We start from the raw sequence: 144,179 nt of genomic DNA, 5'->3' as shown, positions 1-144,179 counted from the left end.
ACCTACCAATCTAGGCTTACAAGATGGGTAGATCGGTTGTTACCCTATCAATTCAATGTGGTTCATATACCAGGGAAAGATGTGGGTATCGTGGATTATTTGTCCCGAGACCCTATTGGGGAACCGTGGCCGGAGTCAGAATTAGACAAAAAGTTTTTGGTAGCATCGATTGATCAATTTCATGCAGCTCTCGACTCTTTGATCAGTCGGCTGGTTGATACAAATACTTTCATTAGTAACGAAAACATTCTAGAACCTTCTGATCGGAGAAGCACGTTGGACGAAATATCGCCCACGTCATCCCCCGGTTGTTATAGCAATCGTTTTGTTCAAAACCAAACAGAGCTCGACCGGAACGAAAACGGTCAAAACTCACGACTTTGCAATTGCGATCAAAACACTCTAAACAAAATCTCTCATTATATACAGTTGGTTGAAACTGATAAAAAAGAGGAACAGAATTCACCAGAGAAACAGAGGAAAATTGCAGCAAAACATGAGGAGAAACTTAACGAAGAACCGATGGAGAAAAAGTTGAAAAAGACAGTCAAGCTCGAGAACACAGAAGGGAAACGAAATCAAAAGCTGGAAAAATAACGGAAACAACTTTCCATAGAACAAGAACCGTTCAAAGGGGGACAACAGGAAACGAGACTGATGGATCAGACTGGGACATGCCGCAAGTTGAATAGAAGAAAGTAACACCAACAAGACGGAAGGACAAATATCTTCAAACATCATCAAAGGAGGAACCACAGAAGCTATGGTCTTTCTGGGATCTAGTGGGGTCTGAACGAAAAGGATAATATCAGACCGGAAAACATGCTACAGTTAGAGGCGTCGTTAGAATGGGAAAGCCCTCACGGAAATACTACAAGTACAAATGTCCAGAACATCATTGAAGTAGATCTCACAGCAGATACGACCTCAGAGAGTCCAGAAGTGAGCTTCGTTGCTAAAGAAGTAAGGAAAACCCGACAAAACGAGTTCAGGCAAGCTGAACATCGAGAAGATTTGTTGAATCTTTCAAAACTTCTCGACAGAAATCTTCTAGCTGAACTCACCACTGAAAATACGTGGATGGATCGACTAAGAAGGGTCATAGAGAGAAAGGATAGGCACAGTTTCGAGTTAATGGGACCCTACACGAACTCGTTGTGGAACCAGATGTCAGTGGTGGACGATTGTATCGTTGTAGACGGGAGATTGACAGTACCAGGACAACTGCGCCCCGCTGTGCTAAAACGGATACACCGCGGTCACCCAGGTCAGGAGGCAATGCTTGATGTATCTAGATACTTGTGGTGGCCTCATATGCACAAAGATATTGTGAACATGGCGGAGGAGTGTCGCAGTTGCACTCGCTACGGTAAGAATGCTAAGTATGTTATACCAAAAAACACATCAAAACCGCTTCCACTGCTATCGCAGCCAGGGCAAGAATTACAATTAGATTACGCGGGACCATTAGAAGATACTAAGGGTAAAAAATTTACCTACTTGTTGCCATAGATAGATATTCAAAGTTTCCATCTGTAAAAATTACTAAGTCGACTGGGGACAAATCTTCAGTGAAATTTCTTCGCACTTATGTAGACACACATGGGATTCCAGAATCCATAAGAACCGATCAATTCTCGGGGTTTAAAGGGAAAACGATGAAAAAATGTTGTGTTGATCATAATATTATGCAAAAATTCTGTCCCGTAGGAGATCATCAGGGTTGTGGATTAGTGGAAAGAACAATTCAAACCATAAAACGAAGATTGGGAGTTATGTTATTGGACGAAAACGTAACGTCAATAAAACTTGCACTAAGCACAATAATTCGGGACCACAGGTGGAGCAAACAAAAAACGATACAGTGTTCGCCGTTCGAAGCGCATTTCGGTCGGCTGCCTAAAATTGAATTTAAAATCCTTCAGGATTCGTTCATTAAAATTTCTGATCTTTTAGATAAAGAGCATTTAGAGCGTTCAGCACGCACAGCAACACAGCTGAAGAAAAGAATAGACCAGTCGAGAGACAACGTGAAGAGAGTTAAGAAAGGAGAAATTAGCCGGGATGTGAGTCCGCTTTTCAGAACAGAAATGGAGTCGGCGCGAGACCGAAGCAGAGCAACAGCGTTAAAGACGTTGTTGGAAGAAAACGCTAGATGAAATGAGGCGAGAAGAGACACATCAACTAATGATCTGAAAAGGATAGTAGACGAAACCAGTACCATAAACCCAGATTTGCGTAAAGAACTATTGTATTCATGGCAGTACGGGTTCATCGAAGATAAACCTCAGGAGGATGCATTGTCAGGATCACCTACTCTATTAAGAAAGGATGATATAAGGAAAAGTGGGAAAGCACTTACGAATCCGCTCAAGGGGAAAGTGCAATCAGAGTTGCCACACACGGTGAAAACAGCTGCTGGAGCAGTTTATCACAAGAGTGATATCGCAAAAGCAAAGATAGTCATCAGTGAGCCGCAGCAGAAAACCACAAAGAAAGTAAACGCGAGTAGTAGTCCACATGGCGACGAACCCAAAACAAAGTCAAAGAAGAATGCAGTGGAGATTCAACAAGAGAGCAGTGACTCACCAGAATTATCCAATTTGAAGAATGAGGAAACGCCATTTCAGAACAGTCAGTTCTATGTCACATCAAAAGACACAGAAATAAACAGGGGCATAAACCTTGCAGCAAAACGCGCGCAATCAAACAACGCGGGTCCAGTGCTCGAAAACTTGAAAAACTCGGGGAACAAAGGAGCTAAACAAGGCAATAAGAAACAAACTGGTCAAGAGGCGAGGAAGAAAAAAGCTGTTGGAACAGCGCAAGATGCAACACTGTCAGGTGACAATGATTTGGTCATATTGCCACCCACTGTAGAAACAGGACCTCCTAGTACGTCCACACCGAAAGAATCTTCGAATGAAAGTAAAGACATCACGAGACACACACCAGGTGATAAAATCTTAGAAACGTTCCAAAGTCGAGATCTTGCTACAAAGGATTGGAGTAAATTGGCGGACCAAGTGTTGACAAGGGGGGTCCAGAAAGCTGCAGAGGAGATTTTAAAATCCTTTAATACGGAAGAAGAGCTTAACATTAATGCTCTCTCAGGTTTTTTGGATGAGTCCGCGGATAGTGAAGCTCCAATTAGGCGAAGCGATCGGTCCACTAAGAACAAAGGACCAAGTAGATACGGAAACCCCTATAAACACTCAGTGAAATTGGTTACGTCGGAACAAGATCTCGTAGACCTCAATATGGCAGCTCTCGAAGCATATCGCATCAAATTGGCTTACTTCAGAGCAGATGTGAACAAACCGGAGGAAAGCAAATTGGGACTCCTGGAGAAACATCTATTCAGGCGTAAATTTGGTAGTGAGGCGCTGAATATTTCGAAGAGCTGGAACGCATCGTGGCGGCTTCCGTTAAATTTCGATAACGACAGCCCGAAGAAATAAGAGAAAGAGTGACAGACAGACAAGAAAAACAAATGGTTATGAATTACAAAACTAATTAAAACTGAGTGTAAAACTCCTAGTTATTTATAAATTTTATAATGTAGTATATAAAATTTAGCTATCCCAGGGGGAGTGTGGTACGGCACTTACTGCAAGTGCAGTAGTAATTGTTGTTCTCTTTGATCACTGACCTTGGGACCTATATTGTTATGTATAATTATGCAGTTATATCGGTATTAACATATTATCAAGGTCATTGGATGTAGACCATCGTTTGGCTTCTTATTATTTATCTTAAGCTCAGCGTACAAACGATACGTTATTTTGAGCTGGTTCATGGAACCAAGAAGAAAAAAACTAAAGTCAAAGATTAAATTAATTCTTTGAGACAGTATTGTTTTAAATCTGAGTTGTTCATTCCCTTTCCTTGTCACAGTCCTTAATGTTTTCAGACAGCTCGAAAAATCAAATTCGTCTACTTTAAATAATGTCGACAAATTTTTCAATTTTTTTTCTTCAAAAAACCGCCTCCGGGAACTTTTAGAACTCTAACAGAGATGAATTAGTCACTGATCAGTGACCGTTCGACAGATCTGAACTTTCAAGAACGTATCAGCGCTAATTCAAGCCTGCATTAACACTGCGGAAACCATATCTCCGATGCATTGATTGCTCATCGCTGACTATTTTTGCTCATCAATTAGTCTGAATTGAATTAGTTTCACAATTATTCTGCAGGCTGCCTCTCAACCGACGAAAATCAGAGATCAGTTGATAAATTCTTCCCTGAATATCCCGGCATGATTAAAAACGCTAGTCATACAATCGCATATATGGACGATGCATTTCATTGATTTGAAAATGTACAACAAAAATTATATGATTACCATTCTTCCATCAAGAGAATTGTATGACTAGCATTCTTCCATAATCTTTCAAATCTCCCTTTTCTTCGTATTATTTCTGTTTAAGTATTTGTCTGTTTGTGTTTGTTTCCGTGGATAATTGATAACCCTAGGTCAGAGTGACATTTAAAACCCCATGGATACAGAACAGGGACGGGTACATGGGGCGAATCGGTTTTTTTTTTCAATCGAATTTTATGAATTGCCTCTGGAGGAGCGTTATGTTTTCCGAATGACTTTTTTGCCAAATGGATTGTATTCTGACTAGTGCGGGCATATTCTTGTTTTTTTTCCAAAATTTTATAAACTATGGAAACTAAGAAGCAGGCATGCAAATCATACATTTCTTTGACCAATTAATTTTTTTGAAAGCACTACATCTGACGGAAATTGATGTTGATTTATGAGAAACACTCCTTAAAAAATTTGGCGCACGTTTCTGATGTTGTTCCTCTGTTATTTTTAACCGGATGCAAACAAATGATATCAATTGAACACTTTACGCCTCATTGTTTTAGATGGGCGCAACCGAAAAAAAATGGCGTAATTTTGATTAATTTCCGACAACTATAGGTAGGTTGTAGCTACAACCAACCCCCCCCCTCCCCCCCCCCCCCCCCCCCTAGTTAGCTAAAAAAAACACAAACAAAACTAAATGGAAATCAAATTATAATTGACATTCTAAAACTTCGTTGTTTTGGTTATATTCGGATTAATAAAAAAAAAACGAAATTTAAATCAAGCGCCCCGCAATGACGTTCCAGTGATAATAATAATTTCTATTTGGTTTTTAATCATGGTCTTTATTCCAGAATTTTAAAATAATTGATTATAATGGCTTAACAATCGATTCTGAATCGAACAAAGTAGGAATCAATTTAATATGGTACAACCGATTCATTTTATTAACTAAAGATAACAAGACTGATATTGTTCCGACTGCCTTTTAAGATCCATGAAGCAATAAGTACATGAAAAAAAAATTGTGTAAAAAATAAAAAGAAGTTTTTTTTTTAAAAAAAAAGAATTTTTTGTGATAATCATCCTGTAATTAAAAAAAAGAATTTTTTTGTGATAATCATCCTCCCGTACGCCATATAAAGTACAAAATGATAGATTTCGCTGCTAGTAACAAATCAGTTATGGCAAACAAGCTTCATTTACCATTTTGGAACGATTTCTAAGTCGCGCTTTAATTGTCACAATTTGGCCAAAATTGCAATATTTAAGCCCCATAACTTTAGGAAAAATGAGCACAGGTGAAATATCTTTTCAAATCTAAGCTCAAGACAACAATACCTTTTGAATGATATAAAAAAAATTCCGTCAAAAATGGCTAGTTAAAAAGTCAAAATTTGTCTGAAGAAAAAACAACCCACTCCGAGCACAAATACTCCGTTACTTTCGTTACAAAAGTCTGAACAATAAAAGAATCTAATAGATTATAATAATTGTTCTTAAAAGCCTGAAATTTGAGATACATTTCCGTGTATACACAAAACTTGAACACTGCAATCGCTACATTGATTTTTACGCTTGGCTAGAGCAAAAACGTTTTTCTTGTTTTCTACTGTTTTCTTTTCCACTTAGGTGCTGCTCCATCTGAAGCTAGGTCAACTTAGGTCAAAAATTCATTTAGCGCCCCTCCCCTCAAATATGAGACAGTTATGGGGCTGACAGTACATTTTGGGCTGGGGAGGGGATAGAAGTTGGGGAAGACAAAAGAGATGAAGGTGAGGGATGGGGTTGTTCAATTTGGCTGTTAAAAATGAAAAGCGAGGTTTTAAAAGTGTACGGTGTACGGGATATATTTTAGCAAAAATTAAGTAAATGTGAATAGGTTTAGAAATCGAGTAGGCTTTGAGTGGTGCAGAAAATATTGTGTAATTACAATTCATTAATATAACCTATTCAGTTTTATATCCGTTTTTCTCCATCTTCGCTTAATGTTACTTATGACACCTTTGGCACCCATCTGAACCAAAAATGAACGAACAACATTTTTCCACGAAATTGAGAGATCCATCCTGGTATAAGCAACAGAGGGTCGCAATCTCGTGAAATGATGCTTTCAATTTATTCATCGCGAATGTATCGTCCTAATTGACTAATATCTGAAAATCTTTAAAAACAATCGGAATCATTTCAAAATTAAAAAGAAGCATCTGAGCTGTAGGAAGCTTTGGGTATACAAACAAATTTTTGTCAGATTTTGGTTTTGTTGAACTTGCTACTTAATGTTATGTAAATTGAAAAAACTATGACCAAGGCCAATCTATAGTTATCAAACTGCCCATGATCTTCAAATTAATTAGGTTAATTTTTTTCTAGACAAAATTTTAGCCATATTTTATCACTGGAAAAATATTATATTTCAATGAAAAGTCTTACCAACCCATCCCCATTGCTAAAATCAAATCGCTTAATGTTTTCAATGACGCCTTTGGCACCCATCTGAACCAAAACTGAAAAGAATCTTCTTTCACGAAAATGAGAGTTTCTCCCTGGTATAAGCATCGGAGAGTCAAGATCTCGTGAACTGATGCTTTCAATTTTTCATAGCGAATATGTCGTCCTAATTGAATGGTTTAAGAAAACCATTAAAAATGATCATAATCAATTCAGCGAATATTTAAATTGAAAAAATTGTAAGCAAGTGTAACCTGTCATAAAGAAATTAACTAGAGAGTTCTAAGCACTGGTTTAGCGAACAATTTTACAAAATAATAACCAAAATATGAAAGACAAGCACCCGGTTTGAGCAAAAATGTAAGTCATATATTTTTCATGCTATTCCATAACAACAGAAAATTTCATGAAAGGTTTATGATAAGTGATTTTTTCTCATTTGGAAACTGTATGACTAGCATTTTTTTATAAACCAAAAAATTTGTTTTTCGTTTAATTTTTTTTTCTCAAAGTTTTTAGGTTTTGTTTGTAACCAAACACAAGTGGCAAAAGCTTTGGTTACTAAAAATAAGCAAAAAACGTTACAAAATTATAAGTAAAATGTGAAAGGGCCAGCCACCCGGGTTGACCAAAAATGTAGGTCATACATTTTTTATGCTATTCCATAGGTACAGAAAATTTCTTGAAAGGTTTATGATAAGTGATTTTTCATATATGGAAATTGTATGACTAGCATTTTTTTATAAACCAAAAAATTATTTTCTTTTTAAATTTTTTTTTTTGGGTTTTGTTTGTAACGAAACACAAAAGGGAGAAAGTTTTGGTTACTCAAAATTAGAATCATTAAAAGTTTGACTGTTTCGCATTTACAATGCGTCGGATACGGCCTGAATTTTCTAATTTTTGTCTCGAACAAGTGATATAATGAAAGTATCAAACTTTTGAAATCTCGCAAAAACTTTCGAATGCAATTGTTTCTAAAAAATTTGAATTTTTAAGTAATCATGCATTGATCAAGTCATAGAAAAACATTCTATACAAATTAAATTGGCGTTTTGAGCGTTTTTGAAAAAATTTTATCTTATGAAATGGAAAAGAATCATTTTTTGTGTATCTAGGACTACGTTATGCACACAAGAAACTAATTTTTGCATGCAAAATTTTAAAAAAAACTTCGTTAGAGTGAAAAAATTGTTTTGCTACTAGAAAAAAAAAATTTTTTCTAGGGCAATTTCGATACTACTTAGAAGAGTTGTTGCTGTCGCCAGCAAAAAAATGCTAGTCATAGAATTTCCACATCACCTAGAAATTGTATGATTAGCGTTTTTTGTTGACAAAAAATGTTTCCTTTTTTGTTTACACCAAATTTAATGCCAAACAAGAGAAAACTCTTTGAAAATTCGATGACTTGGTTTTAGCGAAATGCATGAAACTTGTATGACTAATATTTTTTCATAGACTTTGTTTATGGAATTGTATGATTAGTATTTTCTGTCTATGGAGGTCAAACCGGGAAATTTAGTTCAGAATCAGTTGCAAAAGTAGTCAAAGAAAACAGATACTTTTAGTGCTTTCTTTGTGCTTTGAAAAGAATTGAAATTTTTGGTGAAGGGTTTTCGAGTTTAAGCAAAAAAACATAAGCTTTAATTCACTTTAACACAGTTTTGATTGGTATAAAATTTTGTTGAGTATCATTTTAACTCACCGATACTGACAATTTGAGATATTGAGAGTGAAAAATTAGCCCATATTTTGGTGTTGGTCTGCTTCACTGGTCTGGCCATGTAATGGTAATCTGGGTTGGCGAACAAGTACTTCTGTAATTTGACTTCATTTTCATCAGACTTAACCTTGGAGCGGGAAATGTAAGTTATAAATATTATAACCAGCCACTTATGAAGCATGTTCTTCATTTTTACTTATACGATGACTTTACTGTTAATAAGCTATAAGTTATTAAACGTTTTTCGAAAGTTGGGAATATTAATTCGATTCCTACGTGAAAAATACTTAGTTGGTTTTTCTTAATTTTTTTCTTTAATGGCCAGTTATCAGAACTGAATTTACCATAACTTGATAAATTTGCCAGTTAAAAGGCTGAAGTGAAAAATGCAAGTGCTTAAATGCCAATTTGCGTTACGATTTAACCGTTTGTAACATAAGCAGACACCAAGCAATTTCTGGAGATTCGGTCTATTATTTTAAGATAACTTGAATTCTATCACCGCTTAATGAGAATAAGGGGCGAGTAAATCATTCTTGTAAGGTACTGTTTTCTAGACCATCATAATTTGAATCAAAATGTTTTACAGGGCCATAAAGCCATAAAAAGCTTTCAAGTGGGAAAAACAGATTGCCATAACGCTATCAGGGGAAACATGCGGCGGATATTTCCCGCAGCTTTGTACAAGACCCCTAGTTGGTCTGTTTTGCAAAAATAGCCGCCTAGAAAACTGTAAATATTTCCCAAACATAATCAGAAACTATCGGCAATTTCTTAAATTAAAATGATTGACAATGTTGTTTACCAGAAAATAAGAGCCTAATGTCAATGTTAGGTCAACCTATTTTTATTAATTTGGAGTACTTTTTCAATAGAGAAGGAAGGATTAATAGATCTGTTTAACGCGTTGATATAAAACCGTCATGTTCAATTTATTTTCTAATCAGCTGAGCTTAAATTTCAGATTATATTGCATTCCATTCTTCAAGTTTTAATGGGCATTTCCCCCACCTTTAAATTTGAGGTTGACTCAAAGGTATACAATTACGCTGTTGTTGCAACCTTCGAAAAGATGGCGCTTATATATCACTATATCACATTGTACTTGATACTGGGTGAGGGGATAATTTAGAATAACTTGTTGAAAAAAAGCAAGAAAAAAGATTTTTTCTTGTACAAGTTGCACACCAACCGCGGGAGAAGCCAATTTTCGAAAGAGAGACATTTAAAGATTTGCCTCGATGCAACAAACTGTACTGTAATTACTCACCATTCGAATTGTTTTCATCAATGAAAACCTGAAACATTCGAAAAAAAATCCAGTGCCCGTTTTTTTATCTAAATATGTAAATGGCTCCATTGTTTTGTTGTTCAAGAGCATAGATCTTTGCTTTTTTTTCAAAGAAACGCATTACGAGGCCAAACTGTGTATTTTGTGAATTGTATGCGGATTCTGCAGCAAGGACGCGCTCTTTTGTTCTTTTTTTGTTTTTTCATTTTCTTTGATCGTTCCGACAAAAGTTTAACATGTTTAAGGATTTGTCTATGGATTCTAAGAACATACAGACACAAAATTGTGCGCCTATCCACTGCAAACTTTGGCTTCATAATGCGGAATTGAACTGACCTTAGAAAAATGTGAACATATACAACGAAACATTATATTTGAATGGAAACTGATATCAGTTTTTTTTCCTCAAACATCATCGCGACCAGGAGTGAATCCATTATTTTTTCGATGGCGGCGAGTTTTCAAAAAGTTCAAAAAAGTCGTCAATCGGTTTTCAATATGTACAAAACAAAACACTTTTTCATACAGGCCAAAGCAGCAGGTAAAACAGAATAAAAGTAGATCTTCATAGTCGTTAATGATTTTCCGAGCTCTACCAAAGCACTAAAAAGACCCTATAAGACCCTGCTATGAGGTCAAACCGGGAAATTTAGTTCAGAATCAGTTGCAAAAGTAGTCAAAGAAAACAGATACTTTTAGTGCTTTCTTTGTGCTTTGAAAAGAATTGAAATTTTTGGTGAAGGGTTTTCGAGTTTAAGCAAAAAAACATAAGCTTTAATTCACTTTAACACAGTTTTGATTGGTATAAAATTTTGTTGAGTATCATTTTAACTCACCGATACTGACAATTTGAGATATTGAGAGTGAAAAATTAGCCCATATTTTGGTGTTGGTCTGCTTCACTGGTCTGGCCATGTAATGGTAATCTGGGTTGGCGAACAAGTACTTCTGTAATTTGACTTCATTTTCATCAGACTTAACCTTGGAGCGGGAAATGTAAGTTATAAATATTATAACCAGCCACTTATGAAGCATGTTCTTCATTTTTACTTATACGATGACTTTACTGTTAATAAGCTATAAGTTATTAAACGTTTTTCGAAAGTTGGGAATATTAATTCGATTCCTACGTGAAAAATACTTAGTTGGTTTTTCTTAATTTTTTTCTTTAATGGCCAGTTATCAGAACTGAATTTACCATAACTTGATAAATTTGCCAGTTAAAAGGCTGAAGTGAAAAATGCAAGTGCTTAAATGCCAATTTGCGTTACGATTTAACCGTTTGTAACATAAGCAGACACCAAGCAATTTCTGGAGATTCGGTCTATTATTTTAAGATAACTTGAATTCTATCACCGCTTAATGAGAATAAGGGGCGAGTAATTCATTCTTGTAAGGTACTGTTTTCTAGACCATCATAATTTGAATCAAAATGTTTTACAGGGCCATAAAGCCATAAAAAGCTTTCAAGTGGGAAAAACAGATTGCCATAACGCTATCAGGGGAAACATGCGGCGGATATTTCCCGCAGCTTTGTACAAGACCCCTAGTTGGTCTGTTTTGCAAAAATAGCCGCCTAGAAAACTGTAAATATTTCCCAAACATAATCAGAAACTATCGGCAATTTCTTAAATTAAAATGATTGACAATGTTGTTTACCAGAAAATAAGAGCCTAATGTCAATGTTAGGTCAACCTATTTTTATTAATTTGGAGTACTTTTTCAATAGAGAAGGAAGGATTAATAGATCTGTTTAACGCGTTGATATAAAACCGTCATGTTCAATTTATTTTCTAATCAGCTGAGCTTAAATTTCAGATTATATTGCATTCCATTCTTCAAGTTTTAATGGGCATTTCCCCCACCTTTAAATTTGAGGTTGACTCAAAGGTATACAATTACGCTGTTGTTGCAACCTTCGAAAAGATGGCGCTTATATATCACTATATCACATTGTACTTGATACTGGGTGAGGGGATAATTTAGAATAACTTGTTGAAAAAAAGCAAGAAAAAAGATTTTTTCTTGTACAAGTTGCACACCAACCGCGGGAGAAGCCAATTTTCGAAAGAGAGACATTTAAAGATTTGCCTCGATGCAACAAACTGTACTGTAATTACTCACCATTCGAATTGTTTTCATCAATGAAAACCTGAAACATTCGAAAAAAAATCCAGTGCCCGTTTTTTTATCTAAATATGTAAATGGCTCCATTGTTTTGTTGTTCAAGAGCATAGATCTTTGCTTTTTTTTCAAAGAAACGCATTACGAGGCCAAACTGTGTATTTTGTGAATTGTATGCGGATTCTGCAGCAAGGACGCGCTCTTTTGTTCTTTTTTTGTTTTTTCATTTTCTTTGATCGTTCCGACAAAAGTTTAACATGTTTAAGGATTTGTCTATGGATTCTAAGAACATACAGACACAAAATTGTGCGCCTATCCACTGCAAACTTTGGCTTCGTAATGCGGAATTGAACTGACTTTAGAAAAAATGTGAACATATACAACGAAACATTATATTTGAATGGAAACTGATATCAATTTTTTTTCCTCAAACATCATCGCGACCAGGAGTGAATCCATTATTTTTTCGATGGCGGCGAGTTTTCAAAAAGTTCAAAAAAGTCGTCAATCGGTTTTCAATATGTACAAAACAAAACACTTTTTCATACAGGCCAAAGCAGCAGGTAAAACAGAATAAAAGTAGATCTTCATAGTCGTTAATGATTTTCCGAGCTCTACCAAAGCACTAAAAAGACCCTATAAGACCCTGCTTTTGCCGCAGGCACAAAACTGAACAAAAAAAACAGGTCACGAAAGGCATTTGTAGGGGCTTTTTTGGAAAATTTTGATCAAAAAATTCCGTTTTTTTGGGCGCACGCATCCCCCTCGACATTAGTAAACTTTGGCGCCGAGGGGCCCGTCAGGCAAAAGTGGATATCTCAAAATAGTACAAAGGGGAACCCTTTGGGTTGGTATGGGTTTCAACGCCTGTGCGTCCCCTTGCCCCCAAAATCTGCTCCTGAGACCGACTTAATTCATCAATGTATATCTTCATTCACTATCAAGTAAGTTAACTGTTTTTTTTTTATTTTATTCGTTTCTACCAAATTCATCTTCAAAAGTTGATTGATTTGGTTGTGGTATTAGTATTTTGTAATGCAATTTATAAAAGTCAATTTAAAATTTCAAAAAAAAAATGAAAAAATTTCAATCAAAGGTTTAGTGTTTTATTCGTAATCAACTTCAAATAAAAATCAACTAATTATTGACTGAGATTTTTAAATCTCGCAAAATTTTTCTGTGAGAGTCTTTAAAAAACAAATAATTTTTTTTCCAAAAAAAAGGTTATGACATAATTAATAGATAAATCACTTCGTTTTTAAACAGGTGAGAAAAATTTATGTCTGATGTTTCAATTTTTACCGTTGTTTTCTCGTTATCTGTTCAAGTATTGATTACAATTTTATTGTAGAATTTTGCAAAGCAAAAATTTTTCATTATTGTCTTTTACAGACGCCGATTTAGGTTTCTTTTACAATGAAGTTCGCATAAATTTTTTTGGTCAGGACGAGCAAAGACGGTGAAGTTTGTTGACAATAAACGGGATTTTTTGATAATCAAAAGCAAATTTTTCTGCATAATCTGATGTTTTGAAAGTTGCATTTCGTCCATTCTTTTGCGACTGGCAAGGATATATGGCCTAGGATGTTTTTGCTTCGCAAAAAAGCTTTTTTGTCACGCAAGCTTATATGTTTCAAATAACACGCGAGCTACGTTGAAGGTGGTATCATAATTTCATCCCCTGAGTCGTGGTTTGTTTTAAAACACAGTTTAAGAGTAAAGAAAAACTGGTATGAGAATTTTTCCGTTTTGAGCTTCAAACTTACCATAAGTGGATGAAATAAACTTTTCAATTCGACAAAAAGCTTGTCCATTTAGAAAACATTTAAGAATTTCAAAATAATCGGCAAAAACTTTGTCAAAAATGCAGCCACTTTATTGAACGCCACTGCAATGATGCCATGGTTGAACGAATAAGTAATGGCATGAAGTTAAATTTCGGACAAATCTAATCGTGATTGAAAAATTCGGCTAAAAAGTGATCAAGGAAACTACATGTGCTAAAAAACAGAATTGGGTACCTGTTTCAGGACCAGAATCTACCATTCGATTCTGAAAACAGGACATCGAGACAACACATAGAAAGACGACAAAATTTCTGGTCTTGATGACTTAAGATCGAGCAACACCAAAGTCCAAGATGCCTAAATGATTTTTTACGGGCGCTTTCACTGGTAAATCATATAAAAAGCGCGATAATATAAAATCCGTGAAATCACAAAAAATATCGCAGGCACAATTGTGCATTTTTTTCGGGAACTACAATTCTGCAGTTTGTTTTCCGGATGTAGAAAAAAAACTTTCGGATAATTTGATTTTATTGAATAAATGAATTGATGTGGCTTAACACTTTTTGTGAGCAGCCATAAGTTTTACTTTGAGCACTTGTCAAATCGATTTTCAGTCGATACCAATCAAAATCCATTTTCATACATGCCAAAACAACAGGTAAAACAGTATAAAAGTATATGTTCATAATGGTTAATGATTTTCTGAGCTCTCCCAAAGCACTAAAAACTCCCTGTAAGACCCTGTTTTTGCCGCAGGCGGAAAATTAAAAAAAAACACAGGAAATAAAGGGCGTTTTAGGCCCTTTTTGGAAAATATTGATAAAAAAATTCATTGTTGAGGCGCAAGCACACGCCTCAATACTATTAATTTTTGTCGCTGAGGATCCGTCAGCCAAAAACGGAAATCTCAAAATAGTACAAATAGGGGCTTTTTGGGTTGGGAGGTGGTTCAATCCCTGAGGTGGAAAAAGGCGTCCACCAGACCCCCAAAAACCACACCTGATCTCGACGTAAATATTTTTGTATATCTTCATTCAGTTACACGCAAAGCAAAATTTTTTTGTTTTATTCATTATTATCTGATTCATCACAACCAATCTACAGAAACTGATGGATTTTGTTGTTGTTTAATAGCATTTTGTAACGGAATTTATAAAATTCACTAAAAAAAATTCAAAAAATTTCAATCATAGCTTAAGTCTTTTTTTCATAATGCAAATAAAGCATCATTTAATTAATTATTGAGTGAGATTCTTAAAGAGAAAAATCACTTCGGTTTATTTTGTACCTTATGTTTCATTTTCACCGTTATTCTCTCATTAACTGTTCAATCATTAACTTCGAGTTCATTCTAGCATTTTGCAAGATCCAAAAATTCTCATAAATATTTTTTAAGACGCCAATTTAGTCGTCTTTTACAATGAAGTTTGGGCTCATTGATTTAGTCAGGACGAGTAAGGGCGTTAAATTTTGTCGACAAAAAACGGGAAATTTGGAAATACTTGGAGCAAGTTTTTGTTTCAAAATCTAAAATTTGCAGAATGTCCTTTTCACCATTCCTCCGCGTTTGGCGAAGACATATGGCCTGGGATATTTTTTCGCTTTGGTGTTGCTGGATCTTAAGTTATCGGGACGAGAAATATTGTCGTCTTTCAATGTGTTGTCTCGGTGTCCTGTTTTCAGAATCGAATGGTAGATTACAATACGCAAACTCAAATAGTTCCAATAACAGGCGAGCTACATTAAAGGTGGTATCATAATTCAATCCCCTGATTCGTGATTTGTTTCAAAACATAGTTTAAGAGAAAAGAAAAAACTGGTTGGAGATTTTACCAGTTTTCAGGCTCAAACTTACCGCATGAAATCACTTTTTCAAATGGACAAAAAGCTTGCTTCCATTTCAAAAATTTTATAGAGTTTTAAAATAACCAGTAGAACCTTGTCAAAATTGGTTCAATTGGGGCAAAGTTGGAAACTTTCAGTTGAAATTTGACATAGCAATCTCTATATTAAACGCCATTGCTATGACGGGAATGTATAATGGCATGAATTGAATTTCGCTCAAAATTTAACGTGACGTGATTGAATGACCCGGCTGAAAAACTAATCAAGAAATTTACATGTGCTGGAAAACAGAAGGGGGTAACTGTTTCAGGAACGAAATCCACTATTCGAGTCTGAACACAGGACATCGAAGCAACACAAAAAATTATGCCAAAATTTCTCTTCCGGATAACTTAGGCATCCGGGATTTCGATGTTGCTCGAGCTTAAGTGATTTTTTCCAGCTAATTTCCTGATAAATCAAATAAAAAGCAACAATATAATATCCTTGGAGTTACAAAAGTATCACAGTCACAAATGTGCAGTTTTTTCCGGAAGTATAATCCTTCAATTTATTTTCCGCACGTAGAAAAAAATACATTCAGACAAACTGATTTTATCGGAAAATGAATATATGTGGCCGAAACATTTTCGAAACCCTTTTTTTATACAGGCCAGAACAGCAGGTGAGACAGTATGCTAGTAGATGTTCATAGTGGTTAAGGATTTTGCGAGCTCTGCCAAAGCATTAAAAAGACGCTGTAAGACCCTGTTTCTGCCGTAGGCTTAAAACTGAAAAAAAAGGCCACAAAAGGCGTTTTCAGGACCTTTTTGGAAAGTTTTGATCAAAAAGTTGCCTTTTTTGGCGCACGGTTCTCCCTCAAATTTAATAAATATTGGCCCCCAAAAATGGATGTCTCAAAACAGTACAATGGGGGTTGGCAGGGGGTTCAATCCCTGAGGTGGAAAAAGGCGTTCCCCCAGAGCCTTCCTATATCCAACCTTGATCCCGACTTAAATAATTGAAGTATATCTTCATTCAGTAACAACTGAACCACATTTTTTTGTATTCATTATGATCATTTTCATCACTTTCAATCTTCAAAAATTGATTGAGATCATTGTAGTAGCATTTTGTTATGGAATTTATAAAACTCACTCAAAAAACTTCAAAATTTCAATCATAGATTTAGTGTTTTATTCATGATGAACTTCAAAAAAAAACAAATCATTGAATTAACTATTGAGTGATATTTTCAAATCTCAGAAAAGTTTTCGGTAAAATGTTTTAAAAAACAAACAGTTTTTTTTCAAAAAAGATTTTGACATAAGTAACTAGAAAAGTCACTTCGCTTTATTAACACTTAAACAAAGTTTATGCCTGATGTTTCATTTTTACAGTTATTTTCTCATTAACTGATCAATCATTGATTTCAATTTATTCTAGAACTTTTTTTTGCAGGGCAAAAAAAGTCTCAATAATATATTTTACAGACGCCGATGTTTTTTTACAATGAATTTTGGGCTCATCATTTTAGTCAGCACGAGTCAGGACGTTGTTACTCGTCAACAAAAAACGATAAATTTGGAAAAATTAAAAGCAAATTTTTCTCCATAATTGAAAAATTCCAGATTGTCGTTTTGACCATCCTTCTACGACTGGAAAGGAGATATGTTCTGGGATAATTTTGGCTTCGCAAAGCTGCTTTTTATCGTGAAAGCTCATATATTTCAAATATCACGCGAGCTACACGGAATGAAGTATCATAATTCAATCCCCTGATTCGTGATTTGTTTCAAAACACAGGTTAAGAGCTAAAAAAAACTGGTTTGAGTTTTTTTCAGTTTCCAGGCTCAAATTTACCACAAGTGGATGAAATTACTTTTTCAGTTTGACGAAAAGCTTGTTTCATTTCGAAAACACTAATAATTTCATAATAATTTGTAGAACTTTGTCAAACTTGGGCAAGGTTTGAAAACATCACTTAAAATGCTACATAGCAACCTCTTTATTGAACGCCACTGCAATGACGCATTTGGTAGTACGAATATGCTATGGCATGAAATTGAATTTCGGGCAAAATTTAACTTAGTTGAATGACTTGGCTAAAAAACTAGTGAAGGAATTAACATGTGAAGAAAAAAAGAAATGGGTACCTGTTTCAGGAACGGAATGGAATCTACCATTTGAGCCTAAAAACAGGACATAGGGACAACGCATAAAAAGGCGCCAAAACTTCTCGTCCCGATAATTTAAGATCGAGCAACATCAAAGTCCCGGATGCCTAAATGATTTTTACAGGCGCTTTTTCTGGTAAATCAAATAAAAAGCGATAATATAATATCCCTTAAGTTACAAAAATATCCCAGTCACAACTGTGCAATTTATTTTCCGGAAGTACAATTCTGCAATTCATTTTCCGGATGTGGAAAAAAATTACATTCAATTAATTTGATTTTATTGGAAAAATGAATTTATGTGGCTTAACACTTTTTTCTGGGCAACCGAAGCTTTTTCATTAGATCACTTGTCAAATCGGTTTTCAGTCGATACCAATCGAAACCCTTTTTCATACAGGCCAAAACAGCAGGTAAGACAGTATAGAAGTAGATCTTCATAGTGGTTAATTGTAACCGTTTTTAAACTATGCGAAAAATTAGCAAATAACTAACCGAGAACAACACCGCATGTTTAGTAGAACTGAAAGGTTTTTTTTTAAATTTATGATAGAAGACAACCTCAAAATCAAAATGGCCGACCAGATCAAATTTCGAAAAAAAAATGGAATGGCAGCTTTGGGCCTGTTATTTCAAAAATTGGATTCTGCGTAGTAGTTTGACAATATGAGGTCTTAACTGCTTGAAAAACTTTAACAATCAATTTGGCTGGTGTTAATTAGCAAAGAACTTTTCTGAAAACTTGAAAAAAGCCCAGTTCTACTATCTTGCATTGTCGCCTTGGTAGAAAGAACAGCGAATCATCCCCACCCACTCCGTATTCAAAATTTTCCCGTGGGTCATTTTTAAAACATCTTTCATATTATTATAACAAGACTGTGCAAACTACAGTCCTTTTCACCCAGTTATAGATTTTTTTACTTGTAATAAAAAATTGTCATCGATCTTTTCAATACAGACGTCGTCTTTAAATATGCAAAAAATAAATTGAGTACCAAAAATTATTGGGTTTTCGGCCAATAAAAATATCATAAGCTCTCTTTTGCTTTTGGTGTGTTTATCTGTCAATCTGATTTTGAGCCCAGTTTATGATTGGTGAGTTTAGAAAATGAGCAAATTATCACCAATTATTCCATGTGGTGGTGGGGTAGATTGCTAGAAAAGCTATTAACAAATGCAATCTGTCATTGAAATTTGCTATTATATTTCAGATTCCCCAGAAATCGTACAGCAAACGATAAACAGCAAATATGAACATCATTTATGGTAATTTTGTTTTTGTATATACATTTATTTTAAAATGTAAAAATAAGTTTAAATCTTTTGATTTTCAGCGACTACAACCCTTCTAGCTGTTATCCACTTGACCATTACAATGGACGGTCCCTTTCCGAATACGGGTGAGTGACTTTACCGTTCAAAAATTAGAGCTCACTTAGAGCTTAGTGGAGTGGAAAAGAAAGATATGGAAGAAAGCTGGCCGCCCTCAGTTAGTGGCTGTGTTGGGCGATGGGGCGCGGTGCTAATTGCTCACAACTTGCCCGTACCCAAGGGATTTTCTGTGCATGATCTGAAATTCTTTATTTCGTACAAAAGTTGATTCCCAGATCTGAAATCCTTTATTTCAGATCTTGATAAGAATTTACAAATTTCAAATCTGAAATAACCAAGAAAAACAAAACTTCAGATCTGAAATTAGATCTGATATAACCAATCCTTCAAGTATCCAAGCGTTATTTAAACATTTCACAACCTACTTCAGATCTGAAATTTAGATCTGAAAAAGATTATTTCAGATCTGTTGTAGAAAATTTACTGGGTACGGGTAACTATTCCCAATTCATTTATCAATCTGTTTTGAGAATTAACCGAGTGTCGCAAAAAGGCAATTTAATTTCTGGCAAAGGTCTTTATTACGAAGACCAGCTCGGGTACTTTTTTAGTGGTTTGGATTCCATGCATATTGTCTGTGAAATTCTGTGAAACATGTTTACATGTAATTAAATGAAATTAAAACATGTTCAGCATGTGTTTGTGTTATTCGGAAGCCCTTTACAGCTTATGGTCTCGTACTGTTGTCTGAGAGTTTGATCGAAACCATTTTTTCATAAAAATTAGTTATTTTTCGAAATTGCATAACAATAGCGCATTTTCATATCAGAATAATTCAAAATGAAACAAAATCAATTATTTTTTTTGGAAAAAGTCTAAAAGATAGAACCTTCCTGGGGTTCAATTTTGTTAAATACTCCCAGTATAATTCGCAATATACTTCAAGTATAATTCAATCCAACCGTAATAGAAGATAGATCTGAATACTCACCTAATTTTATGAAATCAATTTCACGCGAAACAATCATTTCTAAAATTTTCTTCATTTAATCTAGAAAACATCCAATGGTACTGGGCTGACCAGTCTATCGGATTGTTCGGCGACCAAGCGTGGCTTTTTCACACAGAAGTGGGACCAGTTCTAACAAAAATCGGCTGCAGCCCTTCGGAAAACTATATCCGGAAATTCAAATGGAACCCCCGTTTGCATCTTCAGCTGATTCGGGTGGAGTGTGCGGGGGAGCAGCACTGGCTTCTGATGACTGACAAGTACCCGAAGGATGTCGCTTTGTACCCTGGAGATGGGGTCAAGTTTGAAGACGACGTGCTCGTTCGTCTCGGCAGCCACTCGATCTAATAGTTCTGTTTTCTATTTGAACTAATTATCTACTGATGATTAATCTCGTCTCTCGCCTATGCTATAATTGATTTTTACTGTTATCGTTATGTTTGTTGGGTGGAGATTTTATTTTACTCAGCCAAAAAACTCCAGCTAAAAACGAGCCGGGCTAATTGGTTGCTTCATAACAAGAGCTCACAATTTCTCAACTTTTTTTATACAGCCCACGCTGTTGTTTTTTTTTGTGATTAGAGCCCGCACAAAAACTTTGTACATGCAAGGCTGATTTCTTTCGTAGCGAATTGTACTTCAGTGTTTAATCATATGTCTTTCGATTCCCCCAGACTTTTTATTGCGAAGCATTTTCAACATTTATTGAACTTCGATGGACTAAGTGACAAAAATGCTTCAAAGTGGTAAATACGGTAGAATCAAACGACGTTTGATTAAAAAAATAGGTGTTAAATTTAGATATTTCTTGGCAAAAAAGCATATGGTATTGAAGCTTCTTAGATGTGATATGTAGATTTCAGAGACATATTTATGGTGAAGCCTGTTTTCAACTGCAATAAAAACAGCTTGTTTACCAAATGATTGAGCTAAATAATGGCGGTAGCAAAAACGCGCTTTGTGATGGACTTCAAAACAGGCACATTTAATTATGTCTTTGAAATATAAAAAGTCAAGATGATTCCTTATAATGAATCCATATAATTGTCGCTAGTCAAAAATATTCAACGTCTACAATATACAATATCAAAACGTTTTTTTTTGATAATTTTTTATAATTTGATTGAATGACCTGGCTCAGTTTTGCATCTAATTATGTCATTTTTAACATCTGTGCTAAAATAGCAAGAAAGTAAAACCCAAACAAAAATGTGAAAAATTGTGCCTTAGGTAAACTATGTGTTGTTTTTCTGACTTCTGTAACGAACTTACAAATTCTTTGTGCTCAGGATGCTTTTTCTTTCTCAAGAAAGTTTTCATTTTTTAATAAGCTATTTTTGATGGAACTGGGAACAAATTAACGCGCGATATGTCGCGCTCTTAAGGCGCAAGCGGAGATTTAATCCGTCTGAGAAAACGTTCCAATTTGGTTCAAGGAAGCTTAATTGCCATAACTAATTCGTTACTCGGAGCGAAATCTATCATTGTATATTTTATGGCTTGTGGGGTGATGATTTTCAGAAAAAAAATCTCAATTTTAAAATATATATTTTTTTCCATTTGTTTTTATTACCTTTAATTTTTTGGTCTTATTACTACTCCATAGACCTTAATAGGCAAACGGAACATTCAACGCTTCGCCTTGATACGCGCAATCTCGAACTTAAAAAGACATCGAAAGTCAAGTCGCGAAAAACCAAATTCGAAGAACTAGTTTTTTCTTTCCAATCGTTGACACGTTGAACCTACTCTAATTATCGAGTTCTCTTTTTTTTAGTAAGTAAAAGAAAACAAGTCTGAAATATTTTATCTATCAAAACATTTTAACTATCATCAGAGTAATCATCTTTTATAACAGACATGCTGCTTAGAGGGACTCCAGTTAAATATTTAAAACTCTTCGAGCAAGTAGACCGGAAAACTTTAAGCTGAAATTCGATTCTCTTTTCAAAACCAAATTAAAGAGAAAAGTAATCCAATTTTTCTTTGACTTCGATAAACTAAGTGACAAAAAACTTCGCAGTGATAAATATGGTAGAATCAAATGGCGTTTGATTAATCAGTAGGTGTTAAATTTGGATATTTATGGGCGAAAAGGTATATGGTATTGAAGCTTTCTAGATGTGATATGTAAATTTCAGAGACATATTTATAGTGAAGCCTGTTTTCAACTGCAATAAGAACAGCTTGTTTACCAAATGATTGAGCTAAATAACGGCGGTAGCAAAAACGCGCTTTGTGATGGACTTCAAAACAGGCACAATTAATTATGTCTTTGAAATATAAAAAGTCAAGATGATTCCATATAATGATTCCATATAATTGGCGCTAGTTAAAAAAAAATCAACGTCTAATGTATAATAAAAAATCATAACGTTTTTTTCGATGTATTTTTTTTAATTTGACTGAATGACCTGGCTCAGTTTTGCATCTAATTATGTCCTTTTTAACATCTGTGCTAAAATAGCAAGAAAGTAAAACCCAAATAAATATGAGAAAAATTGTGCCTTAGGTAAACTATGTGTTGTTTTTCCGACTTCCGTAACGAACTTACAAATTAATTGTGCTCAGGATGATTTATCTTTCTTTAGACAATTTTCAGTTTTTAGTAAGCTATTTTGACGGAGTTTGGAACGAATTAACGCACTATCTATGTCGCGCCATTAAAGTTTAAGCGATGTTTAAATCCGTCTTAGAAAACGTTTCAGTTTAGTTGAAGGAAGCCTAATAACCATAACTGATTTGTTAGTGGGAGCAAAATCTATCTTCTTGAATTTTTAATGGCGCGTGGGATGATGATTCTCACAAAAAAATCTCAATTTTTAAATATTTTTTTTCCATTTTAGTTTAATACCAATAAGTTTTCGGTTTTACTACTATTCCATAGACCATAGAAGGCATTCGAAACATTCGACGCTTCGTCTTGATAACCGCAACCTTGAATTTAAAAAGACATCGAAAGTCAAGCCGCGAAAAATCAAATTCAAAGAAATAGTTTCTTCTCTCCGGTCATTGGCACGTTAAACCTACTCTAAAAACTGAGTTCTGTTATTTTTGGTGAGAAAAAACAAGTCGGAATTAATCCATAACAATGATCAGAGTAATCAGCTTCTTTAACAGACATGCTGCTTAGAGGGATTCCAGATAAATATTTGAAACTCTTCGAGCAAGTAGCCCGGAAAACTTAAAGCTGAAATTCGATTCTTTTTTCAAAACCAAATTAAAGAGAAAACTATTCCATTTTTTCTTTGACTTCGATGAACTAAGTGACAAAAAAGCTTCGCAGTGATAAGTATGGTAGAATCGAACGGCGTTTGATTAATCAGTAAGTGTTAAGATTATATAATTTTTGGCGAAAAGATATATGGTATTGAAGCTTTCTAGATGTGATATGTAGATTTCAGAGACATATTTATAGTGGAGCCTGTTTTCAACTGCGTTTGGAACAGCCTATTTACCAACTGATTCAGCTAAATGACGGCGGTAGCAAAAACGCGCGTTGTGATGGAATCTAAAGCAGGCATATCTAAATATGTCTTCGAAATTATAAAAAGTCAAGATTAATCCATTTAATGATTCCATATAATTGTCGCTAGTCAAAAATATTCAACGTCTTATGTATAATACAATATCAAAACGTTTTTTTTTTCGATAATTTTTTATAATTTGATTCAATGACCTGGCTCAGTTTTGCATCTAATTATGTCCTTTTTAACATCTGTGCTAAAATAGCAAGAAAGTAAAACCCAAACAAAAATGTGAAAAATTGTGCCTTAGGTAAACTATGTGTTGTTTTTCCGACTTCTGTAACGAACATACAAATTATTTGTGCTCAGGATGATTTTTCTTTCTCTAGACAATTTTCATTTTTTAATAAGCTATTTTTGACGGAACTGGGAACAAATTAACGCGCGATATGTCGCGCTCTTAAGGCGCAAGCGGAGATTTAATCCGTCTGAGAAAACGTTCCAATTTGGTTCAAGGAAGCTTGATTGCCACAATTAATCCGTTACTAGAAGCAAAATCTATCATTGTATCTTTTATGGCTTGTGGGCTGATGATTTTCAGAAAAAAAATCTCAATTTTAAAATATATATATTTTTTCCATTTGTTTTTATTACCTTTAAATTTTTGGTCTTATTACTACTCCATAGACCTTAATGGGCAAACGGAACGTTCAACGTTTCGCCTTGATACGCGCAATCTCGAATTTAAAAAGACATCGAAAGTCAAGCCGCGAAAAAACAAATTCAAAGAACTAGTCTTTTCTTTCCAATCATTGACACGTTAAACCTACTCTAATTATCGAGTTCTCTTTTTTTTAGTAAGTAAAAGAAAACAAGTCTGAAACATTTTATCTATCAAAACTTTTTAACTATCATCAGAGTAATCATCTTATATAACAGACATGCTGCTTAGAGGAACTCCAGATAAATATTTAAAATTCTTCGAGCAAGTAGACCGGAAAACTTGAAGCTGAAATTCGATTCTCTTTTCAAAACCAAATTAAAGAGAAAAGTATTCCAATTTTTTTTTGACTTCGATGGACTAAGTGACAAAAAAAAACTTCGCCGTGATAAATATGGAAGAATCAAACGGCGTTTGATTAATCAGTAAGTGTCAAATTTGGATATTTGTTGGCGAAAAGGTATATGGTATTGAAGCTTTCTAGATGTGATATGTAAATTTCAGAGACATATTTATAGTGAAGCCTGTTTTCAACTGCGTTTAGAACAGCATTTTACCAAATGATTCAGCTAAATGACGGCGGTAGCAAAAACGCGCTTTGTGATGGAGTCTAAAACAGGCATATCTAAATATGTCTTCGAAATTATAAAAAGTCAAGATGATTCCATATAATGATTCCATATCATTGGCGCTAGTTCAGAAAAATCAACGTCTAATGTAAAATAAAATATCATAACGTTTTTTTCGATATATATTTTTTTAATTTGACTGAATGACCTGGCTCAGTTTTGCATCTAATTATGTCCTTTTTAACATCTGTGCTAAAATAGCAAGAAAGTAAAACCCAAATAAATATGTGAAAAATTGTGCCTTAGGTGAACTATGTGTTGTTTTTCCGACTTCCGTAACGAACCTACAAAATAAAACTGCTCAGGATGATTTTTCTTTCTTTAGACAATTTTCATTTTTTATTAAGCTATTTTTGATGGAATTTGGAACGAATTAACGCACTATCTATGTCGCGCCATCAAAGTATAAAAGATGATTAAATCGGTCTTAGAAAACGTTTCAGTTTAGTTGAAGGAAGCCTAATTACCATAACTGTTTTGTTAGTAGGAGCAAAATCTATCTTTTTGAATTTTTTATGGCGCGTGGGCTGATGATTCTCACAAAAAAATCTCAATTTTTAAATATTTTTATCCATTTTAGTTTAATACCAATAAGTTTTCGGTTTTATTACTATTCCATAGACCATAGAAGGCATTCGAAACATTCGACGCTTCGTCTTGATAACCGCAACCTTGAATTTAAAAAGACATCGAAAGTCAAGCCGCGAAAAATCAAATTCAAAGAAATAGTTTCTTCTCTCCGGTCATTGGCACGTTAAACCTACTCTAAAAACTGAGTTCTGTTATTTTTGGTGAGAAAAAAACAAGTCGGAATTAATCCATAACAATGATCAGAGTAATCAGCTTCTTTAACAGACATGCTGCTTAGAGGGATTCCAGATAAATATTTGAAACTCTTCGAGCAAGTAGCCCGGAAAACTTAAAGCTGAAATTCGATTCTTTTTTCAAAACCAAATTAAAGAGAAAACTATTCCATTTTTTCTTTGACTTCGATGAACTAAGTGACAAAAAAGCTTCGAAGTGATAAATATGGTAGAATCGAACGGCGTTTGATTAATCAGTAAGTGTTAATATTATACAATTTTTGGCGAAAAGATATATGGTATTGAAGCTTTCTAGATGTGACATGTAGATTTCAGAGACATATTTATAGTGAAGCCTGTTTTCAACTGTGTTTGGAACAGCTTATTTTCAACTAATTTAGCTAAGTGACGGCGGTAGCAAAAACGCGCGTTGTCTAACGCAGGCATATCTAAATATGTCTTCGAACTTATAAAAAGTCAAGGTGATTCCATATAATGGTTCCATATAATTGTCGCTAGTCAAAAATATTCAACGTCTAATGTATAAAACAATATCGAAACGTTTTTCTTTCGATTTTTTTTTATAATTTGATTCAATGACCTGGCTCAGTTTTGCATCTAATTATGTCCTTTTTAACATCTGTGCTAAAATAGCAAGAAAGTAAAACCCAAACAAAAATGTGAAAAACTGTGCCTTAGGTAAACTATGTGTTGTTTTTCCGACTTCAGTAACGAACTTACAAATTAATTGTGCTCAGTCTGATTTTTCTTTCTTCAGACAATTTTCATTTTTTAATAAGCTATTTATGACGGAACTGGGAACAAATTAACGCGCGATATGTCGCACTCTTAAGGCGCATGGGGAGGTTTAATCCGTCTGAGAAAACGTTCCATTTTGGTTCAAGGAAGCTTAATTGCCATAGTTACTTCGTTACTAGAAGCGAAATCTATCATTGTATATTTTATGGCTTGTGGGGTGATGATTTTCAGAAAAAAAAATCTCAATTTAATATATATTTTTTTCCATTTGTTTTTATTACCTTTAAATATTTGGTCTTATTACTACTCCTTAAACCTCAATAGGCAAACGGAACATTCAACGCTTCGCCTTGATACGCGCAATCTCGAACTTAAAAAGACATCGAAAGTCAAGCCGCGAAAAACCAAATTCAAAGAACTAGTCTTTTCTTTCCAATCATTGACACGTTAAACCTACTCTAATTGTCGAGTTCTCTTTTTATAGTAGGTAAAAGAAAACAAGTCTGAAATATTTTATAACTATCATCAGAGTAATCATCTTCTATAACAGACATGCTGCTTAGAGGGACTCCAGATAAATATTTAAAACTCTTCGAGCAAGTAGACCGGAAAACTTTAAGCTGAAATTCGATTCTCTTTTCAAAACCAAATTAAAGAGAAAACTATTCCATTTTTTCTTTGACTTCGATGAACTAAGTGACAAAAAAGCTTCGCAGTGATAAATATGGTAGAATCGAACGTTGTTTGATTAATCAGTAAGTGTTAATATTATACAATTTTTGGCGAAAAGATATATGGTATTGAAGCTTTCTAGATGTGATATGTAGATTTCAGAGACATATTTATAGTGAAGCCTGTTTTCAACTGTGTTTGGAACAGCTTATTTTCAACTAATTTAGCTAAATGACGGCGGTAGCAAAAACGCGCGTTGTCTAAAGCAGGCATATCTAAATATGTCTTCGAAATTATAAAAAGTCAAGGTGATTCCATATAATGGTTCCATATAATTGTCGCTAGTCAAAAATATTCAACGTCTAATGTATAAAACAATATCGAAACGTTTTTTTTTCGATATTTTTTTATAATTTGATTCAATGACCTGGCTCAGTTTTGCATCTAATTATGTCCTTTTTAACATCTGTGCTAAAATAGCAAGAAAGTAAAACCCAAACGAAAATGTGAAAAACTGTGCCTTAGGTAAACTATGTGTTGTTTTTCCGACTTCTGTTACAAACTTACAAATTAATTGTGCTCAGTCTGATTTTTCTTTCTTCATTTTTTAATAAGCTATTTTTGACGGAACTGGGAACAAATTAACGCGCGATATGTCGCACTCTTAAGGCGCATGGGGAGGTTTAATCCGTCTGAGAAAACGTTCCAATTTGGTTCAAGGAAGCTTAATTGCCATAGTTACTTCGTTACTAGAAGCGAAATCTATCATTGTATATTTTATGGCTTGTGGGGTGATGATTTTCAGAAAAAAAATCTCAATTTAAAAATATATATTTTTTTCCATTTGTTTTTATTACCTTTAAATATTTGGTCTTATTACTACTCGATAAACCTCAATAGGCAAACGGAACATTCAACGCTTCGCCTTGATACGCGCAATCTCGAACTTAAAAAGACATCGAAAGTCAAGCCGCGAAAAACCAAATTCAAAGAACTAGTCTTTTCTTTCCAATCCTTGACACGTTAAACCTACTCTAATTGTCGAGGTAAAAGAAAACAAGTCTGAAATATTTTATAACTATCATCAGAGTAATCATCTTCTATAACAGACATGCTGCTTAGAGGGACTCCAGATAAATATTTAAAACTCTTCGAGCAAGTAGACCGGAAAACTTTAAGCTGAAATTCGATTCTCTTTTCAAAACCAAATTAAAGAGAAAAAGTATTCCAAATTTTCTTTGACTTCGATGGAATAAGTGACAAAAAAGCTTTGCAATGATAAAAATGGCAGAATCAAACGGCGTTTGATTAATCAGTAAGTGTTAAATTTGGATTTTTGTTGGCGAAAATGTATATGGTATTGAAGCTTTCTAGATGTGATATGTAAATTTCAGAGACATATTTATAGTGAAGCCTATTTTCAACTGCATTTAGAACAGCATTTTTACCAACTGATTCAGCTAAATGACGGCGGTAGCAAAAACGCGCATTGTGATGGAGTCTAAAACAGGCATATCTAAATATGTCTTCGAAATTATAAAAAGTCAACATGATTCCATATAATGATTCCATATAATTGGCGCTAGTTAAAAAAAATCAACGTCTAATGTATTATAAAATATCATGACGTTTTTTTCGACATATATTTTTTTAAAATTGACTGATTGACCTGGCTCAGTTTTGCATCTAATTATGTCCTTTTTAACATCTGTGCTAAGAAAGCAAGAAAGTAAAACCCAAATAAATATGTGAAAAATTGTGCCTTAGGTAAACTATGGGTTGTTTTTCCGACTTCCGTAACGAACTTACAAATTAATTGTGCTCAGGATGATTTTTCTTTGTTTAGTCAATTTTCATTTCTTAATAAGCTATTTTTGACGGAATTTGGAACGAATTAACGCACTATCTATATCGCGCCATTAAAGTAAATGATTAAATCCGTCTTAGAAAACGTTTCAGTTTAGTTGAAGGAAGCCTAATTACCATAACTGTTTTGTAAGTAGGAGCAAAATCTGTCTTTTTGAATTTTTTATGGCGCGTGCGCTGATGATTCTCACAAAAAAATCTCAAATTTTAGTTATTTTTTTCCATTTTAATTTGATACCAATTGGTTTTCGGTTTTATTACCAGTCCATTGACCATAGAAGGCATTCGGAACTATCAACGCGTCGCCTTGATAACCGCAACTTTGAATTTAAAAAGACATCGAAAGTCAAGCCGCGAAAAATCAAATTCAAAGAAATAGTTTCTTCTCTCCTATCATTGGCACGTTAAACCTACTCTAAAAATTGAGTTCTTTTAAATTTGGTGAGAAAAAAACAAGCCGGAATTATTCCATAACAATGATCAGAGTAATCAGCTTCTTCAACAGACATGCTGCTCAGAGGGATTCCAGATAAATATTTGAAACTCTTCGAGCAAGTAGCCCGGAAATTTTTTAAGCCGAAATTCGATTCTCTTTTTAAAACCAAATTAAAGAGAAAACTATTCCATTTTTTCTTTGACTTCGATGAACTAAGAGACAAAAAACTTCGCAGTGATAAATATGGTAGAATCAAACGACGTTTGATTAATCAGTAAGTGTTAAGATTATATCTTTTTTGGCGAAAAGATATATGGTATTGAAGCTTTCTAGATGTGATAAGTAGATTTCAGAGACATATTTATAGTGAAGCCTGTTTTCAATTGCGTTTGGAACAGCTTATTTACCAACTGATTCAGCTAAATAACGGCGGTAGCAAAAAACGCACGTTGTGATGGAATCTAAAGCAGGCACATCTAAATATGTCTTCGAAATTATAAAAAGTCAAGATGATTCCATATAATGATTCCATATAGTTGGCGCTAGTCAAAAATAATCAAGGTCTAATGTATAATACAAAATCATAAAAAAATTTTCGGTATATATATTTTTAATTTGATTCAATGACCTGGCTCAGTTTTGCATTAATTATGTCCTTTTTAACATCTGTGCTAAAATAGCAAGAAAGTAAAACCCAAATAAAGATGTGAAAAATTGTGCCTTAGGTAAACTATGTGTTGTTTTTCCGACTTCCCTAACGAACTCACAATTTAATTGTGCTCAGTATAATTTTTCTTTCTTCAGACAATTTTCAATTTTTAATAAGCTATTTTTGACGGAATTAGGAACAAATTAACGCGCGATATGTCGCGCTATTAACGAGTAAGCGGAGATTTAATCCGTCTTAGAAAATGTTCCAATTTGGTTCAAGGAAGCTTAATTGCCATAATTGAATCGTTACTAGGAGCGAAATCTACCATTGTATACTTTATGGCGCGTGGGATGATGATTTTCAACAAAAATCTCAACTTTAACATATATATATTTCCTTAACATTAAAATATTTGTTCCTATTAACATTAAATTTTTAATCTCATTACTATTCCATAGACCTTAATAGCCAGTCGGAACATTCAACGCTTCGCCTTGATACACGCAATCTTGAACTTAAAAAGACATCGAAAGTCATGCCGCGAAAAATCAAATCCAAAGAACTAGTCTCTTCTCTCCAATCCTTGACACGTTAAACCTACTCTAAACATGGAGTTGTCTTATTTTTTGGCAAGTAAAGAAAACAAGACTGAAGTATTTAATAACTATCATCAGAGTAATCATCTTCCATAACAGACATGCTGCTTAGAGGGACTCCAGATAAATATTTAAAACTCTTCGAGCAAGTAGCCCGGAAAACTTTAAGCTGAAATTCGATTCTGAACCAAATTTAAGAGACAACTATTTTTCTTTGACTGCGATGGACTAAGTGACAAAAAAGCTTCGCGGCGATAAATGCGAAGCTTTGGTAGAATCAAGTTTGGTAGAATCAAACGGCGTTTGATTAATCAGTAAGTGTTAAAATTGGATATTAGTTGGCGAAAAGGTATATGGTATTGAAGCTTTCTAGATGTGATATGTGAATTTCAGAGACATATTTCTAGTGGAACCTGTTTTCAACTGCGTTTAGAACAGCTTATTTACCAACTGATTCAGCTAAATGACGGCGGTAGCAAAAACGCGCTTTGTGATGGAGTCAAAAACAGGCATTTCTAAATATGTCTTCGAAATTATAAAAAGTCAAGATGATTCCATATAACGATTCTATATAGTTGGTGCAAGTCAATATTAATCAACGTCTAATGTTTAACACTATATCAGAACATTTTGTCTGATATTTTTCTTATATTTTGATTCAATGACTTGGCTCAGTTTTGCATCTAATTCTGTCTTTTTGTAACATCTGTTCAAAAGTAACAAGCAAGTAAAACCCACATAACGATGTGAAAAATTGGATCTAAGGTAAAATATGTAATTTTTCCGACTTCCCTAACAAATTTACAAAGTAGTTGTGCTCGGGATTTCTTTTCTTTTCTTCAGACGGTTGTCATTTTTTAACTAGCCATTTTTGACGGAATTTGGAACGAATTAACGCACTATCTATGTCGCGCCATTTAAGTATAAGCGATGATTAAATCCGTCTTAGAAAACGTTTCAGTTTAGTTCAAGGAAGCTTAATTGCCATAATTGATTCGTTACTGGGTGCGAAATCTAACATTGTATATTTTATGGCGAGTGGGGTGATGATTTTCCCAAATAAAAATCTCAATCTTTAAAAACTTTTTTTTCCATTTTATTTTTTTACCATTAAACTTTTCATCTTATTAACGCTCCATAGACCTTAGAAGGAGTTCGAAACATTCGACGCTTTGCCTTGATAACCGCAACCTTGAACTTAAAAAGACATCGAAAGTCAAGCCTCGAAAAACCAAACTCAAAGAACTAGTCTCTTCTCTCCGATCATTGGCACGTTAAACCTACTCTAAAAATTGAGTTCTGTTATTTTTGGTGAGAAAAAAACAAGTCGGAATTAATCCATAACAATGATCAGAGTAATCAGCTTCTTTAACAGACATGCTGCTTAGAGAGATTCCAGATAAATATTTGAAACTCTTCGAGCAAGTAGCCCGGAAAACTTTAAGCTGAAATTCGATTCTCTTTTCAAAATCAAATTAAGGAGAAAACTATTCCAATTTTTCTTTGACTTCGATGAACTAAGTGACAAAAAAGCTTCGCAGTGATAAATATGGTAGAATCAAACGGCGTTTGATTAATCAGTTAAGTGTTAAGATCATATACTTTTTGGCGAAAAGATATATGGTATTGAAGCTTTCTAGATGTGGTATGTAGATTCTAGAGACATATTTGTAGTGAAGCCTGATTTCAACTGCGTTTGGAACAGCTTATTTACCAACTGATTCAACTAAATGACGGCGGTAGCAAAAACGCGCGTTGTGATGGAATCTAAAGCAGGCATATCTAAATATGTCTTCGAAATTATAAAAAGTCAAGATGATTCCATATAATGATTCCATATAGTTGGCGCTAGTCAAAAAAAAATCAAGGTCTAATGTATAAAACAATATCAGAAATTTTTTTTCGATATACATATTTTTAATTTGATTCAATGACCTAGCTCAGTTTTGCGTTAATTATGTCCTTTTTAACATCTGTGCTAAAATAGCAAGAAAGTAAACCCCAAAAAAATATTTGAAAAATTGTGCCTTAGGTAAACTATGTGTTGTTTTTCCGAATTCCGTAACGAACTTACAAACTAATAGTGCTCAGTCTGATTTTTCTTTCTTCAGACAATATTCATTTTTTGATAAGCTATTTTTGACGGAATTAGGAACAAATTAAGGCGTGATATGTCGCGCTATTAACGCGTAAGCGGAGATTTTATCCGTCTTAGAAAATGTCCCAATTTGGTTCAAGGAAGCTTAATTGCCCTAATTGATTCGTTACTAGGAGCGAAATCTATCATTTTATACTTTATGGCGCGTGGGGTAATGATTTTCAAAAAAAATCTCAATTTTAAAATATATATTTTTTCTTAACATTAAAATATTTGTTTTTATTAACATAAAATTTTTGATCTCATTATTATTCCATAGACCTTAATAGCCAGTCGGAACATTCAACGCTTCGCCTTGATACACGCAATTTTGAACTTAAAAAGACATCGAAAGTCAAGCCGCGAAAAATCCAATCCAAGGAACTAGTCTCTTCTCTCCAATCCTTGACACGTTAAACCTACTCTAATCATGGAGTTGTCTTATTTTTTGGTAAGTAAAGAAAACAAGACTGAAATTTTTATTAACTATCATCAGAGTAATCATCTTCTATAACAGACATGCCGCTTAGAGGGACTCCAGATAAATATATAAAACTCTTCGAGCAAGTAGCCCGGAAAACTTTAAGCTGAAATGCGATTCTGAACCAAATTAAAGAGAAAAATATTTTTTTTTGACTGCGATGGAATAAGTGACAAAAAAGCTTCGCAGAGATAAATGCGAAGCTTTGGTAGAATCAAGTTTGAAAGAATTAAACGGCGTTTGATTAATCAGTAAGTGTTAAAAATGGATATTTGTTGGCGAAAAGGTCTATGGTATTGAAGCTTTCTAGATGTGATATGTGAATTTCAGAGACATATTCATAGTAGAGCCTGTTTTCAACTGCGTTTCGAACAGCCTATTTACCAACTGATTCAGCTAAATGACGGCGGTAGCAAATACGCGCTTTGTGATGGAGTCAAAAACAGGTATTTCTAAATATGTCTTCGAAATTATAAAAAGTCAAGATGATTCCTTATAACGATTCTATATAGTTGGTGCAAGTCAAAAATGATCAACGTCTAATGTTTAACACTATATCAGAATATTTTGTTTGATATTTTTCCTATAATTTGATTCAATGACCTGGCTCAGTTTTGCATCTAATTCTGTCCTTTTTAACATCTATGCAAAAATAGCAAGCAAGTAAAACCCACATAACGATGTGAAAAATTGAGTCTAAGATAAAATATGTAATTTTTCCGACTTCCCTAACAAATTTACGAAATAGTTGTGCTCGGGATTTCTTTTCTTTTCTTCAGACGGTTGTCATTTTTTAACTAGCCATTTTTGACGGAATTTGGAACGAATTAACGCACTGTCTATGTCGCGCTACTAAAGTATAAACGATGATTAAATCCGTCTTAGAAAACGTTTCAATTTAGTTGAAGGAAGCCTAATTGCCAAAACTGTTTTGTTAGTAGGAGCAAAATCTATCTTTTTGAGTTTTTTATGGCGCGTGGGATGATGATTCTCACAAAAAAATCTCAGTTTTTAAATATTTTTTTTCCATTTTAGTTCAATACCAATAAAGTTTCGGTTTTATTACTATTCCATAAACCATAGAAGGCATTCGAAACATTCGACGCTTTGCCTTGATAACCGCAACCTTGAACTTAAAAAGACATCGAAAGTCAAGCCTCGGAAAACCAAACTCAAAGAATTAGTCTCTTCTCTCCGATCATTGGCACGTTAAACCTACTCTAAAAATTGAGTTCTGTTATTTTTGGTGAGAAAAAAAACAAAGTCGGAATTATTCCATAACAATGATCAGAGTAATCAGCTTCTTTAACAGACATGCTGCTTAGAGGGATTCCAGATAAATATTTGAAACTCTTCGAGCAAGTAGCCCTGAAAACTTAAAGCTGAAATTCTATTCTGTTTTCAAAATCAAATTAAAGAGAAAAGTATTCCGATTTTTCTTCGACTTCGATCGACTAATTGACAAAAAAGTTTCGCAGTAATAAATATGGTCAAAACAAACGACTTTCGATTAAACAGTAGGTGGTAAATTTAGATATTTGTTGACGAAAAAGTAAGTGGTAAGGAAGTCTTTTGGATGTGATTTGTAGGTTTTTTAGACATATTTACAGTGATGCCTGTTTTCAACTGCATTTAGAACAGCTTGTAACCAAACGATTCAGCTAAATCAACGCGGTAGCAAAAACGCGCGTTGCGATGGAGTCCAAAACAGGTATATCTAATTTTGTTTTCGAAAAAATAAAAAAATCAAGATGATTCCATTTAATCATTCCGTATAAATTTCGCTAGACAAAAAAAAATTAATTGACTAATATTTAATACCATATCAGAACGTTTTCGTTTTTTTTTTTCAAAGATTTTTACTATAGTTTGATTCAGTGACCTGGTTCAATTTTGCATCTAATTCTGTCCTCTTTAACATCTGAGCTAAAATAGCAAGCAAGTAAAACCCACATAACGATGTGAAAAATTGGGTCCAAGGTAAAATATGTAATTTTTTCCGACTTCCCTAACAAATTTACGAAGTAGTTGTGCTCGGGATTTTTTTTCTTCAGACGGTTGTCATTTTTTAACTAGCCATTTTTGACGGAATTTGGCATGCTGCTTAGAGGGACTCCAGATAAATATTTAAAACTCTTCGAGCAAGTAGCCCGGAAAACTTTAAGCTGAAATTCGATTCTTTTTTCAAAACCAAATTAAAGAGAAAACTATTCCATTTTTTCTTTGACTTCGATGAACTAAGTGACAAAAAAAGCTTCGCAGTGATAAGAATGTTAGAATCAAACGGCGTTTGATTAATCAGTAAGTGTTCAATTTATATATTTTTTGCGAAAAAATATATGGTATTGAAGCTTTCTAGATGTGATATGTAGATTTCAGAGACATATTTATAGTGAAGCCTGTTTTCAACTGCGTTTGGAACAGCTTATTTACCAACTGATTCAGCTAAATGTCGGCGGTAGCAAAAACGCGCTTTGTGATGGAATCTAAAGCAGGCATATCTAAATATGTCTTCGAAATTATAAAAATTCAAGATGATTCCATATAATGATTCCATATAGTTGGCGCTAGTCAAAAATAATCAAGGTCTAATGTATAATACCATATCATAAAGTTTTTTTTTCGATATATATATTTTTATTTTGATTCAATGACCTGGCTAAGTTTTGCATTAATTATGTCCTTTTTAACATCTGTGCTAAAATAGCAAGAAAGTAAAACCCAAATCAAGATGTGAAAATTGTGCATTAAGTAAACTATGTGTTGTTTTTCCGACTTCCGTGTCGAACATACAAAGTATTCGTGCTCGGGATGGTTTTCCTTTCTTTAGACATTTTAATTTTTTAAAAAGCTATTTTTGACGGAATTCGGAACAAATTAACGCGCGATATATGTCGCGCTACTAACACGTAACCGGAGAATTAATTCGTCTTATAAAACATTTTAATTTGATTGAAGGAATTTTATTTGCCATAATTGATTCGTTACTGGGAGCGAAATCTATCATTGTATATTTTATGGCGCGTGGGGTGATGATTTTCCCAAATAAAAATCTCAATCTTTAAAAACTTTTTTTTTCCTTTTTATTTTTTTACCATTAAATTTTTGATCTTATTAACGCTCCATAGACCTTAAGGGGCAGTCGGAACATTCAACGCTTCGCCCTGATACGCGCAATCTTGAACTTAAAAAAACATCAAAAGTCAAGCCGCGAAAAATCAAATTCAAAGAACTAGTCCTTCTCTCCAATCATTGACACGTTAAACCTACTCTAAACATGAAATTATGTTATTTTTTGATAAGTCGAACAACCAAGTCTGTTTTATTTAATAACAGTCATCAGAGTAATCATCTTCTTTAACAAAATTGCTGCTTAGAGGGACTCCCGGTGAATTTTTAAAACTCTTCGAGCAAGAAGCAAGGAAAAATTTGAGCTGAGATTTGTATCTGTTTTCAAAACCAATTAAAGAGAGAAGTAATCCGACATTTATTTGACTTCGATGGACAAAGTGACGCAAACGCTTCGCACTGATAAATATGGTAGAATCAAACAATATTTGATTAAACACTTCATATTTTCAATTTTCACTTGTTATTTGATTTATGTTGGCGAAAAATTGTGTGGTGTGGAAGTTTTTTAGATTTAATATTTAGATTTAAGAGATTGCGGCTCAGACGGACTCCAGGTGAATATTTGCACAGAGGCAAAGTTGCTCTTTGCATACACAAGCTAAAATTTGATCGATAACGCTACTGGAAAAACTGAATGGGTAAAACTTTGAGTCTACAAATTTTCATACGTGACGCACGCCAATTGCGATTCTACTTAATTGCTAAGTGACACCAGCCAAATATGACGCATTAGCAGAATCAGTCAATTTGCAAAAAAAAAACAGAAATTTACCAATTAACATGCCTCAATTTATAGAGCGGACGCATTTACGCTAGTATAGGAAACCAGGTTCGAACCCTCTTATTTTGTTAGGCGTCTCGCTCCCTACCTCTACGCTACAGATCCATGATACCTTGAAGCTAAAGTGCGATTTGTAAAATAATAGTCTGCGATTTGTAATAAGTCCTTAGCATCGGCTGCACTTAATAGCTGGTTATTGATCAAAATGAAAACTTCCAAAATGAACACTTAGGTCGGAAAAAAGAGAGTTCATACTATAACACAAGCTTGCCTTGTGTAAATGCTCTTCGAGGAAGTAGCCCGGAAATCTTTAAGCTACACCATGATTCTCTTTTCAAAACCAAATTAAAGAGAGAAGTACACTAGCTGACGCTTTTCGCTAGTCGTGGAAAATTTGCATTCAAATTGGCCTCATTGAACTGTTGTCTAACACTGCACTATCAATATCAAATAAACTTGCTTGAGCTTGCGATAGATTGAAATTCTGAACCAGAAATATTGAATTGATGCCTGTAAAAAATACAAAACATGCAAAATTAAAATTCATCAATGTAAAATTTTAATCAAAAGTTAGGGGTATTTTTACTTATTTTGCCCAAAATAGCGCATTCGAATTTATATGAGCAAATTTTGAAGTAATTTAATCTGATTGGTCGAAATGACATTCAATTTTGTTTCGGATGCTCCTTTTTGGGCGGCAGAAGTGAAAACACCTAGAAATAGCAGCAAAAAATGCGCTGAAGGTTGATTGAAATGTTTTCTTTCTATTTCTCATTTTTTTTTCACTTGATTCTATTCTTTTCCGAAAGACACTTGGTAGGCAGGTTGAATTCGATTTAAAAACAGTGCTAGAGACTCATCTGTAAAAGTTTAAAAAGTAGTGTATTAGAACTAGATTATAATTTGGATCATAGAAGCGATACAACCGGAAGTTTACCATACTTAGCCAGCCGCAAAGCAGTGTAGCGCGAAAGATGAGCTCCAAAAAATCGTCCCGCTGAAGATGATTCTCGTATCCAGTAGAACGCTATTGGTCGCTTCCACGGAGAATCGGATCGTGTTTGACGAATTGGTTGCATTGATTTGAAACCTTACTTAACTTACTATATTCACCGTAAATATAGATTAAACAAGATTAATAACATTAAATCAATAAGCAAAAATAATAGACAAAATATAGAAAACAGAGATAGAGCCAGGAAAAACGGAGGAAAACAATCACAAACAATAGAAAAATAAAAACACGCAATAAATACATAAAAACACACAACATATTTGTAAAAAACTCCTGTGGATAACTCCAACAAAATCCTAAAATTACACAATGGGTTAAAAGCGAAATTTATGTAGGCCACTTCAAAACTTTCAAAGAAGACATCATTATAGATGATGTTTAAAACTGAACTTTTTTGAAACTAAAAATTAAGTTTTTTGTTTAAAAAAAAACATTAAATATTTAGTGGTCAGCTAGTGCACACGTACAGTTGAACTCGTCGCGGTAGTTTCCGGCGGGTCCGCAGTCGTTGTACCCGTCACATGTCTTCGCATAGGTGATGCAGGCCGAGGCAGCAGTGCCCCCACAAGCAAACATCTTCGCATTGCTTCCTGCACAAAAGACATGATGAGACAAGTTACCACGCCATTCCTCCCAAAAACAACAGTTTAGGGGACGGAGGTTAACCTGATTGCAAATCAAAGTTTTGGGCCCACCGGAATCAAATAGCTTACCCGCAGCAATAAGCAGTTACAAGGTCAAGGTATGTTGAAACAATAAATGCACGGATATTCAGAAGGGTGCTTAGCAGAGCGAGTTAAATTTTCAAATCCTTCTATTGCTTTAATAAACGACTACTTATTCTGAAGGTTGAGAAACTAACATTCCGTGCTGTTCAGCTTTTTTCTGAGAACCACTTCTGTACCTTAACTAAGACGTGCAGTTTTCTGGATTACTATTTCGCACTTGGAAATGTTGCCTTTGTGCTTGACGCAACCAATAGGACTTTATAGGTACTCTAAGTAATTGCATCGCGTGAGCGTTTACCGGCGGTGGGGTCGGATGTGCATGTTCCGTCGCAGTTCCACTCGTCCGAGTAGTCGCCACAGTCGTTCAAGCCGTCACATATTTCTGCCTCGGTGGCACACTTGGAGGAGGACGCGTAGTTGAGACACTCGAACTCATTCCCGGCACAGTTGCCGGCACCTGTGAGGAAGATAAAAGAAGCCGGAAATTAATGAAAATTGCTCGATCCTGTCTTGCCTTTTACAAAAATGATCGCTAGTAGTACTTTTGGTGATTTTAGTTTGCAATTCCTAATCATTTGTAAAATTGAACTTTAAGCAGAAGATCCACCAACTTATTTTCTGTCGAAAACATCAGGGGTAGCAAAAAAACTAATTAGAAGCAATTTTTTTCAAAGAAACCTTGCTATATGTGCTCCTTGTACGAAACGAGTTTTTAATCCTAAGTTTTTCAACAGAATAACATGACCGCAACTTACAGTTGAATTCGTCTCCGTAGTCTCCGCAGTCATTTTCGTTGTTGCATAGCCTGGCTGCTGCAATACATGTAGATCCGGAACACATGAACTCGTCCTTGTCAGGTGAACAGCCACCTGGGGAAATAACATTTTTGGTTGATATATTTGTCTCATTTATCACGAGTAGTTCTATGACGCCATATGAAAGGTGTTGCAAACATTCTTTTAGTGATCAAAAGGCGTCATTTGGTGCAACAACAACTCCATCCAAGTCACATGAAGGGTACAAACTAGAACATTTATGTATGTTATACATATTCACGTTCTGCTGCACTACTAAATGATTTCACACTTCAGTCTCTAGCTTAGATCAAGGTTGTAGAAACTCCAAGTTTGTAGGTTCTGACAATGACGACAAACGTGCTTAAGCAGCTCATTTCTATATCAAACTTTTTTCCATATGCCCAGTTTATCGGTCGCGGACAAAAGTTTGGCACAATTGCCTAAGTCCAGCCTAATATCCGTAACATCGACCAAAGCAAATAATTTATTTGAAATTAAACAATAGCATCAACTCACATCCCAGCTCGTCTAGGAATTTAGTTCCTCCGCAGTCGTTATGTCCGTCACACACTTTGTCGGTGGCACCTGTGCTGTCGAGACAGGTGTTGGTGTTGTTGCACTCGAACTTAGTGGAGCCAGCCGCGAAACAGGTGGGGCCGCCTGCAGGCGAAGAAAAAGACAGTTAGCGTTGAAATGACACTACAGTAGTTTATCTTAAGATTCGAATAGGAGGGACCAATGAACATAGGCGGGCAATCATCATTTTCATTATCGAAAATGTTTAAATACAACTTTTTACATGGAAATGTTTATTGAAAAGTGTCATTCTTACAGGCCAGTTCGTCGCCAAGGTCGAAACAGTCATTTGTTCCGTCGCACGTGTCTGCTATCGGGATACAAGTGGTGTTGTCGGGACAAAGGAAGTTCGCTCCCACACAGGGTGTCGCCAGACCAGGTCCGCCTGAAAAGAAAAACATTTCAGCTCAATCTTATCCTTCTTTCAGTTTTTCACGAGGAAAAAGTAAAAATAGCAGTCCCATCTAATGATCACTGTATCTACGCGCGCAAAGTTGTGAAGTAATAGTATTTGTTCCGGCTTTCGTAACGAAAGTAACGGAATAATTGTGCTGGGGGTGGTTCTTTTCTTCAGACAAGTTTCGGCTTTTTAACTAGCCATTTTTGACGGATTTTTTAAATATCATTCAGTAGACATTGTTATCCTGAGCTTAAATTTGAAAAAATACTTCACCTTTGATCATTCTCGTTAAGTTATGGGGGTTTAAAGATTGGCATTTCGGCCAATTTGAGACAATTAATGCGCGATAAACTTCCCGCTATTAACGCGTGAGAGGAGATTTATATAATCCGTCTTGTCTTAGAAATCGTTCCAAATTGGTTGAAGCGAGCTTATTTGCCATAACTGATTTCTTACTGGGAGCGAAATTATTCAATTTGTACTTTATATGGTGCGGGTGGGTGATTTTCACAAAAAGTCTCAAATTTGAAAAAAAAAATATATATATATATATTATTCATTTTAAATTTAAGTTTTTCATGTTAATACTCCTCCATAGACCTTAAAAGGCAGTCGGAACATTCAGGGCTTTGCCCTGATACGACCAGCCTTGTTTGATATTTTTGTATAGCAGTACTACCACTCAAGCTATAAATGATAATTTATTCTGATGATCTAAATTAGTACATGCCAAAAGCGATATAGCTTTTGGACATCATTGCTCATTTGTTAGCTAAACTTTATCAAGACTGCTCGTATCAAGGCAAAGCCCTGAATGTTCCCACTGCCTTTTAACGTGTATGGAGCATTATTGTTCCGACTTTCGATACCAAAGTAACGGAATATTTGTGCTCGGGGTGGGTTTTTTTTCTTCAGATAAATTTCGACTTTTTAACCAGCAATTTTTGACGGAAGTTTTTTATATCATTCGAAAAGTATTGTTGTCCTGAGCTTAAATTTGAAAAATATTTCACCTGTGATCATTTTTCGTGATGTTATGAGGGTTTAAAGATCGCCATTTTGGCCAATTTAGGACAATTAACGTGCGATATAATTCGCGCTATTAACGCGTAAGCGAGATTTAATCCGTCTTAGAAATCGTTCCAAATTGGTTTAACGAAGCTTATTTGCCATAATTTATTTGTCACAAGTAGCGAAATCTATCCTTTTGTACTTTATATGGCTTGTGGGGTGATGAGTTTCATAAAAAATTTCAAATTTTTGAAAAAAAAAATTTCATTTTTTTTTACATTTAATTTTATAATGTTATTACTGCTCCATAAGCCTTAAAAGGCAGTTGGAACATTCAGGGCTTCGCCCTGATACGAGCAGTCTTGTTAACATAAAAAATTAAATGTAACAATCAAATGAAATTTTTTTAATGAGATTTTTTGAAGAAATCATCCACGCACACGCCATATAAAGTACGAAGTGATAAATTTCGCTCCTGGTAACAAATTAATTATGGCAAATAAGCTTCTTTCAACCAATTTGGAACCATTTCTAAGACGGATTAAATCTCCGCTTACACGTTAATAGCGCGAAATATATCTATCGCGCGTTAATTGTCACAAATTGACTAAAATGGCAATCTTTCAACTCCCATAACTTTACAAAAAGTGATCACATGTGAAATATCAATTCAAATTTAAGCTCAGGACAACAATACTTTTGAATGTTATTTAAAAACTCCGTAAAAAACGGCTAGTTAAAACGACGCTCCTTAATGGTCTAACTAGGACCCTATACAGGAATTCTTTACAAAACTTTTAATAGGCCGAACTTAAGCTTTATGAAAACTATAAGCAATTTTCTGCTTTTTCATGCACTTTCATTTTGAATCTGTATTATGATGACAATTTCTTGTGGCGTCTAATTCTAAAGCAGGCTAACGCATGGTCACTGTAGAAACTTGGGGCAAAACACTTAAGAATGAAAACGTTTGAATGTCTTTAGAAAAAGTGTGAATGTTGTTAAATAGTAAAACATAAAGAAAACTCCGCGCAACTTACATCCTTGTTCGTCCACGTAGTTGTAAGTGTCCCCGCAATCATTGTTCTTGTCACACACAAGAGCGTCCGAGATACAAGAAGTACCCCCACATTTGATCTGATTGGACGCACAAGGGCTGCACCCCTTCTCGTCCTCGTACAACCCGCAGTCGTTCGTTGAGTCGCAAGTGTCCGATAACAGGACACAGGTGGCCGTCGTCGGACAATAGAAGTATAATTGAGGCGTAGTCACACAAGCTGCGTTACCTACAAGAGGGCAATTTAGAATTATTATCAGAGCAGTTACATGTCGGGGTGCGGTCAAAAAGTAGACAAAGTCGTGAGCCAATCAGAATCGAGGAAAGAAAATATTTCGTGTTTTCTTATTTATCGTGGAAAAAAAATATTTTGTTTTCTTACCTCGATTCTAATTGGCTCACGACTTTCTTATTTACAACTACTTTTTGCTCCGTAGCTTTACATGTCGAATGAAGCGGAGAGGCGAACTTTGCACAACTTCGAATTCAGAAAAAAATCAAAGCACTGCAATTTAAGTAAACGGAAAACAAAAAACTGCGAGAAAGGATAAACTGTGACTAGGATCCGATAAATGTGTGAAATAACTATAAGAAATGCTTTTGTATGAACAACAAAATAAGCCTCCTCGCTAACCTTATTTGCTGGAAATTAGACCACAAATCAAAAATTTCAAAAAAACATTGGAACAGAAATTTCGAAACTTTTTTATGTCGTTCGAATTACGACTGAAAGACCTTCAATTTGAAATATCACTCGACCTATTCCGATGATTATTTGTAATACCAAATTTTGCGTGGAAAAATACAAAAAAAAACTAATTACACCCGAATACAAAATTTCTCCCCAGTCTCAATGCTCGGAACTTTAGGAACGCGTATATCGCTAGTCATTGAATTAGACATAATCGACTAGCGTTGCCTTCAAAAAAAGATACAGAGCCAACAGAAAGTTGGCATACTCAATGAACGCAAGTAAACAGAAAAAAACATGACCTATTTTTTGAAAAAAACCCCACTTTCGAAATCTCAAGAAAAAAAATAGATAGCCTTAAAGCTCTTTGAATTTCTTGAATAACTTCTATTGACACTTTTTTATTTAAAGCAATTCAGTTTGAGAAAATGCATCCATATGAATTTTTTTTATTCCGCTGGAAAATCTGAAAAGTAAATTCCACTTTCGAAACTAGAAGTCGATCATGTTTTTGTGACCTTTACATTTTTGCTGTTCGATCGTGGAGTTTGCCTTCCTGTTAACAAAAAAATGAACTGAACTTTAAAAAAACGCACGTCGAACCGCAAAACCGCAAGCTTGAGTTTTATTCTCAGTGAAGCGCTAGATGAAACTTCCAATAAGAGTTTTTCCGCAGTAAAATGATTTTTTTTACTACTCAAAGGAAAATTTTTAGTCTATTTGATCGATTAGATTTAATGAGGCCTAGTCTTACGCTTAATTAGCCTTATTAGCTGGAAAGTAGACTGATAATTTGAAAACTCCAACAAGACTGCTCGTATCAGGGCAAAGCCCTGAATGTTCCGACTGCCTTTTTCGAGTTTAATGAGCAGTAATAACCTAAAAAATTAAATGTAATAAAATAAAATGGAATTTTTTTTTCGAAAATTTGAATTTTTTTATTAAAATCATCCCCCCACACGCCATATAAAGAACAAAAGGATAGATTTCGCTCCTTGTAACAAATCATTTAAGGCAAATAAGTTTCTTCGAACCAAATTGGAACGATTTTAAGAGGGATTAAATCTCCGCTTACGCCTTAATAGCGCGAATTATATCGCGCGTTAATTGTGCAAAATTGGCCGAAATGGCGACCTTTAAACCCCCAAAACTTAACGAAAAATGACTACAGGTGAAAAATCTTTTCAAATTTGAGCTCAGGGCAACAATACCTTTTGAATGATATTTAAAAATTCCGTCAAAAATGGCTAGTTAAAACGTCGAAATTTGTCTGAAGAAAAAAAACCCACCCCGAGCACAAAAATTCCGTTACTTTCGTATCGAAAGTCGGAACAATAAGTTTTTCACGATTCTAAGAAATTTTATTGCACAATTCAAACATCGTTCGAAGTATGATTCAGACAACTTTATCGTGATATATCACTAGACCGATTCAGGTGATTTTTTTTGGTACCTGATTTGGCGTGGTGAACAAAAAAACACCAGAAGACATAGGTTTCTCCCCAATTTCAATGAAGAGTTATAAAATCTATACGATACAAGTATGTACGAAGCTCCGGCCCTTTCATAACTTCTACGATACAGTTATCTAGAAAAATAAAATTTCACCAGCAGAAAACCTAATTCCTAAAATACACTACATGTTTTTGGAAATGAGTTCGCATTTGTAGAAACAAAGCAATGAAACGATTTGCTCGACACTATTTGAGCAAGCGATGAGCCAGACAAAGACATTGAAACAAAACGCGAAAGCAATAGATCTTTGGAGCAAAAGCTTTAATCTAGTCTAATTAGTCATAGTAAAACTACTGTGACAAGAAGGCGAAAAACCATCGAGGTGGGAAACTGACTACACTTTAGGGTTGAAATAAGGGAACCGATTGAAAAAATTTAATCGATGCACAATTTATCTTGATAGAATATATTCAATGGATCTGTGAAGTCACAAGAATTTTCAATATTGGCATCACATCCAAAGACGATTTATATCTGCTTCCTGCGGAAATCACAGAGCTCGCTTGCAACTTTAGAGTTGATTTTTTTAGCTGATGTAAAACGTAGAAGGACCAGAAATGAAAAATAAATATCATTCTAACAGAACAAGTATTAAGGCTTTAGTTTTTTTCTGTTCCGACCATTGAAAATGGCGAAGAACTATGTATTCGGGTGTGTTTTAGTCTTTCCTTTCTTTTTTAATTGTTTTCCACGTAAAATCAGGTGCCACAAAATAGTCATCGAAGTGAGTTAAAAGATATGACGTGTTGATGCCTTTTCAGTCGTGATTCGAGCGACATTGAAAAATTTCGAAAAAATTTTCCCAATGTCGAGAAAAACCGGTTTGAAATTTTTGAGCAAATAACGCGATCGAGTAACGTTCCGTATAAGAAAATTTAAGCTCAGAAAACATGATTTTACTATAAACAACTTCATATAAAAAAATTAGCGCTACCTTGGCCACACAGATTTTCCAAGAAATGAGAAAAAATTGTGCAAAAAAATAGAAAAATTGTTTAAAATTTGTTTTTTTTTAAATATCTTCTTAATACAATTTTTTGTCTGTTTTTCGTTTTTTTTAAAGCTAACTCTTCACAATTATGCCTAATTGGCTAACTTTCTACTCGTTTATGCAGTTTTCTCATCACTCGATAGGCAAAAAAAGCACTATAATAAAGAAAAAAAATGTGTAGTTTTTTATCAATATGGTCAGAACATTCTGTGCTACGTGCACAGTAACCTTGTATTCTTTTTCTTTTTGTTTCGACTTCCTAATGGTAAAAATTTGAGAAAATTGAGAGTTTTGCGGCCCAGTCAAGGGCTGTGTCATCTAGAACGATCAAAACTAGGCATGACTATGATATGAAAACTAAAGCAGTTAATCAGTGCTGAATCCATACATGCGGCTGCTAACTTGACAAATTATTGCAACATTAAATTTCGTTAGATTCAAAAAATTTCTAGGTCGCGTTGAGGTGGAGTGGTAGCACAGTTTGATGACTAACAGTTTCCTTCGTCCGAGTAGTCTCCGCAGTCGTTCACGCCGTCACACAGCTTCGCGGCATCAACGCACTTCACAGGTGTCGTGGTCCTGCACTTGAACTGTGTGGCAAGGCAGCCATCATTGGTGCCGCAGCCGATCTCATCGGCGTACTTGTCAGTGGGTCCGCAGCTGTTGTACCCATCGCACATGAGGGTTTTGTCGGTGATGCAGGTGCCTCCACCCCCTGTTCCTGCACAGTCGAAGCCATCCAGACATGCAGCAAGGCCTTCAAAAACAGGGCAACTGAAGTCAGTTTTGATTTTTGACCACATAGAGCAAATCAGCTTAAAAAGCCTATCATTCCCTTATGTCTCACAATATGCCATTCCTTTAACAGTCAAAAATATACTCTATGCACGACAAAATATTGACAAAATTTTTGGGTAGCTGCAAAGATAATCGTCTTTTTATGAACGATCATTTCTTATTATTTCATCACTCAAAGCAATTAAAGCGAGGAGGGGCTGCCTAGAGATGACTCACAATTCCACTCATCCTGCCAGTCTCCACAGTCGTTGTTCCCATCGCACACTGTCGACACACACCCCGCCCCATTGTCAGAGGCGGCCCTGATTGCACCCTGACATTTGATCTCATTCGCCGCACATCCGCCGCCTAACACGTGAAATTAAACCCTTGATGACCATTTTCTAGTTACACTGCTGGAGACCTAACCCGCGTGTTAATTAGTCAAACCTTGCCTAAAACAGCTCAACCAACAAACAAAAGCGAACATATTCAAATTCATTACCCGCACTCAGTAAAACGACAAAATAATCGATTATATTACAATTATAATTGTACTTTTACCAATATTATAATTAATTGTAAGCGTCAAATTTAGATGTTTAAACGATTTATAATCAATCAATCTTAATGATAACATTTTTCGTGACATTATAATAAATTATAACCAATTATAATTGATTATAATTTTTCCGAAAATCTCTTATAATCTGTTACAATGATTATAATCCTTTTTTTGTCAAAAATCTATAAAAAAGTTTTCATTGATTGGAAAACTGTTAAAATAATTTTCCCTTTTCCACATAAACCAATGTCTACGAAAAGCATAAAATATAAGCAATTCAGGCAGGTGCAAGATCGAAAAGAAAATAGGCAAACAAAAAGGATTATGAACAATTATAATCGATTATAATGGATTTTTTCTGCAAAACAAATGAATTAGAAATTTGGATAAAAATAATTGATTTTAATCGATTATAATGTATTATAATTGACTAATTTTGATTTCAAAACGAAAGATTATAATCGATTATTAATTGATTATAATCCATTTTTTCTCAATTTTTGTAGGATTGGTACTAAAAATTATATTATAATGGATTCTAACGCTTGAAACTGGATGGGGGTACTTTATGATTAGTTGGGCAAGTGTCAATACCATTGCCCATGAGTAGAATCGATGAAATTTTTTGAACTTTTCAAACCATTTCATTCAATTTGAGCATTTTGAGGTTTTGAATACTTCCAGGTTAAATCCAGTGGCACTTAGCACAGTGGCACTTAGCATAGTGGTAAGGCGTTCACTTTAGAATCGTCAGGTCGTGTAATCGATCCCATGCCATGGCAATGATAGTGTGTGAGGACGAGCTCTCACTTGACCTCTAGCTTCAGGTCTACCACAACCTGACCAAATTTGGCTGCAAAAGTGGTACCACGTGAAAGTTCTAGACGCACAAAAACGGCCTTGAGTCGCAAAAAAGAGCTTCGCTCAACAAAATAACACAGTCTGGAATGTGGGGAGATAATACAAATGGACTATCCTCGACAGGACTGTTAAAGGCCTACTGATAGATCCACTGCGATTCGCAGGAACTACAATTATTATTATTATTATAAATCCGTCGCTCCACTTCTTAATTTGAAATCGTACTTAAAAAACTTATATAAAGACCTAATTTGTCAGCAGAACTTAATACATATTTAGGATTTTGACTTTTGGGTAGAAAGTGTTAAAACTACAAACAGTTTAATAGTGTTGAAGAATATTGAATAAAATGTATTTTTCTGACTAAACTTTGTTTCTTTCAGCGCAAAATCAAACATAACTTTTGCTAGGAAAAAGAAGGTATTTCCTGTAGCTAAAATAGTTCGGATCCGCAAAGTGGTGAAAAGTATTTAAAAGAGGCTTTGAAGAACTCACATGCGAATTCGTCCTTGAACTTGAAACTTGGGTGGCAGTCATTGATTCCGTCGCAAACACTATTGTTGCTGACACACCTGGAATCCGCGTGGGTAGTAGTCGGCGCAGTGGAGCAGAAGAAGTCTGAGACACTTCCAGTGTTGTCAGAGCACTGTCGGTTGCAATTCAACTCGTCCTCCAGGCGGCCACAATCGTTCACTCCGTCACAAACTTTGCCGCCGGCGCCTGCCGCCAAGCATGAGCTGTCAGAGGGACATTCGAACTGGTCTTTGGGACAAGTACCTGCGTTGCCTAAAACGATCGAGGAATTTTCTGACGTCCGATAAAAGGATTAGCAAAAATCTTTACAGTCCGACATAATTAATCTTTTCATTTTTGAATGAAATATTTTTTATACAACGATATAAGCTTTACCATTTCTAATACAGAGGCAATGCTGCGCTTTGCAAACTCCAGCGAGAATATGACAAAAAGCAGCTCTTTTAAATGTAATAAGAAAAAGTAGAAATAAGCCTCGATTTATTAAAAATTCGGCTACGTCTCGAATTCGCTCTCTGAACGATCGCAATCTAGATATTAAGAGTCTCAAGCACTAATCACTCAGCCAAAAACGCTTAGTGAATCAAAAACACTAGCCACAAGTAAAGCAGAGAACAGATGCTATGAAATTTCCAATGCTACAGATAGTGATTATAGCAAAGAGCCACCAAATAAGAGAAGACTTTTAATGAACAACTTTATTTGCGAGTTAGGTTAGAAAAAAGAAGATTCATACTAATACACTACACTGCTTGCAAGTGTAAACACGCAAAGCACCACAAGTAATACAGCAAAATTTGGTTTGGAAGGGAAAACTTAGCTTGTAATTAGTGCGATTAGACACACTAGCAGTTATATCAAGCACTTTTTTGACTTATAATTAAAATATAATCAATAAAACCTATGGATTTCAAAATGTCAAAACAAAAATAGCTTTTGAAGTGCGAATGAATCAAAGTGATATTAAAAACAGGAGATCATTTAGGAGAACGTTTCCATTCTCTGGAAAAAAAGCAAATACATTTTGCGTTTTGTTCTCTCAAAACAAAATTCAAACAAGAAACAGTTGTACAAGTATAAAAAACCTTTTTGCAATCTATTATTCAACAAAAAAGTTGTCGCAATGTTGAGAAAAACCCGGTTTGAAGTTTTTGCTTTTTGGTCTAATTTCAAGCTAACAAGAAGAGGCTAAAGCACGCTTACAAAAGCTTATTGACGCTTGATTTAAGACATTTAATTTCTTAGTCAGCTTATGGAGCTTTTTAGCGCGAATTTGGGAATGATAAACTTCAAAATTCAAAAACTTTCTGCACAAAATTTTGTTGAAAATTTTTCGAAATTCTTCAACAATTTTTTTTTTCGTGTTCCCAGTCATTTGTCTGAAAACTGCTCTCAAATTGGCCTATTTTAGGATGAATGTCCAATATATTTAAGATCTTTTTTCTATCACGCCACGCAGAAAAAACGACACTAATTTTAAGAAAGTTTTTTTTTTGTATTTTTTAAGACTATGGTCTGAACATTCTGTGCTACTTGAACAGTAACCGGTTATCCTTGTTATAACATCTCAACAGATTAATTTTAGTATTTTCTTTTTTCTTCTTCCCTCAAAAAGTTCGTACTGTTTTGAGTTTTGATAAGAAATTTCGAGTTTCTTCAAAAGTTTTTGTTAAAAAATTTGTTAGGAAAATTGTTGAGAAACTAATAAAACAGTTTAATTTTTTCGTTCAGAGAAGTCTGAAACGGACCAGAACGTCTCATGAATATCTCTCAGGCTTTAATTCAATGGTTATAAATGCGGTTTATTTTGTTTTTGGTTTAACAGCCTGAAAACAATTTATCATTTCATTATTATTACTTATCAGCAAAAAAAGAATCGAAAAGAGTCCCTCTATGAGTCAACTTAACTTTAGCCAAAATGTTTTCACTTACATCCCATTTCATCTTCGTAAAATCCACAGTCATTAGAACCATCGCATATAGTTGTGTCGGCCACACATTTAGTGACGTCTTCTTTGCATGCGTACTGGTTCACAGCACAGCCCGAGCAGCCCATCTCGTCCTCGTAGCCCTTGTGAGTGGTGCCTCCTTCGTCCACCCAAGAAGAGCCCAGACAGTCATTCAGTCTAGAAAAAGTAAACAAGCCTTCCACTTGGAGAACCTAATTAAAACTAGCTGCTCAGCACTTGTAGGGCAACAACTGTGATGCCCCTGGTTAAGAATTAAATGCATTTGTTTGTGGTTATTTTCTGTTTTCTAGACTGGGTAATGTTGCCTCACCCTAAATTAACGAGCAGTTACAGTAAAAGGAAGCAAAAACAAGCAAAATGATAAATTACTCGATTCCATCTGACGAAAAAAAAAATCAGGCAATTCTCAAGATTCTTATAGCCAAATTGATGAACAGAACAATAAGACCACATAGTGGTGATTCGATGACTCACCCATTGCAAACTTGATATCCAGCACCACTCGTCTCCAAGATAGTATTGTCGTCACATGTGAACTGTGTGTTGGATGTCAAAGTAGTCGCACAATATTCCTCATCACTGAAGTCGCCACAGTCATTATTGCCATCGCACACCTTATTAGATGGGATGCAACCTGCTGTTGACGTGAAGAGTGCGAAGTAGGGAGCGGCGGGAGTGGGCACGGCAGTCGGGGTGTTGTTATGACACCGGAAGGATCCCACCGCACATCCTCCGCAGCCCGCGGCCTCGTCGCTACCGTCCGGACAATGGTTGACAAAGTCGCACTCCTCTGAAGTCGGGGCCACGCTATAGGTGTTGATTGCATCGTTACACGTCTTCGTGCTCACTAAAATGCAAAAAAAAACGGAATTATTCAATTAAAAGAATTGAACTCAACTCTCAGAGACATTGATTACCTCAATGAAATTTTTTTTAAATGTAATCCATTCCTAAATTTTGTATTTGCGTCATATGAAAGTTGATTAAAACGACATCAAACATGGTTGATAAAAAATGTCGCATATGCAATCATTTTACTTAAGCCTCTAAAAAAGTTTTCCACACTAAAACTAACATCGAAACTTAGACTGATATCCAATTAATTAACTCGAACAGACAAAAACACGGCCAGCATGCAAAACCTGATTGAATTCATGAAGCAACTCTTGTGACCACTTCTGGCCTGAGATCGCATATCTGTCAGCTTTTTCATCTATTTTTGCCATTGGTAACAACAATAAAAAGCTATGAAGTGTTGTTGAGTGAGACTTGATTGCTCAAAAATTGGACCATCGTCTAAATTTTGCGGTATCATTTGCCAAAATCAATCTGCGTCATAAATCTTGTTTTCGTCATATTTTAAGCAGCAAGTTTGCATACACCAAGTTAGCAGACGTATAATTGAAAAATGAGTTGGTCATATGTTATATAATACGCTCCCAATAAATATTTCAACTTAGAAAATGATCGGAAGAAAACCCTGACGTACAAGAAACAATCACTTTTGCATGTCTTGTAATAATTCCTATACTCTTTTTTCAATTTTGAAGAGCGCCTTCATCAGGTTGCCTTCAGTCAGTGACGTGAACAGAATGTGGGTCGGATTTTCAAATAAAAATAATGGAACTTCGTCAAGCTTTTTTTCGTCAAATTGCTTTATTGGGCTCCCCTAAGACCATAAAAATGGCCTACTATCGGTTGAATTTAACCACGGAAGAAACAAAATTTTTTAAAGTTACTTCAGAAACATATCAAACAAAAATGACAATCGAATTTTACAAAAAAAAAGTGTTCGCAGGAGAATCGAAAGATTGGATTGGCTGAAAAGATTTAATATTGACTGAAAAAGTGTCCGCGAACCTGTGTCGCTTATTTCTTAAAATGAAAAGATTATGAAGTAGATGGAATGAACGCAAAAGTTTATCTGATTTTGAACATAATCTGATCACATATTTGACGATCAGTTGGTAAAAACAAGGGGCGCTCACATGGTGCCGCCGTAAAGACAGCTGGCGAGGTGGAGGGCACATCGTCACAGTACGCAGTCACTGTCACTGTATAGCTAGTGCCCGACGTCAGATTTCCCAAAGTCACTGTGGCCGGAAGCACGGAGGCGCTGACGTCTGGAATCCCTGTGTCCCCGTTAGTGTCTGCAGGAGTGAACGTGATGTTGAACTTGGTGGCCGATCCAGTGTTGACGTTCAAGGTCAGTCGGACTGAATCAACCGTCGGGTTGCTGGCGCTGCCAGTTGTCACATCCGGTGCTGCAAACATAATCGGAAGCTCAAAAAGTTTGAAAATGAAATTATCCTGACAGACAAATTTTCCAGTCATATTTTTCAGCTTGAAATGTTAAAATGAAGATATCTAACTTTCAAAATTAATCGAAAAACGCGCATAAGGTCGCTGCAACACAGATATCTACTTAAGAATTTTAATCAGAGAAACGCCCAACAATTAATAATTTCTGAAAATTCGAAGAGCGAACAGACTTTTAAACTTGTTTCATGTCGCCTCAATGCATTTTAAAATTTATTCATCGACGATCAGTTTACTTTGGGTGCATTTGTGATTATTGAAACGCACCGAGGCATTGTGCGAAGTCGTAGGTGGTTGCGGACTCGTGTTGAGTAGCGGAGTCGTCTGTGCAGGTGGCTTTGGCCTGGAAATTGTACTTGCAGCCCGCTTTCAAGGTCGTGTAGGTTACGGCGTTACTCGTCGTTGATTTGGTCACCTGAAAAAAGAACGAGGAAAAATTAGACACTTCTTAGTCTCATGCTCACTAGTTTGTTGATTCGCTCTGCCAATTACATTACCACCACTCTAAGGTAACAATCGGCCCGAAGACGCTCTTGGCTCTGCATTAAAAGCAAGTCGACGACTCTCTTTGTTCAGAGTTTTTATAGATAACCAAACTTGTCAAAAATTATGAGCCTCAATGGACAAGAAAAAAAAACAACCGATTATTAAAACCATCATTTTTGTACGATAACTATTTTCGAAATTTTATCAAAAACTAACAAAGTTGGATACTTCATGTATAATTTGGAACATATAAGATATCAATCACCACCTCTCCACCAGAACTTATATTTCCCGTTTATCACCACACGGCCGCTATCGAAATAATTACAGCCCCTGGAAGGGTTTTGTGTCGTCTACATCTACTCACAGTTTGGTTGTTGCAGTAGTTCTGTGTGGTGGTAGCTGTGATGTATATCTCGGTGTAGACTCCGTTGGCCACTGTCAGAGTGTCCACAGCGTAGCTGGAAGGAGTGTTTGCAAATGGCAGGTTGTGGCTGTTCACCAGGTCAGGCACTATACACAATACACATCAGATAATATAGGCAATTTTATCACAATTTACCACTTCCACAAGCAGTCTTCGGCAACGTTTTTATTCTGTTCACGGCAAACCAAAACCCCTTTTGTTTGAAGACACTATTTAATAGTGGGGCGAAGCATAAGAAAAAGGTAAAATTTTTGCTAAAATGATAAAACTGGCGGGAGGGGGGTTAAAATCAGGTTGAAATTTTGAATTCGGAGTGAAATTTTAGTGAAGCTTAACTGCTGTGGGGTGAAGACGTATGAAATTATACAGAAGTACGAGTAATAATTTTCCATTTATCTGCATTGAGAAAAGTTTGCTGGTATTCAATCATCAAATGTTGCGGTGTTAAGGAGTCAAGGTTTATCAAAAGTTCAGCTACGATTTTTTTAATTAATTTTTAAGATCATTTATCCACGGGAGAAAGGACCAACACAAGAGCTGTACAGCTCATCACGGCGAACCGGTGTTGTGCCCCTGCAATTTACATGCAATAACTACATGCAATTTTTTGGGTTATTTTTCTGAGTTGGGTAATGTTGCTTCACCCTCAAGCAACGAGCACGGATCATGGTGGGCCTCGAACATCCGACCTTTCGATTGAGAGGCGGAGACGTAACCGCACTTCACCACCGCTCCCCTTAACGATTCTAGCTAGCATACACTTACGGGTGCACTGTTCCTTCGTTGTGGCCGTCTGAACTGTGCCAGCACTGGTCCCGCAGTAGGCAGTCGCGCTTAGAGTATGTTTGCAGCCCTCGGTCAAACCAGTGAGTTGTCCTTCGGTTGTCGGATTTGTCAGATTAAGAAGCACTGCGGGAGAGGGAGGACAGGCTGCTGATACCTGTATGTAGTCATATGATCCCACCACTGCAAGACCGGAGAAGTTGAGAGTCGTCTTTTGGAAGTCACTCCACATGAGACCGGTAAAATCTACGTTATCGGGAGCTAAAATAAAGTATTATTTGAAACAATCAACTAGCAGAAGCAATAAATTATCGAGGAAAAATAAAAAAAAATCGAAAATACACTAAAAGTTTACATCTTCCGAACTTACATACCATAGTACAAGTACCCTAATATGCAGATGGACCCCAAAAACATTTTGGCCATCTAAACCTTCGCAAGTTCGTTATCTTTCATACATGCTTTTTAACAGCGACCCAACTATCTTACGTATAGCGATTTGATATTATTACACTATATTTTGGAAGCTAAGAAAACGTTCTCTGAGCCAACTTATATAGAATTGAAAACAATTGCACTCTAGTCCGAGTTCTTTTTAATGTGCTTAATTTCTAATTATTACAAAAAACAAAATGCTGAAAATAACTCGAGTAGGTTTCACGGGGCGAACCCGGCCATTCAAATAAATGCTTGAACGACTAAGAAAAAATAATCATAAAAATTATACAACAGATGTTTTGTAGCACAACGCTTCTTGATTGAATACAGGAAATCAATAATTGTGCTTTGCTTTGATTGTTCCGACCATTGAAAAGGGGAAGGAACTTTGTATTCAGCTGTGTTTTAGTTTTTTAAATCCGACCATTTCAAAAATGGGGAGAAATTTTGAATTCGGGTGTGTTCTATTTTTTTGTGCTTTCCGCACAAAAAAAATCAGCTACCAAAAAAAACATCGAGGAGAGTTAAGTGATATGTCAAATTAAAGCAACTACAATCGTGCTTCGAACATTTAAAAATTTCAAAAATATTCCAGTGTCGAGAAAAACCGGTATGAAATCTTCGGTTTTCGTCTTAATTCGAGCGAATGAATAGAGCGAGCAGATTTACAAAAGCTTATTTTCATGGCTTAAAAGCTTCCATTAGCTTGATTTAAAACAAAAAAGCTAGTTTTAACTAAGTAACGATTTTTTTAGCACCTTCTTGGAATCAAAATTTCAAAAGTGGCAAAGAATATTTTTGATTTTTTTTTTAATTTATTCGTTTTTGTAGTCACTTTTCTCCAAAGATTGTTGTTCAGTTTGCTGATTGTTCTATGACTATTGAATATGCCTAATCTCTAGTTTTTGGTTCAGCTCATTTTATCACACCATATCAAAAATAACGACACTATTTTGAATAAATTTTTTTGTTGTCATTTTTGAGACTATGGTCGAAACATTCTGTGTTTCATGCAGAGAAACCGGCTATCCTTGTTTTATTTTTTGTTTTCCACACGAAGTCAGGTACTACAACTAATCATCGGAATGGGTCGAGTGATATATCATATTGAAATTTTTTAGCCGTGATTCGAACAACATCAAAAATCTTCGAACATTTTTTTGTATAGGAAAAAAACTCATTTTAAAATTTTGATTTTTGGTCTTATTTCCAGCCAGTGATGAGAGCGAGCAAACTTATTTTGATTTTCAGCAAAAAACAACTATCACAAAAATTCATCGTAATGGTCGCAGTGATTTGTCATATTAAAAACCTTTCAGTCCTGATTTGAACGACATTGATACTTATTTCAAGTCGAGTAAAAACCGGTTTGAAATTTAGAGATTCAGTCTACTTTTGAGCAAGAAAAGCAAATGAGCAGGCTTATTATAGAAGGATACAATGGAGAAAATGGGGACGAACTTTGTATTCGCGTGTGTTTTAGTTTTCATTTTTTTCTTGTTTTCCACGCAAAATTAGGTACCACACATACTCATCGGACTGGGCTGAGTGATATATCAAACTAAAGCGATTTCAGTCGTTCGAACCACAATAAAAATTCCCCGTGTCTAGAAAAACCGTTTTGAAGTTTTTGGTTTTTCGTCTAATTTTGAGGGTGTAAAGCGAGCGAGCAGGCTTGTTTATGATTAACTTAAGCCGTTTACTATAGCTTATGTTTTTATGCTTAATTTTAGTTTTACTCGAGTTGAATTAGTTTTTGCAGTTTTTAATACCTTTTTGGAAATCAAAACATTGAAAATTTAAAAAGAAATTGCAAAAAAATTGAAATGTGAGAATTTTTTCAATTCATTTTTCTTCAAAAATTGTTTTCCAATTTGCCTATTTTACTATCATTGTCGAACGTGCCTAATTTATAGTTTTTTGTTAAGATCCTTTCATCACATCACTCACTAATTTGAACAAAAAACTTTTCATGCTTGTTTTTTGAAGACAATGTTTGGAACATTCTGTACTACTTGCATTGTAACCGGCTATCCTTGTGTAAGATTCAAATTTAGTTGAAAAAACATTACGTTTCAACTTAATAACTTGATTTTAGCATGACAGTATAAATCAAATGTTTGCGCAAATGGTCGGATATTTGCAAGAGTAACGCAGATTTTTGGTTCAAAATGTTACACTGACGGACTTTTGCATGGTACATAAGTATTCACAACAGTAAGTATTGAATCAGGTCTCGAGTTCGAAAACGGTGTTTCAAATTGTCCCTTTCATCAATCCAATTCAATGCAGTGCAATTCAAGCATATCCATATGGTTATTTTTGTGTTTCACTCACAGTTCCATCCCTGGTTTACAGCGCGTTTAAACTAACTTTAGCTCAACTTACAACTTAAATACTACTTACCCTACCCCACCCCACCCCGCTCCAATCGGTCTATAAAATTAACTCACTGGTGCAGTGCCCGTAGATGGTGTCTGGGTTGCCGGCCACTCCATCGAAGTAGGGTGTTGCCGTGATGTTGTACTGGGTACCCGGGCTCAATCCGGATATTATAGTGCTATCGGGAGTGCTACCCTACAACAAAAAAAGAAGCACCTAGTGATTAATTACAATAATACCTTGCTAAATGGAGGTTGAACCTCAGAAAAAAATCTCGGACACTGGTCGGAGCTCGCCCAATGGTCGAAACACTCATGCGGAAAAACTTACACTTACTAATTTGAAATTTCTAGGCTGTTTAGTATTTATCTTTTCAACAGCCACCAAAAAAATTTTGTTTCGTATTGGCTCTATTTTCAAAAAACCTTCATACTTTGCGCACCTATAGAGCTTTGCGCACCTATATACTTTCCCGATCGTTGCCAGTGAGACTTCGAATGAATTTAATCCCTGCGATTTTCTGCAATTTTGCAACTATAAAATTCAGGCAATATTGCATCAGCGTAATTGAAACAAGAATAGACGGGTACTGTGCATGTACCACAGAATGTTCAGGCCAAATTTTTTTTTTCAAATTTAAAAGTCGTTTTTTTTCTGCGTGGTGTGATAAAAGGATCTTAACGAAAAACTAGAACTTAGGCATAATCGACCGTCATAGTAATTTATGCAAATTAGAAAACAGTTTTTGTCAAAACATGATTAGAAAAGCAAACAAAAAATAGAAAAAATTCAACTTTTTAATTCCCAAAATGGCGCCAAAAAAAACAAATTCAAAGAACACGACAAAAAAACGGTTTTAGAGATTAAAAAAGCAAAAAGAAAAAGTAAAAATAAGCCTCGAATTATTAAAAATTTGGCGACGTCTCGAATTCGAACCTACGACGCAGAAATTATCAGTCTCACGCATTAACCACTCAGCCGCAGACGCTTAGTCAATTACAAACACTAGCCAAAAATAAAGCAGAGAACAGATGCTATGAAATTTCCAATGCTAGAGATCGTGATTATAGCAAAAAGACACAGAAAAGAACACTTTTATTTGCGCGTTAGCTAAGCAAAAAGAAGGTTCGTACTAAAACACTAGCTATTCGCTAGCGTAAATAAGCTAATGCAAGCCTGCTTGCTTGCTTTACTCACTCAAAAACCAAAAATTTCCAACCGGTTTTTTCTGACACTGGGAAAAATCGATGAAGATTTTTTATTGTCGTTCGAGCCACGACTGAAAAAGCTTGAATATGTTATATCATTCAACTCATTTCAATGGCAGCTGATTTAGCGAGGAAAAAAAATAAAAAAACACACCCAAATACAAAGTTCCTCCCAATTTTCATTGGTCCGAACAATTGTTAAACTCTTAAAAATTCTGAGACAACTTCCTCAATTTTACTAAATCAGCCTTAAAACAATATTTCCTTAGTTAATGAAACAGCAAATAAAAAATGTTTCGGTACTTTTCGAAAAAATCTGTTTTGTTTCTAGAAAGAGCACCCTTATGTAGGTTTTTTTCATTTTTTATTCCAAAAAACAAAAGAACTCCTATTTTTGTTGAATTAATGACAAAAAATCGAAAAGAAAATTGAAACTTCCAAAATTAGTTTTCTTTTAGTAATATTAAGTTTTCTTAGCCTAAATAACCAATTTTCATTTTAAAAAAGCACTTCGATTGCTTTACGCATTCGGAATTAAATTTCAAGTCAGATTGTTCAAACCGGTTCCTCTCGAAACTCGAATTTTTTTTTTTAATTTAAATGTCGGTTGTATCACGACAAAAGGCCTTTAATATGATATATCACCCATTCTGAGGATAAATTGTGGGATCTGAGGTTGCGTGGAGAATGAAAAAAACTAACATACCCGAACACAAATTTCCTCCTCATTTTCAGTGGTCGGAACAATATAAAACATTAACTTAATGTGAATCAAGATTAGATTTTTTCGCGTCAAATGATGTTATTCGTCTTCAAATTAAGGGGAAAAACTATGAATAACGAAAAAAGGTTTTGAAAGAAAACACGCTTATAACAAAACTTTAGAGATTACTGGATTTGAATTTTGGTTATCCAGCAGCATTCAGACTCGATCTAAAACTACAATCCGACTGTCTTCTCAAAATGTTTACTTGCTAAGCACAATGATATACGCAGCTGAATAAATGACGCAAAACTTTTGCATATTTGCCAACAAAAATGATCTCCTATTATTAGAGCAGAAGCTGTGATTGTCCTAATGAAACAATGCAGGCTACTAATGGTCACTCATTGTTTCTTTATTGTTGTTTATAGTCCCGAAGATGCTCGTCCGGATTCTCGAACCAACCCCCAGAAACGTCGCCACAATTTTTTTGGGATTAAAATAGTGGTGTTCTGGGAACAAGTAAAAAGATGGAGAGTGGTATGAGCAAAGACACCATGGGAAATTTGGGGTATCATTGGGGTCAATTCAATTCCAAGATGGGGCTGTACAAAGATCTCATATGGGAAAAAGTTCTTTTGGTGAAACCAGGGAGATTTTCTTCGGCGGGGAGATATCAGGTGGTCTCAGGGGAAGAACTATGACGGATGGTGCATTTGATATGACCTGCCTAACTCTGTAGGGGTGTATTTACTTTTCAAGCAATTAAAAATTATTGAAGATGAAAGAAATTCGTTCATTGCTGTGGTGGTGAAATGCATCGGGCGAGAGCCATGTTGGTGATCGTCTATGGGTAAATTTTTGATAGGGTGGGATGGATCAAATATTTTTAAAATTTCGACAGCTGGGCTTCAAATCGACACTGGGCGGTATGAGTTTGAAGATTTGAGATCTTTAATTGGTTTCGGTACCACTTGAGTTTTTCCAAACTTGGAAATTTTGTTCAGAGAAGGAGAAAATTTAAAAATGTTCAGTAAAAACACTATTACTTTGAGTCCGATATGTTCAAGGAGGACACTGCATGGATCATCCGGTCCTATTGCTTTTGGGGTTTTGCCACTTTGATGCTGTTCTCAGCTTCCAGAGGGATGAAACTTAGTAAGTCTTCGAGGCTAAGTTTAAGGGCTTTTCTCTTAGTTGCTCTTTGAACTCTTTTGTGGGCTTTTATTTTAGTATTTTGCACTTCAAAGGCATTTGAAATGTTCAACGGCTGAGAAAATTTTATTAAGAATGACAGGACCATTTTCCAGAAGCAGATGGACCACGCATGTTGATTAAAATTCTGGAGTTCTCGTCATTTCTTTTCTTTTTTTTAAGAAATTTGACCATGACGTCTTTGCTTAAAACAAACAAAAAAGGGTAGTATGTATTTAAGTCTGATTTGATCTCTTTGTTGAGCAAGTTTCGTTGTTTCTTCATTGAGGGCTAGAAAAGGAGACAGAATGCCGTCTAGCGGGAATACCGTGACGTGCTGTGGCAAGTATAATGTCAAAAAAAAAATCCATTCTGCGGCTTTTACATCGTGCTGCAAAAATTGCTTCGCTAAAACTTTTTTTACTTTATTGATAAAACTTTTCCAGGCTGCCTCCTTAGCAGTAAAAAAAATAGCGGGGAGCGGGAATGATCTTCGCCTAGCTTTAAAAGTGTTTGATAAGATCAAATTGATAAATTAGATGGCGAGACCATCGTAAGATCTCAGGATGATGTTGAAGTGTAACTATCATATGGTAGCCTAATTTGATGATGGTCGTTTAGTGGGTTAAAAAGTAGATTCACTACTCAGGCTCTGCTTCTGGCCTCACGTTGGTCTCCGAGGATATTGGTGTACGAGAAAGGGGAGTAGGCATTAGCGTCACCGAGTTTGATACTGTTTTAATCAGATAAGAGAATTGTAATGGAGGCTTCAAATCCTATTAGATCGGGGAGGGATGTAGAAGTTTGCGATACAAATACTTTGGTTGCTGGCCGTTACTTGTACGCATTGCGCCTCCAAAATTCCGTCTTCCACTTTTATGAAAGGGAATAAAAGTAAGTCATACCTGGTATAAAAAAAATATGAATGACGGTAATGAGTCCATCTCCGTCTCAAGTACGGTCTTTTCTAATAATTGCATACTTTGGGTCCAATGAGGGAGTGCGATTCTTCATTTTTAACTTTGTTTTTTGCAAAGCCGCGATAGGGATCTGGCACAACATGGCTGCAATTTCGGGTGCTTTCCCGAATATGAAATTACAGTTTAATGGCAGATGTTCAGGGACTTAGTATAAGGGGAGGGGGTTTGCTCGGTTAACTAGGGGGTTTGTTATATAAAGGGGATTTGAGCCATGACGCGAATTAGGAATTTGATTATTTTCAAAGGGAGGTTTTATCACTGGGCTGGAATTTGTTGTTCGAGGGGAACTTGCAACCGGCTGGCGAGTAAGGTTAGTACTGTTAGTCACAAGAGGGGCAATATATAAAATTCAGAAATTAGTGGCAGTAAAAATCTCTGTTGTGCTCTTTGAACTTTTTAAGACCACTAAATTTGAATCTGTTAAGCTCTTTGAGCTTGCATCTGCTGTGATCTTTGAATTTTTTCAGACCACTGATGTTGAAATGAATCCAACCACATACGCAGCACCAGACGCTGGTTTGGGTTTGTTAATTTTTTGTTAACAGGGGGAGCAGGTGTAGGGACCAGTCTTAGGGTAAAAACCGGCACAAAGGAGTAGGGTTTAATTTTAATAGACGGAGCGAACCGACCGACTTAGGAAGCTCCGAAACAAAAAAAAACGGAAAGAGCATGCTTTCCGCGCACCTTTGTATGTGAAGGGTATCACACACACGCAAAAAAACTGCAAAAAGAGCTCAAAAAGGAAAAATTACCGCCTTGACGCTAATTGGTTTGAACTAGAGCTTCCGGGCGAAAAGTCAGTTGCCTTTTTGAACTAGAGCTTCCGGGCGAAGAGTCAGTTGCCACGAGATCTTGCCTTTAGTGCTTTCCACCTATACTCTATTCAAGGTCAGAAAAAAGGGTAGAAAAGAAGCTTTAAAATAACCGATATGGCGAGATGCATAAGTCTTATGCTATGTAGCTGACCCAAAAACCTTGCATCAAAAATTGCACTACTGTGTCCCGCTTTTCATGGAAAAAATTGGACTGATCAAATACGACTACACAGGCTAGCTGGTAGCCATAAATTTTGAATTTGTCATTTTTTTTTCATCTTTACGCTTGCGACTAGCATATAAACCGGTATAAAGACTTTATTTTGGGTATAAAATAGTTTAACAAAATCATTGATTCATTTGTGCAGCATTCACTCATGCAGCTGCCAAGCTCGTTTACTTGAAAATTGAAAATTAACTTCTAGTTACCAAACTTAGTGGAAACTAAATTGAAAATTAACTACTAGTTACCAAACTTAGTAGTTACCAAACTTCTAGCTAAGAGCCTAGGCTCGAATCCGGCCAGGCACTGTTTTTTTTACTGAAATTAGCCAGGATCAAAAATTTATCAGCCTATCGGTCATATGCTTATTTTTTTACAGCCTAGCTGCAACAATCTCTACGTTTCTTGTGCTGTAAGCTATTTTTTGCAATTGAAAGCGTTTTTGATTCGTTTATCTAATTTGTTTTCTAAATAACTCTGACTTCGTATCATTTCTTTTTTTTTAGTTTACAAGCTTTATTCGGCCTAAATGGTTTAGGCGGTTGGATTAATTTTATGCTCATTACGTCTTTGTGAATAATTTTATACTGGTGGTATTGTCTTTGGACGTGCGCTCCTCAAAGAACATCATTTGAGACAAAAACTTGGAAATGCTTATAGGTGTGACATTATTCGATAGTTTGAAAAAACTTTTTCCCAATTTAATGGCAATTATGTTATTTTCTATCGGCCTAGCTTGTGTTAAAAATGCAGCTGTGTGATCATAACTTGAGAAAAAAAATTCAAGTCTAGAGAAATAACATAGAAAACTATTAAGTTATTAAAACGCTTAATATAATTAGAACTTAAAATTCCCCTCCTTCTCAATTCTGGTTATCAAATTTTCCGAAGAGTCCCCCTTCGGTATATTTTTATGACATCCATTTTTCGCTGAAGAGCCTCAAAATTTTTCTAAAGTCGCCTTCGGCGCCAATATGACTAATTTTGAGGGGGGAGTGCGCGCCGAAAAAAACACAATTTTTCGATCAAAATTTTCCAAAAAAGCCTAAAAACGGCGCAGAAAATTTTTTTTTAAAATAGGGTCCTTATTTTATTTTGGGAGAGTTCGGAAAATCAAATTGGTCAAGCTTAAAACAAGGCCGGCAAAATTTTCAAAATTTTTTGAAAAACCGCCCCGCTAAAAAAATTTGGCGCACGCAACTGTGTGGTAAACATGTTCAAGTGAGTAAAAACATGCGAACATTCTTAAGAGTTTTTGCTGTCAATGCGATCAAATTTTAGAGACTTACTGTGACAGTGACAGAACTTGTGGTGCTCGGCCCTCCTCCTGACACCGTGTAGCTAACAACCCAAGTGTCAACTGGACTAACACTTGGATTTGTGTCCAGATTGAGAGATATAGTAGCGGTAGTCTGTCCCGTCACAGATATATCCGCGTCCTCAGGCGCTGAAAAAACACGATTATTTTTGCTGCAATACTCGAAGAACGGAAAACAACCATACATTGTTTTAAAATTTTGAGCTCATTTAAAAGGCTAATGCGTTTTGACATAAAAATTATTAACAAAACACAGTAGTTTCACGCATTTTACCCCATGAATAGTTTAAACTAAAAAATTAATTTTGAACTTTGAAAAAAAAACAGTTTACTCGATGCCAGTTGGCGTTGCACTTATTTTCTAAATCCAAAATTTTAAAAACCCGAAAGATTTAGACATTTGCATCTATTGCAATCCAAAAGATGAGACAACTATTAAAAACCTAAAAAATGTTGATTTAAAATTCTAAACTTCAAACCACTCAACATGAGCTAATACGCAATTCAGCATGGATTCCAAAAACAACTTAAAAGAGATGAAATTCATAAGCCTCTTTCAATTATATTATATTCAATTATAATCATAATTTTAGAGGCAGGATTTTAGGGCCGGATCTAGGATTTTCTCGAGGGGGAGGGGGCGGATTTTCAAAAAAAATCGAAAATTGTGTCGACCTTTTTTAAGTCGATAAAATTGGATTGCCGAGCTCTGCCAAAGCACTAAAAAAGACTGTGTTTTGGCCAAACTTTCTGCGTCGGAAAAAAATTTTTTAAAAAAAAACATGCCCAAAAATGCGTTTTGAGGCACTTTCTGGAAACATTTTTAACAAAAAAGGTTCGTTTTTTGGCGCACGCTCCTCCCTCCAAATTAGTATGCTTCGCGCTTTAGAAAACTTTTAGGGTCAGTCAACCAAAAATGGATACCTCAAAATAGTACGAAGGGGGACCCTTTGGGTCGGCATGGGGTCAAATTTCTGAGGGGAGGGGGTCACAAATCCGCCCCTGATTATAATAGTTATATTAAATTATTCTTTCAAATTGATAACGAATGACATTTAGATGTAGTTTCAAAAAGCAAACTCATAATAACTCAAATTTTTCATTTTTCCGAAATTTTTTTGCTTTTTTTTCAATAAACTTAACCCCAATTGAGAAATAAGGACCAATGGATAAATTTTGACACAGAGGCGAAGTTGCACTTCGCATATACAAGGAAAAATATGACCGATAACGCTACTGGGAAAAACTGAATGAGTAAAACTTTTAGTCTACAAAATTTCTTAAGTGACGCGCGCCAATTATGAGTCTATCTAATTGCTAGATGACGCAAGCCAATTGTGACGCATTAGCAGTACCAGTCAATTTGAAAAAAAAAGAAATTCACCAAGTAACATGCCTCAATTTGTAGAGCGGACGCATTTTAAGTAGTATACGAAAAAGTTCGTTAAAAACATCCGACCCTGCCCAGGTTCGAACCCTCTCATTTTGTTGCGGGTCTCCTTCCCTACCTCTACGCTACAAATCCATGATACATTGAAGCTAAACTGCTAATTGTAATATAATAGTCTGTGTTAATATCCTTAGCATTGGCTGTACTTAATAGCTGGTTATTGATCAAAATGAACACTTTCAAAATGAACACTAGTAGTTGCGACTTACGCTTGGAAAAAAGAAAGTTCACACTATCACACAAGCGTTGCTTATGTAAATACACTCGAAATTCAAATCATATTCATCACGCCATTTGTATTTTTATTATTAAGCAAGAGAATTTTGGATTCGTTTTTTTCCATAAGTTCGACTTCGCAAATACCCGTTTCTGAAGCAAATAACCAACTTCGCAAAAACCGGCTTCAAGTTTTCCCATAATACAAATATCCGTATCTGAAAACAGTTGATACCGGTGATCAAAAGTAAAAAAAGTATTTTGCATGTAATCATTAAAAAACACTTAAATTTAAATATTTTTACGCTTTTTTGACCATATAGTTTGATTCGCAGATACCTACAAAACCAGTAAGAAATTTAAGGGCTTCAGGCTTCTCTCACTTTCAATAACAGCTGATACGACTGGCTCATATCAGAAGACTCCGAGCCTGAATGTGCCGTTTGATTTGTCTCAGATATCTTTTGGCAAAACACAAAAATTATGAAAATTTACACTTGATAACTTTGATTTTGATATTTGTTTTCTGCCACCTACATTCAATATCAAGCAGTAGGTCATATACTTTAACTCTTTTCAGTTTACAAAAATGCTGGTACTAATTGACTTGCTTAAATTAGTTTTAAAATGCATATTGTTTTAACGTTTAACAAGCAAATTAAAAAATCAATTGTATCAAAAAAATAAACTCTATAACTTGTCAAAATAAAAAATGCGTTATTGCCAAAAAAATTGGTTTGTTGCGGAGAGGAACAAAAAGAGTAAATTTACTAGAAATTAATAATTTTGGAGATAATATTGTTTGATAATTGTATCGGAGACTCGAGACAGGTTTTTAAGCTAATAAACGAACTTTTTGGTAAAAACTCGAAAAGTCAAGGAGTAGCTGTAAAGAAAAAGTGGCTGAGCCATTTTCAATTGACGAAAAGCTTGACGATCAAAATCCGAGTGTATGTCCAATAATAAGTGTTGAGTCTGTTCCACAGTCCTTTTATCCCTCTAACAGCACTTTTAAAGAAGTATTGATTGTCATTAAAAACATGATGCCAAAGCAATCTTCAGGCATAGACGAAATAAGCAGCCATTTTGTTACAGTGTCTCCCTACAATACTGCCCCAAATTTAATCTATTTAACTATTATTTTTTCTTATCTGCTATATTTCCCCCCTCCATTCAAGTATGCTGAAGTCTTCCCACTGCATAAAATTGGCAGAAAGATGAATATTATTAATTTTGGCCTAAATACTCCTAAACAGTAGCGGATTTAGGGGTGGCGGGGGGGGGGGGGGGGGGGGGCGGACGCTTCCTTACAGGGATTCGACCCGCTGCCGACCCAAAGGGTCCCCCCTTTGTACTATTTTGAGATAACGCGATTTTTTGGTCGAAATTTTCCAAAAAGTGCCTAAAAACGCTATTTTTAGCCTGTTTTTCAAAATTTTGCCTGCGGCGCAAAAACTTTGACCAAAACAGGGTCTTTATAGTGGTTTGGAGAGCTCGGAAAATCTATTTGGTCGACCTAGAAAAAAAAGGTCGAGAAATTCCTAGATTCGCGCCTGCTCCTAAATGCGTCCAGTAAATAATTTGAAAAAATTAAGCCCAACCAACTGTATTATTTTTTTTTGTTTTTAAATTATACAGTCGATAACAAAATGATGCTTGATAAATTGGAACTATATGGCTTCCAGGTTCTTTGCTATAATCTTTGGGTCGATAATCTTTTGGGTCAATCTATATGAAATGTGCTTCATCCAGCTGGTTACCTATAAGCAAAAGGTTCCAAAAGGTTCAACTTCAATCCACCGCGGCTTTGTTCTGACCATTGAAAATTGGCAGGATCTTAGTATTAGGGTGTGTCTTACTTTTTTCCCACGCACATCAGGTACCACAACTTATCATTGGACTGCAAAAAATTATATATCATAAAAAAGTCCTTTCAACGGTGATTTCCGCGATATTTACAAGTTCCAACAAATTTCCCCAAAAACTTTAAAAACCAAAAACTTTTTGATTTACTACGACTTTTTGGAATGTAGTTCTAGTCATTTTTTTCAACAAAAACTGATATTCCCATTTGTTTATTTTATTTAGACTGTCAAATATGCCTAAGTTGTAGTTTTTCAATCAGATCGTTTTATCAAACCACGCAAAAAGACATTCAATTGAAAAACACTTTTTTAATATTTTAGTCTAAGACTGGTATGAAAATTCTATGCTTATTGCGCAATAACCGGCTATCCTTGTTTATTTTTTACAAAAAATGATATTACCAATAAAACGGGGGCCTCTGAGGTACTCTCATTTTTGCAATAATGTTATCGCGTGTATTTTGAGACTGGGACTGGGCGAGTCTCAATCTTACATCTTCTGTGCTAACAACTGGCTAATTTCTAACTTCAAATTTTGATGAAAATAAATAAACTAAACTAGGATATCTTACAAAAACTTCCAATTTTCATGTGGCTATTGATCATTAACTGTTTTACACTAATCTTTCCAGTAAGTACTTGAATATAAAAGTGGATAAAAACTTAATGTTCTCGCATCACATTGCAAAAATCAAACAACACTTGGACACTATTCTGGATTGCTTTCTAAAATGAAAACTTGTGTACGCAGAAGGGCGACGATGAAGTATTACATTTCTTAAATACAGCCAATATTTCAACGGCCTCCTGATATATTTTTTAATGATTTTTCTTTAAAAAAAATCAGCTTTTTTAGTAAAATTTAAAATCATCAAAATGATATACAAAAAACATGATGGCGTGTCAATGAAATTTCAGCTGAACAATATTGTTACCGCTCATGAGCTTTGTTTATCAAGTTCAGTTAATAAGATACATTCCACTAGTTTTCTGAACCATTTTTTGTTGCAAAAACTTTTTCATGTAGCTCCAGCAGGTCAATCGTTCCTTATTACAACAAAAATTTAACAGAAATAAAGTTGAATGAATCGATTTTTTGAAGAAATAATTTTGAATTTATAAAAGCAATTTTGAGCACAGAATTAGGGATACATAAATATTGGGCAACTCAGAACTAATCCATTTTAGATTTTAGTTTTTAATTCTTATGCCTTATAGAATCATTTAATTGATGCTATCAGGGAACCCATTTTGAGTTGCAGTTCTAGTATGAAAATATCACCTTCCAATTCCTTCTTGTTTTCGAAATATCGCAATTCTTATCAAAATTTTTTGCGATTTGAATTCCTTCGCGAAAAATTAGCGAACTACTTGCATCGATATTAAAAATACAAATCAAAAATTGAATTGACAATCCAAAAAGTTTATTTTAACTTATCGCGGTTTTAATCAACAAAAAAATACGACAACAAAGAAGCCGAAAAACGTGTATGATGAAGGAAAAAATGAAAAAAAACCATTTTTTGATAACATCATCATTGGGTGCAATTTCAGCCAGAAATTTTGACCTTCCAATTTCTTGTAGTTTTCTTGTAACTTAAATTTTTTTTCGGTTCTCGATCGACTTTGAGAGAATCTCATCGTTGAAGAGTAGCAAAATAAATAGTCTTCAGCGTGCAATATTGTGTCATAAAAAATATAGTGATGATTCTAACTTAGCTCTAAACTAAATTATAAATTCTAATGCGGATGATAGCTTATACTTCTGTTTGTATTTTAACCGAGGCAAGACTCTAAGTGGGCATGGCATAACGTATACCTTTTGTTTATCCTCTTTATTACAGTGCGTGCCTTTGTTGATTTAAAGTACTATGTTGTTCTACTATTTCAAAGAACCTAATTCATTCTTTATTTTTTCAAATATTTTGAAAGCAGAATAATTCACCTCGTTTAAATTTCTCAAAAGCCTACATAAATAAGTTTAAAAAATCGGCAAAGTTTGCACTTATCAAAAACCCTCAGTTTGGCTAAAAAATACTGCAGGCAGAAATGAATAAAGTCAAATTAATTTGAACTCAGAATCTATAAACAAAAATCAGAAGAACTGGACAGTGGTGCTTGCATTCACAAATCTACAGAAGCGAGGTGTTTTATTTACTAGATAAGGTGCGCCTGTGTCGTCTACGGGCTTTCAAACCTGGCGCTGCGCTGACATCGATACCTAAAAGTATTATTTTCAGAAAGAACTAAGTTAGCTCGTTCAAATTTTATGCAATTTCTATGATGAACAGTACCATGATTTTTAAGATAAATTCAACATCCGTCAGCGTTGTATCTTAAACATCGCGGTTGTATGACTGTATATAAAAAATTGGCATTCAGAAATGAGGGATCAATTATGCATTTTGCCAAGCAGTCGTATTTTTAAGGCTGTCCTAAAAAAAAGAAGCAGATTCTAATTGAACTACGCAATATTCATCAAAAACTTTCTAAATTCCTTCACAAATAAGTGTGCATGCCTGTTTGTGATGCGGTTGTCGCGGCGACACTGCACAGACCCACGGGGGTTGTGGTGGCGTCACAGTCGATGCAGGCGATGATCTCAAATGTGTAGTCGGTGGAGTCATCCAGGGTAGGGAATCGGAAGGGAGAGGAGACGTCTGTGTGCACTGTGTATCCTGCGTCTGTGCTCCGTTTCACCTTGTACGCGTCGGGTGCGGGAGAGTTGTCGTCCCAAGTTAGCACTATGTAGTCGTTGGTGACATTATGCGCCGCAAAGTTAACCACTGTCGCTGGTTCTAAAACATTCGTACAGGATTTTAAACTGAAAATACTGTCTTTCAAAACTATCAATGCAATTTTTGATCCAGAATGATGGAAATCAGATTAAACGTTTCAAAATTTTTGATACAAATTGGGTCAGACGGCTGAAACTAAATTGGCATTTGATTCAACTTATTTGGGCAACCCATGTAAAATGTTTATGCGTACAAGAAAACTGAAATTGAAACAAGTTTTCGACATTTTTGCAAGAAGCGGCATTTTCAGTAAAATGCAAAAAACATTTAAAAAAATGTTCGGTCTTTGCAAAGATTGTAGCAGATAAAGAGCATTTTTACTTGTGCAGTAAATTGCTTGAGGTGCGGATGCTGAATTGTGTGTCCCACAGCTAGATTGAAAGGATATATTATAGGGACAGCCTGGTTGCAAAGAGGCAAAAGTCAGTTCAGCCCCCACACTGTAGGCAACTGTTTCCGTCTCTGTAAGGGTACAGACGGGGTCATTTGAGGTGGCAGTTGCAGTCACACTCTGCCAAGCAGAAGAGTCAGTGGTATCGAGGGTTCCGATCTTGAATCCAGTAGTAGTCACTGCTGATTGAGACACTCCCGCAGCATTTATGATTTTAGGAGCTGCAGCAAAGAAGTCTTTGTTTATATCAAATTTTTGAGGTTTTATAAAAAGAAAGATTTCAAATGTTGTCTTTTACCTTCACAGTAGAATTTACAGTCGTTAACCTTAATCTCATGTAGTTCATGGATTTGGATCCAAGAGGTTCTACAGCCATTCAATCTTTTGTTAAAATTGCTGTTTGCGCAACCCACTTTTAATGCAGGAGTATCATTGTTTCTTTAAGTCAGCTTACCAGTAAAATGGTTCTCAGAAGTGGGGGTGGCGATGCAGTCCACGTCTCCCGACTCCTCCTTGCCCGCAACTGTGATCGTATATTGGCTACAAGAGTCCAGAGTGGCGAACAGGTGCTGCTTGTCCGTTCCCACCTTGTCCGGCACAGGAGTGAGAGGTCCCGCGAGTTTCTGGTATGTCAGCATCCATTTGTCTGGATCGACGTCTGGACTCAAAGCATATGAGATGTTGATTGAATCTTCGAGACTTTCGACTACAGTGATTGTTGCAGCACCAGGCGCTGAAACGTTAAACACATTTCTAAGTAAGGTAAATTGGAGAAAGAAAATTGTTGCAAGTGGAAAAACAGCATTGCATAGCCTTAACTCTACCTGTATAGACAGTGTGTGAAACTGAATCATCCCCGTACAGTTTCTCAGCCGGTGTTCCGGTGCAGCTCTTGTATCCCTTGACGTAGTAAGAGTAACTTGAGTGTGCAGTCAGACTGCCCTCAGCGTATGGAGATGTCTGGTCTGCGACGAAGGCAGACAAAGCCCCGCTGTAGACGTCGAACCCAGTGGTGCCTGGAGAGCCACTCACCCAGGTCATATTGATCGAAGTATCCGTACAAGCAGTCTGGACCAGAGTGTCCGGCGCGTTTGGTTCTAAATAAAAATTGAAACTGAAATTTAAGAAAATTGAAAATAGTTCGAACTTAATTCTAGCAACAAGACAGTTCAGCAACGCTAGAACCTTTATAGTAAATAACGTTGGTTGCAAGAAAATTCATTGTATTGAATTTTACGTTTGAATTAAAAGTCCTGTCATTTATTGATCCGATTCAGGGCAGGCTGCTATACTAGATGGTCTAAGCACAAAAACTGGAAACTTTCCGTAAAAGTTTTTTTTTCAAAAGCTTAAGCTTACTTGTGCAGTATTTGTTCGACACGTTGTTTGCTGAAGTCAACGTATCCCCGTCGCACAGCGGTGACAACTGGAACTCATATTCGCATGCATCTGGCAACCCCGGCACCGAAATGTTCCTCTCATTCACATTACTCTTGTAGTTCACAATTGCAGGGATTGGACAGTTGGTGGTGTCTGAGGTTCCAGTGATGATGGCCTGGACTTTCTCGAAATTGTCGGTTCCCATGTTTACATTCACGATTTCGATCGTCTGATTGGAGGTGGAGATGCCCTGAGCTCCGGCTGAGGTGACGTCAGCAGGAACTGAAAAAGAAGACGCGGAGCTTATCAAAATGCTTTCTCACAGAGATAAAAAGGTCTTTTCTGTTAGTCCTCATTATTATGACAAACAGATATGTTTTAACCTTCCGTTCGATTACAAATCAAGTCACTACAAAAGAATTTAATATGACTCCTCACTCGATCTCACTTGACGCTTACTTGTGATGCCTAGTTTTGCCAAGAGTAACTTCATCATCATCATTTTTATGTTTATTTAGGCACTCTGTTCATAAATAACGCTCAAGAGTGGGCTCGCAAAGTTATTTAATTAGTTGTAGAAATTTTTTTTGAAAATATTCGTGTTCAAAGTTCAATAAACAAAACTTGGAAAAAAACTAAAAATGAGACGTACGAGTGAATACACTATTATTGGAGCTGGACTGTCCTTCAACTCTGGTTCCATCTGGTGCCTCGACATAAGGAGTAATTGTGATATCATAACTGGTGCACCCAGCCAAGGTCATTATGGTGGTGGGGGATGTCTCCCCTGTCTTGTCCGTTGCGGCTCCTCCGGCGGTGGGAACGTAGCTGATTTTGAAGTCGGTCACAGGTGATGCGGGTGCGGTGACGTAAGTCAGAACCAGCTGGGTTTCACTGGGGGTGATGGAACTAATACTGGCCTGCTCGGGAGCTGATATAAAAAACCACTTTAAATAAATTGACTTTGGGAGCGAAACTTTACTAAAAAAAAAACTCTTAGGAAAAAACCACTAAGATGAACTTTTTTTTAATAGCGATAACGATAGAGTCTACAGAGGGTGTCTTATAAAACTTTCGATGATATAAAAGCATTATTTTTTAAGAGAAAACAGCAGCCAATTAAGATGATATGTTGAAATTTTCAAGACCAGAGTAGACATTGCGTCGACCAAGTTTTTAAAACATTTCCTTTGAGGTATAACCAAATAAATAAATTCCAACCTCCACAAATATCGAACGTGTCATCATCGCCCTCCAGGGCGTCCCCATTACACGTCAACTCCGCCCTCAAGGTAAGGACAACGCAAGTGCCGGCAGTCACTGCGGCAGTAGCGCCAGTGTCCGTGTTGGCGATGTCAATGAAAGCTCCTCCCCCAACTTTGTATTCGTACTTTGTCGGCAGTGGGTCATGGTGGGTGAACGTGAAAGGTGCGGCTGTGGTGTTGGTGGTGGAGGGGTCCCAAGTACCTGGAACTGCGGCAGGTGCTGAAACAATTCCAAAAACGAATAAACTAAATGACCTAAAAGTTAAGGAAGTAATTTCAATCAGTTTTTCTTTGAGACTTTCATATAATCGTTTAAGTTAGCGTGGTCTGGAGTTGAAAAAAAACTACAGACTTTACTTTGTAAACTAGTCCCACTTTCTCAGAATTTATTTGCTTTGAATTCACATAAAACTCACTTGACCGTATGTAGTTACATTTAAATCATAAAAAAAATTAATGTCAGTTGAATCGTTGAATCTGGGACACACCTGTGCAATAAGTGATGCTCGTCGTGTTCACACTTCCTCCTCCAAAACAGGTGGCGTTGAACTCCACAGTATAAGAACAACCCGGAGTCAGGGTATCCATCGTCACCTCAGTAGTAGTCGTGCTGTCGAAATCAGTGCCAGTGCATACAGGTGTAGAGCTGAAGGCTCTGGCGTTGATAGTCTTGGTTGGCGACCCAGGGAGTCCCGTGATCTTGAAGGAGGTGCTGGTCACGTCGGTAGCCGGAGTGGAGAGACTAGCCGGGCTAACATCGGAAGGAACTGCAAAAAAAGCGACATTTCTCTCTCTTCTCCAATTTTACCAGTGATTTTGTAACAGAGCTAAATTGTCCTGAAGCTCGTTGGAAACTTGTTATTCAAAAACTAGCTGAAGCTATCATTCAATCAGCCAAGTTGTTCAGAAATTAGGTCTTTGATTTTTTTCTCATTAAATTATCCGCATTAAAAATTTCCATAATTTTCAGCTCTTGAAAACAGAAATGTTCAAACTCGTTTAACTCACGCGTCGCTTCATCGTCAAGCTGTTTCATTGGCGAGATACATCCAGGACTACTGGCTATCACGTCTATATCATACTTAGTGCACTCTGTTAGACCAGTGAAGTTCGCACTGGTGTCCGCTCCGTCTGGGTAGATGGTGGCCTGCTTGGTGGCATGTGCACTGTTCCATCTCTCCACAGTGTACTGTGTCACTGGGGTTCCCGAAGGGGTGGTCCCGATTGAGAAGACGAGAGAGGTGTCCGAGCGACCGGTGATGGCTGCGTTGACCGAGGTTGCGGCTACAAAAGAACCACTTTAGTGCTTAATATGGTCCTTTAGTGAAAAAAAAACTAAGCGAGATTTACAAAAATACGATTCAAAGCACAATCCATCCCAATACATACGTAGTTTAGCAAAAACAAATTCAAATCAGTTCAAGATTTTTTTTTAAAAAAATGAGAACCCAGTTCGTAAATCGGAGGCTGCAAAGATTCCGATGTTAATTGTGAGATCACCTGTGCTGACGACGACCTCAGTCGCCGGTGAAAATCCGTCTGAGTACAGCGAATCCGCGTCGGCATTGGGACAGTCAAACTTGGACCTTATCTGGAACGTGTAAGACTGTCCAGCTGTGACTCCAGTGGTTATCTCGTGGTCGAATCCAGTGGCTGGGATCCAGGTGGCGTCTGTTTTGATCTTGACCTCGTATCCGTCGTGCGAAGGGGCTGAGGCGTTTGCAGCCCAGCTTACTTTGAAAGAGGTGTCCGAGCAGTCTATTTGCTGGAAGGTGATGGGCGCAGCGGGCACTAAATTTTCAAGTATTTCATCAACGACAAATCTACGTCAAACGACGTATTGAAATCATATTTTATCAAACGACATTAAATCCATGCACGACTCAAAATTTATCACTTAAAATTTGATATCATCATTTTAAAATTCATAGTTTTGCCAATATTTGATTTGCCAAAAACTACTTGAGACCAAACAAGACTGCTCGTATATCAGAGCAAAGCCCTGAATGTTCCGACTATCCCATAATTCATTTCGAATATTTTTTTAAACGAAAATATTGAAAACCTATAAATTTTGGATAACATCAAAGTGTGAAATGTCGAGTCATACGAAATTAATACGACCGATCTGATTAGCTAGCCTCAATTCAATTTGGAACGATTTTGTTGTGCGGGATAGTTCTCCACGCAGAAATTATTCGCGTTACGCTATCAGCAATATGAATAAATTCTTCAAAGCGCGCATAATTTAGTCCAGAACACGGCCAATTTGGCAATTTTCACACCCCAAGAACTTTCCAAAACATAAAGGGAGGAAAAATATCTTTTTACATTTGAAGTTAGGAAGTCAAAATCTTCAATGGGCATGTCGAAAACTATTATTTCGATCGGCGAAAATTGACTGACTGAATAAAAAAACCACACCGAGCAAAAATATTCCGTTTTCTTCGAAAGTCCGAACAATAAAGGGCAGTTGGAACATTCAGGGCTTTGTCCTGATACGAGCAATCTTGTTTGCATATAGCAAAGTATTAACTAAATCAAATATCATACCTCAAATCAATTGGGAACGATTTCTAAGACAGATTAAATATCTGCTACTCGTTAATAGCACAAAATATATGCTTTTAATTGGAGTGCGTACAGTAAACCGATGTGTCAGTAAATTACCAGATCAGTACACCAATTTACGTAATAATTACATCAATTACGGAATTAAAGATTTATAGAACAATTGTTTACCGAGCTAGAAGAATAATTTCAAAATTATGGTGCGAATGTCAAGAGTTATTGTTCCGACTTTCGATACGAAAGTAACGGAATATTTGTGCTCGGGGTGGGTTGTTTTTTCTTCAGACAAATTTCGACTTTTTAACTAGCCATTTTTGACGGAACTTTTTTATATCATTCGAAAGCTATTGTTGTCTTGAGCTTAAATTTGAAAAGATATTTCACCTGTGATCATTTTTCGTAAAGTTATGAGGGTTTAAAGATTGCCATTTTGGTCATTTTGACCAATTTGGTACAATTAACGCGCGATATAATTCGCGCTCTTAACGCGTAAGCGGAGATTTAACCCGTCTGAGAAATCGTTTCAAATTGGTTCAAAGATTTTGTTACAAGGAGCGAAATCTATTGTTTTGTATTTTATATGGCGTGTGGGGGGGATGATTTTCATAGAAAAATTTTCAAATTTTAGAAAAGTTGTTCATTTCATTTTATTTTATTTCAATCAATTTTTTTATGTTGTTTATGTTATTACTGCTCCATGAACGTTAAAAGGCAGTCGGAACTTTCAGGGCTTCGCCCTGATACGAGCGTTTTTGTTTTTATTCCTTTTTGATTCATTTTGTTTTGAAAAAATTTGTCATTTTGTAAAAATCTCAGTTTTTAGCAAAAGGATTACGTAATTAAATCATGAATTTTCGGTTTACTGATACGTCGATTTACTGATCTTCCACCGCTTAATTATCCCAAATTGGCCAAATTGTCAATCTTCAACCCCCATAAATTTATGAAAATAATCAAAGGCAAAATATTTTTTCAAATCTGAGCTCAGGACAACAAAACCTTTCGGTTGATATAATGAAAGCCGTCAAAAATGGCTAGTAAAAAGTTGAAAACTGTTTGAGGAAAAAACCACCCGGGCACAAATATTTCGTCACTTTCTTCGAAAGTCGGAACAAAAACATTTAGCAGTTACGTCGGTTAAGTTTCGCTGAAGGAAATTTTTAACGGTTGGGACCTTACACAAAAATGTATGATAAGCTAACAGTTTTTGCCTACTTTCATGAAATACACAACACACTTCAGCGCGTTTGAATTCTGTTTAAAGTATTGAGTTTTGTTTACCCGCGAACTTTCTCGACACCTGTAAATCCTATTTTGGTTTAAAAAAAAGGTTGACTTTGGAAGGAAACTTTTGAAAAGAATGGTAATTTGGTAGAATAAACTCACATGTGCAATGAGTCACACTAGTTGCTGGGGCTGTGGATGCCCCTCCAGATCCATCGCACTGACTCACCAGTTCAATGGTGTACTCACAGCCTGGATCCAGTCCAGAAGCGAAGTTGATCTCAGTCACTGGACTAGGGTCCGACTCCATGATTGTGGGAGTCACCGGACACAACCCCGAAGGGTTTCCAGCAGTGACAGTCGCATTGATGCGATCGTAAGTTCCAGAGACAGTGATGCCGGTGATTTTGAAAGAGTTGAAAGTCTCAGTATTTTGCGAGGTGCCACCTTGTACGGAGTTCGGATCTGAAAAAAAAACAATCAAAAACTGACAAACAAGGATATCCGGTGGCACACAACGTTCTGACCACAGTACTTCAAGTAAAAAAAAAAATAAGAGAACAAATAATAAATTTGTTTCGGGTCAATTTCACCACACAGAGACGAAATTTTCGTTTCTGTTATCCGAGTTACGACTAATAAGTCGTGAACATCACACCATACTTGACTACCTACGAGCTTTTTCTGAGAAAAAAAGCGGAATCTAATCCAGAGTTCTTTCCGTCTAGGTACAGAGACTCGGTCGGAACAAAAATGAGGAGTTTTTCGATTTAATTCACCGATTTAATTCACCTTAAGTGCCACCTCTGATTCCCCTGTCATCAAATGCCTTTTTCGATCCTTACTTTGAAAAATTGACTTAAAATCAATTACTGAGCAATTGCCCGGTAAAATTGCAAATGTCTTAAGAAACAAATGATTGCATACAAAGCAAAAGGCTGAAGTGGCGGAAAGTTCAAATAAGAATGAACATTAGAAAAACTTACTGGATAAATGAAAAAAAGCCTCGAAATTGAAAAAAAAATCTATGAAAAATGCGAAAGAACACCTAATTCTGTCATTTTTGTGCGCGAGATAGACCCAAAACTTCAACAAACGTACTTGTAAAAACACCAGTGACAGTTGTACTGTTACTGTACAAGCCATTCTCCACTGCATAGAGAGTGTACTCGTACTCCGTGCATGGACTCAGACCAGTGACAGCGTGTGAGGTCTCAGTTACTGTGGCATTTGTGCAGGGACCTCCCGCTGGCCCGAAACACAGAAGATACGAGTCCGGATTCGGGTTCAGGTCAAAGGTGAAGGTCAGCGACTCGTTAGTAGCCGCAATGTTGCTCACAACAGGAGGAGGAGGCCCTAAATAAATTGGTCATTATTGACGACAAACTCTAAACTCAAAAACCCTCATGTTTCCAAATCCTCTTTCTTCCTTGTGGAGAGTATTACTTCACGAGCTGCGATCTCTTTAACTACTTCCTTTTGCAAAAGCGGGGAAACTCGTTACTGCAAAAATCGCATAGGCTTAACCATTGATTTATGTGTTTATAGGTGTGCCTATTCGTTTATAAGTTTATAGGTGTGCTTATGTGAAGTACCATAGGGGCTGGATAAAGGGGGTAGTCGAATAGATCTCTCAAGTTACCTAGCTCTTAAACTAAAAAGGACACATTTACGCAATTGATTCGTGTTTGTATGGAATTTTTCATTGTTGAGATTAATAATTCGACCTTGAAAGCTGATACTAAGCAATCACATTGAAGCAATATTTTGCAGTCGAAAACAATAGGAATCAGAACATAGCTATAAGTTTGATATATATTATTGAACCAGGGTATTTAACCTAATTCCAACGAAGGAAGAGCAAACGGAAGAGCACATTGTACTCAACTACTTAAGTTTTTTTGATCGCGGACAAATTAAAAGTTCACCGAACATTTTTCAACACAATTTTTTGTGCCATTTTTCACGGTTTCATTTTCATACGAATAGAAAGTGAGAACGCACTCGGACAGAGAGTGAAGTTTTTCTTGTCTCCTTTGATCACATCACTGGCAGGAGCATTTCCACAGTCTAATTCCGCTTGAATAGAGAAATCCTTGCACGTCCTAGCAACCAGGGGTCGAGTCCCACTCGTGGCAGTGAGTGTTGCACTGTTAGTTCCATCGATGTCTGTGACGTAATACCTTGTGGCAGCTGGGGTGTTTGCCGTGAAGTCGAACGCCCCCACTGTTTGGGTGGTGCCTGATGAGTCTTGGGTTGGCATGGGGGTGGAGGGTGCTAAAATTATGAGTCAACATATCATCATGTAACTAAAAATGAAATGCTATTAATATTGGCACATACATCACTTTTTGCATTCTGTTTACAGCACAACCAAACGAAGCCATGAGCTTAACTTTCGAGCAACTGATTAAAAAGAACGAAAAACTATTGTATAGCTCACTTGTCGCCTAGACCCGGTGAAGTTACACAATAACAATCGCTAACTTAATTGATAATTTCTGATTGAATTATGAAGCACTTGAGTCTTATTGAGAAAAGAGATAAGTACTCATTCAACTTAAATTTTAAACTTTTATCTATTGAATGGTTTATTTTACAGCTAAACTAACCGAATAAATTAAACCTACCGGTGCAGAAAAATTTCAGAGTCGGAGTTGCCGACGCCTTGTCTCCAGATCCACACTTGTGTATAAAGGACACGTTCCACAGACATCCCGCTTGCATTCCCGTTAGATCCGCAAACGTGTCACCCGCATTGATAGTCGTGGTAGGAGTGGCACCACATCCTGCGTCAGCGCTGACTGCTTCTAAGGTCAACTTATCCCAGTCCTCCACGGTAGAGAAAGTATCCAGTCGCATTGTGGTTTGAGTGACGTCATTCTGTGCAATGCCCGTAGTGACGACGTCAACTGGGTCTGAATCACAGTATTTACTATTGGAAACACCAGGAACTAGCCAACTAATGTTAATGACCAATTGAAACAAAATGGGTCGCAAAATCAAAATTAGTCTGGATACCAATTTTCAGACCGATGCTCTAAATTGCTGTGAATAGTCATAAGTTTAAGACCAGCTTTTCTCTACACTGAGGAAACTAAATAGGAAACAAATACAGAACAACTATAATGGGAAGTTAAAAGTGAATGAGCTGACTGGTGGTGATGTTGATGCTGTCGCTGGCGCCTTCACACCCATGGTAGTCTGGGAATATCTCCACAGTGTACGTTTTGCATGCAGCGATGCCAGTGGTGATGCTGTCGGTTGTGTCTGTGTTCGCCGGCTGGGGCGACTGCGGAGTGGGTGCCCCGGCTGAGGTGGCGTCCTTGTACGTCATTCGCCTTCACACAGATTCAAAAATAAGAAAAGGACAAAACTATGTCTTTAAGTAAAGACTACCGTAAATTATACTTATCAAATCAGAACAAGTATAATTATAAACCAGTATTTAACAAAAAAATTCAAACCCAAAAATCTTGACCCCATACCAATAATAATAAAACTTTAATCTTGTAGAAAAAATTTAATCTTTAATCTTGTAGATTTTAATTTTATCTTAAGTAAAGTTTAGGCTAATAATAATAAGTCTGGGGATGTTTTTGTATCATACCATATAGTATATTCTAATAGCCGGACCCAAGAGCTATTCGCACCACTTGCTATCGTTTAACTGTCTTTCTGAGGTTTTACGCAACCGAGGAATTACACGTTATTTTGAACTTAAGGAAATCCAGTGTTCGCGAATAGAGTGAGCTCAGATGACGGCTGACACGACTAATCTGGTTAGTATCTTAAAGTTGAAGAAGTTTAATAAAAACAGTTAGTTCAAGGTTAAAAATTTTCAATCAAATTGAGTTGTTTTAAATGAGTTGTCTCTTTCTCAGATTGCCGAAAAAAATTAAAAATCTCCAAGAGACTGAATTGATACTAATTTTGATTTTTGAGAAGGCGCTCATTTTTTTTCAAAACAGCACACAATATATCCAAAAGACTTTAATTAAAGAGTGTAAATAATGAAAAACAAAAAATTGCATGAAGTTGAGTTCAAAAAGATGTAAGCAATGCTTCTATATATATTTCAAGCGTCTTAAAGTTCCTGTTGATAAGTTTTATTCATTTTAATTACAGAAATGGGGCGAATTTAGGAAACCGGGTAGAATTGGGGCGAGGTATGACTGCGAACATGCAATTAGACGTCTCACCAGGCAGTGATGGTGGATCCGACGGTGAAATCGACGTCGATTTGGGTACTGGTGGTGGTTTTCTCCGTTATTGTTGCTCCACTAGGACCTAAAAATGAAAAATATGAAGGCATTTTATTCAAACTAACTGAATGCATTGAGCGACTTGTCAAAACCGCCAAACTAACACCATGCAAAACTATGAAATGTTTTCCATTTTTGCAGCAATATCAAAAGAATGGTGCACAATCGGTTTTTTGAGAAGAGGTGGTGTGGGAATGTTCGAAAAAAGGCCAATTGGTTTTTAGAACGGGTATTTTAATTTTAGAACGGGCTAAAATGTCTCCCAAATTTCGCTTCAATTGACGTTAAAAACAGCCAACAGAAATTTGAACATAGCCATCAGACAGTTGGAAAAAAGACAACACAAAATACGGAAAACATTACTTGTTTTTTGAAAAACTCCAAATTTCGACGTTCAAAATAAAAAAAGATATGGCCTTAAAGCTCTCGGAATTTCAAGAACACTTTATGATTGACACTTTTAACTAGATCAATAGGTAAAGTTTTTTTGATAAGCGTAGTTTGCTTTCTTTTTAGCAATAAAAATGAAATAAAGATTGAGAAAATTGAGTCAAATCGCAAAATTAAGCTTTAAAATTCGAGCTTAGAAGAATATAATGGGCCATTTAATTTGCCTCACGTCAATTTGGAAATATTTTGAGAGCGAAACAAAACTGATTTTCGTTCAATCGTTTAGCGGCAAAGATACGTTGTTCTACTTGCGCACATTTGGCTAAACTTGCCAACAATTTTCAAACCACCATAACTTAGTCGTAAATGATTGCAAGTGAATTTTTTCACATTATAACTTGAGAAGAAGATATCATCATTGAACATAAAAACACTCGCCTTTCAAATCTGTTGTTCTTATCTTCGGAAAAAGCGCTTGGAAAAAAGTTGGACGCAGCGGCAAAACAGAGTTACGCACCACTTGTAAGACAACACAAATTTAGCATGACAAACTAGCAGTCCAAACTAGCGAGACAAAAAACCCTAAGTAAAAAAAAACTTGGAAAATGTCAAGAAAAGCTAGATCTACCAAAATTTGTATATTCTTGCTTTAGATGAAGATCACTTTTTTAAAAAAACCATGACAATTAGGAAAATTGAATGTTGAAATTGCATCGAAATAAAACGGTAACAATTTGTCGAAACAAAACGGTAAGAAAATGTTTTCATAGAAAACTTTACTTACAAACAATAATTAATACCGCTTCAAAAAACTCACACATATATGAAACTTGTTTCCCTCATTCATCAAGTTAATTTAATGCCACCTAACCTAATAGATATAAACGGAACAAATTTTAAAGCAGAGTAAACAAAGCAAACAAAAAACAAAATTATACCGAAACTAAAATAGTACATTTAAACCAGTCTATAACACAAATGAGGAAAAAAGTGTACTTAAAATGCAAACATGTTCAAAATAGGTCTGTTGGTTGACCATCATTGAATCTTTTGGTTGCAGTTTTGAGAAAATGATTCAAAGGAAAATAAACTTAATTTCAAAAATTAAAAAAGTAAAACAATTACCTCCACCGTTGGGGCTTAGGAAATGGCATTAGGGATTCCACAAGAAAGTTGAACTTTCAAAAAAAGTCCGTTTACGGGAAATAAATCGACAAAAATGAGTATACGGTCAGTAGTCCGCAAAAGTAGAATATTTAAACTTAAAAAAAAAAACAGGTCCCCGCCGGATTCGAGCAAAAAGCCTTTGTCGTCACAAGCAGGTTTGTTATCCTACGCCAGATTCGCTAGATGGTGGCTTAATTTTGAATATCTTATTATCATCTCCGAAATCTTAAGAATTATGTCTTTAACGAGGGAAAGAAGTCTGAGCAAGGGTAAAAAGTTCCCATGAACTCAAAGAAAATAAAACTAGAAAAAAAAACTTTCCTAAAGATTTGCAATTTCACAAAACTAGAAAACAATGGGTAAATAGGTCGTTTTTTAGTCCACTAGAAAATCTAAAATTTCATATCTCTTTTCGATATTTAAATTCATTCATGTTTCTTCGCATCACTCGCTTTTTCGAAATTGGAAAGCGTATTTCGCCTTTTTCTTAGAAAGTGAAGTTGATTTCGAACTTATCAAAAGTCAAATCGTAAAAATACAAATTTGAGCGTGATTTTACTTGAAAAAACCGTATATCGAATACTCTTATATGAAGTCTGTACCTTATAACAGTTTCCTCCTTTTTCCTATAGGGGGGCTAAGATCTTTTATTTTAACTCAATAAGAACAGGATCAGATATCTGCACCCACCTGTGATGAACTCGGCTTGGCTGGCTACACTAGTGACCACTTGGGCTGGTCCAGGTGTGCCACAGGTGAAGAATGACTGCACATTGTACGTGTAGTTAGTGGAGGCAGTCAGTCCTGTAGATTGGGTGTAGGGCGAAGTCTGGGTAATGTAGCCTCCTGCATCACCAGTACGCAACACCTAGAACAACAACACCTAGTATCATCATCACATAGTACTAACAACAATACCTATGACAAACAACGCCCAGTACTAACATCACTCGCTTCTAACAGCAACTAAAACTAAAAAAGGGTTTCCACAAATTTTACTAGCAAGACTTTGTCATGGGACATCAAAATTTTGGGTCCTCAGAAATAGGATTTTGTATGAGACACTGGCCTCAAAATTGGGCTGTAATGGAGTAATAACATGTTTCCAGATTGCGCAGGAAAACTGCATAAAAGGACACTTTGAGAGCTAAAGCATTCATCTCAAAATGAATGAAAGTTTGTTCAAGGTACGATACAAACTTGAAAGCTTTATTTCTGGATCAGAATTGATTTTGCAAGCGTTATTTGATCTGAAAATTATAACTTATTCAAAACAAGACTGCTCGAATGAGGGCAGAGCCTGGAATGTTTCAACTGTCGTTTAAATTAAATGAAAAGTGATAAAATAATCAGAAAAAAATTCAAAAAAAAAACGTTCTTCATTTTATCCTCATGTCACGCTATGTAAAGACGTTATTTGAGTCTGATAATGCATCAATATGAGCAAATTGCTTGCCTCAATTCAATTTGAAACAATTTGAATCGCCGCTCAAGCTTAAATAGCACCAAATTGGCAGTTTTCAAATCCCCATAGTTTAACGAAAAAAATCATAACTAAAACATATTATTTTGAAAAAACTGAGCTCAAGAAATCATTATTTTATCAGTCACTTTCATCCGAGCACAAACATTCCGTCACTTTCTTTGAAAGTCGGAACAAATAAATACCTCAAGTCATATTTAAACGGTTTCTAAGCTTATTCTAAAAGATTAAATCGCCGCTTACTCTTTAGCCGAACGAAATATATAGCACGTCAATTGTCACAAAAATAGCCAAAATGACCATTTTTACACCGCAATGGCTTTACAAAAACTTATCACAGGTGAAATCTCCTTTTAAATTTCACCGACCCTTCTTTCATCGAAATACGGAACTATAAAACTTTGCCCTGAAAGCTAATCTAAGCTCATCGAAGAAACAATCATGACTATTTTTTTGATTAAAAAAACTCAGTTTGCCAACCCAAGTTGCAAAAACTTGATCAATAAATATTTTTTATTATGCTGGGAAATATCAAACGTAAAATCCACTTAAATCAAATTTGAGTGAGAAGAAATTTTTTGACTTTTTCATAAAATCATCACGCGTCTTCTCTAACCTGGAATGACTGGGCAGGGGTTTTGGTTACAGGGTCCCAACTCATTTTGATAGAGTTAGCCGCACATGCAGTGAGGTCCTGCTTGAACCCTGTTGGAGGAGCCGGCTCTAAAAAAGGGAACATGTTAAAATGCAGACTTCGAAAACAGGTCTGAGATGTCATCAATAATAACTAGTTTGAATCATAGTGGCCGATGTAAATAGTTCTGATAACTTACCTGTGCAGTACTTCTGGACGTACACCGCAGCTGACTCGTAATTCCTGCACTTGGCTTTCAACTCAACAGTGTACTCGCACCCCTCAGCCAGACCTGTCATGTTGATATTACTAGTACCACCCGAACTGAATGTCCCTGCGGCACCCCCTGGCACGGGACAAGAGGCGTGGGACCCAGCAGTTATTTTGGCCTCTAGGTCATCCGCATTGTTTCCGCCCATTCCGATTCCGTTGATGTATATGTACACGTCGCTGTGGTCCGCTTGAGCGCCCCCTCCGACCACGTTGTCCGGGGCTAAATTGATAAAATAAATTTGAGTATTAAATCATAATCATATGCTTCAGTTGAAGGAAATTCAAAGAAGCCTATATGTTGCTGGGCAAATTAAGAACAAGTTTGCACTATAGTTGCATATAATACAAGGATAGTAGCCGAGCGTATACAGTAGACGAGTCCGTCCCGGCGGGTTCAGCGCAGGTTCGAATCCCGCCTAGGTTATTTCCTTTCTAAACCTCAAATATGCGCCGCACTTGACGGGGCACAAACTTACGCCTCGTAAACCCCCCCCCAAAAAAAAACCTTTCTGTTTTATTTAGCTGTTTAAATCAGTTCTAAAAATGGCCTTGGCAATCATTGGAACTCGCAACATTCATAAAATTCTACGCAATCATTGAAACTCGCAGGTTTTTGTCGCTAACACTTGTACGACAAGTATTGTGTGGTCAGACAACTTCTTTGGAGTTGAGAAAGAACTTCTGCATTGCATTACGAGGCCAAACTGTGCATTCTCTGCATTGTAAGCGGAATCCGCAACAGGCCAAAATTAGATTTGTCGCGGAATCCGCAACATTGCTACTTTTCTTTGATCTTCTATGCTGTTTGGGATTCCACAAACAAATACCTAAATCATTGTACCGCTCAAAATCGATCGAAAAACAGGCAAATTTGCTGAATCCGCAACTGTATTTGCGGAATCCAGAACAGTTTGTGGAAACCACAAATGATAAAATATTTGGAATCCGCAAATTGTAAGTGGAATCCGCAAATTGTAAGTAGAATCCGCATTTTGTTTGCGGATTCCCTTTACATATATTTATTTGTGTGGTAGTCTTTAAAATTATATTTTTTAAATACGTGATTTGATTTCACTAGAAAAAAAATTTGCCAAAATAGAAATTTAAAAGAATAGATCAGTGTTTGGGAGTAATGGAATCCCAATTACTGACCAGTATTTGGGATCGATGAAATCCCAAATACTGAACTAATTTGACGATTTGGGAAATTTAAATGACTAGAACAGAAATTTACTAGAACAGAAACTTACTAGAATAGATCAGTGTTTGGGATTAACGGAATCCCAAATACTGACCAGTATTTGGGATCGATGAAATCCCAAATACTGAACTTTTCGACGATTTGCTATGCGTTGGGTTTCTAGTCACTCACAGCCTAATGACTCCAAATAATGGATAAAATCCATATTTATTCCACATTATTGCGGTTTTTGGGATTCCATCAATCCCAAATAGTGAACAGTATTTGGGATCGATAGAATCCCAAAAACTGACCTCATTTGGCGGCATGCTGTGTGTTGTGTTTCCAGACACTCTCATTCCAATGACTACAATTACTGTATTTACTCGGCGCTATGCTTCCAAAATCAGTATTTGGGATTGACGCAATCCCAAATACTGACCTAATTTGTCGATATGCTGTGTGTTCCATACACTCTCAACTCAATGACTCGAATATTGAAATTATTCGGTGTTGTGTTTCCAAAATACTAAAAACTGACCTCCACCGATTTAGTTAACCAATGTTTAGAGACTTGTTCTTGGATTCCGCTGACAATGGTTAAATGTTTGCTTTTAAATTCCGCATTTCTAGAGATAAGAATTCCAGCTCATCTTTTAATTATTCATATGCAAGTTCAGTATTGAACAAACTTCAGAATCCACTTACAGTTTGCGGAATCCACTTACATTTGCAGATTCCGCTTCCATTTTGCGGAATCCACTTACAGTTGCGAAATCCAGAACAACTAGCTATATTTGCTTGTTGCAGAATCCGCAACAAAACAAATGTGCCGACAAAATTTAAGTTACAGGTATATGTATGCGGAATCCACTGAAATGTTGTTTGTGGAATCCACTTACGTTTTGGAACATAGACACAAAATTGTGCTCCTATCCAGTGCACAGTTTGGCCTCGTAATGTGCGTACAAAGTTGAAACAGACAGGCTCCCGCCTTGTTAGTGCACAGTTGGGTCTTGGAAAAGGGTAGTGCGCAGTTGCAAACGCGTTTTCTACGCAATTATTGGAACTCGCGATATATTGTCGCGAGGTATTGTTGACCAGGTTTTGTTTAGTTGAGCAATCATTAAATTCCCGTTCATTAATGCCTGTTGATCGCGATTCAACTGAATTGGATGCGTTAACGTCTAACCATTTTCTCTTGGCTGATTAATCTGTTGGCTTTCCTTCGCTAACACTTGATAAAAAATTTGACCACCGAAAGCGCAATGTGAGACCACAAGCTTACGCAAATACTTTTTGGCGGCGTTGGCTGAAGGAGTATTTCCCTTCCATGAACAAGCACGCAAAAAAGGGGCATGCCAATTCGAACCGCGGATTACGAACTGGTGATCGATGTAAATTTAATGTCTTTCGAGCCATTTAAAGGATGGAATTTTGGAAATTATCCGGTTTAGATGTGATAGTTATTCGGAAATACATTGTTACGTTCATCCCTATCTTTTGATCAGCACACTAGAAAAACCAGAGCTTATCAGTAGATAGTTATCATGTAGATACTTATCACGTAGATAACTAATACGTAGATTATTATCAAGATGAGATAATATTAGCATATAAAAATATTCGATAGCAATGAAACATTTGACGGTTAATTTCTATGCCATTAAACCCTTAAGGGCTCTGTTTTTTTATCAGTTTAGCTCTGTAAATCAACCATAACTCCATTTCATCTATCAACTATGAGTACTCGGCAGTACTCAAATGTCGGGACCTCCTGTTCCGCATCGCAGATCCACTTCTTCATTTTCCCTCATTTTTGACATGACTTTTTTAGAATTGATCAGAAGTTGCGACATAGATGATATTTATGAACCCCTCTCCCCATTGCGAAACAATGAAAAATGTTATTGAATCTCAATTGAAAAAAGGTACATCCACTGGCTCGCACTAATGTTTGGTTTGATCCCCACCCCAAATTCGAAATACATATTGCAAAGTACGGACTAACCAGTGGTAACATTCTCAACTGTGATTGAGTATCCGGGGATCTTCAGAGTAGCTCTCGGATTGTAATGAGGTGTGACAATGTAGTCGTAGGCAGTACAAGAGTCCAGGCCCGGGATGTCAAAGTTGGGTCCGTTTTTGTCCAGATGGTCACTCTCTCCCACCCCTGGGTTGCCTGTCTCGTAGATTTTGATGTCATAGGTCACATTCACGTCTGGGGTGTTGACAACCGCCAGGGATGTTCGGATTACAGAGGAAGTGACGCCAGCAGGAACTACAGCTGCAGTCGCGTTCTCCGGAGCTGAAAAAAAAATATGCTTTTTTTGAAAAATATCAAGGTGCTTTTATCAAGACAAAGCCCTGAAGGATGCCTTCAGGGTGCTTCAACTAAAATTAGATTCAAAATTTTGATGCTTAAAATAACTACCGACGATATGTTAACAGTTATTTCATCACTTCGTTCACTTGCAATAATTGAGAATGTTTCTTTGTTAAAAATTACGGTCAAAGTATTACCCAGAGTAAGATCTGTCTGGCTTAAGAAAAATACATATTTGAGAACCTCTTTCCCGATACAATCACCCAGTCCGTATTCTGCTGCTCTAGTTTGCAGATATTCAATACTTTACCTAGTCCTAATTAAATTTGTTGTTCAAACTTTGCTTCTGTCGTGTTTAGTTCATTTTTCACTTAAAAATTCAAGTTTTCAATACAAAATATGAAAATGAAAATGAGAATACAATGCACTGCATTAGTTGAAAACCACTAAACAACCCATATTGATAGATTTTTGAGCTCAATTATTTATGCGGTTATGTTAACATCATTTTGGGCCAACAAAGCAAAAATACTCGTTGTTTTGAGTAAACCCACCAGTGCAAACTTCCACAGCCGAAAAATCTCCCGTTACATTGTAGGATTGTGTGTTATCTGCATCGTTCACGCATTCAAACAACGCCTGCACTGTTGCATCTTTGCAGGTGGCCCCTTGTAGAGATGAGAAAGTGAGAGTTGAAGACCCCCCGTCCGCTCCCTGCAAGGCCAACCCATCGTAGCTCCCCTGGTGATTGTAGGTGAGCGCACCAGTCCACGAGATGGTAGCTTCATTGTAGAGGCGGGGCGTGTCTTGAACCACGGCGCTGGGAGGCGACGGCTCTATAAAATATCAGAAGTTAGTTAATATAAACTCAATGGAAATATTACCGAACACATTCAAAGTTGGTCGGATCTTTCCGGCTAAGAATAAAAGCTAAGAATCCCAATTGTCAGCCAAAACTCAACCTTACAGTTTTGAAAGCTTAACCATTTTCTCGAAAGATAGTTATTCGGAACAAAACTAGACGATTAGTTTTCGGAACAAAACTAGACGATTGCTGTGAAAGCTGCTCAGAATTCTCCGGCCAGAGATAGTATTAATGAAATATGAAAATAAATTACAATGCTTTGAGCTAAAACACGCACATGGTAGGCAGTAAAAAAACACGATATAAAGCAAATTAAAGCTTCCTCAAAAATGAAGTTCATAAATTAGTTGAGCATTAGTCCAAACACATCACACAGACACTTCGCTATTATCAGCCGCAATGTCTAAGATACATTTTGAATGCTGTCATATGGCGCATTTGGTAATCTTTGCTCTTCGGAACCTATCGTTTTTATTTTCAGAGCTGTTTACTCACGCGTGCAAACGTAGTGCGTAGGAACGACAGTTGCCGGGGCAGCCGGATCTCGCAGCGTACCATTGCCACTCCTGGTGTAAATTTCCCACCCGTACCTGGTCCCTGGAGAAAGACCAGTAAAAGACTGGTCAACCCCTACTGTGAAGTTTAACGAACTGGGACAGCCAACCGGATCGAGACAATCGGCATTCAGTAAATCATAAGTTTGGGTTTCCGAGGTGATTTGAAACTCGATACTTGTAGTGTTAACCGTTCCTCTCAAAAAATTGATCGCGCAATCTGCAAATCAAGACACCTTATTTTTTTAGACATTTGTCGAAAAAACTTGTGAAACTCAGGAAAATGTTCAACTTACAGGACTCCGGAACAACCAGAAGAAAAAGTAGAAGTGAAAAAGCCACTTCTGAGCTTTTAAAACGCCCCATGAGCGTTTTCAGGTGAAAATTTCTCCAACGAAAATTGAGGCTTTTTTCCTGTGGATTTTCTTGTGGATATGCAAATAAAATCAAATGTAAGACTGGTCTCAGAACAACGAATGATTCAAGAGTTTATTTACTATTTATTCGACAACAAAAAGAACTGGCAGCAAATTTACTTTTGTTCAAACTGAGTTTTAATCAAAAAGCTTCGATTCAACGTTGTAGTCAAGTTATTGGATGCCAAAAAACATATTTTAATGAGCAATCATGCGATGTTTATTATTCAACTCACTGTAAATTACGTTTGTTGCAGTTCGAATTTTTTGGCTATTTAATGAAGTCCGTTCATTATAAAAACGAGCCATAAAAAGACTTGAAGCTTTAAGTCACGCATAAATACAGTATGAAGAAATCATGATGGTTTGTTCATTTTTCGCATTTTCAGCCTTTGAATCTGTATTTTGAGCTTAAAACAAAAGACTACTTAAAAACATCGAAGAAAATCAATCAACATGAAACGAGGACCAATAAGTTACACGTACCAAGCTTTAAAAACCTCGCAGACAGGACCTGAAGCATGTAGAACTCTCATGATTAAATTTTGCAATGAACGAAGCCAACAGTTAAAATGCGTCAGCAAAAAGACTGACGCACTGAGTTTAAATCGAGTTGTTTCTAAAAACAGACTTAGAGCTAATCACATGGTAAGCTAACACACGCCACGACTCGGTGGGTGGAATTTAAATTGCATTGATTGAACACATACTCCGATTCTTTGATTAACTTTACTGACATTATATGAGAGGTGAAATTGCACTTGTTTTTCAAAATCTTGATATATCTTGAAACACTCCATGAACCAATAAACACCTGATTTTTTTCTAGTCGCAAGTTTCATTAAGCAAATAATATAATCTCAAAGCTCTCTTAACATTACAATTTAGAATTTTTGGCAAAAACTTTTAACAATAATTAAGGAACAGCAGAATAAATGAAGTTAATTTATTTTTTTTTGGTTAATCAGCCAGAGGCCTATCCCGGTGGTTTTAATTATTTAAAGTTTAGTATCATATGATTGCTGGGCACCATCACTACCGATGCGCCACAAAGCCAGTTTACTATACTGAGCCGGAATAATTAGCCGCCCGCTAAGCTACGCTATGATAAAAAATTTGGAACTTTCGTGCGCATTAATTTTCCTCTATTGGCCAAATTAGCATTTCTGGAAAAATTTATGATAGATACTTTTTTAATTAAATAACCCAACTGGAGAAAAACACATGAAGATGTAAATCTCAGATTTGGCTGAGAAATCTGATAATTAATATTTTAAATTCCACTTTTAAATTTAGAAGCCAATCGCGTTTTTCGTGACATTTACACTTTCTTTTTTTCGATAGCGGAGTTTACCTTCTTTTTAACAAAGGAAAGAAACTGAACTTAAAAAGACATCAAAGGCCATACCGCGAAAAACTAAAATTGAGCATGAACAAAATTTCAGACTTTTCCTGAAAAAAAGAGTAATCACGACCTACATAAGAGTCTAAACTACGTTCATCTACTCTTAAAACAAAGCCAACTGGCAGTTGAAAAAAAGTAACAAATGCAAGGAAACTAAAAAAAAGTGACTCAACTTTCGAAATTCAAAGAAAAAAAGTATCTGCCCTCTTTAACGCTCTTCAAATTTCATAAACATTTTAGGCTTGGTGCTTTTTTGATAAATTTAGCCCAATTCGAGAAAAGTTGATCAATATGTAAATTTTTTTTTGCTGGGAAATCTAATTTTTAAACTCCACTTTCAAAATTGCGCTTAGATAGTGGAGTTGGTCACGTTTTTGCTGTTCGGTTGTGGAGTTGGTCTTCCTCTTAACAAATCAAAAGAATTGAACTTCAAAAAAATCAAAAAACAAAGAACAAAAAATTACAATTGAGCGCAAACAAAATTAAATCAAAAGTTTTTCGTGAAACAGAAAAAAAAATAACCAAGACCTATATAAGAGTACTCATAACGTTCATTACTCTTAAAAAAAGGAAAACCAACTCGATTCTATGTTTTAGCGAACTAAGACCTCTACAAGTTGATCGTTTCACTGGACTGTTCTTAATTCGCGTAAGTTTTGCGATTTTTCAAAATTTGAAGTACAACATTGAAATTCGGCTAGCAAAAAGTTTGTTGTTGTTATGGCCGAGCTATTTGTTTTTTTTTCCGAGAAGTTTATCTCCAACGGAGGCTATTCAAGCTATGAAATTTTGAACTATTTCAAGTTAGTTTATAAACTAAATTGGTTCGCAAAAAAATTGGTTCTTCAGAAAGTTATTCAAGCCAGGAAACTTTGAAAAAATTCCAGTTAATTCACGGAGGAAGGATGGCAAAAAAGTTTTTCGGTGAAGCCTTTCGAGCTAAGATTTTTTGAGAACTTCGAGTCAGTTCATACAGCCAATTGGAATGCAAAACTTGAAAATTTTTCCAAGCAATCAGTTACAGCTGAAAAAAACTTTGAAGTATTTCAAGTTATTTCATGAAGCAAACGAGTCCGCAAAAAATGGAAATTTTTCTTAATTAGCTAACCAAGCAAAGAAAATTCGAAACATTTCAAGTTGATTTTAGACAAAAACGTTTTTTTTTCGAGAAAACAGAGTGTTCGTTCGCAAACTATTCAAGCCATGAAAAATTCAACATTTTTAAGTTATTTCATGAAGAGAATCCGATAGCGAAAAAAGTTTATTTTTCATTTAGAGTAATTCAACCGACAAAACCTAAAATATTTCAAGTTATTTCTTCAACCAAATTGTTTCGCAAACAGTGAGTTTTTTTAAGCAAGCTAATCAAGCTAAATTTCTGTTGAAGCCTTTCAAAGCACGAAACTTTGAAATATTCCAAGTTGTTTCATAGAGCGAATCAGTTTGAGAAAAAAAACAAAAGTTTTTCATAAGCAAGACATTCAAATCTACAACATTTCAAGTTAATTCATGAAGCAAACCTGCTGGCAAGAAAAAAAAATATTTCTTTTTTCAAAAAAGCCTATCGAGCGATGCAATTTTGAACAATTTTAATTTGTTTTTCAGACCGAAACGTTTTCCGAGAAGTTTAAATTTTCCTACACAAGCTGATCAAGCAAGGAAACTTTGCATTACTTCAAGTTATTTCAGATCCCGAACCGGTTCAAGAAAAGATCGTTCATCATAGGCCAGCTATTCAAGCTCTGAAGATTTGAATTATTTCAAGTTATGTTTTAAACCATCAGTTGCCAAAAAAAAGATTTTTCTTAAGCAACCTAATCAAGCCATGAAAATTGTAAATATTTCAAGCTTAACCACAAAAGAAATCGGATGGCGGGAAACTTTCTATTGAAGCCTTCCAACTGACGAAACTTTGAAATATTCCAAATTGTTTTGAAGAGCGAATCGAATTGCGCAAAAAAAACAAGTTTTCTCATAAGCCAGACTTTCAAGTTAACAACATTTCAAGTTAGTTAATGAACCAAATCGGTTGACGAAAAAGTTTCAAGCTTTTTTAAATAGGTTTATCAAGTGATGGAGTATTGAATCACTTAAAATTGCTATTTAGACTGAAACATTTTCCGAAAATTTTGAGTTTTCCTACACAAGCTATTCAAGCAATGAAACTTTGAAACTTTTTAAGTTCATTCATAAAGGAAATCGAGTAGCGAAATTTGAAGGTTTTTTTTATTGAAACCAATCGAGCGATGAAACTTTAAAATTGTTCAAGTTGTTTGTTAGACTGAATCGTTCCACGAAAAATATTTCGGAGGGAGCTAACCGAGCAATGAACTGAGATCCGGGAACTTTCTAATTTGTTTTAAGAATCGAATGGTTTCGCGAAAACTTGAAGATTTCCTCTGCAAGCTACAAGCTTATTATTTCAAATTATGTCATAGAGCAAATTGTGTTTGCAAGAGTTAAAGTTTTTTATACAAGCTATTTATTTCATGGTTTTCAAATTTTTCAAGTTGCTTTACAGACAGAATCAGCTCACAAAAAAAAACATTTTTTTTTGCTAGCCAAGCTTATCATGCTAACAACATTTTGGTTCACGAAAAGCGAATCGGTTTACAAAAATTTTAGGATTTTTTTGGCCGAAATATTCGAGCTATGAAAAATTTCAAGCTATATCAGAGACTACATCGGTTTCGATCAAGTTAAAGTTTACGTAAGCAAGATGTTCAAGCTATGAATTAGTTCAAATAACTTCTTAGATTGAATCCAATCGCAAAAATTTCAGGTTTTTCTAAGCAAGCTATGAAACTTGGAGGGAATCAGTTCACAAAACGTGAAAGTTTTCTCAGGCAAGCTAATCAAGCTAACAGAACTTCGAGGTATGTCAAGTTGTTTCATGAAGCAAATCGGTTCACAAAAAAATAGGTTTTTCTTAGGCAAGAAACTCAAACTATGAAAAATTTCAAGTTCTCTCATAGACCGATAAGTTCGCGAAACAATAAAATTTTTGAGCAAGCTAATCAAGCTATGAAACTATGAAATATTTAATGTTGCTTTATAAAGCGGATCGGTTCATGACAAATTGAGTTTTTTAATCAAGCCATTGAAGCTATGAAAAATGGAAAAATTTCAAGTTCTGGCATAGACCAAATCGATTTGCGAAAAAAAATGTGTTTCTCTAATAAGCTATTTCAGCGATGGAAAAATTAAGTGAATCGCTCTGCCAAAAGTTAGTTTTCTTAAGTTTTGTGGATGATGTTTTCAGCTGATTCTTTTCAGACTGAAATAAAAACTAAAACTTTAAATTGTGGACAAAAAAAGGGGCAGATACTGTCTAGCCTTGAAGTTGAAACGAGTGTATTTTTTTAAAGAGTGTCGAACTTTTTCATAAATCCTTAAAAGCGGAAAAGCCTTAGCAGATACACTTTGGGCCGAAATTTTTTAAATATTAAGTACCCCACACCCTAGAACAAAACAAACACAAATTTCATTCACGCGTCAAACAAAATAATATGCTAGTAGCCGATATAATATTACCCAAAGCCTATTGAGCCGAAAAAACGAAAATAAGAAAACAAAGCCGAAAAAAAATTCAAGACTAATAAAAAGTTATTACGCCCCTCTCAAACTCACAACACATGAACAGCTCATAAAATGACGCAAAATGAGGCAACTATGCCGATGTAATATAAGCCAAAACCTACCCAGCCGAAAAAAATGATAAAAGTCTGAAATTTTCTAAAATTTTCAAGACTAATGCAAAGTTGTTAAGTCCAACTCGCCCTCAGAACATAGACACGCACACAAAAATAATTTTTGCGCATCAAAATTTTGCCATTGAATTCATATAAAATAGACTGAAATTTTTCAAGCTGGAAAAAAGCCGAAAAAAACTGATGTCACGAAAAAACTGAACTATAATTTCTTTTAAGATTTTAAGCATTTTGTGCAGTCCATAGGTGAGCATAAAAAAATGGTTGACTTGAAACTACTCGAAATCAAGCCACTGAGCCGATATAAAATAAGCCGAAACCTATTCAGCCGGAAAAAATGAAAAAAAGTTCACGCAGAGGCATACACGAGCAAAAAAAAATGAACGATAACGCGACTGGGAAAAAATGAATGCCTAAAACTTTGGGTCTACAAAACTTCTTAAGTGAAGCAAGCCAATTATGACGCATTAGCAGTTCTAGTCAATTTGAAGAAAAAAAAAGAAATTTACCAACTAACAGGCCTCAATTTATAGAGCGGACGGGACCCATTTTAATTAGTGGACGAAAATGTTCATTAAAAACATCAGATTCTGCCCAGGTTCGAATCCTCTTATTTTGTTGCGGGTCTCCTTCCCGGCCTCTATGCTACAGATCCATGATACCTTGAAGCTAAAAGGCTATTTGTAGTGTTGATATCCTTAGCACTCGCTGGAATTTATAGCTAGTGAACACTAACATTTGAACACTCATATTTGAAATGAACACTAATATAATGGCTTTAATTAATAGTTGGTGAACACTAACCTTTGTAACAGGAGTGAGGCTGCTCTTTGCAACCACAAACGAGGAAAATGCAAAAAAAATATCTCTAAACAGGCTAAACACGTTCTCACATCTGCTTCATGACCGCTTGTAATTTTTGGCTACCAATAAAGCAGCTGCAGTTTCTATCAAATTGCCAATGCGATGCAGGAAAAACTCGACCAAAAAACGGTAACTATTTCAATGTTCCGGATTTGGATATCCTACCGGTTGTTTAGGCTTTCAACTTTCTCGCAATCGCGGGCTGAACGCTTGGATGAAAAACTAGCTGCCCAGCTATTGCTAGATTCATGTTTTAATATTTTGATCATTCTTTCGAAGGTTTCAAAAATGGACTTAATGCAAAACCCTAGTGATTTTTCTGATTAAGTGGTTAATAAGCTGCATTTTTAAAGAAAAAACTTCTAATCGATCTTTCAACTGAATTCTTTTTCTCAGACTTGGCTTCAGAAAGTTTCGAAAAAAAATTGAAAAGATTCCAAATACGATCAAAATTGAAAAAGTTGGCTTATCCTAAAATCACAAAATTTCCTCTATTAAAGCGTGGGAAAAACCTCGTATGCAAGGAAGATTTCCACGCCTTGATTTTATGATTGAATCCTTAATATGGGCTTTAGCTAGTAGCTTTCGAGAACAGTGATGAAACTTCTTTCAAAAAACGGTAAAAACTTCAAAAAATGGATTTTTCCGGTGTCCATGTCGACTTTTCTACAAAACAAATAAGGCAAAACAGATTACACAGAAAAAATCTCAGCACGATGGATGTTAGTTTGAATGAACTGTCAACCTCAGAATCAATAAGTTAGTTTTTGAAGAAAAAAAGAAATTTCTAAAAACGGACAAAGTTTCAAAAAATGTACATTTTCGAAGGCCATATTTTTTCAAAACGCAGGGCAAAGGCGCTTGCGCAAGGAAAATTTGCATACCACATTTTTTTCTGGTTGAACTCTTATTATCCGATTTGGCAGGGTAGTTTTTGAGAAGAAAAAAAATAAATTAAAAATTAACATAAATGTCAAAAAATGGGCTTGTTTAAGGCCATATCTTTTTTCTTCCAAATTTAGGGAATAGCCGTTTGAGAAAGAGAGATCCTAATGATTAGTTCTTTAGTTTAAGCGTTCATCTCAGATTTATGCATTTATTATTTGAGAAAATGATCAAACTAAAAATCAAATAAGTCAAAAATCCCCCTACTGAAAATTTCAAAAGCCGTAAAACGTGGTGTAAGCTCAAAATAGACTAGCAACATATGCAGGCACATAGAATAGCCGCCAGTTTTTCCAATGAAATCATTGTTTTGAAAGTTGGTTCAGTAGTTTTTGAGCAAAAAAAAATTGCGAAAAGTTTAAAATTTTTCCACAGGGTCGCAAAAAAAAATTAACAAATCCATACATTTTCATAACACCTGTTGTTTTCAAACAGGAGCTAACACTAGCCAAAAATTAACCAGCAATATATGCTAATAATTTAGCTATGCTTAAAAATGATTAAGTTGAAATATACCATTAGTGCCACTACTTAGCACTTTTATTTGCGAATTAGGTTGGAAAATTTTTTTTCGTAATAATACACTTTGCTTCGCTAGTGTAAACACAATTTCGAAATGAACACTAATATTTGCGACTTAGGTTGGGAAAAAAAGAGTTCATACTATCACACAAGCTATGCTTGGTTAAACAAATTGATTTGGAAAAATCATAACCAATCTAAAAAGCAAATTTCGAAAAGGACAGATAATACGCAACAACATACGCAATAACATTAGAAATAACACACGCAACCATGCTTAATATTTGCAACCAAGAGTAGTACGAAGAGGTGAAGGAGTCCAGAATTGAGTCCTGTGGACAAAGTTGTTTACGGGAAAAAAGTTTAGTACCCGATTGCAAAAACCCTGCTTATTGCAAAGGTGCTTAGAATTCATTGGTCGAATTTTATTGATTTTTATTTTGTTTAAAAAACAATAGATTTTAAATGCATTTTGCTTGATTATTTTCGAATTTTATTAAGAGTGATAATGAAAATGCAATATCTTCTAGTATTATCCATTGACCCCAGTGAGAGATGCAATTCGACAAAAAGCAATCTAGTGTCGCATCAAAAACGCTGCTACAATATTAAAAAGACCGCCGATAAAGACCTTCCTGAAGCTTCGACTTCAGCTGATGAAATCTTTAGGTAAAAACGATGTGAACTCGATTTATTCTACGCTCGCAAATCGCAGAGAGAGAGAGAGAGAGAGAGAGAGAGAGAGAGAGAGAGAAGAGAGAGAGAGAGAGAGAGGGGAGAGAGAGAGAGAGAGAGAAAGCAATAACGAACAGCCTTGGTTACTGAGTTCTTGCGCATAGCCTGTTCTCCAACCATTTATAGCACTCGTTGTGCTCAGCAACTTGGAGTTCCCAGATCGAGAGACAGAGAGACCATTCCTTCTCAGTATGAACTAATACAGTAGTTCCAGAAAAACGAACCCTTAGGAGAGCAATCAAGCTGCCAGTCGCTGGCTAGAAAAATCAGTCGGAGAGTTTTACGTTAGTTTCTACTGTCTGAATATCATCTGCAATCTTAGTTTCATGTCAGACTTTAGAGTTTTTTTGATTGAGATGATGTTGCGTCGTTTCTCTTTGACAAGTGTGGATGTTGTGAAATCATTCTGCTTCACAGTAAGACCTCATCTTGCAACTTTCAGACTCCACTACAGTGAAACGAAGGGATTGCTGTTATGTGAAAAAAGTGCCATAAACTAATTGCAATTTCTGAAGAAATCAAGCCCTCGATTTTTGAGTTTTTTCGATCTAAGCAGTTAGAGGCCTGGACCGAAGGTTATTTCAGCTTAACTAAGCTACGATGAAATTGCAAAAGCGCAACTTAGGTTGCAAACTAAAGCACACGTGCAAAATTCTAACCGGAAACCTTCAGCTTGCTAGCAATCATCCCGCTCACTAAAATGGCCGCCTGAATAGTTTCACATTTGCCATCATACTAACCAGTGCAGAGGTAGACATTGGGCGTAGAGGAAGGCATGGGGGAGAATCCAGTGCCCCCGTTGTGGCCATACATCATGTAGCAATATCGAGTGCCAGGGTTCAGACCAGTCAGCTGGTTCACATTTGTGGCCACTGGACCCAAACTAGGGCAGGGACTTGGGTCGATGCAAATGGCCATGTATTCGTCAGTGTAGGTTGAAGATGTGATCCGGAATCGGATGTCTGTAGTGTTCTGGCCCAGAGGTGTCACTGAGATGTTTCCCTCTGAAACATCAGAAAAAAATCTAGGCGTATTTTGCATATCATACAGTCATATCTTCTCACCTTATACCTTCTTACTTATGAGAAGTTAATTCAATCAAAACTTTCACTATCGAGCACACATTATCCTTAACTTTCATGAAAATTTCCCAATAAAACTTGAAGCATATCTTCTGATTTGAAATAAATTTGAATCGTACCAGAAATTTCAGCATGCATGGCTTCAGATAGCCGAAGACGAAGCAATCGGTAGATATCAACAGAAATGTATAATTTACCAATTTAGAACTTTCACGAAAAAACAAATGGATCAAAAACGCTTAATTTAAACGAAGTAAAGTAAGAACTCTTTTTTGTAACCTAATTAGGACCTCATCTCTTGCATTTTGAATTGCATATACTAGATCACTACTAAACATTTCTAATTTCCTGTCATATTTAATCTCACTAAATCCTAAGTTATTAATGAGTAGTACATGCAGTGCCTTTCGAGTGAGTCGAGAAAATCTGAAGTTTATTGGATTAGAAGAAACACTAACGTCGAATCAAAATCGATAAAGCATGGAAGCTAGTATGCGAAAAGTTGTGTCACTGAAAATAACATCACGAATCTGAAAAGTTTATCTGAAAAAAAAACGACACCAAGAACATTCGGGTATTCGAGTATGTAATTCAAACGCGAGCAAATTTAATCGGCTTGAAGAGGAATGGCAGCCGGATTCAATCAACATGGACACGGGGCGTCCAAATTCATTTTACCTGGAAAGGAGAGTCAATAGTGCGTCTTATTAGCGGTTTATACGAAGGAGTCAACTATTGGGTCATACAATGATTGACGTTAACTCATGTTTCCAAAGCGTTTTTGACCAATCTGTTATCACTGAAGGCTCCTGAAAAAAAAACATGTGCTATCAACTCCGTTCGAAATGTCTCTCTTTTGTTATCAAAACCACGTTCCTTGAAAAACATCAAGAAGACCTAAAAGCCTTAATTAGTAGTCTCGAAAATCGGCTCAATGTTTCACGTATAACTGAGTCATGGCTGCATGAACATGACGACCCAAATCAGTACGGTTTAACAGGTTTGAACAGATGTAAACCTCAGCGATATATTTGCAATCCCCGTGGACATTAAGAGTGATCAAATTAGTATAATAACAGTCTATGTTAAAGAAAGAAAGAAAGGAAGAAAGAATATATTTTTCCTTTTATAAACAATATATCAGCATAATTAAATTTACCACATTTAAAGCAGGAACGGATAGACAACGGGACCTGTTGGTCCACTAAAAGTCTACCCTTCTATTCAAATGAAACATCTCTAATGAAACAAATCAAATTAAACAACACGAGCAAATATATTTTTATTTAAATACAAAAGCTACAGCTCGTGAAAAAAAAAATTTATATCTATTTATAAATTTATGTTGACATTAACTAACTACTGAACTTAACAGTACTAAACTTAACAATACTTCCAGGGCGCTGTAATATTATATGTATAATTTTTTTTCCAAGTTTTTCAAAAAAAAATTAGTGAGAAAATCCAAAAAAAATCAAAAAACCTCGATATCTCGAAAACTAGAAAAATTTGGGAGGTCATTTTTTACACAAAAAAGCTGATATATAGCTGGTAGTCCTGTAGCATGCAACCAACGGGTATGGGTTTTAAATTTTTTTTATAAGCCAAATATATGTTTCACTAATTCATGGTTTTGTACCAGGTATATTTTCAAAGAATGGTAAATTGCCGAAATTTCTGAAAAAGAACAACTTTTGACGAGTGCAGGTATCAAATTCAGAACCCGCAGCTTATTAAAAAGTTTACAAGCGCGATATCGAATCGAGAAGCGCTCAATTTTGCGTTTAAAAAATGGTTCGAACAGAAGGCTGCTATCAGAACTTCTAGTAGCTGTTTTTGCATTTTGAAAAACAAATAAATCATTCAGAAAGCTATCATTATGAACACCAATAACTGATTTAAAAACAAATTTTAATAGCCCATAGAGATGATACTCATAAACGGTTAACAAACTATATTTTTCAAAAATATCATTACTACGATCTCGACGTTTTCTGAAAAAAATGAATTTGAGGATTTTCTTTTGTAAAACATTAAGTTGTTCCAGCTGCGAATAGCTGCAACATCCAAAAATTAAAATGCCATACTGGAGAATGGGAACGACATTGTTACTGTAGTATTCGATCATTTGAGACCTCGGCGCGTAGTGCCGTAGCTTTGAAACTATACCGCATTGTTTACTAAGTTTCTTTTTGACGAAATCGATATGACTTGTAAAAAAAAATTTGGAGTCTATGTAAATGCCTAAATATTTACAAACAAGTTTCGTATTTATCGAGCAAGAGTTTAACTAAAATAAATGATTGGAAGCACTTAACTTTACATTCATTTGAACTGTTTTGGATAGGTTAATCACCAATTTATTTGCATGTAGCCAGTTATTTAAAGACGTCATGTCTTTTTGAACGTCAATTATTTGACAACCTATTGATGTTAGATTCGTATCGTCTGCGAATAGCAAAATTTCCGATGTTTCGCATGCTTTAGGGAGGTCATTTATATATAATAGAAAAAGCAAGGGACCTAAAATTGAGCCTTGTGGTACACCACATTCTATTTTACTCCAGCTAGATGAAACACCATTTACTACAACTCGCTGTATGCGATTACTGAGATATGAGCTCAACCATTTTAAACAGTTACCCCTAAACCCATACATATCCAATTTGTATAGCAAGATATTATGGTCAATAGTGTCGAAAGCTTTCTTCAAGTCAAGGAAAAAACTAAAAATTTCATTCGAAGAAGGATACATTCTAATTCTTTCGGTAAGTTCAGCAAGTGCATCAATTGTGCTATGCTTATTACGAAAACCAAATTGTTTTGCATAAAAGAGAAAAAAATTCTCTAAATAAGAATAAATACGGTTATACATAACGGGCTCATAGATTTTACTCCAAACAATTAAAAGTGAAATTGGTCTATAATTGTTCTCATCAAGTTTTGATCCATCTTTATGAAGCGGCAGTACTTTCGCTTTACAAAGTTCTTTAGGAAACACGCCTTTTGTGAATGATAAGTTGATTAAGAAGCTTAGATATGGTGCCACGACTTTCGCTGAAGTTTTCACAATAAGGTTACTGATGTTATCATCACCGGACGAGCTTTTATTATCTAGGTAATTTAGGACTTTAAAAACTTCTGTTTCGCAGGTTTTTTTCAGAAGCATGGATTATGGAACATATTCAACGTTAAACCTATCAACTTTAGGAACATCAATTTGAAGTCCTTTTCCAACTGTGGTGAAAAAATAGTTAAATTTATGAGCAACATCTCTGTCTGCTGCATTATCGTTTTCATCAAGGCATGATTGCAATGGAGGAATCTTGCTGTTTTTGTTACTTTTACCACTGATATCGTTTAAAATTTTATATGTCTGCCTTGAGTCTCCTATACAGTTTTTGAATTTATTCCAATAGTAATTCTTTTTAGATAATTTTATATCTTTCTCAAAACGATCTCTTAAACTTCTGAACGTTTGAAGCAGTTGATTATTATTCTGATTCAACTTCCATTTTTTGTGTGCATTATTTCGCTTTGTTCTAAGGTTTTTAAGTTTATTTGTGTACCAGGGGGGTTGCTTTGTGACCAAATTTTTCTTGGTTTTTAATGGTGCAAACATATTCAATACCTCTTCGAAAGATTTTGCGAACAAATTGAAAGCTGCATCTGCATCTTCATTTCAAAAATTACTATTTTATGTGAAGCCAATTTACTTTCCGCAATTTTTAAAAATTCTTCAACTTGGCTCCGACTTTTTAGGAATGATGTATCGCGAAACGGAATTTCATTATTAACAATTTGACACTTTATGACCCATTCCAAGTGTATTGGATAATGATCTGATAAATGTTCACTATTTAGTACCATTGAATGAGGTTCAGTTAAATTGTCGAAAATGAAATGATCCAAACAAGTTGAGAGGTGGCTGTAACGCGAGTTGGTTCACGACCGTTTATCGAAAAACCATTTGAATGAATACAATTTAAATAATTTTGGCTCAGTAAGTTATCAGGTATTATATCAATGTTAAGATCACCACAAAGAATGAACGGATGATTTGCAATTTTTGAATTTTCCACACACTCATCAAGCCTATCAATGAATTGCATCTTGTTTGATTTTGGTGGGTTATAAATCACACATAATGAGAATTTATAGCCATTTTTTAAGATATCAACCGTTAAGCTTTCTTCTGAAAATGAATCAAATTGATTCAGCAAGCAGCATGTGTTTCTTGCTTGGATCATTACACCACCAACTGGTGTTTCGCAATTTTTTGTAAAATACTGATTATAACCATTGATTAACCAGCTTTCACTTGGATCATTTTTTGTTAACCAAGTTTCCGTTATACAAATTATATCAGGTGGAGACTCAAGGCTTAGAATAAGTGCTTCCAATTTGTCGAAGTGCGATTTTAAAGATCTTAATTTAAATGTAACACCGAAACTTTGGAATTTTCAGTTTTATTAATTAAAGTGCTGTTATTCTGTGAAATATTTGGTTTTGAATTAACGACTTTAGCATCACTAGATTGTTTACGATCCCCCTTTATCTCCTGCCTCGTGGAAAACACTTTGGAAGCAATTCATCACATCTTGAAATCTGTATTTCAAGGAACTCCCGCCTTCATAAAGTCCATCGATACGATATAGTCGCTCGTCTGTCTTCCATATATAATGGATTACACCTTCTCGGGTCCACGCAGATTTAATTCGGCAATCACTCTTCATCATTTTTATGAAATTGACACGAGCCTTTGATAAGTCTTCAAAGACGCTTATATTTTTCAAACCTTCTTTATCTGCCATCTTTTTTTTGTTTCGTAGCAAGTTGATTTTGGCGATTCTTCTGGCGAAACGAACGATAATTGGTTTGCCTCTATTTGAACGAGATGGCAATCGATGAGCTATTGAGATATCTGACGCTCGCACATTTGCACCAATATCATGAGAAATCTCCACTACCTTCGCTATTGTTGTATCAAAGTTCTCACGATTATTCTCCCCTTCCAAACACTCGGGGATTCCTAGATTTCTTAGGTTATCTCGTCGATTAAAGTTTTTGTGCTTCAGATAAAGTCCTAAGATAGCTGACATTCGCCTGAGATGCTATTTCCATTTTGGAGGATGAGATGATTTCCTTCTTCATGTTGTTTATTGCGGACTCATCAGCGACGTTGATTGCAGTCATTAGTTGCGCTTTGATTTGCTCTATAAGGCTGGATATCAACAACTTCATTGACTCTTCAATGGTATGCTTCAGCTTTCCAGTCACATCGTCCTTTGAATTTTCTTCGTCACATGGGCTCAGTACAATATTTGGCCGTTTTGGTGTTGGTTTTGATACTGGAGTCTGATCATGATAGCTCAGTCCCGGCACATCTGTGTTTCTCTCAATTGAAATATCATTTGCATCAGTAGCATCACTAATCGAATCCATCTGCCCTCTCTGAAACTATTTAATAAATTTATCACAACAATTAGGCTATGTTCCGCACAGAGTAGACAAAATGAAATTCACTGACGAGTTTAATACTGAACTAGAATTACTATCGAAAAAAAATTGCAATAACTTAAGCTGGAGATTTCAACATTGACATTCGCCATAAACATAGCCAACTAACAGTTGGAAAAAAGTAATGATGGCAAGGAAACTGAAAAAGAAACAGACTTGTTTTTTCAAGAGCCTTCAACTTCCAAAAAAAGACCTTAAAAATCTTTGAATTTGTAGAACAGTTTATAGTGGGCACCTTTTTTGCAAAATATTCGCCCAATTTGAGAAAACTGGATCAACAAATATATAAATTATCAATGCTAACCGCTTTGATGTCTTAACCAAAGAACCTACGAGGTTTTCAGATACCAAAGATTCCTTTATCGATCATATTTTAGTTCGTAACATCGTTGGTCCAAATATTAAGAGTTTAAGTTCAGAGAGCTTTACTGATCTTTATCCGATTCGTTTAACCTTTAAAATCAGTATGAATTATTCAAAATGTTTGTTTTCGGTCTTGAAATCCAAACTCAAGGATTCATATTTATTAGACATAAATGATATTGATTAAGCTTATAACAAATTCCAAAGCAAAATATTGATATCATTAAATGCATTTGCACCTAAGCAGCCAGCAAAAACATCTCGAAAAATTGTTTACCAGGCAAATTATTAACTGGATTATTCGAAGAAACAAACTCTAAAACTTGTCCAAATAAGATAGAATTGACGTTGCCAAAAAACTCAAAATTGTTGCTGAAAGGAATAAAGTTAGTGAAGTTAATAGACTTGAGAAAATAAATTCTAATAAAGTAGGTTCTATAAACGTATCGGAGACTCGAGACAGGTTTTTGACAAACTAACTCTCTTGTAAAATTCACAAAGTACAGGTTGAACCAAAATTTTAGCAGGCCTAGATAAAACACAACCAAAATTTTAGCAGATAAAACACAGCTACGGGCTAAAGCTGGAGGTATGAGTTTGATATTGAAAGATTTTACTATAATGATGCGGAACAAAAATGTGATTTCAAAAACTGGACCGCCCAAAACCTTAGTTGTTTCTTTACTTAATTATTTTGAGATAATCAATTTTTAGCTTTCGCTTTTGCAGGAACCAGTATCGCAACCGGTTCGTTCAATTGATTTTTAAATTTCAGATTTCATTGTGTAAGTTTTAAGAAAACTCAAAAAGTTGCTAAAAATGGTGATAACTTCTAAAAAAAACAGTCAAAAGGATTTCATAAACCCATGAAATTTTCCTGCAAAGAGCAAGTTGTGACCGCTCAAGCAGAGAATATTCCTATAACCGGGTTTCTCGATTCAACACGAACTGAGAATAGGCATGTTCGTTTTGGCGTAAAGTCAAGAAGTTTGCTTTTTGAAGGCCATAACTTTTTTCTTAAAGAAACTGGGCATTGCCAGTTACAACGGTAGGCTCTTAACAACCTGTTGTTTTGATTAAACCTATGTTATCAGATTTGGCAATATAGTTTGCGAGAGTGTCCAAAAACGGTCAACTAACCAAAAGTTTGACATTTCCGAGATTTATAGCTTTTTGTGTAAAAACAATAGGAAGTAGCTGCTTGCGCATAAGGTATTCCACTCAACCCGCAGTTTCGATTGAACCCAAAATCTTGAGGAAAAATGTCAAAAAATTGAAATTAGTTTTTTTTGAAGTCAGAAAAATATGGGAGTAGTCGCATAAGCAACTCATTTTTCCTTAACCTGTTTTCCGTTTTTGAACTGAAACCAAAAAGTCAAGAACATGCAAAAAATTTACATAAAGGCAAAAAATCAAAAATTTTGACTATTCCGAAGGCCATAACTGTATGTGTGAAAAAATTGGGCGTAGCCGCCCATGCAGTGAGCTTTTCGAGACTGTTCTTTTCATAGAAACTTAAAATTCAGATTTGAGAGTTTTTTTAAGAAAACGAGAAAAAACGGGTCAAATATTCCCCCACAGACTTTTTCGAAGGCTGTAAACAATGGGGTCAAGTGAAAAGAGTCTCTAGGGGAGTATACAGGCACACAGGGGAGTAGGCGGTCTTTCAATTGTTACCCTTTTTTTAAAGTCATTGAAAAAAATTTCCTATAACTTTGAAAATAATTTTCCATAAAGAAAAAAATAAATTTAACAAACGAATTGGTAAACATACAACCAACAATTAAAAAAGCAGATGAAAGTGTTCAGGTTGTCTTTTGTTGAAACGATCAAATATTAGGTCATTAAGTCGATAAAAAATAGTCCAAAATAAATTGGGCCGAAGAACTGAGCAAACGAAAAAAGGAAATACGAAGTCAAGGTAAGTAAAACTACAAAATGTGACAGTAAATCAAACACTAGAGCAACACTAAAAAAAACTGAGTGTAGCAAAAAAAAACGATTTCAAGATGTGGCAACTAATCCGACAAAAAAGCAGACAAATAATTTGCCGACAATTTTTGTTGAAATTGAATTTTTCCTGTTTGAAAAAAAACAGGTCCTGGTCGGATTCGAACCCAGGACCTTTGACGTCCCATGCATATTTGCTACCTCCGGGCTAATTTGGCCGAGAACGCACGCAAGTTTGAATTTCTTATTAACCAAAATACAAAAGATTCAAGTGATTCTGTTAAACATGTTGTTAACCCAAAAAAAATCCGCGTTCCAGTCTGATATGTCTTGATTATCACAAGTGTGATAAAAGTACTTTTATTAAATTTGGTCATCTTACAGAATATTCCAATCTTCATTTTGCTTTTAATCACACAGAGGCGACTCAGAGCTCCGCACCACTTGCGATGCAACACAAACATCAACAACATAGGTCGAAACAAAATTTCAAATATTGAAAAAACTAGTTGAACCAAAATTAGGTCTAATTTAAAGCAAGTAGGGTCCAGCTAAAGCTGGATGTATGTGTTTGATATTGATTGAACTAGCTATACTGATGCGGCACGAAAAATGTGATTTCAAAAACTGAACTTTGCCCAAAACCTTGGTTGTTTCTCTACTACAATAAGTAAGAGTAAAAATTTTGTGCAAATCAATTTTCCTATTGAGATAAAAAAATTTCTTTTAAAAATTAAAGGAGCCGCGGCTTCTTCAGGAAACTGAGAATTGTCAATAAAAAAAACCAAAAAAAACCGGAAAAAATGAAAACTTTTGAAAAAAACTAGGTTATTTTAATTTTCATATGTCTGGATAGAAGTTCATTCCAGGTAAATATGCCAGACACACGAAAACAGGAACAGAGTAACATAATTTACGAAAACAAAAAAAAGACGACAATCTTTGAGCAGACACAAGTTGCGCCGAAATAAATATGATTTCATAAAAAAATTTGAAGTCCCACCTTAAACAACACTTGGACTATGCAACTACAATGAAAGTTGATTACAGCTCAAGAAAAATCAGTGATAAGGCAACTAAGCCAACAAGTCCCCCTTGAAACTAGAATGAACAGCACTTGAACTTATGGCAAAAAAATCAGTGATAAGAAAAAATTGAAAATCTTTCAAATCTCCCCTCAAATTAGAAGGAAAAACACGTGTACTTGCAACTACAATGGAAATAGGCATACAGCACAAGCAAAATCTGTTGTAGCATTTAAGCCGACAAAACTTGAGCGAACAAACAAAAAACCAACAACTCATTTTTCTCGAACTTTTTTTTTCAGTTTCCTCGATACTGAAAAAAACAAGGTCTTGCCACGACTCGAACCCCAGGCCTTAAGGTCCAAATGCAACTGATTTACCTCCAGGCCAAGGAGAAAGCAATCGGAAGGATTCTAAGAGAACAGAAGACAAGTGAAAAGAAGTCAGCTTCATAGTCAGCAAGGGAATTAACTGATTTTGTTAAACTAGTTGTTAGATAGAAAAAAGTCTATATTCCAGTTTGATAACGCTTGCTAATCGCAAGCGTAAGAATCTGTTTTACCCTAAAAATTCCTCTCAATAATTAGGTGTAATTGTGGATTTGTGATTTCCTAAACGAGACATGTATACTCAGAGGGTTGATGCTCAAGTATCACAAATCTAACATTCAGCCTATAATTCAATATGGCCTCCTCTTATATGGGTGCACCTGTAAATATGTCAGCGTGTCCGTCCACTTTCAGCGGAACAAAACTCTTTCCGCTCACAAGTTTTAGGTTTGTGATCTTTTGAAATTCTGTTGCCTGACTAATATTCATACCAGTAGTTTTTTGAACCAGTTTTTTCCTGCTTAAATATACTGCTTCATGCCTTCACCAGGAGGTCATGCCTTCTTCTTTACAACAAAAGATTTTGCAAAATAAACTTAAAATATTCTCTATACAGAACAGAGATTCTCTGCTCTGGAATGTTATGAGTGAAAACAATTTATTGCCAGAAAAAACTTGGACAAAGGAGAATGAATCAAATATACAATTCTGCACAGAATTAAGGATACATATATATGCACAGAATTAAGGGTACATACATATTGGGCAACTCAGAACCCATTTTGAGTTTCTATTCTAGCATGAAAATTTGGACCTTCCAATTCTTTCTAGTTTTCAGATACCGATATAAGATAAGGTATAGAAAAACTTAAAGAAGAAACTTTCTTTTCGAATTTGAACTTTAAGATTTTTGTTTTCTCCAATTTGAACTTTACGATTTTTGTTTTCTCGGATTATTAGCAAACTACTTGCACTGAAGCTGAAAATACTCATAACTGTGTAGTTTTTCGAGCTTTCCGAGTTTTTCTACAGTAAAAAGGAAATAGATGAAAAGGTATAAAAAATAGATGAAAGATTTGTAGAAAGAAGAAAGAAAAAAATAAAAGTTTTATATTTCGTTAACTTCATTGTTGGGTCTTATCAGTGTACAGTTGAGAGCTACAGTTTCAGTCTGCAAAGATGGCCTTTCACTTTCTTCTAGTTTTCTTCTAGTTTTTAAAATTTATTTGTGAAATTTTTTTTCCCAGTTCTTGATCGATTCTTGAGTACATTTCACAGTTGCAGACTAGTAATGAAATTTGTTTTCACATGTGCAATGTTGTGTCATAGGAAATATATTGATGCTTCTCACATAACTTTGAATTAATTTATAAATATTAATCTGGATGAAAACTTATTTTTCAGCTTGTGTTTTGACCAAGTGTAGACTCTAAGTGGGCATAACTTATGCCTTTTCCCTATCCTCTTAGTTATAGTGCTTGCCTTGTGATTTAAAATACTTTGTTGTACTTTTTTGGAGAAGTTATTTATTTCTTTTTATTAAAAACCAAAATATGGCCAATGTTATCTTCTAATCTAAGGAGTTACACAATCCTTTTTGGTTAAGAATAGACGGTTAGCAGACGCTGAAGAAGAAAAAACAGAAAATATTCTATGCAATAACATACCATCCGGTATTATTTTGTTTTTATATAATATTTATTTGCACACCTGAGCAGAAATTGTGTATTTCGGCAGCCCCATAGTACGTCTCCCCGTTGTCACAGTCCAGTGCCGCCCTGAACTCCACGTCATAGCAGGTTCCGAAATCAACAATGTCCGTGTATGTAGTGGGAGTAGAGGAGATGTTTCCCCAGCTTCCGCCGGAGCTGTTGCGGTACTCGTATCTGGAAGCGACTCTCGGACTCTGGTTGGTCCAGCTGAAGGTGAAGGAAGACGTGTTCGCAGTCTGCCACGAGGGCACAGGGGTCACGGGCACTAAAATTACTCACCTCATTGAATCCAAGCTTTATAGTGTTCTGGGAGAGCTCGAAAAAAAACAATATGGTTAATCTAAAAAAGGTCGACAAAATATTCGAAAAATATTTATTACCTTTCTCACATTAAATTTTTACTAATTTAACTTGTTTCAGAAATTTCAATTATATCTCGATTTTTTTTAAATCGAAGGAAATGATTGGGACAATTTTAACAATAAATATCGATAACTGCCAGATTTTGACAAAATATGACAAAAAATATCTGATGAAAATCCTCTCTTACATGTACACTCCGAGCTCTGCACGACATTCGCGGAAACTTTGTCATTGTCGCATATTGCAAATGCATATATGTCATAGTTGCACCCTGGATCCAGACCAGTGAAGTTAGCAATGCCAGGGTTCGTCACGTTCAGTTCCTCCGAGGCACACCCGGTGTCGGAGCTGTTTGCTAGAAGAGTGATCACTTGCCAGTTTCCTTGGTCCTGTGTTTCCATGTGACTGATTAGGAATCCAGTTGTAGAGGTGGAAGACTGGTTCAGAGAAGTTGCATTCACGTCGGCAGGCACTGAAAATTAAATCATGTTTTCAACTGTTTTGACAATTGAACAAAAAAGTCTGGGTCTTGTAATCATCTTGACCATATCATGAATTGTTTGCATAAAATAAAGCTTATTTGATTGAAAAATCGATATACAAGGGATTTCAACTGTTTCGACGGTTGCCAAAATGAATTTGAATCGATTCAAAAGGACTTTCTTAAGACAAAAACCAAAATATTAAAATCGATTAACTGTTAGTCAAGTAACGATAAATTTTTTGTCTAAAAACGGAATTATTTCGATCGAAACGGCATCTTTAGGCCAATTTTAAACGCATTCATTGAACTTTGGGGAATTTTGGATACAAAGTTTTGACTTTCTAGGCGGAGAAAATTAGCCCGGCCCACAGGGAAGTTCGGCGAGCACGCATTATCGTGCGATCAAAACTACCAACCACTTTATTACCAGACGAGTGCTTTGATAACCTCTTTCACCATTAGATTGTTATATCTAATATGTAGGCGATACTAACACGTGAATTCATTTGTGAGCGTGAAATTTTCTCCTGGAATTTTAACAGTCGGACTGGCCGGTTTGTAGAAAGGAATCACTACAATGTCATATCCCGTACAGCTCTGAAGTGGTTCCACAACATGAGTCGCAGGCGCCTCCTAAAAGTTGAAATCAAGACCACCTTAAGTTTTTCAAAATACAACTGATATCCTTTACTGTTAAATTCATTAAATTTAACACGCTCTAAGCACTACTAGTCCGAAAAAAAAATCACCCGCTGCGCATTAAGCGAAAAGCTTTATATCGGACCTCGTAATTCGACCCCTTTATCGCCCCCTTCATTTCGGCAATCTTCAGCGATCCCCCTTTCGTACCATTTTAATAATCCGACAACCGGCCCAAAAACTTTTCAAAAGATCAACTACTGATCTTTTCAAAAATTTTTGCAAAACTGCTTCTTTTTTAGCAGTTTATACCAAATATTTGCCCAATCGGTTGAAATATTCCGTAATTTCAATTTTCAAAAAATTGCAAATTAATTAAGTTGATCTAAAAAGTCTGAAGTTTCCACCATTTCGACTTTAAACTTGTGACGCGAAGCAACTATAGGTATAGTTTTTTCGCGTATAGAAAAAATTTTCGGTTTTTCAGACTAGATGAAACGAAACTCCAACATAAATTTAACTACAAAACTAACATTAATTGGACTATTATTACCACTCAGTCTCGCATTTTCACCTAATTCAACCGTCCGTTCTCGAAGAAATAACTGGTAATAAAGACAATTTTTTTGATTTTCAAACAATTTGCTTTACTTTTGAATTTGCTTTCTTAAATCAGTGTTTTAAGAATATTGAGTGCTACTTGTACGGCAACTGGCTATCCGTATTAGTCCGACAACTCTCGTGTAACAAAAAGGAAACTATGGATTCGGGACCATTTCTAATTTTTTTTTTCGAGCAAATTTGTCTACTTCAAAAGCTCGCACGGGAGTCAACTGTGATATCATATTAACTTTGGCCTTGATTTGCAGGGCTGGAATTGGCTTGGCTGTATACAGCGCTGTATTTGGCCAATGGCTGTATGCCGTACGCATAACAAAGAAAGCAATATTTGCTCAGAGCTCATTTGCGCTTGGTGTTATACGTTACACGTCAGGATGTCGCAATTTCTTTCGTTTTATAAATCGAAGGAAACTGAACCTGGATTCAAGTTTTGCAAATCATGCCCTGCTAAGATCAAGTTTAATGATCTTAAATCTCATGGTACTTCTTTGAAAGCACATATAACGAATAAGCATCCCGAATTTCTTGTTACGGAGAGTGGCTCCGCAGCAAAAGTGCCAAAAATAACTGAGTTTTACACGGAAAAGAGCGGAGACTTTCCTGTTTTACCGAAACTTGACCGAGTAGCTATTGCTTTGTGTTGTTCGAGCCATGTGTTACCATTCGATATTGTGGAAGACAATATTTTCAAGTGGGGTTTTGACTTTTGCGGGTACAGCAGGAAGAAAATTGCTGAGAGAGTTACAATGTTGGCTAAAGATTGGACAACAAAAACTGTTGTAATGTTTAAGAACAAGCTCGTTTCCCTTATGTTAGATGGATGGACGAATGGAATATCCAAACAACACCATATTTGTTACATTCTCAATGTCGACGGAGCTATTTTTTATTGGAGCAGTATTGTTGCAGCAGAAAAAAAAGCAGCTTACATTTCGAGAGAAACTCTTCAAATTATCGAGAAAATTGAAGAAGCAGGGGGCAAAGTTATTGCCTGTGTCGCCGACAATGCGCCCAATATGCAAGCAGCCTTGAGGCAAGTTGCCCAAGAAAAACAACGTTGCGTTAATGTTGGGTGCGTGGTACATTTGCTGAATCTGCTAATTGGCGACTTATTCTCCAATTTTAACGTTCTGAAAATTGCTCTATCAAGTGTAGACGAACTTGTTAGGACAGATCAATTGGAGCGTTACAGCTCAGTCCGTTGGAACAGTCGCTACGACGCAATAAAAAAATGCGTTGATCGAGACCTTGGCACCCTTTCCGACAAGGTGATTTTTACACAGTCTGTGAACGTACTCGAGGAAATATCGGTGCAACTCATGATTTTACAAGCAGATGAAGCGAACGTCAAGACTGTCTTCACTTCATTTGAGAAAATCTACACTAACTGGGCCGACAACCAATCAATTACCGCTAACGAGAAAAACGAAATACTTGACAAGTTCACCCGGCGTTGGGTTATTTTCGCGAAAACTCGAATTTGTGCGATCAGTTTGTTTCTGGTTGATTTTCTTGATCTACCTGCAAACACGTTAGCGTTTTTATCTAAAATGTACACTTCGGAAGATCCTGGTTGTTTGAGCTGGATTCAGGCTATGCTTCCACCACAGCGTTTTGACCAGTTTGAAACTGAACACACTACTATTCTTGACAATCAGGTCCTTGGGATACCAATTGTCACCAGCAGTTTCCCGGTTCATCAGACAATGGCGAACGTTCTGCTCAAAATTCCAATTTCGGAAGCCAGCGTTGAACGTGCTTTTTCTCGTCACAAGCTGGTTCATAGTCAACTCAGAGCAAGTTTGAGTGCTGAGCGTCTGAATGATACTCTTTTTGTTCGTTACAACTTCGAAAAAATTCTCAAGATATCGCGCAATGACAAAGAACCAGTCGAAGTACAAGCTGAGATTCAAAACTGGTGTGACGTTGATGATCAAGATAATGATGTTCAAGAGATTCAATAAATTTTTTCAAAAAAAAAACATTTTTCCAAGCTGCTGTATACAGCGCTGTATACGGCAAATAGACAGCTGAATACGGTTTACAGCTAGAACGGCAATATACAGCAAATTGCCCAGCCCTGTTGATTTGGATTCTAAGAAAAAATTTTGATTTTGAAATAGTATGCTTCAAATGAAATTGAGCTTGCGGCAGAAATAGAACATTTCAGTTCTATTACCTAAAGCGGCTAATTTTAAGCTCGGATTGTATTTCAAAAAAATCAGTTACAACTCTAGGTTTATGAAAAGATATTAACCTCTGAGTCATTAGTGTAAGCTGTGTTTCCGTTCTCATCGTACAGCACTTGGTACACTATGTCAGTGTGGGCTGTGACAGTATCCAATGAGATCAGAAGAGCAGTCGTGTTCCGATCCAGAACTGTCGAGTTAGCCTGAGTGGGGGCTGAAAAGAATGCCAAATAAATAAATTTATTCACAGAGAAAAAAACAACGAAACTGAAATACATTTCTCCTTCAAACTATAGGTTAAATCAGGGGCCAAAGCCAAACAAACGCAATATTTTGGTCAAAATTTTCCAAAAAATGCTCAAAACGGCGTTTTTGACCCCTTTATTTCTAAAATTTGCCTGCGGCGCAAAATTGTTTGTCTAAATGGGATCTTCATAATATTCTGTGAGTGCTAGGAAAATCAGTTTGTTCGGCCTAAAAAATAAGATGGACAAAAATTTTTGAAAATCCGCCCCTATCGCGAGAAAATTCTTGATCAGCCCTTAGTTCAATCATAGTATATGTTACAATATTCATTTAACAATCATTATATATTTCATCTTTTTTCACATTTTTTATCATTCATTAAAAAATGCTTGGTTCAATTTTTTTCTGGAAGCCCTTAAAAATAAAACTTGATAACAATATATTTCAAGAAAAAATTTCGAACTGACTATTTGACTTTTGATCAACAACAATTACCTGTGCATAAATCAGTAGTGACATTCTCGCTTTCGAACTGCTGAGCGTTGGAACAGTTGAACACAGCTTTCAAGTATGCCTTCACACAGTTGGCAGGGGTGAGGGAGGAGAAATTGAATGAGTCTGTCTGGTTGGCCAGGTAGGTGAAGTCGGCGTCTCCCTCCTTCATGATGCGGTGGTCGAAATTAGTCACTGTCCAGTTCATTATCCCGTTGTCTGTCGCGTAGAGTGAAGTCTCTTGAGCAAAACCAGTTGGCACGTCGGGATCTGAAAACAAATGATTTCACACCCTTCTAAAACTATTTGTGATTTTACGATTTTGCGCTATATACTGAACTAACCATAGCACCATTTATCGCTTTTAGAATTAATAAACTTGCAATCAAATGCCAATATTTGAAAATTTACAAATACGTCATATGCATCAGAAATCGGTCGTTGCGACTACTTTGATAGGAATACATCTTGGGTCGTCGTGTTAGCAACTGTTTTGAGAAGCATTTATCTTATTCGTCGAACAACTGTCTAAAAATACGTTTGGTAGCAACATTATTGATTACAAAAGCACCCTCGGCGCCAATGTTCTCTCCACTAGATAAACAAGCGCACACCTAATATATGGGGTCTTTTATTCTTATTGGCTCAGTAGAAACCGAAAATCATAAATTTAATGGCAAAGCCGTTGTACATATATCTTTATAAAGCCTTGCTCAGAATTGAAAACATGAAACTCACACGTGCAATACACGACATCTGTCTCCTCGCTGTCAACTGTACTCGGATTCGAACAGGCAGTGCCATCCGATCCAACTTCTGTCACCACTTTGATCAAGAACTCCGTCCCACTAGCCAGACCAGTCAAATCCAGATCTGTAGATGTGTTCCTGGACCCTATTTTAAAAAGTACACATTTAATTATGTCTCTATGTGTGAATCATGGATGGTTTACGTCGTTCTGAGCCGCACATAATTTCGTTTTTTTAAGACCAAATAGACTCATTGAGGTTTTATGGCTAAATTTGAAGCAGCTAAGATTGGGCTTTTTGTTCAAAAACTACTCGACTATCCGATTGCATTAATTTTTTGACATGACCATTATTACCAGTGGTTGCCCTATTGTAGGCCGGGGTTGAGTCCGGGGCAATGCTGGTGACGGCGTAGAGGTCAAAGTTGGTTGCACCTGGAGTTGAAACTCCACTTCCTGCAATGGTGATGTTATCAGTGGTGGAAGAGAGAGTTGCCACTATTGGTGCATCGGGTCCTATTTAAATAGAAGACAATTCAACGATTTCAAATGTAGCTCATAAGGAAAAAAAAACGAGCATCTCGGGTTCATTTCAAGGCTAACGAGAGATGCTTCATTACATAGATCCAATTCAAAATGAAGCAATCAGAGATATGCCGCGTACTATATAACCATTTTCAGTCCTCAAGACGGACTTGAATTGATACGACCAAGTGCTGAAGAGTGAAAGCCAGAACTAGTTCTCAAAGTGAGCTTAGATTTTAGTCTGGTAAAAAGTAAAGCAACGCCAAATCTCTCAGGACTCTAAAGGTGAGTTCAGATTGTAAAATATTTTAAAAAAACATCCAAATAAAAGTTCCAGAAGTATTTCGGTTCATTTGATGAATTAAAAATGCATCAACTGTTTTAATTTATTGCTATTCCAATGTCACAGCACATTCTATCAAAAAGCTGTAAAGGTGCCCCAGAAGTGGCACCAATATTCGCGACTTAAGTTGAAAAAAAGAAGGTTCGTAAAATTACACTAGTTTCGCAAGTGTATTCACAACATTTAGGCTAACTGTATTTTTCTAGATAATTAAAAGTTTTCAAACCCCTCTTCAGACAGGAAAAAAATTCTAGTTAAAGTTTATTCAATTTTCAAATCAGGTCATAATTATATCTCGGAATGTATAAAACCATCGAAAAACAGTTAATTCAAAAGTCAACTGGAGAAAGAAACATTCCGTTACTTTTTTGAAAGCTGGAACAATAAGAATGCTTTGACGCTCTGAAGTTCAATTAAAAAAAACACAGAACTGTGCTCAAAACAAAATAAAATCGAATCAATTTAATTTCACAGATTTTTCAGAAAATATATATATATATATATATATATATATATATATATAAGTGGGTAAAGTGACTTACTTGTGCAAACTTCAATTACTTCTGTAACTGGGCTCTCAGCTGGTGAACCACAAAGTGTGATCACATTCACGAAGGTGAGATTGTAACTCGTACCAGGAGACAAGGCACCAATTGTCATATTCGTGTCGTTATTAGAGGGGTTCGGGGTGATCGTTTCGGCTGCTGGGTCAGGTGACAACGCAGTTAGTTTATACTGGCCCATCGGTCCACTTGTAGCTGTTACAGCGTTCACCTCCGCGGCAACCAAAATTTCAGTATTGCTGGTTCCGGTGATGCTTACAACTGGTGGTCCGGTGAAATCTGGTGGGCTGGGCACTAAACATTTCCACATCACAAACTGGGTTTCTCTTTTAAGAACTTCGAGTTATTGTTAAATGTCTGCGTCTGAGCAAAGCCACAATTTCATCATTGAAAGTAGCTCATTTTCTGTCAAAACTGGAGGAAAAAACTTACAAGTACATCCAGTCTCATATCCAATAGCAACTAAGTCTCCCTTCACACTGATCCCACAGTCTGTCTTACTGCCTATTTCAGCATACACAATCACAGAATAGGTAGATGCGGGATCCAAGTTGGTCAACATCAGGGGCAAACTGGACTGGTTAGTTCTGGAGGAGTTCGAAAATGGGGCAGGTGCAGGGTCTACACTTGCGACAAAAGTGTCGTAGCTTCCTTCGGAGACAGCGACTGTATCGATTTGAATTTGATTCGTATATTGAGTCGCATTCAACCCAACTGTCGGGATTGCTGGAGCTGAAAACTTTTATCGGTAAAAACAACCTCATGAAACGTGTACAAATGGCGACATGGAACAATATTGGGATTCCTATTTTACTGCTTTTTTTCTTATCTAAGCAACACTATTGATAAACATTGGAAAATCAAAAGCCTGAGAAGTAAATAATGAATCTTTATAAGTATCTACTACTTCAGTTTTGAACCAACTTGTGCAAACTTTGTGGGAACTGCTTTCGCTTGAAATCTCTCCATTCAAACAACCGGTGGCAGTGCTCAAGAGCGACTGGACATCAATCGTATGCTGGGTTCCAGCTTCGAGGCCTGTTATCGTGATATCTGTAGTTTCGGACGGCCCGGCATTTACAGCTCCTGCCGACGCCCAGGTGCCTGGATTCGGAGCAACTCCAACTATGTTGAACTTCTCAATTTCACCATTAGTGACCGACACCTTGGATCCGAGGACTTTCAGAGTGCCATTTGTCACAGTGGCATTTATCACGTTAGGGGCTTCCGGTTCTGCAAATAAAGCATTTTTTGAAGTTACGACGCCAGAGGATTAATCTGTACCTTTACTATTTTAAGTTCAACAATTTTCAGTTCGATATTTAAGAGGCGATAAAAAATTGGTATAAAAATCTTGTTTTCAAAATAAGGAGCAAAATGTATGTCAAAAAATTCTTGAAGTCAATAATTTTCATCATATATCAAAAATTATATGAATTAAACTAGAGGGATGTACCGTTAATTGAATGCAAATCTACAAAACATTTACGCGTGCAAAGGTCGACCAGAGTTGCAGCGTCACTGCTATTCCTGCCTCCGCACGTGATATGTCCGAAAAAGGTCAAATTGTATTTGGTTCCTGGCGTTGGAAGAGAAGTTACATTAAAGTCAACATTAAGATCCAACAACCCATCCGAGTTAGCACCACCAGCTGGACTGGATGCTCCAAAATAGATCTTGTCCAGGCTTCCTGTACCCTGGGCAGCGAAAGCTCCCCCGGATCCTTGTATTTGAATCGAAGTCTCGGTTTCAGTGAAAGTTGTAACTGCAGAGACATCCGGTTCTTGTGGTTCTAAAATAACTCAGACGTTGATCATCGTTCAGTGTAAGCTAGCTTCTTTCTTAAATGTCAAATATATTAAGTTGTCCAGATTCGACAACCACAGAAACTGTGAGTCAGATCCTAAGGTGATCAAATTGCATGTTTTTAAACCCTATTTTTTAGCTGCAAATTAATTATCCAGTTTCAGGGACACTCAATGGATAAAGTCTAGCAATAGGTCATTTATTCCACGTAAACCAAAAAATTTATTCGCTCAAGTTTTTAAAAAGCCAACTTAGATAAGCTACAATTATATTAACAATGCGATGCAACTGATGGGTTGTGCCATATCAAGTACGTGATTGCATGATATTTTCAACTTACGTGTGCAAAAAGTGAACTGGTATACATCACTGTCAACTGTAGATGGATTGGAACAAGGCGTAGTGCCCGACCCTACTTCAGTCACAACATCGATCGTGTACTGGACACCGGGACTTAGACCAGTAATTTCAAGGTCACCAGCAGTGGTGAATGAACCCGTAGTTGCACGGTTGAACGTTGGACTGGAATCAGGCAAGATGGCAGTCACAGAGAATTTATCAAAATTGGAACTTCCAGGAGTTGAGACTCCACTTCCGTTGATGATGATGCTGGTGGTAGTTGAAACGACAGTAGCCAAAACTGGTACGTCTGGCTCTAAAATAGAAAACACAAATAGATAGAGACATATTTTGGTTTGAAATCTTTAAACCGTGAAAGCAGATCATATGTTCATTTTCAGAAATTTTATCGATAAGTATTAACGAACCATAATTTCCTGTTTGAAATCCTATTTAAAGTGTTTTTCAGTTTTATATTTTTATTCAGTTTTCTAATACTTAAATTTGCCCCAATTGCTTGAGTTAAAACCCCATTTAAAAAGCCAAATCAATTGTTGGCATATCAAACCGCTTGGTATATAATTGACACCAAGCCTTTGTTCTTTAATTAATGAATAGCAATTTTCATTCGAAATCACAAGAGCATTATTATTGGAATACTAAAACGAGTCCATAAATTTTAAAGATATCGAACAGATTTTGCAGAAAATATATATATATATATAAGTGGGTAAAGTGACTTACTTGTGCAAACTTCAATTACTTCTGTAACTGGGCTCTCAGCTGGTGAACCACAAAGTGTGATCACATTCACGAAGGTGAGATTGTAACTCGTACCAGGAGACAAGGCACCAATTGTCATATTCGTGTCGTTATTAGAGGGGTTCGGGGTGATCGTTTCGGCTGCTGGGTCAGGTGACAACGCAGTTAGTTTATACTGGCCCATCGGTCCACTTGTAGCTGTTACAGCGTTCACCTCCGCGGCAACCAAAATTTCAGTATTGCTGGTTCCGGTGATGCTTACAACTGGTGGTCCGGTGAAATCTGGTGGGCTGGGCACTAAACATTTCCACATCACAAACTGGGTTTCTCTTTTAAGAACTTCGAGTTATTGTTAAATGTCTGCGTCTGAGCAAAGCCACAATTTCATCATTGAAAGTAGCTCACTTTCTGTCAAAACTGGAGGAAAAAACTTACAAGTACATCCAGTCTCATATCCAATAGCAACTAAGTCTCCCTTCACACTGATCCCACAGTCTGTCTTACTGCCTATTTCAGCATACACAATCACAGAATAGGTAGATGCGGGATCCAAGTTGGTCAACATCAGGGGCAAACTGGACTGGTTAGTTCTGGAGGAGTTCGAAAATGGGGCAGGTGCAGGGTCTACACTTGCGACAAAAGTGTCGTAGCTTCCTTCGGAGACAGCGACTGTATCGATTTGAATTTGATTCGTATATTGAGTCGCATTCAACCCAATTGTCGGGATTGCTGGAGCTGAAAACTTTTATCGGTAAAAACAACCTCATGAAACGTGTACAAATGGCGACATGGAACAATATTGGGATTCCTATTTTACTGCTTTTTTTCTTATCTAAGCAACACTATTGATAAACATAGGAAAATCAAAAGCCTGAGAAGTAAATAATGAATCTTTATAAGTATCTACTACTTCAGTTTTGAACCAACTTGTGCAAACTTTGTGGGAACTGCTTTCGCTTGAAATCTCTCCATTCAAACAACCGGTGGCAGTGCTCAAGAGCGACTGGACATCAATCGTATGCTGGGTTCCAGCTTCGAGGCCTGTTATCGTGATATCTGTAGTTTCGGACGGCCCGGCATTTACAGCTCCTGCCGACGCCCAGGTGCCTGGATTCGGAGCAACTCCAACTATGTTGAACTTCTCAATTTCACCATTAGTGACCGACACCTTGGATCCGAGGACTTTCAGAGTGCCATTTGTCACAGTGGCATTTATCACGTTAGGGGCTTCCGGTTCTGCAAATAAAGCATTTTTTGAAGTTACGACGCCAGAGGATTAATCTGTACCTTTACTATTTTAAGTTCAACAATTTTCAGTTCGATATTTAAGAGGCGATAAAAAATTGGTATAAAAATCTTGTTTTCAAAATAAGGAGCAAAATGTATGTCAAAAAATTCTTGAAGTCAATAATTTTCATCATATATCAAAAATTATATGAATTAAACTAGAGGGATGTACCGTTAATTGAATGCAAATCTACAAAACATTTACGCGTGCAAAGGTCGACCAGAGTTGCAGCGTCACTGCTATTCCTGCCTCCGCACGTGATATGTCCGAAAAAGGTCAAATTGTATTTGGTTCCTGGCGTTGGAAGAGAAGTTACATTAAAGTCAACATTAAGATCCAACAACCCATCCGAGTTAGCACCACCAGCTGGACTGGATGCTCCAAAATAGATCTTGTCCAGGCTTCCTGTACCCTGGGCAGCGAAAGCTCCCCCGGATCCTTGTATTTGAATCGAAGTCTCGGTTTCAGTGAAAGTTGTAACTGCAGAGACATCCGGTTCTTGTGGTTCTAAAATAACTCAGACGTTGATCATCGTTCAGTGTAAGCTAGCTTCTTTCTTAAATGTCAAATATATTAAGTTGTCCAGATTCGACAACCACAGAAACTGTGAGTCAGATCCTAAGGTGATCAAATTGCATGTTTTTAAACCCTATTTTTTAGCTGCAAATTAATTATCCAGTTTCAGGGACACTCAATGGATAAAGCCTAGCAATAGGTCATTTATTCCACGTAAACCAAAAAATTTATTCGCTCAAGTTTTTAAAAAGCCAACTTAGATAAGCTACAATTATATTAACAATGCGATGCAACTGATGGGTTGTGCCATATCAAGTACGTGATTGCATGATATTTTCAACTTACGTGTGCAAAAAGTGAACTGGTATACATCACTGTCAACTGTAGATGGATTGGAACAAGGCGTAGTGCCCGACCCTACTTCAGTCACAACATCGATCGTGTACTGGACACCGGGACTTAGACCAGTAATTTCAAGGTCACCAGCAGTGGTGAATGAACCCGTAGTTGCACGGTTGAACGTTGGACTGGAATCAGGCAAGATGGCAGTCACAGAGAATTTATCAAAATTGGAACTTCCAGGAGTTGAGACTCCACTTCCGTTGATGATGATGCTGGTGGTAGTTGAAACGACAGTAGCCAAAACTGGTACGTCTGGCTCTAAAATAGAAAACACAAATAGATAGAGACATATTTTGGTTTGAAATCTTTAAACCGTGAAAGCAGATCATATGTTCATTTTCAGAAATTTTATCGATAAGTATTAACGAACCATAATTTCCTGTTTGAAATCCTATTTAAAGTGTTTTTCAGTTTTATATTTTTATTCAGTTTTCTAATACTTAAATTTGCCCCAATTGCTTGAGTTAAAACCCCATTTAAAAAGCCAAATCAATTGTTGGCATATCAAACCGCTTGGTATATAATTGACACCAAGCCTTTGTTCTTTAATTAATGAATAGCAATTTTCATTCGAAATGACAAGAGCATTATCATTGGAATACTAAAACGAGTCCATAAATTTTAAAGATGTCGAAAGAAGTTCACCATGCTAAAAGACTAGACTCCAGTAAAAAGTCCGACTCCAAAGATCTGACTCCGACGAAAACTGATTTATTTAGGCCTAATGATAAGAATTGAATGCCTGCGCTGCCCTGAAACTATTCTGATTTATTTTTGCCCTGTTTTATTTACGTTCTCATTTTTTTCCGCCTTAAAAACTTACTCGTGCAAACATCTGTAACGTCTGTGGCAGTACTATTCGTCTCAACTGTGCACAAGGTCAGAACATTCACGAAGCTCAAGTCATAACTTGTTCCTGCTTCCAGATTTCCGATTGTCATCTTTGCGTTGTTGGCAGTGTCAGCTGGGAATGTAAACCCGGTGGGAGTTGGGGTGATTGTGGCCAGACTGTACTGACCCATGACTCCTCCGGTCACTGACACCGCAGTTGTCTGAGCGTTCACTTCAATGCTGTCATTTGTGGCTCCAACTACCTGACCACCTGCCAAATTGGTGAATTCAGGAGCACCAGGCGCTGAAGAAAAACAATTAGAATTTTAGACTAGTAAACTCAAATAAATAATCCATAATATTTATTGACCGAACATAAAAAATTGGTAGTTTGGAGAAAAGACATTTTGGAAAGAATTGAGTCCAATTCTCTTGCCTGTTTTCCGGGAACAGATTAAAACTCACCATCGGATCTGATTGTAGACGCCTTGCGCTTCGCAGGTTCCAAAATCAGTACAAAGGAAATCAACTTACGTGTGCAAACTGTAATCTGCTCAACAGCACTGTCTATTGAACTAGGATTCGCGCAAGGGGTGGTACCCGATCCCACTTCCGTCACAACATCAATAGTGTACTGGGTTCCCGAAGCCAGACCAGTTATTTCAAGGTCACCCGTGGTAGCGAAAGAACCAGTGACAGTACGATTGAATGCCGGGCTGGAATCGGGTGTGATTGCCGTTACGGAAAACTTGTCGAAGTTTGTAGCAGGGGAGGTCGTTATTCCAGAACCGTTGATCACAATTGTATTCAATGTCGAAACCGTAGTTGCAATTACTGGCTTGTCTGGGTCTGAAAAAAAAAGAGATTTTAAAACTTGCACGAGCTTTGTGATTTCAGCCGGCCAACTAATCACTCATCCGTGAGTTTCTGAACTCAAAAACAGTCAATTATACCAACGATATGATATGTTTACAAAAACAATAACTGCTGGATTTTGAACCTAGAAACTGCCAACAATTTCGTGTTCTAGCCACAAACTACGGTACCTAAAATATACAAAACTTAAAAAATTGTAAAATTTATAAATTTTGAGGCCATTTTTATCACACTGTGTTTCCGGTGAAAGTTTTGCACTCCAATTTTGCTTTTCAGTCAATTTTTACCCCTTATTTATTCATGCTTAGATCCGCGCTTTCCATTCCCTTGGAAAGCTATCGAGGAGATGAACAGATTGAAATGAACAATACTTACGTGCAGGGGCGGATTTAGGGGGAAGGGGGGCGGACGCCTCCCCCTCTCCTCAGGGATTCGACCCCTTGCCGACCCAAAAAGTCCCCCCTTTGGTACTTTTCAAGAAATCCATTTTTGGCCGACCGACGCTAAAATTTTTCTAAAGGCGCCTTCGGAGCCAATATATACTAATTTTGAGGGCTCGCGCCAAAAAAACGCAACTTTGTGGTCAAAATTTTCCAAAAAGTGCCAAAAGCGCCTTTTTTGGACTGTTTTTTCAAAATTTTGCCTGCGGCGCAGAAACTTTGGCTAAAACAGGGACTAAACTGTGCGTAGGGGGAGAGCTCGAAAAATCAATTCGGTCGACCTAAAAAAAAGGTCGGCAAAATTTCGAAATTTTTTTGAAAATCTGCCCCCTCTCGAGAAAATCCTAGATCCGCCCCTGCTGCTTACGTGTGCAGACATCCGCAACTGCAGTTTCTGCACTGTCAGTGGGCGAGCCACACAGTGTAAGTTCGTTCACAAATAGTAAATCATAGCTCGTTCCCGCTGTCAGTCCAGATACGGTCATGTCCACAGCTGGTGCTGCAGGGTCCGGAGCAGCAGTTCCGTCTGCCGAAGTTAGCTTATAGTTTCCCATCGTTCCCGTATTCTCGGCAGTTACTGGTGTCGTGACTGCAGCCACAACTATGCTGTTTATTGAGGTTCCGGTGATTTGTCCTCCTGCTAGATTGCTGAAGACTGGTTTTTCTGGCACTGAAAAATTAGATGGGTAACTGTCACCACTGAAAACACCTCCTAGCTGTCGCCAATGAACCGATTTCATTGCAACTGATTAAAATACCCGGCACAGTTGACACTTTTTTTGTAGAATTCACACAAATTGAGAAAATTGAATTACTAGGTTACTTTATCATTTCACTGGGAAACCAGAAAAAAATCCAACTTTAAAACTAAAAAAAGAGTTGCGCGTGAACAACTTTTAATACTTTTCTCGCAAACTTTATGATCCTGTGTTTGGCTTCAGAGAATCACAAGAACAAAACGGCGATGTGAAATGTAATATAGACAATTAGAAATCTGCTAAGGAGCTAAGGTAATCTAGAAACATGACGAAACTTTGAGTTTGAAGAAAAAAAACGTTAACACCAAAAGTCATGCGGAGCTTCGCGCCACTTGCGATACAACGAAAGTGTAGCATTGCAAGCCATCAAATAGACAGTGAGAAAAAAATAATTCAGTATAAAAATGAATTTTTTCGGAAAAACGAAAAACGCTCGGAAATACAATATCAGACGAGGAAAACAACCAATAGCAGCAAGAAAGTTTTTGGTATTTTCCGAGCGTTTATTAGGTCAACAAGACATGGTTAGACGTCAATTGATCCAAAAACAAAAATTGCCAAAGCAAATTGTTGTCATAAAAAGAATCAACAATTTTGTTAGAAAACTGTAAAATACAACCTCAGTAAAAACAAACGTGAAACAGAACAACAAGCATTAAACAAGCTTTTAGTATTTTCCGAGCGTTCAAAAAAACTGCACTTGGTCTTAAGCAAAAAAAATGCCAAATAGAAAAAATTTTAAATTTACTTAAACCGATGCAAAATATGTTCACTAACCGACAAAACAAGACCCAAAATCATTTAGGCCGAACAAAAATTCCAAATGAAACGGAAAAAAAAACAGTCATAATCGTAAATTTTAAAAAGTACAGGAGTCACTTGAGACTACAATAAAACCTGTTTACAGCGCAAAAAATTCGTGGTGGGCGTGGCAAATAAGCCGACAAAACATAAGTCGACGAAGTATAGTCCGACTAATCATTTTTCCCGGAAAATTTCAGTATCCGACTCTTGACAGAAACCAGGTCCAACTGGAAACCCAGGCGATTGGGTGCAAAGGCAACCGCCTTAGCTCCAGATCAAGTGGGAAGGGGCCTGGAGGTTGCCAAGAACTGATGAAAGCTGTATATGATCATGGTCCAAGAGAAAGATAGTAAGTGTTTGTAGATAGCTTTTTCAACTTTTTTCAACGTATTTTTTCAGCCTATTTTTGCTGAAAAAAAACTTCCTTCTTTATTTTTTTTCAATATTTTACAATACCATGTTTTCTTTGTTTTAAAAGTGTTGCGAAGCTCAGCTTGGCCTCTGTGTTAAACTTGCGATAGCAAGTGTCTTGTAATCGGGAACCTGGTTTTTTTCCCAAAAACAATTTTTCTTAATTATTTTTAACTGAAGTTGATGTTGCTCAACTTCAATTAAAAATAATTAAGAAAAGTTGTTTATGGGAAAAAAAATTTCGATTGAAATTTTCATCTCAGATTTAATTGGTGGGTAGTTTTTAAGATAACTGAAAAAATTTCGAAAAAAACTATCAAAATTCAAAAACTTAACTTAAGAAGATTCCCAAAATCGTGTTTCTCGATTGAATACCTAATTTGACAATTGTCACGGTAGTTTTCGAGTAGAGTGAAAAACTTCATAAACCGTCAGAGTTTCAAAACCGTCAGATTTGGCAGGATAGTTATATAGTAGAGTCTAAAAACGGTCACCAAAACCTATGATATCAGATTGGGCTGGATAGTTATATAGTAGAGACCAAAAAACGGTCAACAAAACATAAAATTGACATTTCCGAGAATGATATATTTTGAAAAAAAAAACTGGGCGTAGCCGCTTATGCAGAAAAGATTCACCTAATCTGTAATTTCCATTGAACCCTAAAACCCAGGTTTGGCAGAGTAGTTCTCGAGGAAAGCAGTTTCAAAAAACGATAAACAAATCAAAATTCTGACTCTTTCGAGGGGCATAAATTTGTTTAAAAAAGCATGGACGCAGTCAGGCATTCAAAGGATTTTCACAAAACCCTTTTTTGGATTGAACCAAAATCTCCGATATGGGAAGGTATTTTTGAAAAAATCATTAAATTTAGCAAAAAAACGCTAAAAAAAACAAAAAATTGTCTTTTCCGAGGACGATAACTTTTTATGAGAAAAAATTAGAGTTTGCACTAAGGCAAGGGAGCTTCCCACTGCCCGTTAGCTCCATTGAACCAACAAACTCAAGTTTGAGAGGTTAGTTTTTGAGAAAAATTAAAAAGATTCCAAAAACGGTGAAAAAAATCAAAAATTTGACTATTCCGAGGGCCATAGTTTTATGTGTAAAAAAAAGTTTGAGCGTAGCCACGTATAAATGGAGCTTTTCAAAACCGTTTTTTAAAATTGGACCCAATATTCGTTTTTTTTATTCCACCCAATATTCGAAGGCTGTAGACACAGGAGTAAAGCAAAAGGAGACCAGGGTAGTATGCAGGTACACAAAAAAGTAGGCGGTCTTTCTATGGATACTATTTTTTGAAAATCGGTACAAAGGTTTTTGAGAAAAAACTAAAGTGATAAAAATTCCCAAAGCGTCTAAAAAAATAAAACATAAAAAACCCAATACCGTACACTTTCAAAATACCTGTTTTATCAAACAGGAATTTTTGGAAAACATGCCAAGCAAAACATTTGAAATTCAGATTAGCAGCTGAACAAAACATACAAAGCGGAAACGAGGCCGACAATCTTTGAGCAGACACAGGTTGAGCCGAAAAAATAACTGATTTTTTAAAAAGTTTGTAGTCCCGCCTGAAACTACCCTGTAGTAACTAGTACCCGCCCAGTAGTTAAATTTGAAGTTTCATGAAACTGAGCATGTCAGCTAAAGAACATGTCAAGTGAAGAGTGTATCAAGTGATTCAACTGACTTTTTAATTTAGTTGTTAAAACAAAAAAAAGTCTACATTCCGATTTTATAACGCTTGCTAATCGCAAGCGTAATTATATCAACTAGAGGCAGTAATGACTTTAGAACATATACTTTGTCATGGCTGATTTGGAACAGAAACTCCACACACCAGAATCCAAAGTTCGACCATATTTGAGCTCAATTTACAATAAGCTTCAGGTCATTGATTGAAAAATCAACAATAGGTCATTTTTTTAAAAAAAATTAGTTCAAGATCAATTGAGTTTAGTTTTCTCTTTAGTAGAGTTTTTTCCATTCCTGGAAGCACGTTTTGGCCATGCAATGCCTCAATTGGATTGATGACACATCGTGCCTTGTGATGTGAGAAACATGTCACTCAATTTACTGGCTCGGTTTTCGACGGCAACAAGCAGCACTCACACAAGTTTGAATTGCGCACTTGCCAGCACAACTTGGGTTGAAAGAGGAACCCAGGGCTACAAAGGAACGATAGAGGAAGATACGCAATTCTACACTGGTGGTCCCAGAGAGGCTGCAAGTGTGAGTGAGAAACAGAGACTCTACTAGTGGAAAACACCACAGGCAGAGCAAACAACGGCGTCGAAGGTAACTGATGAAATTGGAAAAGCATGTGGAACTCCAGGAGCGTCTGGTGTTGAAGAAGCTTGTGGAACGCGAGGAGATTGCCGAACTGGAGAGGTTTGTGGATCTGACAGATCAGAGATTAAGATAGCAGGAAGTGTAGAAGTAGAAGGGAACTCCTTGGCAGTGGAGCTGGCAGTCAGGGAGGAAAGAGATAGAGGGATCCGATATCCCTATTTGACTGGACATCTATGTGAGGACCATCAGTCTACTTAGTGTTGCAGCAAATGTTCAAATCAAGAGTTCGAACGTTTGACACGAACATTCGAGCGTTCATTTGAATGTTGAACTTCCCAAAATTTCTGAGAGGTAATTTTTTTCCACAAAAAACTGGAACCTGCGCAAAAAAATTAATGAAATATTCAATTTCGAGTCACGTAGTTAATAAATACCAATTATCACACATGAATATTTGCATATCAACATGCTCCCCAGATAACAAACTGCGTTTTTTTGTTACCACATCACCAACTGTACTAAAAACACGCTCTGATGGTGTGCTCGATCGTTTTCCAACCAATTAGAGAGCAATATGCGTGAAATGCAATTATTCACACTCACATGACAACTTTGTTGTAGAATAATCTATATTCGAATGATGAACTTAGCATTCGAATGTCAATCTCGCGAATGAACGTTCGAACTATTGTTGCAACACTAAGTCTATTTACGTGGCCAGCTTTTGGAAAAGACCCTTAAGGCTGACAATAGAACAGGAAGGTGTGAAGAAGGTGTGCCAGCATTGACAGTGTTGAGAGAAGAAATATGTAATCTGTAATCCCCGAGATAGCGAGTGAGATCACTGGGTTAAAACACGTGGAGATGGGAGAAGACCTATGACGAGTTTTGGGGCTCAAAATAGAAAGAAACAATAGTTCCAGTGAAATAGCTCAGATGAATAAACACCCAGACAAACTTCAGCTGCGTGATAGGCGACAAGAAAGAACGCAGGGAGCTGAAAGCAAAAATTTACGACGAACGTGATTGGTGAGGATGATAATATTTGACGTGAAACCAACAAGAGTCCATAGAGGAGAATGTGAATAACTCATTGTCATGGAACTAATGGGCGCCCAATGCGAGCGATGTCTGATATGTAACAGATATGCCTTTATATGACCGACTACATTTTTTAACGTCTTCCTGCCAGAAAGATAAAGCATGGACACAGCTTGGAAACTTCAACTCTAAGTTAATCAGAGGTCTGTTTGCTTGCCGCACGCTATGGTAAAACCTTCAAACTTCTATTTTCGAGCAAAAGAGGCAACCACATAAATACTAAGATAGCCGATTGCTGTGTAAGTAGCACAGAATGCTCCAACGATATTCTTAAAAAACTACAAAAATAAACTTATTTTATTTGGTGTCATGGTTTTAGGTGTGGTGTATTGAAACGATCTATCTGATCGAAAGCCCAGAATTCAGTTAGATTCAAAATTCAGAATCTAGTAAAGAAGGCATATAGGCATACCCAAAACAGCACTAAAATTGAAAACTTAATTTAATGGAGGAAAACTCAGGGCTTGAATAAAAGTTAAACGGCGAATCCTTCCAAAAAAAGCCTACTCGGGTGCTTTTTTAGCTCGAAATTAGACTAAAAGTCATTAACTAAAAGTCGAAATTAGACAAAAAGTCAAATAATGTTCAAATCACGACTGAAAGGGCTTTTTTATGATATAACACTCCTCGCCATATTTCGAAGATTATTTGCGGTACCTAATTTTGTGAGTTAGAAGATAGGAGGAACTAGAAAAATACTTAGAACCTTATGAAATTAGCCATAATTGACTACAGTTGTCTTCGATGACAAACAAAACAAAAAAACTTTAATATGATTTATCACTATCCTCGTTTTGATAATTATTTATGGTACCTGATTCTGCGATGAAACAAAAATGAAACACAGAGGTGAAGCTGAGCTTTGCACCACTTGGGATACAAAAAACAAGAAAGAAGTTGAAAAAAAACTCGAAAATGTCCAAAAAAAATAGATCTACTAGATCTATCAGAACGAATAAGGCTAGGTTTGGATAACAAACGCGCCAGGATAATAGAATGCAAAATAAGCATTCAAAGAAAAAACTTACCAAGCTGCAATAAAACCGAAAATGCATTAGCAGAAACTCTTACAGCCGAAACAAAATGAAGATTTATAAAAATTTATTATTCACACACCTCAAAACACACACACGCAAAAAAAAAACTTTATTAGCAGGTCAAATAAAACAATATGCGGCCAAAAACAAGCCAAAAAATATATAGGTCAAAAAATACTACGCTGAAAACAAAGGCAAAAGGTAAAAACACAAAAAAGCGAAAAAAAAATTAACACTAATAAAATGCTATTAAGTTCCCCTCACCTTCGAAACACAAACATGCAAAAAAATTCATTGGTCGAACGATATAACGCAATATGAGGCCACTAAGCCACTATAATATAGGTCGAAAACTATCCAGCCAAAAAAAAAGAAGAACTAAAAAGCTAAATTTGGACAAATCGACTTAGTAAAATTACAGCCAACATTTAAAAATAGGACAAATATTTAAAATGCTAACATGCACTTTACCGAAGCATGGCAGCATTTTAGAAGTGGTAAATTTGTTGGTAAGAGGCCTGTGAACAAAGTTATTTACGGGAAAAAAGTCTAGTACTCGATTGCAATACCCTTGCTTATCGCAAGGGTAAAGAAAACACCCGAAAACGGTTTCTCTCCACTTTCAGTGGTGGAAACAAAAATCTACTACAAACGATTCCGACTTACAAGTACAGAAGGTAAGATTGACGTTTGAAGTTTGTGTGTTGTCGGAAGAATTCGTGCTCGTGATCTGGAAAGTGTACTGGGTGGCGGCCGGACTGGCTGACATGATCTGTTTGATGGCCACTGTGAAACAAAAACAGATTAAGATTAATTATGATTAAAAACATGAAAAAACTTGAAATAACAGAGCTGCTTCTATTGGCATGAGTGTATAAAACTCTCAATAAATACATTGGTGTCTCGAGGATCAAGGATTTATGCTCGTTTGTTTACGGCTCAAGCAATTCCCCTAAAGATGAGCACTAACATCTAGATATATTATATAGAGGTTAAAGCTCCAATTAAATAAACCGCTCAAATGTGGTTATTTCCAGCGTGAGAAATCGGTTTTAAAAATTATTACACAGACGCTAAACGGAACTTTGTATTATCGATACTCTACGAAATAAAATTAATAAGTACATAGCAAATTATGCCAGCAAAAAATTTGGAATATTCCTATGATTGATTGTATTGGTTAAACTGAATGATTTGAAATAAATGAGCCTTCACAGAACAAAGCCGACAAAAATAAGCCGATAGAAGAAAAAGTTTTTTTTTGGAGCAAATAAAATGCAGATCCCGTCTAGACTCAAGCCCAGGCCTTTGTTTTCTCAGGCATCAGCGTTAGCTCAATGCTACATGAGCAAAATAAGTATTTGAACTTCAATTTATTAAACGGCAAGTTGAGTTTTATGAGCGAACTCTATGATCAAAGTTTTTTGATCGAAAAAGCATAAAGTTCCAAAACAACACTCTTGCTTGTCGGCAGGGTGAACAACACCAGCAGACGGACAAATCAAGCCGAAAAAAATATTGAAAAAATTCAGACTTTTTAAAGTTATCAAGTCCCACTCACCCTCAAAACAAACACAAAAAACTTTTTTCGCTCGTCGAAGGAGGCAAAATTCGGTCAAAAGCCGATATAAAACAGGCCGAAACCTATCAAGCCGAAAAAAAAAGAAAATTCAAAACAAGATATGAAATCGAGTTGATAAAATTACTAAATACAAAAAAAATTCGAACAGGGCAGATATTAAGAAAGCCAATAAGACAAAAAATATCTGTAGCGGTAAATTGCTTGCTGAGAGGCTTCAATTAAAAAAAGTCCAATGAAAAAAGTCCTGTGAACAAAGTTCTTTACGGCGAAAACGTCTAGTACCCGATTGCAATACCCTTGCTTATCGCAAGAGTAAAAGTTAATAAATCCCCTTGTCCTCAAAACACACAGACACTCAAAAACTTTGTTTTCTCTTCAAAAAAACAACATGAGGCCACTACGCCGATATAATATAGGCCAAAACATATTAAGCCCATAAAAGGGGTAAAAAGCCGAAAAAAGTCCCTCTCACCCTCCAAACACAGAAAAGCACACGCAAACTTTTTCGCTCGTCAAAGAGACGCATAATGAGGCCAATAAACCGATATGATATAGAGCGAAACTTATCAATTCGAAAAAAAGGAAAAAATGGCCGAAAAAAATGTTTTCATGAAAAACTTGAACTATGATTTCATATTGAGTTTTCTTAGCATTTTGTGCGATCCAGAGATGAGCATTAAAAAAAACAATTCCGTTGAAACTACTCAAAATTAATTCACAAAGCCGGGAAAAGATAGGCCTAAATCCTTTGGGCTGAATAGAGTTTAAAGCAAAAAAAAAGAAAACATACGAAGTCAAGGTTAATAAAATTACAAACAGCAGAGGTGAATCAGAAAACTAAGCAATATAATGTGAAAAAAAACTAAATAAAAAACAATTGTAACTAAGCCTACAAAACATAAGCAGACAATAATAAGCCAACAGTTTATTTTAAAACGGATCATTTGCCATTTAAAAAAAAGTCCTGTAAAATTTGAACTCAAAACCTTTGCCCTCCCAGATGCATTCTGTACCTCCAGACAAAAAAGTGTGCCGGAGACGCGAAGAAATTTGAACTCATTATGAAGTGAACCTAAATTTACTATTTCTAATTTTGACCATTCTGTTAACAAAGTTATTTACAGAAAAAAGTCTAGTACCCGATTGCAATGCCCTAGCTTATCGCAAGGGTGAGACTACGAATAAATTAAAAAGAAATCAAATTCTCAAAAAAAGATTGTGCACATGAGATTTAACCAGGGACCAGTGTTTTGACGTACAATAAAAAAAAATCATATAAGAAATAATCGTATAATCCGACTATCGGATAGGGTATATTCGTAAATTTTAGCTTTCGTAGGAAAACGTATAATCGCATAACTTGAGATCAAAATCCTAACTCAATTATGGAAAAACTCTAGTACCCGATTACAATGCCCTTGCTTATCGCAAGGGTAAGACTACAAATAAATTAAAAAGAAATTAAGTTCTTTAAAAAAGATTGTGCGGATGAGATTTAACCAGGGACCAGTGTTTTGGCATACAACCAAAAATCATTTAGAGAATAATCATATAATCCGACTATCGTAAAATGTATAATCGTATTTTTTAGCTTTCGTAGGAAAACGTATAATCGTATAACTTGAGATCAAAATCCTAACTCAATTACGGAAAAAACTGTAGTACCCGATTACAATGCCCTTGCTTATCGCAAGGGTAAGACTACAAATAAATTTAAAAGAAATTAATTTCTTTAAGAAAAGATTGTGCAGATGAGATTTAACCACGGACCAGTGTTTTGGCATACAACAAAAAATCATTTAGAGAATAATCGTATAATCCGACTATCGTACAATGTATAATCGTATATTTTAGCTTTCGTAGGAAAACGTCTAATCGTTTAACTTGAGATCAAAATGCTAACACAAAATCCCAACTCAACGTTGTTAAGATTGCTTTGCTGCTCGATTATATTTTTTGTCGAAAAGCTTTTGGGGCTACAAAAAAAACAGTTCAAATTGGACTTGAGCCGTCCATATGGGGGCTATTCTCATACGCGATAAACTCGAGGGTGAAGAATCAATTGCCATTCAAATAAAATGAAGTATAAAGCAATATTTTGCATCTTTCATAACGAAACTCTGGAAATATAAAATTTGTTCCAACTCGACTTCGGTCAGTGACAATTTCCAAATTTTGCATATTTCTGCCGTTTTTATATTCGGCCAATATCAATATTAAATCCTTGGAAACGTTACTTTCTTTCAGATTTTCACAATTCTTTCCAAATTTTAGATTACTGAAATCTGATTGGCTGATTTTTATTTTCGAGCATTCGGTCCTTCGCATACGCGGGATTCCATCCGTCTATATATCAATCCACTTTACAGTATTCAACGAAAAAATCATTGTCTCACAAAAAATAGAAGTCAATAATCGTTTCAAATAATCGTATAATTTAACGTATAAATCTGATTCTCGCATAATATTATATCCTATAAGGGGTTTTGGTTTTTTCGTAAAATTTGTAGATCGTATAACGCATACAAAACATTGCCAGGGAGCGCTAAAGTTTGAATCATTTGCTTTTACAACTGCGCAATACCGCAATGCTGTGCTCCGATTAGCAGGCAGCAATAATTTTGCGTTGATAAAGCGAATATGGTAAATGATATTAAACCCCCAAATAAAATTGGAGCAGTATACAGATAACGAAATGGAACACAAATGTTGCAAAAAAATGCGCTGATGAAAAAGTTAGATAACATATTCTAAAGGACATACATTTTCTCAACAGGTTAAAATACATGAAATACAAATACATGTTTTAGTTGGTACTACTTTGGCGTATAATCTATTCCCCACTGTAAATTAGTCTGACAAACTCAAACTAATCTGAAAACGCTGTAATTTAGTCTGAAAAAGAACGGTGTTTTCAGACTCAAGACAAAAATTCAATCCCAACACAAAAATAAGATTGTCCAAAGATTTTTTAGAAGTCAATTAATGGCAGGAAGCCTGCTAGTATCGCAACATTCTCAGCGGTGTCCTAGCACCGTTACTCGAAGCACCTGAAATCTGACTAAAATCCGTCTGCGAAGAGTTGATATAAAAACTTCTCTAAATATCGGTGAACTCAAAATGTTTTCATTAATAATGTGTTGTTTCCCCAGATAGTCTTCTTTTAACAGAAAAAGAACTAGAAAAAAAAACAAAAACGCATGACGGAACAAATTCAACAATTTTTAACAAAAAAAATCAACTTATTGAAAATTTGAAGTTAATAAATTTGATCAAAAAGACAAAAGTTCCATATCTTGAACTTGAAGTTCCATATTAAGTAGCTGTTCTGTTTCATCCTATATCGATTCGAAAATTCTGAAAAAGAAGTATGTGGAGCCCGAGTCAAAAAGCAAACAAGTGAAAAACCACTAAAACCGAAAAAAAAACGGTTTCATCGTTTTGCAGTTAGCAATTATTTTCATGCCTGTTCTTATCAGCGTTGTTTCAAATCAGCAAAAAAAATTTTTTAATTGCATGAATTTTTGGAGTCTTTCACGAGATCAAAAATGGAGAAAAAATCAATCGTGTAGGCAAAAAATGAATATTGTTTTTTTAAATTTTTGCTATCGGAAGAAATCATATTTTCAGATTATAAAAAAATTGTAAAAAAAAATGCCTAAAATTTATACTCAGAGAGAAGAAGGCTAGAGCTAGAAGAATGGCCGCGTATCAAAAGTAAATAGTACAGAAACATAAAATGAAAAAACACGCATATTAGAGAAATATTAACTATCATAACATTGAACTTAAATTACAAGCATAAATTTGAAAATTACAAAAAATGTGTTCATATGCTTTAAACTTGCAAATCACTTTTTAAATTGCTTAAACAGAGGAGAAGCTCAGCTTCGCACCACTTGCGATACAATTATGAATGTTATGAAAATCAAACGGAAAAAAATTCTAAAAATCTTTTTTGTCAAAAAAATTGCAACAACCGCCCGAAATATCAGAAACAGAAATGCCTGCACCATGAACCAATAGAAACTCTACAAACAGCTTTGAGAAAGCTATAGAGAAGCCAAGTTTTCAAAAAAATCCCTTTCTGAGAAACTAAGCAGAGAACTTATAAGAAATGTCAAGTCCTTTTACTATCAGAGCGCACACACGAGCACAAAAACTTTTTTCGGATGTAACGACGCAATAAGAGGGCACTAAGTCGATATTAATTATGCCGAAATTTATAAGCTGATGAGAAAAACGAGAAAAAGAAAAAAGTGAAATTTTAACAAGTCGAGCAGGTTCAATTACAACCAATGCGAAAAGCAAATTTCGATTCGGCTGGATTTTTAAAATAATATTGATAACGCTTAAGGTCCTTTGGAATATTCCTATGATTAATTGGATTGAATAAAATAAATGATCCTTTACAAAACAAAGCCGACAAAAATAAGCAGATTGAGGAAATCGTTGTTTTTGCTGCAAATAAAATACAGATCTCGTCTAGACTCAAGATCAGGCCTTTGTCTTCTCAAGCATCAGTGTTAGCTCAATTCTAGATAAGCAAAATAAGTCTTTGATCTTCAATTTAAAATACTGCAAGTTGAGTTTGATGAGCGAACTCTATGAACAAAGTTTTTTTTGACCGAAAAAGCATAAAATTCGATAACTACACTGACGAACCTTTGGTACTATATTAAGACCTGCGTTTTTGGCTGGCCGTCCCTAACCATTTTCTAAAGGCGCTTTCAGTGCTAATATATACTAATATTGAGGAAATAGCGACGTTATCTTTAGTCAAACTTTCCAAAAAGAGTCTAAAAACGTTTTTTTTTCTGGCCATTTTTTTCAAAAAAATTGCCCGTGGCGCAAAAAAAAATAAAAATTGGGTTTTATAGCAATTTCAGAGAGATAGGAAGATCAACATGGTCGACCTAAAAATAGGTGGACAAAATTTGCGAAATGTTTTTTGAAATTCCTAATTCTACCCCCTCGATAAAAACCTATCCGCCCCTGGTTGAGACTTATTCAGTCTAAGTTAAGCAACATAGGACAAATAACCCGATACAAGCTTCGCAGAGTGCCATTTAAACAGATAAAATTTCTCTTATGAAAACCTACGGTACAGGATTTTTTTCAATGAAAACTAATCCCATCAGTACCATTTGACACTAGTTGGTCGAAACCGAACAAAAAAGTTAATTCACTTTCAAAATAATGTAATAAATTTAACAGTAATCTAGAGCACATTGGTAGTTTGATAACGTCCGACAGGGTTGGCAAATTGTATGTTATTTTCGAAAAATAACAACAGTTAATTGTTGAAAAAAAAATATGTTATTTATGTTAAATTGTAAAATAATTCAACCATTTAAGAAATAGGTTAGATCATGGTTAGAAATCATAAATACCATTGTAAGTTAAATTGAATGCTAAATAACAATGCTAAGTAACTTCCCAACCCTGACGTCCGGAAAGAAAAATCGCGATGGATAGTCTTTAGCCAAGGAAGTAATAGCTTTTCTACCTGTGAAGTTCTCGTTAGCCACACCCCCGTGCAGAGTACAGGCGGATACGCAGTCTATCTGGTTGAAATCATACTGGGCGCCGTCCAGCTGCACTGTGATGTCGGCTGTCGTTCGGGAGACGTAGCTCAGATTGGCCACCGCAGAGCCTTAAATGCAATACAATTCCCCACTTTTAGTTCACATCGCTTTTTGATACCCTTCTCTTCGATTCGAGGTGGAATAAGGCTCAATTTTTGGCTACTACGCAATTGCACAGAACTTAAGCAAAACGAACTTAAGATTTGATTTATACTAAGAATCAAACCAACTATTCAAGCAACTAATGAGCATTTTTGTAGGGTTAAAGAGAACATGGCAGACTGTACTTGGCGGACAGTTCAGCATAGCGCTGCAACCTGGAGAATTGAAGATAAAATTATCTAAAACGTTCTGTCTGGGTATTTTGATATCTCCCGGATAATTTGTCAAGGCATAATCGTCCCGGACACAAAACCCGAGACATTTATGGTTACATTCGTGGACTCGTACAGATCTGAACTTTTCGCCGCACAAAACTAGTTTGTGATAAAAAAATAATAATTTCGCCCATCTACAAGAAATTTTGGGAAAAATCGCACAATGAAGAAAAAGTATGCTCAAATTTGATGTCACAAAAAAATTTTTTGACGCATTTCTTAATTGCAGGAAAAACTGCATAAACGGACCAAAACGATCTTTAGAGGCTTATAATTTTCAGAAGCCACTACAGCTCTGCAACTTGAATATGTTGGCTAAAACGAGCATAGACGAGCATGCGAAATTGCGATTTTTGAAAACTCTGCAATTTCATAACCCATCTCAGCTTTGCATAATTTTCACCAGCAGCTTAAAGCCGTGTATACAATACCTCTATTAACAACTTCATTTCAGAAAATGATGAAAAATTTGAAGTCACAGTTGAAGTTTAATTATATACCCACACAAAAAGATTAAAAAAAACTAACAATCTTACCCGAAGCAGATGACATCAGTAGCTGGAGAACGATTATTGAGGACAAAAAGGGGGTCATTTTTGGTAGTGCCTTGGGGACTAAACAATCCCCCGCAGGGTTATCGCTAATTACAGAGAACAAGTTAATACTCTTGCGTTAATCAAAAAATAGGAAGAGCTAGTTCAGTTTTATTTCTGCAATGTTGGTTTATTCACAAAATAACAAAAATTCGATTTTACTGCTAATCTTTAGACCAAAGAAGCGCGAAGCATTAAATAAACACGGTTCAAGAAACATTCAAAATCAGTTAATATCTAAAATTAATCAGCATACTTTTCAGACAATTATTTAACGTTCAATTATTTTCATCAATACTTGAGTCGTAGTCATTTTTTATTAACCAATTCTTTGCGGATGAAATTATGCAAAAAACGTTGAATCAAATTTGCGCTAAAACTTTGAGTGGCCCAATTAAGCATAATTAGATAAGACAAACGAGCGTGCTGCAGCCAAAACATTATATCTCACTGACGCAGTTGGAACCTCAATCATAAACAAAATAAGGCAAAATAACGACTACAATTAAAACAAGGATAGCACGGAATGGTTTGACCACTTTATTTATGTAAAGAAATCCAAACATCATAAAAACAAAAAAACGAATTTCATTTATTCAATTTTCTTCATGTTGTTTTTTTCCAATAAAAGTCAATCGAATGCTTTAATGAGACAATAATATAGTTAAAATTTTGAGTAAAACACAGTTGAGTTAAGCTAAATGTTGAATTGCAATCGACTCTCGTATCTTTGGTAAATTTCGGGTCTTTAGCCTGAAAAACGGAAAAATGCAGGCAATTTTTTTCGATATAGGCAGATTTTAAGAAAATTTTTGCAACCCGAATCACGACTCATAGTGATTTAATATGATACCACATTTGACCACCTGTGAGTCTACCTTGAGGCATTTAAAATTGAACAAAAAACACTGGCACATCAATTGTTTCTTTTCCCTGATTTCTTGAGCTGGTCGCATAAATAAACCTGTTTGCTGAGCAAAAAGTATATCCAAAATAAACGAGGACAGTTACATTGACAAAAATATTTACAGAACAGAAAAATATTAATAGATTTCTTTCAGATATTACACACTACAGCTGAGCCGAACTTCACGTCGCTTGCGATACAAGGCAATCGTAGCATTGCAAGCTGGCGAATATAAAATGAGACCGAGATAACCATATCGGAAAAAAAAACTGTTGATATATAAAATCCAATTTACAAAAACAATCGAAAAATACAACAACCAGCTTTAAAAAGGGTTTTAGTAAACACCGAAAGTCCACTAACCTGGCAACGTGCTATCTGGAGTGCCTTTACGCGGCGGCAGGGATGGGGCAAAACGGGCGGGACCTCAAGCCAGAGCTTCCGCGCGGCCCTCCAAATCCACCAGAATCCATCCCCGGAGTTCGTCGGAGAACTGCAAGGCGCGCTCAAACTGGGCGGGTTTTTGCTTGGGCTGGTCGGTAAACCCGCACACCAGACCAGCCTCATCCTGCGTGCGGGAGACGTCGAGAAGAACCCAGGGCCAGTCAGGTGGCCCTGCGGAAAATGCGGATTAGGGGTATCGAACAAGGATTACTCCATCCGCTGCGGAGACTGTCATCAGTGGGTGCATAGACGGTGCACGGGCATGTCAGTGCCGGAGATCAGGAGCTGGCAGCAGTGGCGCTGGCACTGTGGGTGCCGACCCAGCCCTCCCCCCAGCGTTCCAGCCCCACCCTCACCACCGGTCATCCCCACCCCAAAGCAAACACCAACACCACCAGTGCCTACGGCCAATGGCCCTAAGGCCAAGGGACCTCTCGAGCTCAGGATCATGCAGCTAAACATCGCAGGCTGGAGAGGGAAAGCCACGGCCCTCAACAAGTTGCTTGATGACCTGAAAATCGACGCTGCGGTAATCCAAGAGACCAAGATCACCGCAAAAGATCCCAGCCCAAACACCAACGGATGGACCACTCTGAGAGCCGATAGGACCATCCATCGGACACCAGGAGAGCACCCTCAGGGAGGCCTGGTCACTTTAGTGCGACCGGGAATTGTTGTTGAGCAACTGCCAAGTCTCCGACTCCCCGACTCAGCCGCCCTGGAGTCTATCGGTGTCAAGCTACACCTCCAAAAAGGCGACCTAGATATCTGGAATGTGTACCGCCCCCCAGTCAGGGGAGGCTCAGATGACCGCGACGCAGACCTTTATTTGGACAGGTGGCCGCACAGCGGGAAGGTTCTGATCTGCGGAGACCTGAACGCGCACGGCACTTGGGACAGCTTCGTGGAGAGCGACACTTTGGGGGAAGCAGTGGAGGTCTGGCAGATCTCCAGTCAGATGTCTCACCTCAACACTGGAGCCCCCACCCGCGTGGACCACTCGGGCAACCCCTCTGCACCAGATGTGTCCTTGGTTCACTCCAGTCGTTCTCACCTGTTCTCATGGAGTACCCTCGACACTATAGGGTCGGATCACCTTCCGATCCTCATCGAGATCACCAATGCTGCCCTCCCCGGTAAAAAGGAGAAGCGGAGACCTAATTACAGAAAGACAGATTGGAACCAGTTCAAACTGGAGTGTGAGAAGCGCTTCGACGAGCGCGACAACACGGGCCTCTCCATTGAGAAGGAGCACGCGCAGTTTGTGGAGACAGTTCTCGAAGCAGCTGCCCGTTGCACCCCACTCGGTGGTGGGAAGGGCCCTAGAAAGCCATGGTGGTCCAGGGCCTGCACAGAGGCCAAGAAGGCGGTTTCTAGAGACTTCAGGCAGCTTAGAAACTCCCCTGGAGACCCAGAGGCAGTCAGACGCTATACAGAGTCGAAGATCAATATGGACAGGACCGTCAAAGACGAGAAGAGAAGAAGCTGGAGAGAGTTCACCGGTACTCTCACCCCGCAGACCCCCACCACCAAAGTCTGGGGGATGCTGAGGAGCATGGATGGCAGACAGAAGAACTCCCTGCCAGACGCGCCTATTAAGCAAGGGGACACCACGGCAATCTCGGACTGGGAGAAAGCCAAGTTGGCAGCGGCGACTTACGCCAAGGTGAGCCGAGTACGCATCCCGCGCGCTCAGAGCAAAGCCGCTTACCTGACTGTCAGAGCGGCACTCCGACCGGCGAGAGACCCGGTTACGGACGAGCTGGAGTCTGACTTCACCCTGGCACAACTCAAGATAGTTCTGGACAACCTCTCCCACGGAGCGCCGGGAACGGACACTGTCCACCCTCTACTTCTAAAGCACCTCCCGGACTGCGGGCAGACTCGCCTGCTCGACCTCATAAACCGCAGTTGGGTAGAAGGGAGAGTCCCCATGGCTTGGAGAAGAGCGGTCATAGTGCCCATTCTGAAGAAGAAGAAGCCGGCCCACGAAATCAAGAGCTTTAGGCCTGTCTCGCTTCTCTCTTGCATCTCGAAAGTGGCCGAGAGTCTGGTTGAGAGAAGAATCCGCTCCTGGTGCAACGACCACGACGCGATCCCTCCGCAACAGTCAGGGTTTCAACCGAAGAGATCGACCCTCGACGTCATCACACACGTCACACAGTCAGCCTTCGACTCGCTTCAGCGACGGGACAGGTCAGTCCTGGTAGCAGTCGACTTCAAGGCAGCATTCGACCGCGTGTGGAAAATGGGCCTCCTGAGAGACCTGGCGGCCGGGGGCCTCCCCTCCCGATGCCTCCGCTGGCTCCGTGCTTTCCTGTCGGACAGATACGCCGCCGTCCGCTGGAACGACACCCTCAGCCCATTCAGACTCTTCCAAGAAGGCCTCCCTCAAGGCAGTCCGCTCTCGCCCCTTTTGTACTGCATTGCGACCGCGCGGCTGCCACGTGCAGCGTTTGAGGCAGCCCCAGAGAGTGAGACCGATCAGTACGCAGACGACTTCACGCTGGTTGCATCTGCGAAGACCCCAGAGCTTGCAGCCGAGGCTGTTCAACCAGCTCTGGACGCCGTTACGGACTGGGCAAGCAACAACCACGTCCTTTTCAGCATGGACAAGACGGAGGCGCTGATTATCTCCCTGGATCCCCGGGAGACTTGCGGCAAGGCACAACCCACCCTCCGCCTAAACCACGAAGAGGTTTCCTATGCCTACAACCCGGAGACGAAGAAGACCACTGGCCCGGATATCCTAGGTGTGAAGTTCGATTCGCAGCTTCGTTTCAACCAACAGACCGAGATCGCAGTGAAGAAACTGAAAAACAGGACGAAAATCATCCAAGCTCTTGCCGGGAAAGATTGGGGTCTCAGGGCATGCGACCTCCGCCAGCTCTACAAGTCGTATGTCCGACCAGGAGGGCTGTATGCGGCCGGTAGCTGGGGTTGTTTCCTCGCAGACTCCCACATCAGAAGACTAGAATCCTGCAACTACAACGCAG

At 36.5% G+C, this 144,179-nt stretch overlaps 3 protein-coding genes across 3 annotated transcripts in view; 1 reads left to right on the top strand and 2 right to left on the bottom strand.

The window, feature by feature from the left end:
* LOC134839844 (neuronal acetylcholine receptor subunit alpha-2-like) overlaps positions 1 to 9,164 on the bottom strand; it is a 21,916-nt gene extending 12,752 nt beyond the window's left edge. The window contains exon 1 of the mRNA XM_063855468.1: positions 8,481 to 9,164. Within this exon, the coding sequence (XP_063711538.1) occupies positions 8,481 to 8,688 (208 nt within the window). The 5' untranslated portion in view covers positions 8,689 to 9,164. The remainder of the gene's footprint in view (positions 1 to 8,480) is intronic.
* Positions 9,165 to 17,933: 8,769 nt separating this feature from the next.
* On the top strand, positions 17,934 to 20,478 carry LOC134840329 (uncharacterized). Its single transcript, XM_063856091.1, has 4 exons — positions 17,934 to 18,117; positions 18,916 to 18,970; positions 19,039 to 19,104; positions 20,092 to 20,478. The coding sequence occupies exons 2-4, from the start codon at positions 18,955 to 18,957 to the stop codon at positions 20,391 to 20,393; spliced, it is 384 nt and encodes a 127-aa protein (XP_063712161.1). The 5' UTR covers positions 17,934 to 18,117; positions 18,916 to 18,954; the 3' UTR covers positions 20,394 to 20,478.
* Positions 20,479 to 38,616: 18,138 nt separating this feature from the next.
* On the bottom strand, positions 38,617 to 140,045 carry LOC134839459 (mucin-3B-like). The gene is made up of 62 exons (XM_063855012.1): positions 139,776 to 140,045; positions 138,784 to 138,930; positions 132,359 to 132,478; positions 125,657 to 125,959; positions 124,508 to 124,822; positions 123,966 to 124,277; positions 123,086 to 123,400; positions 122,429 to 122,731; positions 121,864 to 122,172; positions 121,372 to 121,671; positions 120,919 to 121,233; positions 120,176 to 120,490; positions 119,519 to 119,821; positions 118,954 to 119,262; positions 118,462 to 118,761; positions 118,009 to 118,323; positions 116,956 to 117,114; positions 116,589 to 116,744; positions 115,854 to 116,120; positions 115,181 to 115,326; positions 112,158 to 112,296; positions 111,367 to 111,651; positions 110,815 to 111,081; positions 99,576 to 99,839; positions 89,374 to 89,655; positions 88,505 to 88,801; positions 85,240 to 85,533; positions 85,023 to 85,129; positions 83,614 to 83,791; positions 81,304 to 81,391; positions 80,258 to 80,442; positions 79,732 to 80,019; positions 79,106 to 79,378; positions 78,203 to 78,457; positions 77,264 to 77,566; positions 74,807 to 75,097; positions 74,315 to 74,590; positions 73,795 to 74,073; positions 73,263 to 73,526; positions 72,694 to 72,972; positions 72,021 to 72,323; positions 71,486 to 71,758; positions 71,116 to 71,394; positions 70,592 to 70,882; positions 69,992 to 70,270; positions 63,913 to 64,070; positions 57,572 to 57,695; positions 54,663 to 54,941; positions 53,838 to 53,983; positions 53,252 to 53,399; positions 52,654 to 52,929; positions 51,140 to 51,512; positions 50,628 to 50,821; positions 48,657 to 48,947; positions 46,973 to 47,104; positions 46,452 to 46,715; positions 42,745 to 42,990; positions 40,550 to 40,678; positions 40,234 to 40,377; positions 39,676 to 39,789; positions 39,219 to 39,377; positions 38,617 to 38,782 (listed from the first exon to the last, which is right to left on the bottom strand). The coding sequence occupies exons 1-62, from the start codon at positions 139,831 to 139,833 to the stop codon at positions 38,634 to 38,636; spliced, it is 14,712 nt and encodes a 4,903-aa protein (XP_063711082.1). The 5' UTR covers positions 139,834 to 140,045; the 3' UTR covers positions 38,617 to 38,633.
* Positions 140,046 to 144,179: the final 4,134 nt, after the last annotated feature.

Source organism: Symsagittifera roscoffensis, chromosome 2 (genome assembly GCF_963678635.1).
Source record: "Symsagittifera roscoffensis chromosome 2, txSymRosc1.1, whole genome shotgun sequence".
In the NCBI taxonomy this organism is placed as follows: domain Eukaryota; kingdom Metazoa; phylum Xenacoelomorpha; order Acoela; family Convolutidae; genus Symsagittifera; species Symsagittifera roscoffensis.
Note: the sequence above shows the minus strand (reverse complement) of the source record. Positions and strands in the feature narration are given on the sequence as shown.

Coding starts and splice junctions, on each gene's coding strand:
- LOC134840329 (XM_063856091.1), top strand. Junction 19,105..20,091: donor CGGTCCCTTTCCGAATACGG/GTGAGTGACTTT, acceptor CATTTAATCTAG/AAAACATCCAATGGTACTGG.
- LOC134839459 (XM_063855012.1), bottom strand. CDS start 139,833: ATGACCCCCTTTTTGTCCTCAATAATCGTTCTCCAGCTACTGATGTCA. Junction 138,931..139,775: donor ACTGATGTCATCTGCTTCGG/GTAAGATTGTTA, acceptor ATTGCATTTAAG/GCTCTGCGGTGGCCAATCTG. Junction 47,105..48,656: donor GTTCAAGGACGAATTCGCAT/GTGAGTTCTTCA, acceptor TTCACGTGTTAG/GCGGCGGATGTGCGGCGAAT.